Source organism: Phoenix dactylifera, chromosome 13 (genome assembly GCF_009389715.1).
Source record: "Phoenix dactylifera cultivar Barhee BC4 chromosome 13, palm_55x_up_171113_PBpolish2nd_filt_p, whole genome shotgun sequence".
Taxonomy (NCBI): Eukaryota; Viridiplantae; Streptophyta; class Magnoliopsida; order Arecales; family Arecaceae; genus Phoenix; species Phoenix dactylifera.
Genome location: NC_052404.1, coordinates 3,239,468 through 3,341,576, shown reverse-complemented (window position 1 = coordinate 3,341,576; position 102,109 = coordinate 3,239,468). Strand labels below are relative to the sequence as shown.

Sequence of the window (102,109 nt, the reverse complement as noted above, 5' to 3'; positions counted from 1 at the left end):
TGGCCTTTCTTCTTGGGTACCTTCCACAATCGAGCCAAAGGAGATGGTTCACAAAGTAGCGCATAAGATGCCACAACACTATCATTTTGTCGGGACTCAAAATTTATTAAAAATATTTTATCTAAAAATTACTATATTTTTATTTTATATAAGTACTATAAAATAATAATTTATTAAAATAAAATCAGAAAATTAAAAAGAACTTGCCTGTATTAAGACATATGATATGCACTATCCTAAAAATATGATTCACCCCTATATATAGGTCTACAACGATCTCATCTTCAAGATACAATAGTCTGGCTCGGTCCGATCCTTCTCTAACAAGCACGATCGATGTGAAGACTTGACCCAATCAGCTCTTTCAGATATCCCCCCCAAAAAAAAAGTAGAAAGTTGAAGGGTAGAAAAACTCTCTATATGTGAAAGAAACTCTTGAAAGATAAAATACCAGTGAGAAAAAGAGAAATCAAATTATTTTTGAATTAATCTCAGATCAGTCTATTTATAGACTCTACCTGGAAGACCGAACAGACGCGATGGTTCTGAAGATATGTCATATTTCGGAAATACCTTATCTTTTTGAAAACCAATGTTTTCTTTAGAAGCGTTACAACTTTTATGAAAGAAGTGTCTCATAAAAAAATTTTCTAAAATATTTAAAATAACTAAACTTCAGAAAGATAGAAAAATTTATTTATTTTTAATTAAAACTCCAACAAAAATGACAACAATGTCTTTCCCACCATGTAAGTGCAAGTTATGCATAATATGCTGCTTATAATGGAAACAAGAATAGGACAACTAACTAGATACAAATATGGAAGTTCTAAATAAAATAATCAACTACAGAGCAATACGTATGGAGAACAAGCCTCACAAGAGTGCATGATATGTAGTCATATTTACAGAAAGTCTGAGACAAGAAGCTATGTTGATTGAATATTATATCCTCGAAGGGATCATTGGGATGGTGTTCTGAAGATAAGCAGCTGCTGCTCCCACTCTACTTCCCAGCTTGGCCGGGCAGCCTAAATCCTCGAGTGCCATCTCCACCCCACTAAGACAGCCCAACAGTTGCAGCTGCAGAGCTTAAACAAAGTTAGCCATATTGCACAAAATCTAGTCATCAAATCTCATTGATGAAACAAAAATCTTTTGTCCAACAAGTCCATCTCAGGATCAAAATTGATGAACGACTTCTTATTGCAATAAAGAATTATTAATGATGCTTAGAATTGAAGACCAACAATTCATACTTTTAACAGATCAAATCTGAAGTTAAAATGACATTTTTCATTTTTCAAGTCCAACAGTATCATTTGAGAAACTCAAGCTTCAGGTCTGATCAGTTCATGAGCAGCTTCCAATTCGACAGAACTTTCTGATATATTATATCAAACGCCAAAGGAGTTGCAAGACATGAGTTCAAAATGCCTTTTCCTTTGGTGGTATGCATATCTTCCTCAGAATTGTTCATTTGAGAAAATTCAAGCTCCTAACTTAAGCTTTAGATGACGGGATCAAGGAGAAAAGCTTCTGTTCAGGCAGAGAATTGATAAAGTTAAATTACTTCTTTAGGGTCAATTAGACTTGGTGGAAAGAATGCAATGTATCTGATTCAGTTACACTTCATCAATGCTTAGCAGGCTCAGGCATTACCTGATTGATGAATTGAAGTCTTGCCTATTTATCGACCTAAGGAGCAACTGTATGACTTAACTTGCCTATCTGGATATGGCACTTTAGGTCTCATGATCAGTCATAAAAGAGAGAATGCTTAGCAAGGAAGTACAGCTGCACTAATATCAGCAAATGATATGGCAGATTACTTACAGCAAGATCCGCAACACGAAAAGATCACTCGAAAAATATGGGAATGAATAAATTCAAGTGTCATTTATAGGCATTCAAGCTATGATCTCTTCTGCAGCAGCAGAAGTGTTAGAAGTAATGATTCATGTGGAACATCAATGATCATGAATAATTTGTCTCAAGTTTTCCACCATATATGGGTGGGTCTGTTCCCACAAACCAACACTTGTATTTACAGTGAATCAGACACAACCATGACAACCTTTGGTTATGACAGCTATATACATGAACCAGCAATAATGTGGAGTTCCGAGTAGGAGTCATAGACATACATGAAAAAAGATCACTTGATTTCTGTGTTTTCAAACTCATATTGGAAAGCGAAAGGCATAGAAGCATTCTTCATGTTTAGCAGAAATTACTTTAGGATAGCTATGCATTTGTTAGCATATACTAATCCACAAGAAATCAATTTATGCCTTCTATCTCAACAAAAGAACAAAACTAAAGAATAACTCTAAATTGGATAGAGATGCTAACTTACAAAAGGAAATTGATATCTCAATCCATTTCAAATTCTACCTTCATAAAAAAACAATTGTATTTATTTATGGGTCCTCCAAATATTGGACTTGGAAGAATGAAGAAAGAAGATTAGGAGGTCCAATCTACTCCACAACCTTCTCCTTCCCCTATAAGTCATTGAACCCACCAGGCACACCCTAAAAATTGATATAAATCACTTTCACCTGATTTTTTTGGAAATAGACACTAAAATTGGCTATCTAAGATGGGCAAAAGTAAGTTACTTCGAAGCAAACCAAGAAGCACATGCAAGAAAGATTTCCACTGCTGAATTAGGAGACCACTAATTTTTCACAGATTTAGCATTCAAGGATGGGATTGAGATTGATAAGTTTGTGGGTTAGAATGGGGACTATTTCTTAAGACAGTACGACAAATTGGAACATCATGAAGCCAAAGACAACCCTTCTCAATTCTAGCACTAGCTTCAAATATTATCCTCTATTTAATCAAGAACCTTCTATCGATAATGATAGTTTGTAGGGGCCAAATTTAGATTGATTGCAACGGTATATTTCATCGGTAATTTTCTAGACATATCAAATTAGATCATTATTCTTATACAATCACAATATGTGGGTTTGACATATTTCAGATCATTTCCTTTGGAAGTTTTCTAGGCATTTTTAGTTCACAAGCTCCTTGCAAGAAAATATCTTGAGCCTAGACTTTGAACCAACCCAAGATATTCTTCCTTTGCTCTGTAGATTGGTGAAGGATTTTATGATATTCTAGAGATGATTTCATATGTTTGCTTTATAATTTAGACACAATTGTTCAAACCTCAAAGCAAAATTGTATCAAATGATACAATTCTATCACCAGGTGATAATGTGTTTGCTAATGCACTTTCCCAAGCTCCACTACCAGGACAAAGACACCGCATTGTTATAGATGGATTATGCACAGTTATGATAAAAAAAAAAAGATATTCCACTGAATAAGATGGAACAAAGGATATGATATCAATACAGCCTTGTAAGAAAGTGAAAGGTATCACAGGATTATCTAAATAAATATATTCAACAGCGTTTACAGTTTACTGGATGCTATTTTTAGGAATTCTACAATGCTAAGAATTTCATATAACTAAACACAACATGACAGCACAGTGCTCCTTGAGTACTCAAAAATGGTGTGCCCTAACAATGCGAGCCAAAGCTGTCAATATTGGACAACCTTTTGGTGTCTCTGATTAAAAGTTATTTTAGAACAGGATACATCATGTTGACTACAAGCATTAAGTAGTACCAAGTTAAAAATATCAGACATTTCTAGTGAAGGCAGAGCATTAAACAAGGCTGATAGTTCTCATTTCAGATGTCTGCCATTTCACTAATGAGTGCCACATCAAATATTGACTATTGGTGGAGAGGACAATGGCCCTTTTAATGCGGCATCGTACAATTTCATTCAGACAAAAGACAATCATCATTTAGTAGATTATATTGCAGACTTTCAAGGAGAAGATGTTCAGAAGCGTAGATCTGTATGAGAAACAAAAAAAAAAAAAAATCCTCTTTCAATTTTCTGTCTAGCACAGCATGAATGACTACTTAACAATGCCCATGGATGAGTCTTTTCAGAGCTTTCTGCAATTTTCTCAAACAGACAGGAGGGATGGTAGAGAATACCCAGGAAGGTTTTGTACACTAAAATTTGGAGCTCTGGGATTTCAGACATGAATACTGCAATGAGTGTGCACTTTTTAAATGGCTCCTATCTACAAAGGCCTAAGTTGACATTATAGGTTTTTAGAACTTACTCTTGTCTATCCAATTGTCAAGTTATGTATCATTTGTGAATTTCAGACCACCTTTGATGGAAACTCTAACAATTTACAAGGTAATATAAAGAAGGAAAGGTGACATTGATGAACCAAAAGATACTCTACAGAAATATGAAATGTCACATCAAATATGAAGGTGCGGACTGTGCAAAAAGTTTGAACTAAGGTACACTGTCTCAGTACCGGCCTCCATATCAGTGCCACCCTAGTACTGTATTAGTACACTCAGTACGAAAGCTCCTGCTATGTACCGGTATCGAACTGGTATAGTATAGTGCGCCCCATACGTCTGGTTTAATATGATATGGCGTACCTTGGTCTGAACATTGATTGATATTATCTTTAACATATGTAATAAACATGGAAAAAATTACCTATTGTGGGAATTAGAAAATGTCTCACTTGTTGTCTTGAAGATCTTCTTGACATCCTCGAAAAGAGTCTCTGTCAGTGCAAGCACAGCTAGGGACCTATAATCTTCATTGTTCCTGTTCATAGCCCGTATCACAGACTCTGGGATATTCACAGGCCCTAGAACAAAGAGATGGTTTCTCCTAGGACCATATGCATAAGCCATCTTTACTTGTATACTTGAGATGACAAAAGGCTAGTTATTCTTTAATGTTTGTGAAGCTCAACGAAGCTCTCCTACAAAAAACCACAAAATCAAGCTCGTTAGTAATGCTTCTTTCTGCTCAGAGTTATGATTATCATAATACTAAACGAAGAACATCTAAGGGTATAAAAGTGAGTCAGGCCTCAATTTAAGAGTTTAATAATCTAAAACTCTCCAAGAACCAAGTGATAAGAAAATCAAACTCAATTATTTTCATCTATGTGAAAAAACAATCATACAATCACTGTATAAGAGGGTGTCTAAAATTGCCACCCACATCATAATAGAGGAAGGAGATAGAAGGGCAAAAGGATGCTTGATCCCAAAGTCCCCTTAGAGATAATTAAGAATCGTTCCATTCTGCAACAATTGTAGCCATGATTAGATAGCATTATATGATTTTAATGTTTCAACAAGAATTACACCAGTGACCAAAAGGTTCAATATCACAAAATTAGTAGGTTAAAAACCATTTGGCATAACCACTTGATGAAGTAAGGCAAAATATTAACAAAATTCACATTAATTGGGGAGAAAAATATCAGGTCACTAGTAATAAACAAACATTATACTTTTGTAACTTATATCCTGTCCCATGTGTTGCCCAATGTGACAACTCAAGAGGAGAGGGTGAATTGGGTTTTCTAAATTCTTTCGATCTTAACTTTTCTTAATGGATGTGTGTGTGATTTAGTTAGTGTCAAATGCATATGTGAAATTGAAAACACAAACAAGGCAATACAAACACACAAGAAGTATAGTGGTTCGGTGCACCCCACAGCACCTACGTCTACTCCCCAAGTGTTCCATTGAGAATTCACTATAATTCCTCGAATTACAGTTGGATTGTTTTCCGAGCTCACAATCCAAAAACCTTTATAATTGGTTTTCCGGGTTCACCAAAACCTATGTTGGTTTTTCAGGATCACCAACAACCTATTCCGTTGATTTTACAGGCTCACCAACAAACCTTACAACAGGATTAAGAATACAAGAAACAAAGCTCCTAAATGAGCATATAAATCAAATATGCACAAAGGAGAAGAAAAGAAAAGATGTTATCTCTTTGAAGGCGCTTTTTTTTTCTTCGCTGAGATTGCTTCCCTCTTCAAGGGTTGGTGGAGCTCTTGATTTTTCTTTGAATGTGCTCAACCACCTTCTCTTTTGTTATTGGAATGAAGCAAAATTAATCAAACACTTTAAGGCTAGGGTTTTTCACTTGAATGCTCTTCTTAATTGCAAAAGATACTTTTCACTGATGAATAGTACCCGTTAAATACTTTCCCAACATCTAATAGTAACTTTCTAGCCGTTGGAATGGAGAAACTAGCCGTTTCTAGCCGTTTCTAGCCGTTGGAGACTCAAAATATACTTCTGCAGAACTAGCCATTATGCTGTCAGTCGTGCTGGTGTCGACTCAAGCAAATCGGGAGTCAACTCAAGTTACTGTTCCTCAGACTAGGGTCGACTCATGTATTCCTGGGGTCGGCTTCGGCTGCAGTGGGGTCGACTCATGTATTCCTGGGGTCGACCCTCTCAGAATTTTCAGAGAGTTGTCTTTCCGTCATTCTGGGCTGGGGTCGACTCAGCTTCTCTTGGGGTTGACTCGAGCTTCAGTGGGGTCGACTCAATCTTTTCTGGGGTCGACCCTCTCAGGGATTTCAGATATCCAATTTTCTGATTCTTCGGGCAGGGGTTAACTCATGCCTTCCTGGGGTCGACTCAAGATTTAGTGGGGTTGACTCAAGGTCATCTGGGGTCGACCCTCTTAGGATTTCCAGAGAGTTGCTTTTCTGGCTCTTTTCACTACGGTCGGCTCATCATATCTTGGGGTCGACACAACCTGGGGTCGGCTCAAGGTTTTCTAGGGCCGACCCAAGGTCTGTGCCAACTTGTGTCATCTTGTGCCAGAGTGTGCCAAAAAGTGCCAGGGTCGACTCCATTACTTCTGGGGTCGACTCCAATTCTGTGCCAAGTGTTCCAAGGTTATGCCACATCATGCCAGGACGTGTCAAATGTATCAGGGTCGACTCCAAACTACTTGGGGTCGACTCTAATCCTGTTTTTCTGCACTTGAAGATTAGTTTAGCACAATGAAGTAATAAAAAGATATTCCCATAAAATTGATAAAGTATGGCACATTCAAGTTTCATTCTTTAATTAACAGAATTACAGAAATGCCCCTTATCAAGAGAAACTTCACTCTTAGTTTGATCAAACTGAAAATTAGATTTTCTTTCAAGTTCTTTTAGTAGAATTATCCTTGAATGAGTTTTTGAGGATCTTATTAAGCATTATAGATGAGTGTACCATGAGTGTATCAAGTTTGTTAGATGTATCGAAAGTGTATCACTTCTCTCTTACTTGATTAACTTTGTTAATTGCATTGGTACTTCCCTATGGCCTTCATGGTTTTGTAAACATCAAAATAACATTATGATTCTCACCATGTAACATAGAAAGAGCACCATAGCTTTGATGGATTGCAATAGTTAACTACATCAAGCTAATGAAAAATAGTATTTTTTAAAGAAAGCATTGTTATTCGTGGACAACTGAACAAAATTGGAGATATTCTAAAATGAAATTAGGGAGAAAACATGAAGCGAGATTAGAAGTAGAATACCATTCTCTCTCTCTTGCTCATTTAGCTTAGTGTTCTCCAAGGCAAATGGGAAACATGTGAGTGAGGGCAGCCGATGGTCCGCATCATATCCGATGTGGCAGATAAGAGGACACCGAATTGTGCGGCAGAGAGAGGATCGCACCAAACTACGCCTTATATGATGCGATTAATTTAATTTGACTTACTCTTAATTATATATAATATTCTGTGAGGGGATGAGGATGAGAAAACTGGGGAGAGAAAACTCTGGTGTGGACAAGTTGTCACACCTATGACTTTTTTTATTTTTTCTTGTCATATTAAATATGGGAAGAATGAAAATAGACCAGACTGACAATGACCTAACCGATCCGATAATAATCTGAATCGGACTGACTAGCAAGCTGATCAGGATCTGGATTGATCGACTTAAATAGTAGCACACCAACCCTAGCATCACGCAACTCCATCACCGAGCATGTGCTATCCATGTACTAGAAGGAAAGATGGACAGCTTCGATGAGGACGGTAAATCAATTGGATTGACCTGCTTATGATCTAGAACTAAGATGAAAGGGTCCAAGCATGCTTCACATCTAATTCATTTTGAATGAGACTTGGTTAGAAAATATGACACTTTTCAATATAGATTGAGTTTACATCACCAAGAGATCCGATCAGAACCCAAACCGCTTCGAAACTAAAGCATTGTATTGTGTTTGACACTTGTTGAGCTAAAGATACATTGTTTCTTTGGTAATAAATTTTCTATAGTTAGTCATGGATTATTTGTATCACTGGAAATGCTTGTTTGACATTGTTAATAAACTTTTGTGGAATGGATTGCCAATTATGTTCGCATGTTGTTTAATCAGTCCTTTCTTGTTTAATATATTCAATATTTAACTATGTAACCGATTTATACATGTTAATGATAGTTTGTATTTGGATTGTTCTTGATTTGATTTGATTTGGAAAATCTAATAAGATAAATCTGGAACAACCCAGTCCATATGGAACCAGACTGTTAGGCTTGCAACCGTAAATGATCTAAAGAAAGATATATATTTTGAGGAGACTCGAGATTAAGATGTTTCAAAATATATCTCAAATGATAATACACTATCACAATCAAGATATTTCAAAATTTAGATATACACTCTATGTTTGTCAAATAAAGAATGAAGAGAGAGCTAAGCCAAGATGGGCATATTTAAATAAGTATATTTCCAAAATTATCATTAAATGATTGATGTCTAGTTAATCAAATGTCCATGACTATTTTCTCTGGTAATATTTGGCAAGACTGATGGACTTAATTATTAAAGAGAAGGAAGTGTTCAGATAGGATAGTTAAAGATTCAGAGACCAGTAGTTTACATTATATAGTAGCAAGAATTTTCACATAAGGTCAATTCGGCCAGAATTTCTATTTAGACATCAAACCAAAGAACATTTTAATAAATATATATTCTAATGTGGACTATGAAAGGATTTTCCATGTTAAAATGGAAGATTCTAAAGAATAGCATAAGTCAATTGTTATAGTTTTGAATTTCTTATATGTTTTTACATGCAAGTAGAAGGCATATACAAAGGTAAAAAGAGAACTGGATAAAAAAAGGTGGTAAAATAAATGACATAGATCAAGATCAAAGAAGGAAATAAAAATCTACATGTTCTCTCTATGATTTTTCACATATGTTAGCAAGCAACATGTCGAGGAAAGAAATGAAGCTTGTTGGTTTTCATATCTTTGTTGGCCTTAAGGTCCATACTACTGTACTGAGGAGCTATGGTAGCAACTGTCATTCTTACTCTAGGATCAATGCCCAGATGTCTTGAGACTAATTCTTCTCATCATAACTGCCTCAACTCCTCTTCCTGTATTGAATCATTGCTCGTTGCATGGAGTAAGAATCATTGTTGAAAGGTTTAAAGTTGTATCTTCTAGTCTTTGTTTTTGTTTGAATAGATTTCTCTACATGCCTCCAAGATCTTGTTCAGATGGTCGTGCTAGGATATAACTGTCTAGAGATTTAGTAAAGTTGTTTCCTTACAAAAAAGGGAACGTTTTATTGAGAAGTTTTTGTTCTTTAAATATTCTTTATGTTCTGGGTGGTTTGTTGAATGAAAAATGGAAACAAGCTTATACTTCTTCCACCTATCCTGTCCTTTATAATTGCTTGTATGGAAATTTGCTTAATAATGCTGCAGATACATCTCCTTTTTCGCTTTGAACTATATTAAGTTGCACAAAAATTAGTCATTTATGCTCTGTTTTATTTAAATTGTTATATTAGTGATCTCTTTTTTTCCATTTTTGTATCATTTGTTGCACTTCTATTTAGAAAATTCTTTTTTATATAAAGAGACGGGGGGGGGGGGGGGGGGGGATTAGAAGATCCACCCAACAAAGATAGTAGGGAAAAGATACACAGATAGTTTTGAGTGTTTGATAGTATACTAGAAATAAGGGTTACAAACCAAACTCTCAAATGGAGCAAATATATGCAAGCCTCTTACTTGATCATTACATTAACATAAGACTACAATACATCGAAGAACACGACGTGACACTCCTAATATGCGCTTGTAATGCTCTTATGGTTCATGGCTCTTCTGATAAGTCTCCACTCTTCATCAAAAGCAGGTTTCACATAACCAACAACAACAAAGTGCAGCCAGACTGCAGAGAGAGAGAGAGAGAGAGAGAATATTAAAAAGGATGTCACTAAAAATTGTGAAGACATATCCTATAAATTGATACTAAGGAGTTTCTTATATATTGCCGGTATGAAACAAGTAGCATACCAAAACATTATTCCCTGAAAAGATAGTTAAAACATTTTTGAGGTAGAATTAGAAGGAGACATGATGTGTAATGTAAGAAATGAGCAATATTATGGATATAAAACCCATCTATCCAACATGTAATTGCACAATTTGTTTCATGCTTATAGGACTTGGCAGCCAATAATGCTTTTACCAGAAGACCTTCTCTAGCTAGTCATCAAATTCGATGATACAACAAACTGCAGTCAAAATAGACAGCATGATGGTTTTATCTAAATGAAAATGTAGATTTAAGAGTGAGAAAATGACAACTTCCATCCTTTCCTTGAAAGATTAGGAGATATTCTGCAAAGCATGTAGGTATGGACCCAAGCAAATCAGCATATAAGCATTTCTTTTTAGGGAAAAGGAGGCTAAATCCATGTAATGTCTAAGCTAATTATGTTGAAGCAAATCTCTCTCTCTCTATACAACTACTACCATCCAACAGAAAAGCAAAATCAAAACCTTAATTTGCCAAATATACATGTCGCCTTACTGTTTAAATTTGTTTGTCTAGTCATTAGACATGGTGTATGTAGGCACTGAATCTAGTAATGTTATACATAGAAAGCTGACCTATCATATATAGATAATATTTGGTTCTCCTATGACCCTCTTTCCTTTAGGCCAACCTTGTTCTGTTCTAGGGATTGAATATCCTTACATAGGATGTTAGAAGTAACAAATCTTGCTTCGTTGGGTTTTTATCAACCTATGAAAATCTTCTATCTCAAAAAAAAAAAATCAGCAAAAGGAAAATCTCAACTTTAATTCTTTATTAGGTTTATACAGGAAAAAGTATTATATAAACTAACTATTAAGCTAATGAGCAAAGAGAGTAAAATTTCAGATCAACAACATGTTTTCTTTAATAAAAAAAAGAGCATTATAATTCATTAGGCTTCCACTATTTTAGGGTCCGAGAAGAGCGAGATTTTACCCGCGCATGCAGAGAAGCTATTTACATATTTCGAGTCACAATAGAGCAAACTTACCATTGCGCTATGACTCGCCAATATATTTTATACAGTAGCATCATAAAATTATTAAAATAACATATTGTTCTTCACATAGTCATGCGTTATAGTTAAGATTAAAATAATTTACATGTACAAAAATTCTCATGCTTTAAAAATTTTTTCCTCGAAAAATATAATATCGAGAGATTTCAGAGAAAATCTGTGTATAAGCTTAATTACCATCCTTCAATGAACCCTCTGTCGCCTCTCTTCTTGGTTCGGAGATTGCATGGCTTGTTCTTTGGTGCCCCCGAATCATTCGGGTACCCTTTCGCAGTCATAAAACAAAGCTCAAGATCAGTAGTAGAAGAAAAAGGTTTCTAAGTCTCCTTTCCTTGAACTTGAGTGTGTGTGTGTGCGCGCGCGCGCTACACACACACACACACACACACACAGAGAGAGAGAGAGAGAGAGAGAGAGAGAGAGAGAGAGAGAGAGAGAGAGACCTGGTGGAGGTTGGGTTCCTTTAGCTCCTGAGGAGTCCATTAAGGAAGTGGCAGAGAAGCAGCAGGCAGTTAAGTGGTTTTTTTCTGCCTCAATTCTGGCGTGAGCTAAGTTTGTATGTATAGATATAAATGAACTTAACCTAATGCATACATATATACAACTAGGATTTCTCAAAGGGATAGTGTGAAAGGGAGTTTTTCAGAGATGCTTCCTTCCTCCTGGTGTCAAAATCTATATACGTTGAATGGCCACCCACTCTGCAAGCCTAAAGCTTTCTTAGTGGTGAAGAAAGCTTCTTTCTTTAGTTGGTCGGCACCTGTTTTTCCTAAAGTCATATCTCAAGATCATGAATCCGATTCCTCTTAGACAATAAAAGGTGATAGATTAGATGCCTGCCTTCATTCTTTTACGAGTGAAAGAAGGGGGGTTTGCTAATATATTATACGTAACCCTTCTATAAGATTCCTTGATCTCATGTCTATGGGCTCTCAATTAATTTCTTCGAGAACTATCTACCTTTATGCTTCATGTACATGAGTGCGCAACGCAGTCCACTCTCTTGGAGTACATGCTGTCTGGATAGCAAAGAATAGTCTAGATTTATGCTTTTGGAGGAGCTAGTTTAATTATTTTGGCTGCAAGGTAAGAGGAGGGTCGAATAAAACCAGGGCTCTTTAATCCATTTAACGTCACAAAACCAGCCAAATTTACTTCAATGGCAAGACAAACGCATCAAAAAACTTCTAAACCCACCTTTTCCAATCTAAACTAAGTAGAGGGTGGGAATAGTTTATTCTAGAACAGAGAGGATTCAGAATAAGCAAACCCATTTAGCGTAGATTAACTTACTCTGCAACCAGAGTCTTTATGAATGCAAAATGAGATTAGTTAGAATGTCAGCTCAGCGTAATCATGCTGGTAGGGATGATGATCCTTCCAAAGTAGATTCCACACTCTCATAATACAAACAGTTCAGTTTGAGCTTACTCTCATGATGCAAAAGACTAAGTCTTGGTCTTCCCAAAGCATACTCTTAACTAGTGTGCTCAAATTGAAAATAGACTAGCCGTTATCCAGGTGCAACATGAAATACTATAGAATAAGAGTTCAATATAAGGATTTCCATGGATGTCTAAGCCATGTCATTATCTCTCATACCATTCTCTAAGCCCAAAGATTCAGAGAATCAGTGTCTGATCTCTCTCCTGAATTGCAGGCAATGTAGACTGCTGCAGGGACAGCTGGTTGCGATTCGTGGAGATGCAGGATCCTGCCGCCTTAGTTGCTCGACGCCCGTTTGCCTGATCTGACACCTTTGAAGCATAGGATAACTGTCAGAGAATATACTTTAAAAATAAGGGCGGAGGTGAGCAGAATAATATCCGTCCAAATGTATTCTTATATCTCAAAATATCCGAGCATCCGGCTAATATCCGCATTCGTATATATCCATTAACGAAATTTATGAATATGGATATAGATAGACAACTTATTCAGATGAAATTCTATTTATAATTCTATTTAATTTTATATAGCATTCGTGCATGAATTTTTAAGAACAATAAATAATCGCATTAACATGCTATTAACTTATTTTATCTTTCACTTAGTAATATTTTGGATTCCGTGGTCATAAAGTTCAATTATCTATATTTATATTCATATTTCTACCATTCAATTTCTATCCATCCCTATTTAAAATAAGCATGAATACAAATTTTTGCATCTGATTAACATCCATATTTATATCTATATTCATTAAACAAAAAATAATAAGAATATGGATTATATTGGTATCCGATCTAGTGTCAGCCCTATCCAGCAATGACACCGCTTAGTTTGAACTCATTCAATGAGATGGGAATGGTATAACCAGAATTCTAGAGTGCAATTTTCTAAACTAAAAGAAAAAAAAAACATAGAAGAAGAAATTCTAGAGCAGAAGCAGAAGAAATGAAAATAAGACAGATATTAATGCGCACTACTACAAGGAGAAATCAATCTGAAACAAAGGGATAACTAGTGAATTACCTACAAGAAGTCAGCACTCTTGGGCTCTTGTTACAAAATTCAATTACCAGTTGGAATAGGGGGGTAATTCACAACAACAAAGCCCCTACTTGGTCATGCTTGTGTAATTCTAGAGTAAACCAATGCAGATGATCTCAACACTAGCTATTTGCTCAAATGGATCCAATGTCCGGCAAGAATCGAATGCAGAATCCATGGTAGGTAGTCTCCTTTAAGAACTCATCTTTATATGTTTTGGGTAGTAAAAATGGCTGAGTACTTTGCATCGAGGGTCAGAATTGGACCAGGCCCGGTTGGGTTCCTATGCAGCCCAGGCCCAGGCCAAGGCCAAGCCCCGAAATTACTTTCAAAAGTCCAGCCTGAGCCTAACCTGATATCGGCTCGAAGCCTGATTGGGCCACTTGGATGTAAGCCCAAGCTTGTTCTTTGGGCTCTAGCACAAAACGAGGGAGGGGAAGGGGGAGAAGGGAAGAGGAGGTTGTGAGTAGACTTGTTCAGAGATCGAACAGCCTGCTTGGTTCGCTCAAGTCCAAACCCTTTGGGTCCAAGGTTTTAGGACCAAGGAGCAGGACCAAGCCTTCAAAATAAGCTCGTTTATTAAAAGGGTTAGACTCGGGCTTGGGAATTAAAACCTGACTCGGCCAAAATTTTTAACCCTAGGTTTTACTTACTGAACAATGAAATTGCTGCTGGAAATATTTAGTTACCATATGTAGCGTTTTTAAAGTATTTTTAAAATATTTTTAATATTTTTTAAAATTAGAAAAAATGGGTCGGCCTTGCGCTGGAAAGTAAAGCCGAACCTCCGTTCTGCAGAACCTGTTGCAGACGCTAAAACCCTAGAAACCCCAAAATAAGACTAGGGTTTCTCACTTCAGTTTGGGAAAAGAAGTCATATTCAAGGAGGGAGAACAAATTGGAATTTTTTTTTTCCCGCTTCTGATCATTAGGGATTTTGTTTCGCTTCTTCGCCTCAGATTTTGTTGGCATGAATTTGTCTTTGGCTTCATGTTTGTCAGGCATTAAACAGGACAACATTCGGACCCCCTCCATCACTCAGAAACAATAGATCGGGTGTCCTCGATCTCAACAAATGTCTGGGTTGGGTCAGGTTCAAGGCTAGGATAGACCGCCGTAACAACACGGCCCAACCCAAAATTGCTCATATCAGTCCAAGCCCATTTCCAGCCTAGGTTTCCCCACACCATCGGCCAAAAGCTCCTGGTACACTTAACCTTTATTTTATTTCAGCAAAATTAAGACCCTTGTCTTAACACTGAGAGTTCGCAGAGCGAGAAGAAAACTGCTCACTTTCTTTTCCTTTTTCTAACGGAAAGTAAGGCTGCTTCTTATAAGAATTTTATACGTCTTCAAGGCATAGGTTATGAGCCAAAAAGATAACAGCACATTTATATTGTTAACCAGACATTATTAGATAAATAGTTTAAATCAACCTGTGTTCAGTCTTCAACCGAATCTGGATTAGATACAAAATTTCTGCCTTCAAAGTGATCTTTTAGGCTTGCAATTTGCTACTTCAACATTATCGACTCTTTTTTCTTTTCTTTTTCTTTTTTTTTTTTGCTGAAAAAATAGAGAAGGGGGAGGTAGGGACCAGCCCACCCCGCGTCACAGCCCCCACCCCGCCAGGAGAGTTATCGACTCTCTTTCCCCCCACCAAAAAAATAAAAACAAAAATCACCAAATTTTCCAAATCCAAACATTATCCCATTCACTGGAAAATGCAAAATTGCAATACGATGGCATACGTGCCCTTGGAAACCCAGCATAAGATTGTGTCCCCTAAAATACACGGCATGGTATCATATCTTTCCTGGACCAACTCAGCACCACACCTGAAATAAAGAACATGATAGACCTCGAATCCAGCCAAGTGCAAGGCATGGTATCAGTCTCCTTAGCATCGCCTGTGATTCAAATGACTGACATCCACAATATAGAAAGAAAAATAAAACGCGAATGACAACTCTTCCAAGCTGGAATAAATGATGACAATACTTCATTTCTTGAGCGGAGGGAGCATATTAGTTCTACCGACAGATTGTATCATTCTCCAAAATGACATCCTTGAAGACCAAGGGCACCCAGCTATACAACTTTATCACAATATATGGTTGCAGCGCTAACATTGGCATGAACCAAAAATCAACTAAATTTTTAACTTATAGGATATGTTCAGTATATATTCCATTGTACATGTATGGATACAATTTTGTTGATGTGAAGCAACATTCTTGAATATTGACCAGCGACTAAAACATACATGCTGGTGTACGGATTACCGAACTCACCCCATCAAAGTTTTTGAAGATTCTTCCTCTTTACCTCTCCAAAGAAGCTGGCTTTAGTCAGAAGAATCCAAGCATGAATCTCTCTCACATGGTCACCATTTTGTGACAAGATTTTCTCCACAAGGAACAGCAGCTTCAGGCCGGTCGATAAGGTCATAAAATGGGATCGGCAAACCTTTATTTTCTCGAGAAAAAAAATTTGAGTAAATTTAACTTCATGGTGGCAACCACCTGGTGAAAGCAGCTCCGCCTTCCCATAGACGGACCGTTGTAGTTCTGAAATATGACCCCGTCATGGGAGAAAACGGCCAGGATGTGCTCTACTGGGTTTTCATTGCCAAATCGCCTGATCTCTACTGGGCCGCAACCAAGAATCCCTGCAGAATTGCTTGGTTCAGGTATCCGGTTCCCATTGCTCATGATGAGCTGTTGATAAGAGGCCTGAGTTTGGAGCTGGTTATCCATGTCTGTTCTTCTCCGACGTTTCCATGCTTCTGACTTTCCTGAGGTGTGATTCCTATGAAATGCTCCTGAAGGTTGGGATGGAAACTGGTAAGGTCTTGGCCTTTTACGCAAATCATTGTTCAACGGGGGGCACTGATTTGGATCACTGTCTCTGTCAGCGGCGCCTGAGGCAGAACTATTGAGATGGGGGGGTCCTACACCCATCACAGCTTGCTCCTCTTTAAGTTTTGAATAGATCTCAAATAGCTTTTCACCACTCAGATTGGAATAGGTGGAAACATAATTCCACAACCTCATTGTCATTCCTGTAAAGTATATGAACAAATTTTTCTATATGGCTTAAAATATTAAATAATGAAAGATAGCTTAGTAATTCCTAAATAGATGTGAGAGAGAGAGAGAGAGAGAGAGAGCTATCTGCTAATTGAATTCCACGTCATTACAAGGACACTGGAGCAGCCATCTAAAGAGCAAATGAACATAGTATGCAGAAAATCTACTAAAGCAGGTGGCATACGAATCACTGGGTAACAGCCAAGAATAACCATCTCGAAGAAAAATCATGCTGCCATCCTGGTTAAAGCATGAAGCAAGGCATATTTTTCTGCTTTCAATAAAAACACCAAAGAAGAAGAATCCTATGCTGCAATAGGTAAACCTCTACAGACTTCATAAGGAAACAACTTAGTACGCATTTTATGACATTGATATAACAATTTTACGAGATTGATAAGAAAAAAAACTTACGGGATTGCTTATATGATACTTCATGCTGTTGAACAATCTTGTCAATCTTTCTTCCAATAAGTTGGAGGTATTTTCTAATTCTAGCAAGAACCTGAAGATAAGTACATGAAAATAATGAATTAAAACAGCAAGATAGAAGATCTTATTCCAAAAAATGACAAAAGAAGCAAAAATTAAAAATAATAGGACCAACCTTTTCCTTTGGAAGATCTAAACTGGTAGTCTGCAACCTTTTTAGACGTTTCAATGTTTGTTCTTCCTCCTCCATGACATCTGCACACCATTCCATCCACTTTTCCTCCTTAAACTGCTGATACCTTTCTTGCTCAGACTCTGATATTTCACCTTCTTCTTTGACCTGGGGTTCTACTTTCTGGCATCTCTGAAGATGGTCTTTGTTTGCTCCAAGATTCAGTTTAGGCAACTTAGAGGTTGCATTTCTTGATCGATTATTTGATGTTCTTGATACATTTTCTAATTCAGTCTTGGCAATCTTACGAGATCCTTTAGAGCCCTTTCTGTTAGCACTAGCAAATTCCTAGAAAGAGAGGACATGTTTAGTGAAAGTATAACTGCAGAGGAATCAAATAACTCCAGATACAATCTATGAAAAATGGGCACAAATACATATCAGTATAAGATACATAAAGTTGACTCTGCAGAAGGTTTAAATTTATTAAAGAATGTACATGCAATGCTAACTGGACACATCATTGTCCCACAATAACAGCATATACATTTGATAGTCTCGTTTTCATATGTAGGCATAGGTATTTCTATCATGCATTTATGTTTAATGTATCAAACAAGAAGAGCTGATAGGTCTTCTGGACCACTAAAATAAAGAAAGATCAGTATCACAACAGCTCAACAACCGAGCATGGTAAGATTCATGTCCATGAATGAAATGGCCTAATATATTTTTACTAGTGCACTCATTTGTACACCTTAAGTTACAATCAGAGGTGCCTGAAACCACTGTGGCCATCACTGGCAGATATAGAATGGTGAAAGTGAGAGAATCTAAAATCCTCCAAATTTTCAATAACCTACCATTGGCTTTTAAAGGGTTTCATTAGAAATGTACAATTCATACAATGTGAACATAAATAACCAATATTAGAGCTAGACTAAAGCAAACAGGTTATCAAGATCAAGTTCCTAGGTTGGACAATTCAAGAAAGCTTCCAATCCAGAATAGAACCAGAATTCCACTTATTTTTGATCTTTTAGTCACAACTATGAGCTTGGTTCTATAAATTATTTGCCAAGCATTCTGTTCTCAACTATTTCCAACTATGTCACCACTGGTTCCCCTCCTACATTCTTGAAGTATTCCTTTCTTGCTACAGGCCACTCAGATCTTCACCTATATATGCCCATACCATCTCAATCAATTCTCCACAATTTGTCCTTAATGTGCACAATGCCTACAACTCTAATAAAATGATTTCTTACTCCATGCTTCATAGCTTTACCGTCTATTCATCCCAATATTCTTATTTTCTACTATGTTCAACTTGTGTAGTCGGAACTTTATTATTGCCCACCAATCTAAGCCATACAACATTACAAACCTTATTGTCATTCTATAAATATCACCATTAAGTTAGCAAGATATGTGTCAAATAACCAGCTCTAATTCTATTACATGTCTTCTATTGTTTTGTATAATAGATTCGAAATATCAAGACTGGTCAATTTACAGTTTACAGCATGCCGTGATCATCAATCTAGACTGATATCTCAAGTTCTTTTCCTATATTCACTGTAATTGCAATCTGTATACTCTCTTTTAACATAATCCCTTATGAAACTAAAGAATGATCCAATGTTATAGATTGCAGCAATAACCAAAATGTTTTGGTTTTGGCCAAAGCCCAAGCAAAACTAAATATTGACAAAGCAATTTCAGTCATTTGGATTAATCAATCAAGGGCTGCTATCGGCAAATTCCCAGGTTCTAGATTATTTTACCTGCAACGGAAACTGACCAAGGGGTCAAATTTGATGGATAATTTATTTTCAGTAAAATTTCTGGGTCCATTTTTCTTTCTTCTAAATAACTATGCGTGATAAATATGGTTGCTACAATGCATTTTCTCAAAACTGAAATAGCACTTTTATATTGTTCTTAAGAATATATGTAAACATTTTGGTTTGGGGTTCCAAATTTTCAGGAGCAAATTATTTGATCATTTATATATCTTGTTTATATGATTTGAAAAAACAAATTGGAATGATCATCCTTTTCATGAAAATAGAATTGAATAATATGAGTTTCTTGCGTTTTATCATGTATAAAGCAAATATCATGTTGTGCTTCATATCCAAAATTGACAAACAAATCAACACATAAAATTGAAAACATCTTGAATGTTTATTCTAGAAAAAAAAATAATAAAAATATTATGATCTCTTAAATTTTACAAAGGGTACATGGACATTACATATTTACGCACCCAAGATTCTCACCTTCTAATATATTGTACCTTTCCATAAGTATAACTTAATTCTTTTTACTTCTGGGGTTCCATGGAAGCAAGCCTCGGGAAACGGTAAGGTTGCTCCCGTATAACGGAGGAATCACATGTTAAAACATGGAAACTGACTCTTCACATGTAGGGGCAAGGATGCATAAATCTGTCCCTCCCCATACCCTGCAGTGTTGGGAGCCTCGTGTACAAGGACACCCCCTTTTTTTCATTTCTGGATGTTTTATCTAAAATTATTTTTTTGAATGTTCCAAGGCCCAAACAATACAAAAAATCATGTCCAAAAAGTACTCTCTGATTTTTTTTTAAAAATCTTTTTTTTTCTTGGTGGATGGAAAAGCTATTGAAATGGAGCCAAAACAAATAAAATTGCCAAGTTTGAAACTTGTTCAGCATTGTTGAGCCATGACCAAAACCAAAATTTCAAACCATGAAATATTTAATTCTATACCTTCTTGGCAGTGACTTAAAATCCATGGTTTGGCAAATGACGGAATGTTGACATAACATATCATGGATACAAAAGTACAAGCATGACACAAATGGTGAAGTGGTGAAAGACATGTCTGGTGTTGCTTAATAAAGTACTTTTGCAACTTTTAAAGTAGAAAAAAGCATTTCCTGAAAAGGTTAGCTGTTTGGTAAGTTAAAGGTGGTTCTATGAGAAGTAGAAGTCAAAAAAAAGTGCTTTCTGGAGAAGCTAGAAAAACTAACTCCTTGGTTCTTCCTCCTTGAGCTTGTTCCTTATCCTATAAATATGGTAAGCAGATGCATAAAAGGTAGTTTTACAAAATGTAATTACCAATAAAAATTATATCAAAATTGATTTTTTTTTAAAGAAACTTGAATTGATTTCTTGAGAGTGCCTTTTTAAACGGTAGAAGCAATACCAACCAAAGTCTTGGACACTTATCTAACCCTGAAACTAGTACAAAGTCCATGAGACATGATATATGAATGATGAGTTTCCAAATGACCATTTCACTGTCATTTTAGACTCCAACTTTCAACCTACTTGGATATGTTCATAGCCATGTTACAAGCAATTATCAGCCATCCACAATAAATGCTTAGAATAGTTACTAACCACTGCTGACAGATGAATCATGGGCATAATGGTCCCATCCAAGAAAATTTGAGATTAAGCAAACAAAATGACTTGTAATGGATCTGTCTACGATTCTCTGCAGTTTATTGGTTCATATGTAATATTACAGGACAATAGCTATAAGGACTTGAAACAAGCTGGAAGAAATTCAAATATTCAATAGTTCATCAGTGTAAATGTAGTAAATTATGTCATAACAAATTAATCTTGGAGGTTTCAGAATTATAGATAGCTATCCAGCTTTAGATAGGCCATACAATCACATTAGCAAATACATACACCGCCTACAAGTAACATGCATGACATAACTGAAACATCATGATGTGGAGAAGAAAGTTGTGAAGAAACACCTCTACTAATGAAACTCAGTAACACAAGTAGTCAAGCAAACAACTAGCACAATTATCTAAAGATGCAAAAAGTGAAGAATAAACTGCACCGTTGCTAAAAATGCGGGTCATTTCCATACGAGAAAAATTATAGTCATGTTAGATTTAAGAATGGCATACCTTTCCTAGAAGAGCACCAGCACGATTATCTAAGTTAGGTGCACGAGGTAAGAAAGTTTCCCGTTCCCCAAGAGTTGCTGGAGCAATTTTCCTAGTAAGACCCAGCCTAGGATCTAATCTTATCTTTTCCCAATTTCCATATCCATGATAGTGTATTCCAAGAAGCAACCTTGCATCATCAACTGATGAAATTTTGAACAGAAACAATAATGTTCATCAGTATAAGTGAATAACAATCAGGATTTACCTGAATAACAAGCATTTAATTTGGAGTCAAGATTTGCCTGAATTCCAACCACAGCTTTTGGACCACTGTGGACTTTTATGCTGCATTATCAAACGAAATTGAGAAACTGGATCTTTGTAATGTGCAATGCGTTTTGCTAGAAGCTGAAGCGCTTCTACACGATCTAATACTTCATATGCCTTTACAGGTACACCAAAAAAATCCAATAGAGTTCCCTGCAGATAAGACCAGAATAGCAAACTAAATAAACTGGCAGTGCAACCAGCTGTCCATCTCATATATAAGAAAAAAATAATGCATCACATCATTGATACATCATGGGACAAACCTTAACATCCATATTTCCTCCTCTAACAGCTTCTTGACAACCATCAATCAACAACTCAAATAGCTCAATCTGGACCTCAGGAGGAATTGTTTCAATAATACCACCAACCTCAGCCACAATTAAGTCAATCTGGCTTGAGTTTCCAAACCTCTTGACCTAAAAAAAAGAATCTTAAAGATAAGGAAGATGAAAAAAAAAGAATATATTTATATTCATAAAAATAAAGAAGACAGTAATTGTGAATTCTCTAATCACCAAAACAATTAGATGCTGCAAGAAACATTATTCGTTGGTGTTTCAATGCCAAATCAGATGAGAACTCTGGTGAAGAAGCTCCACTCAGGAGTTCTCTGAAGCATCAATGATAACCTTAAATTCTAGCTTGTTTTCCCCATGACTAAATCACAAAAAGTAAACTAATAAAAAAAAGCTGAACTTCTGACATAAATATACTACAAAAGCAGAAGGAGAAAAATCAGTTGAAAAAAATGCATCCAAGAACGTAGAAAAATGATTTGAGAGGATGATCAACCAAATAACATCTAGGATATGTAAGACCATACTCATACTGTACTTGGCATAAACACATATAGAAGATGGATATAATCAGATATTCAGGTCTTATAGTAATAGCAACAGGGTAAATTTCAAGGATAAATGAATCACAGAGAATCAAGGGACAACATATTTAGTATAATAAGGTAAATGAAGCATCCACGAGACTCGGTTGTCCAACCATCGACACTAACAGTGAGCATCCATCAATGTTAAGAAAGGAGGCGTGTCAAGCAACACATTTTGACTCTAGGTTTGACGCATTCAGCCAGAACTTCTCGACTTCTACTAACAATGTAATTATGTAAGAAATAGTTATGAAGATCATCAGATCTGGGACAACTGTAGAAAAGAAATATATAACATAAAGACATGATTGTTGCATCTAGACTCAATATCTGCATCAGAATTCCATAAGCATTAAAGTTTGCATATGTGCTTAGATTAAAGGATCTAACATTGTACAAACATTCATTATTGAATCTAAAGCAAAAACTTGCAACCAAGTGGCCAGCATTCAAAGTTACTACCACTTAATGTTCACCTAAAAGCATAGCATATTCTGTTTTTGAGAATACCTAGAACATAGTATATACAAACACATATTCAACACATAAGTTTGAAATTTTACTGCACAAAGAACCACTATTTGAAGGAAAAAAATCACTGAATATGAGGTTCATCCAGAGTCCTCCATTGTCAGAGAAGGAAAAAAAAGAGACTAAGGTGCATCTCTCAGAAGGCATAAGGTGAAAATCATACACATCAACCAAGCTTCTTTATGAAGTGTATGCTGCATGCTACACAAAGCCTTGCCCATGTTTCCAGCTATGACTCAAAGAAAAAGTCTTCAGTATGTTTTCTTAGATACCCATGCTCCTCTTACTCAACAGGCACCATGAAAACACGCTAACCTCGCATAATGCAGAAACTTTATAAACTTTGTGCAGAAGTGAAGCAGACATTAACCATGAAGCTGGATAAATTGGATTAAAAGAAAAAGATTAAAGAATCTCTCTCTCCCATACTCTGAGATGGGTTAGAACCATTAACAACAAAAACATTTTTCTCTCATCCAAGTTTAAAAAACCAACCTGTACTGGCTGTCGCGGGGCATACCATACCAACTGGCAATGGCATAGTACCAGAATGATACAGGGGCTTGGTGCGCTCTGGCACTAACACATGGAACAGCTGATGTGCCAACTCCAGCAGTATTTCATGTGTTGATACAGGGGCATACCATACCAATCTGCCCTGTATTATTATGCTATCAGTACAGGATCGGTACCAATATTTTAAAGATTGCTCTCATCTATCATCAACATAGACTGCACATAGATTCCAAGACTCTCCCTCTCTCTCAAGTCATACTTGTCAGGTTCTTTTTCGTTCCTTAATGTAACCCCCTCCCTACTCTTATGAGTTATCACAAATGTGCAACCCTCTGCAAGAGACCTCCATTATTCCCTGATCTACTTTCTAGTCCCATCTATCAAATCACATCTGAAACATGCCCAACAGCTTGTTATAACTTGAACTATTGACAAAGAGATAAAGAAGATAACAGGACAAGTTGCACTCATCTCAGACACAAGGATGTAGCACGAGTTAATGTCTGATTAGTGTTTTAAAAGGCAGCTGTATATGCAGATGGCTAAGTGACCTTTGTATGGAAATGCATATGTGAGTGAATAGGTTGCAGGTACCTTTAAATATTTTAAAAAGATAAATACATAAATAATAATAGAAAAAATAATATTAGCAGCAATAAAAACTAGCAATAACTACTTGCAACACAGTACCTGATACCTAACAGCAATAATTATAACATTCTCAACAAATGAACATGATCAATAATACTTGAATCTGACCTCGCCATAACCCAAATCCAGCCACCAACTGAACCTGTGCCACACCTACACGGCCGGATAATGCTAAGCGGGCACTCTATTCAGCCCATATAAAACCTGGCCAAATAGAGTAACCACATATAGAAAGTGGTGTGGTCGAGGGACCACACCCACATATATGGCTGCATCCACCGCTGTTCTTGGATGCTAATCATTACTAACATGAATTCACAGAAAAAAAATGATTTCCTAGTAAAACAGCATATAGAATAAACCATGTGAACAAATTCATGCCAACAACAAATGAATGGAAACAAGATATTGGTTATGGGTGGTTTATGACAAGAACATCGGAAAAGGAGCTCAGTTGTCCAAAAGTACTAAAATGTAATTCCATAACTAGACATTTATAAGTTTTCTCCCCTGCATGTATCATCCAAAATCTGGCATTGTGTATTTGTCTCTCTAAATGTACAAATTGCATACATGCATCTGGAATGAAATTCATATATCTATGTCTCTCAAAGTTCACCTGTCATATCTGAACATCACAACATCATTACTAAGACCTAAACATTGAACCTACCAATTAATTTATACCCATCAAAAAAATCTCAAACATCCTGCTGCGCCACACAGGAATACATGCAAACTAGTAGCTCAGTTGAGGGGTTATTTGGCACTTTATCCTTTCCCAAATTTTGTTAAATAAGCAGCAATGAACAAGATTTGATAGTAGGGCAGTGTGACATGCACAAAAGAAAAAAAAGGTATGCATGTCAATTTCTAACTTTAGAGGGGCAAATATGCAATAAGCCCGATATTCAAGACCTACTACCAGCATCTCTCCTGGTCTAGTCCCGGTTGTGTATAGTACCAGTATGCTCCCATTCCGACACTTAGTACAGATCAGCATCCCAAAACCCTTTTCATTTTTTTTATTTTTTTTTATTGTTTTTTCATGAATTTTAAGATCTTTTTAGCCTCTTAAGTGGGCTTTTTTGAGCTTCTTCAATAAATAGAGTATCGAGGCAACCTTTCTTGCAGGTCTTTTTTGTAATTTTATTATTTTTAATGAACTTTTAATTTTTTTGTAAGTAATAGCGAAAACATGCAATAAAACAAAATTATTTTTATAATATTTCAACAATTAATTCATTTCAAAAATAACATAATTTATAAAATTAAAATACACATTCAAGAAATCTATGATATTGGAGGTTGATCCGTGCCTGCAACATCCATAAATTTCATGCTGAACAAAATTTTGGCATAATTTTCTATTATTTTCTCAATTTTTGGCCAAATAAATGGCATAAAAAGGAAGTGTAATGACCTTACTAGATACCATGACCTAATGTAGAGAAGGCTAGATATATGACCTCCTCCCCTTTCTCTCTCCCTTCCTCTCCTTTCTCTCTCTCCCCCCTTTTGACCTTTTCCTTCTCTAAGCTCTCCCCAGTGACTAGTCCACAAAAGAAGAAGCCAACAAAGGCTCTATTCTCTACGCATAGGGCTAGGATGTCCGAACATGAACCATGTTATTCGACTAGCAAACCAGCAGATCCCATCCGATACCAACCAGGACGTCCCGACTCTTTAGCAAACAAGTGCCTCTGTGTTCTCCCATATAATGTATTCTAATGTGAAATGGTATGGTATTAGCGGAATACCCCCATATTTTTAGACAAGAATCCTTGAATAAGCCTAATATTGGTAAGTGGGCATCATTAAAGTGTGAAGTGGGGGAAGCGAGTGTTGGGAGGGAAGGAGGGAGCGCACAAAAAAGGACCAATATCAAGACAAAAAAGGATCACCAAGCAGATGAGACGATCGAGCAAAGCTCATAGGCCAGCAGAATCAAGAAGGGACATGAGGATTGTGGAGTGGTGGAAGATAAGGGGGTTGGGGACAGTGAATGATGGATAGATGCAAAAAGTCCAATATCTTAACGTTTATGTTAATATACATACATGTAAAGACATGGACATTATGAGTTACGATATGCGTATGCAATCCACATTATCGTGTATAGAACATGCACATCAAAATTGCCGCATATATTCAAAGTGGCATTAATTGAACTGATCTAACAAGTTCATAACTGAGTATAATAGATGTCTGGAGAAAAATTAAGGATTTCTAAAAGAAAACGCAACACGTTACCGCTCGAACAAAATGCGAAGCATCTTTCTTTGATAGATTTCCAAAAGACCACTCTCTTACTTGAGCAGCTGCTCCCTCAATCATCGGCAAAGAACAGACTGAAGCATCAGCAGCTTTGCTCGAACGCTTCTGAGCTTTTTCTCGAGGCTCTAAGGCCCTCTTTTTTCGCTTCATACTTTTCTCAGCTTGGTTATTTTCAGCATAACTCTTGGTACTTCTTGCAGCACGTGGTGCTAATGCTTCCTGCAACATGCACAAGATGAAAATGATATGAATAAGTTAAATTCCTCCTGGAACACAAAGAATAGCAGAAACAGTTCAACAAAGATCGCCGCATGATCGATTTACCAATTAAAAAATTTAAGGTCAAACACTACATATCAGTTAAGGCAAAAGTTCATACATCAGCTTGTTCCACAGCTTCTGGTTGTATCAACCGACTCCAAAATGTCCCATCATCTTCAGCATTGCAGAAATTGGCAACCTGTAAAGCAATAAAAGAAGGCGAAAGTAGCATATAAGTACAATGATAGTGTGATGTTCCATAATAGGCCTGACAAAGAAATCAGATACTCTGGTTATTCAAATTAACTTCTTGCCTTGAAAGCACTTAGCAATTCATTTCCTGGCTCCCCATCAGCCACCTTAGATTCAACTTTCTCAGCTCTCTCCAGAATTTCATCGATGTCCATACTTTCAAGTCGTTTTTTGCTCTCTTCATCATTCTTATCTTCCTTAAACAATTCCTCTGCTCCAAACCTCAATATTGCAGAAAGTTCATTCTGCAGCAAGAGAAGTGCATGGATGAAAATTTTGAGTAATTGACTCTTGTGTGTATGAGAGATATATCCGTCTCTTAAATGGACAGGCATGATTTTTATTAACCTTGTCAAACATAGAACTTCCTTTCTTTGTTTCTTTCTTCTCAAGCCTGCCCTCTGCATTCAGCTTCTGAATAACCAGGTGATCTAAAACCTGTAACGAAAAATAGTCAATTAAGAAGCTTACATGCACATTTAATTTTGTACAAACTTGATACTAAAAAAACGGTAAGAAGACAGTATTACCATCTTTTTCTTAGCACGCTCCAAGATATCCTCCTCCACACTTTTGCTAGTAACAAATCGGTAGATGTTGACAACTTCTTGTTGTCCTATCCGATGTGCTCTACTCATTGCCTATAAGCAATAAAATAACCATCAATTAAAAGGGTTACAGAATGTCACCATGCTGCATATATATCTCAAGCACGTCATACAAATTGTAGTTAATTGACTGGCAAAAAAATCTACCTATGTGAAATAAATGAAAAATTTAATAACAAGGAACAAAATATTCAACTAAAAAAAAAGTGACACTATCACACTTCAAACCTGCAAGTCATTTTGAGGATTCCAGTCTGAGTCAAATATTATAACAGTATCTGCAGTAGCAAGATTAATGCCCAGCCCACCAGCACGTGTTGAAAGAAGGAAACAGAAATCATCACTCCCAGGTGCATTGAAATGTTCCATGGCCTGCTGGCGCAGATCAGCCCTTGTACTACCATCAAGCCTCTGAAATTGGAATCCTCTAAGTGATAAATACTCCGCAAGTATGTCCAACATCCTAACCATCTGCATGTCAGGCAGGACAAAAAAACATAATACATCTTTTTTTTGTATTTTTACTCTTCAACAAAAAGAAATACAGTTACTGTAATTAAAATAGATAGAAATTATAGTTGACTCCAAGAAAATGCACTCAGTCTAAATAGTGGCCATTTGGCTATGCTAGGAAAAGTGTCACCTAAATTAGCAAAGAACACACTTAGGCATATTTTCCAATTTGTTTTCATAAGGTCAGTGCTATGACATAATGTTGTGATAACTTTGTAAGTTCATTTGTCATACTTCTATAAACCCACAAAATGCTCCAACTACCTTAAAAGGTTCTGCCAACCTCTTTCTCCAGATTCTAGACTTGGCACCATTAAGAGCATTGTTTTGTATTGATCTCTCTGCATGTCGAAACTTGCCATGACTGAAGGATGAAGATCAAACTATACAACTTCATCTCTCTTTCCTCAAGACTCTCAACATCAACAATAATATCTAACACATTTTACTCCCAAAAAAAATTAGTATTAAAAATCGCAGTACATCTTTGAAGCATCCATTGAATGCCAGAACTAACACCAGAGTTACTAATGAAATTACATGTCATTTATTTTATTGCCACATATTTAATAATGGGCAATATTTACAATTATGCAAAACTCTGCACAATACCCAATTCAATCCTCAGACAATGCCGAACCACCAGGGCATCACTAATTCAGTGTCCAAAGTCCAAACGATAATGAACATGAACTCTTCTAAAAAAACTGCTTGTCATTAGACATTTGCAAAAGATAACCAAAGCGATGAGATAAAACAAGGGTGCAATTATTGCACAATTTTTTGCGATTAAACTTTTTGTAAGTAGTGATTGTCATCAGAATCCAAGCAGCCAATAGTAATTATAGGCTGCTGTGGATTCCTTGAGTAGATAATAATTAGTAAAATCAGCATTCAAGCACAAAGGTCACAGAAAATACTCACCACCAGTTCATATGTAATGCAAATTTGACTCAACAGGCAAATTAGAACAAAAAAGAAGCATCACAATTCCTCAAGTTGTAGCACATTTACAAACAAATTGCAAAGCTTAGAGCTCTTGTTTGCAAAGTACAGACAACAAACCAACCTGAGAGAATATTAAAACACGGTGATTTGTCTCCCGCAGCCTAACAAGTAGTTTGTCAAGGATTACTAACTTCCCACTGCTCAAAACTATGCGTTCAACTTTATTTCTATCACTAGTGCTGTTATCTCCACCATATCCATGATCAGCACTTTCAAACAAGAAAGGATGATTGCAGCATTTCTTCAACTCAACAACAATATTCAAGAGTGAAACCTGCATGATTTTTGAAAAATAAAAGTATCAATTCAACATTTTAATTATTACAACATTTAATACAAGTGACATGTCACAGTTATACATGGCACATGGATACAAATATATGTATGTGGGATAATATCTTTATATGCCTACTGAGAGGTGTGGAATGAAAGAAATACTTTATTCATTTATATGCACTTTTCATTGGTTTTTGCTCTATTACCGAGAAAGTTGTCCATGGCTATCAGTGCCAAACATGTGCCTGCACCCAATAAAGAAACTTCTATTTGCGGGGCTCTCGTAATCTTGATTTTAAAGCAAAAGATAATTGAATTCTAGCAAACAATAATCAAAGTACCTGATTCTCTTTTATATGTTTAGCAATCAAAAACCCACTGGTTCAGTTATAAAAAGTTTAAGAAACATAAAACATGCTAAGGAAACAATAGGACTAAGTCATAAAACATACAAGACCTTAACAGATGATGCAACCATTGTGTTGACAAGACATACTTGAAACCATGGTCTGCCGTACCGGTCCATAACGGCCGGTACGGGCCGGTACGGGCCGGTACGTACCAATCCGGCCTGGGACCGGTACCGGATCAGCATGGAATCCGGTACCGGTAGTTTATTGTTGAAGAACCGGTACGGAACCGGTACGTGACCGGTACGGGACTGATTCGTACCGGTCTGGGCCGCCACCGGTACGCCGACCGGTACCGGTATGGCAGACCTTGCTTGAAACTGTAACCTTAATCATGAAAGGTATCACTTAATATATATGTGTATGATTCATCTTAGGACACTTATCTGTCAATAGATCTTAGCACTCATACAAACCAAGAAAACATGAAGTACACTTGTTACCATAATAATCAATTCGGGATTCAAAATTATTTAAGGAGAATTTGAGCATATGATGGATTAAAAGGTGAACAAACAATTAAACAGGTGGAAAAGTCAAAAAAAGGCTAAAAACTAATCTGAAGTATTCATGAAAAACCATGTCTTGTTTGTAAGAGCACGAGGAATTCATAGATATGTGGCATTTTTGTTAGTAAAAACTTGAAAAACTATTTGATAGAAATATTTCAGAATATTTAAATAACTTTATAGTAAGTGATTTTTTACTACAAATATGGCATATTAAAATAACAATAGCATTCACAAAACAACCTCTCGGCATGTAGGGGTATTGGATACAAGCAAAAGTTATTTATTGGTTGTTGAGAAAATATCCATCCTGCTTCTAAGTTGAAGAAAATAATCAATCATATAATACAACAGAAATTTGGCTTCAGTACTATGTATAGAAGTAAACATATCAAGATATGAAAGTATAAGTACACACCTGATTCCCCCGAACCCCTTTATTCAAATTGTGGAAATTGCGCTCCAAAATCCACTTGTAATACCTGTAGAAATGTGAATACCAACATAAATTTACACAGCGATGAAAACCAAAAAAATCCAACCAATGAATCATAATATGATGAAAGGACTTACTGTTTCTGAAGAGGAGACATTTCTACCCTAAGAATGCGCTCGATTTTTGGAGGCAAAGACTTCTCAACATCCTTTATGACTCTTCGGAGAATGTGTGGCCTCAATTCCTTATGAAGATTAGCAAGCTAAAAACACAACCAAGTGAGACTTTGGCATGTGGAGAGAATATTGGTCCATTCAACAAATATAAAGGAAATGAGGAATGCAAGCCAAATAATCAAATGATGTACCTCAATTTCATCGAAAGAATTTAGATTCTTGTATTTCTCAACAAAATCATCCTTGTTATTAAACTTTACAGGATCAAGGAAATGTAGAAGGGCCCTGTCACCAATAAGAACAAAGACAAACCAAATTAACAATTTTGAGATGCGAATGTGATCATGAAAAATAATGCTCTGACCAACAAAAAGACATACTGCATCACAAGAAGAACAAACTAATATTATATGACAGTCAATTCTAAGAAAATAATCAAGCAATAATTCCTCCGATCATCATTACCATGTACTCAAAATGTCAGAAATATAATCTCTGTTTCTTTGTCAAATCCATAGAAGTTTTTCTATCAGGTGACTATCAAAGCATTTATAAATTCTATTTGCAATGAACCTTGACAAACATGCCATGGAATTTTTGAGCAAGGTTTTCTGCAGTTTTGCACAAAATGTCCCTATTTTTGGCATTTGTGGTTCTTACACTCCAGGTAAACAGTACATGATGGAACATCTTGGTCTTTCATGCCTTCTATAGGATATTTCTTTTGCAACTACAAAGTTTGAGTGTTCATTATGGGTGAAAAAGTTTAAATGATCTGCCTCCAACCAAACTCAAGAATTTTTAACTCACATAGCAGGCCATAACCAAGGTTAAAGAATATACTAAAATTGGTTCTCAACTTAAGATTAGCCCTCGATGAAGTCATGTCACTTTCCTATTCTAGGCAACTTTTTGATGGATGCAAAAAAATGCCAAGGATAAATACAGGAAGAGACATTCATCTTGAGGTCCAAATCATAAGACAGAGCCAGCAGCAACACTCAAGACAAATCAGCAAAATGGTTCATTTGAAACAAAGCATTACATGGTGTGCATCAACATCATCATACATGACATTGTTACAAATCAACATCAAAAATTGTTTTCATAGAAAATATCTCGCACAACAAAATCAAGATGTTGAATCTTCATATTGGTGCAGCTAAATTAAAGCATCCTAGTGCACCGCCCACCACTATAGGGTTTTGGGAGAGTCGGATATGCATAGCCTTACCAAAAAGTTATTTCCATTTTTCGAACCTATGACACCCAGATCATAATGGAGCAACCTTACCATTGCGCCAAGGCCAAACTAGTATATAATTATGGTTACATTTATTTGCAATTACAGATACTAACATCAGGTACCATAGTATGATGTGAAATATATTGGTCATTCTTTTATTACTGTGCACATATAGTATAAATATGGCTACATATACTTGAACCTCTACTGCACCTTGAATCTTCAATCAACAGTTTGCATGTAATAAAAAATGATGCAATGAGAATTTTCAAGGACTTTTACCAAAGTAGCTTTCTCCAACGATTGAAGTTCCACCCTTGCTGCTACTGTATCTTAACAATAATTTGGGACTATATATTCATTCAGGGTCCTCAGGTTGTTGATCAAAATTTATAAATATATGGAGCAAGAGGAGCAAGATGTCCACCAAGCTCTTCAAGCCAAAACTTGGAGGTCTTATGATGGGAATTTAAAGAAACTCTATGAAAAAGGGCACGTAACTCACAATTAACCTACAATCTGAATGCATCAACACTCAATGCAAAAAAGAAAAATATAGATCAGGCAATAGTGGATCTAGAAAACATCTATGAAATATCAACAACCGATAGTAACATAAAGGATATGGGATTTGAACACTAACATGAAAGACAACTACATAATGATGCCTCAAATTTTTACATCTACCATCACTCTTTGCAAGCACGGTTCGCCTCAGTTCGAGTCATACCGAGCTGTACCGATGGCGGACCAACGCAGTTCCACCCCTCCACTCGAGATATCGACGAAGGCACGCGGGGCGGGGGGAATGGGAGAGAGGAAACAAGAGGGAAGCGCATCGCTGACAGAGGGCTGGGGAGGGGTGGAGGAAGGGCTCCTCCCTCCGGTTTCCTTATTTTGTTCGAAATATGAATCTCGGCACCTTTTTTATTTTGAAAAAATTAATTGAAGTCGGCAACCCCCTTGCCGACTTCACTTAATTTTTTCAAAATAAAAAAGAGCCCTCTCTGGGACCTCTGTTTCAAATGAATAGGGGAACCGGAAGGAGGAGCCCTTCCTCCACCCTCCCTTCGCGGCCCTCTGCTGGCCTTCTCAGGCCATCCGCCTCCATCTCCCTTCCTCCCTCCCCTCTCTCTTTTCCTCTCTCCCATTCTCGCTCTCCCCTGCCCCCTCTACTGTGATGGTATGGGCCCGAGATGGAATGACAAGGGACCATACCAAACCGTGCTGTCGGGCAACCGATAAAGCGATCCTAGATTGTAGGTCTAGCAAAATATTTTTCCAACTTCTCTCCACCCAAATAGATACTTGAAGCATAAAAAAGAAGGCTCTCTACTAGATGTGTGTGCACAAATTTCTAGGTGAGTGCAATATCTATCATCTGCAATGCCCTAATGAAAAACCATCCAGTCCATACGCATGTATAGTGCCAAGACCAACAAAGAGCGGCCCATGGTATGTTTTACCGGTCGGTATCTGTACGCCTGGCATACCGCGTACCATACCATACCGACACTCGGTACGTCTATACTAGCGCGGCACTGGTACGGGGTTCAGTATCAGTACGGTGAACCTCAGCGGCCCAAGCACAAAATCATAAATGGGATAAGGGTAAGGCAAATAACTATTGGCAACTTGTACATACATTCATACATGCACATAGAGAAAAAAAAACTTATTCCAAAGTATGGATTTTTTTCACATAGGAAAATGACTCAAAAATTGGTCAAATGGTAACTAAAAGTTTTTTTAACATTTTTAAAAATTTACTAGTGTGCAAAAAGATCAAAGATGTACTGGAGGTCCAAAATATATTGTCTTTGTTGTCTAGTTAGCACAATGGAAGTTGCAATAAAAAAATAACAGAAATTATTTCAATCTTACATAAGTACAGAACAAATTTCAGAAACTATTATACAAATAGAAACTTGCATTCAAAAACTTTTTTAGATTCTTGTAATAGATATATACTTTTTCCTTTCAATGCAGGATTACACATGCAAAAAATGTTGTCACTCATATGGAAATTTTCACAGACCTCCTGTATATTTATGCTGTATTATGAAAACACTTCAATTTTGCCAACCCTCAAAATGACCCAATAATTTTGCTGGTTATTTTATAGTGTGTGTGTATATATATATTCACACATTCATGTAGACATCCACTCATACGTCAAGAGATAGTATGAACAGTCAGGCTTATAGAAGTGGATAACTGAATGACACATACAGGGTTATTCGAGAGAGCAGAAAGGCTGGAGTCATTATGCAGTAATAGAATCTTGTTGGATCAAGCTATAGCTGAAATGGGTTGATAGAAATGTGTCGCAACAAAGAAGGGGAGAGAGAGATTCTTGATCCTTTGTTCTACATACTAGGAGTGAGGATTCAGTGGAGGTTGAAATGAAGCATCACTCAAAGTCTTTCAAACACTCCACATCAAGGAAACCCACTTGTTATCATTTGCATGGTATACAATACTACATTAGACAGATTTACACCCGACAACAAGGGCACGAGTAAGGCTGCAAATGGGTTGGGTCGACATGTGATCCGACCCGATTTTGACTCAATTATACCAAGCCCGACTCATATTTGGACCCAGTCTAAATTCAAGGTTGGGTCTTGGTCTTGTATTTTTCAACCCACTCTAACCTGACCTCTTGTATATCATCCAGGTTTAAACTAGGTCAACAAAAAATAAGACCGGCCTAACCCGTAACCAATCTGGCGGGACACAATCCTGAATCATATAGATCTCCTTCTCTTCCACTCTAAATATCTTTTCCAAATCATTGGATGAACTCTCATTTAAACTAATTCCTCTTTTTTCATCGAACAATTACATCTCCTCTTATCTATTTTCACTTAAATTACATTTAAACGTTCATATTTCATTGTATGGTTTGGTGGATTCTAATTTATAATGCTCTCAAGTATATCAATATATATTTTAAAAATCATTATTTGTAAATTTAAGAATGAACAATTACTTGGATGAAATTAAAAGCTTTTGATTGAAAATTCAAGTTTAAGTCGGGTCTTTTAGTTTTATTAAAAATTTTAGTGATTTTATATTTAACTATAAATTATTATATTTTTAACTACAAAAGAATAGCCAGATATTTGACTTGGACTACGAAACTGATCCAACCCAGTCTCAACCCGAACCTGATCTAGGTCATACTTGACCCCAACCCAAATGACCTGCTAGGTCTAAAAATCCTATTGATGGACTCAACCCGACCAACCCAACTTGAACAACTAATGGGTTAGCTCCAGGTCCAAATCATGACTAGAATACGAAATTAGGTCGGGTTGGGTTCAAATATGCCAAGGTCCAATCTGACCCGTTTGCAGCCCTAGGCATGAGAGACAGAGCTCAAGAAAACTGAAAGGGCTTATAATTCTTCATCCCCGCCACATCTTCCACAAGATTCCCATTCCACACCTTCACTAAAAGTACTTATAAAATTTTTGAACCAAAATAAAAATAGAAGAAACAAACAAATTCAAAATAGAGGTGAAACCTACCACATCATCCATCTACAACCATACCCCATCTGCCCTCCAGCCCTTGTTGGATCAACAACCTTCTTCTAGGTCAATACAGAGAGAGGAGGAGGAAATGGCCTTGATCAAGGCCATGTTTCTTCTCAACAACCATGGAATGGAGACCTAAATGAGAAGAGTAGTACGAGTCTGCTGCCAATATGAATTGGTGGAGGTAGAGGACAATCGAAGTACAGCCACCGTCATTCACTTTTCCACATTTTTCAATTACATGTACAAAGTAGGAAAAAAAGGACATGCTTGTCATTCTAAGAGAACTAGCCATGGTAAAAAATAAAAAAACAACTAGCATGTCATGGTGCGACAATGGAGAAATAGACCCACCAAACTAAAGGGGTGTTTGGTGGCCTGGAAAACTGAGAAGCTCTCATAATACCATCCAAAAAGTAGAGGAGTTCACAGAAAACGGAAATCAAAAAGAAAATCCTTAAAAATAAGGAGCATAGAGAATCAATAGATAAATAATGAGTGAATCCTGAATTATATGGACAGCATGGTAGAACATGAAAAGAACACAAAAATTGCCTCACATTAAAAAACCACTAGTCTCATCCTAGTAATAACAAACTAGAACAGTAAATTCCATTTGGCAACCATGTTTTGTAAGCAGTAAAAAAACCTTGAGAAAAGCATATATCATCATTGGCAACTAATCTATATCACAAATAAGAACTTCAAGAGAGGACAATCACCATAGCTCCTCAACACTGTTCTGCAGTGGGGTACCAGTGATAAGAAGCTTGTTTTTGGTGCTGAATTCCTGTGCCAAAATAAAACAAATACAATTTATATAAAAGCAACTCTGGAACTAGAGTTCTAACATCAAAGTAGCATGTAAAGCAAAATCAAGATAGTTCAGCAAGCATAAGGGATCTGTGACGCACCAAAAGAGTTGTATATAGTGATGCTTCACTATTCTTCAATCTATGAGCCTCATCAACCATAAGGTAGTTCCACCTAATCTTAGATAGCACAGCTTTATCCTTCAATATCACTTCATATGTAGTTAACAATGTATTGAATTTTATTTGTCTGCCACCCTTCTTGTTTGTGTAGAATTCATGCCGTTGACAGACCTGCTTTCAGAAAAGAATATAAATATGCAACAAGTCAAAGGTAATCCAATGATTAAAAGATAAGAGACAATGATGCCATGAGAATTTATAGAATGAAACTTTGAGAGAGAGATGGAATTTTGATGGTACAAAATCTACATGTCCCAATGCTCTTACAGAACATAGGTTGCAGTCTATCATTAATAAATTGACATAAAAAGCATATAAGAACAGCGTCGGCGGAACCAGTACCGGGCACTGTACGGTTGCCCAGCGGAACCAGTACCGGGCACTGTACTGGTTGCCCGGCGGAACAAGCTAGTACAGGCCCGCGCCGAGCCGTGCCAGGCCCGTACCGGCACAGTGGAAGAGACAGGGGAGAGGGTGAACGAGAGAGGAAAAGAGAGAGAGAGAGAAGGCGGAGAGAGGGAGGCGGAGATAGGGAGGGAGACCGGCGGAGGGTAGCGGAGGGCCGTCGAAGGCCATCAACGGGGCAACAGGCGAAGGTCGCGGCCATTCCCCTATTTCAAACTCGAAATAGGAGTCCAGCCGCTAAAAAATTTCAGAATTTTTAAGTGAAGTCGGCAACGACCGCAATAAAAATTGCCTTCTTAAAAATCACATTTTTTTTAGTGGTCGGACCCCTATTTCGAACAAAATAGGGAAACGACCACAACCTCCACCGACTGCCCCGGTGACGGCCTCCACCGGCCTCCTTCCCTCTCTCTCTCTCCCTCTCCCTCCCCCGCTCGCTCTCTCTTTGCCTCATTTTCCTTCTTGTCAACCTTCGACAACAGTTCCCATTTCCGGTGAGCTGCCAGGACGGCTTGGAACGGCTGGAACCGCCCAGTTCAAAATGGTTCCGTCGAACCTGTGAACCCTTCTTTTAACATGTAATAAAACTAAACATATCTTTTACATGTGACAATGTCACAGCTACGACATCCCCATGCACCCAAATGACCATGGGTTGCTTGCTCAGTGTAATGCCTTGGCCAACAGCAAACATCCAAGGGTTCAGGGAAAAGCCCAAAAAGCCAAAAGTTAGCCGCCAACTTACAAACAGCTTAGGCCAACATGCCAGGAATATATACACAGTAAGAGATGGTACTCTTATGTGGCTCATTAGATATTACCGCTGGTAAACAAGCATAACAAGCATGAATAAGATCTACTTATAGATGGTGCTCTTTTCTCCCATCAGAATTCCTTAGATATACATTTCATTGAATATTCACTGCACAAAAGTGCAAACAGAAATGCCCACAGATAAACATGCGCGTGTGCATACATACACAGAGAGAGAGAGAGGGGGGGGGAGGGAGGGGGAGAGATAGAAAGTTGCAAAATATCCAAAAACTGCCAATGAACATGGTTTAAAGTACTTTTGCTTGTGAAAAAGAATAGCAAGTTCCCTTTCTCTGGTGCAGCAGTGCAAGAATAACAGTAGCATACAGTCAGATGTATTTGAAACCTCAATAAACAGTTAAAATTCTGAATCTCAGCCTATAGGCAAAACACCATTTGTTTAGTTACAGTAGCCAAGCACGACAAGACAAATAAATCACAGCTACACTTCACAATTGGAGTTGTAGCAATAGGTGTTCGTCATTGTTCCAAATCCATGCAACTTTATTTACTTGATATTCTTCAATACAAGCAACCAAAGAAGCCCTTCATAACACTCCTCCAGTAAATATCAATTACATTTATGTAAAATTTAATTTGTAAAATCTTCATCAAACCCTACATCCATTTGTAACCCAATTCGTTAACTACATTACAGTAAGCTCCTTTTTTCATTTAAAAGAAATAGTTGGCCAAGTAGGAGCAGGTACTAGATTTTGTGAAGTCTTTGTTGCCTTGCAGTGAAGGACAAAAAAATCCAGGCAGATTGAACGAAAATTAGGTTTACGGAGAAAAGAGGAGAATAGTTGAATTCTCCAAGGGCTTCCAAGTTTAGGATCCAATCTCAGGACCTTTAAACTGGGGATCACATGCAGCAGAGATGATTTTTAAAGGCTTTTTGGTGCTCATGCAAAGATTCTAGGACTTTCGATCCAGGGGTATTTACCCAAGGGAAGAGATTGAGGAGGGGGGGTGGGGGGGGGTCAATTTTAGGTTTTTCATGTCTTGGGAGAAAGAGGGGTCTCTGCTAGGATTTACTTGTTCTTTTGGGAAAAATACATGTCAGGCATGGTCTGTCGTACCGGTCCGTACCAGCCGGTACGGGCCGGTATGTACCGGTCCGGCCTGGGACCAGTACCGGATCAGCATGGTATCCGGTACCGGATCAGCATGGAATCCGGTACCGATAACTTATCGTTAGAGAACCAGTATGGGACCTGGACGGGCCGATACAGAGCCGGTATGAGACCGATACGTACTGGTCCGGGCCACCACCGGTACGCCGACCGGTATCAGTACGATGGACCTTGATGTCAGGTTTAAAATAAGAAATCTTATCAAACTTGTTAACATTTGATTTGCAGAGAAAAGAAACCATGGACAGAAGAAAATAGAACATGAGAGGGAATCGGAGATTTGAAAAAGGAAAAAAAGAAGACTGGTAAAACACATACCATCAGATCAAAAACTTTAATCAATGAACAAAGAAATAAAAGAAATTACAAAGTATGGGTGACTTTATCCATAAGATCCTACAACCTGTCACTGTCTTTAAAGATACACACCGAGACAAAACAAAAGGCTATTATTAACCTTTAGAAGAGTACTTAGGCCTGATTTCAGCCTAATCGTGCTTCCATGGCCCAGGTGAGGACTAGAATTGCTATGCTGATCTTTGAGATGCCCTAAATCATTTTCTAAAACAAAAAATCATACTAGGTTTTCTTTTGCTTGATTCAGACTTCAATAGAAAATCACAACATACAATGAACATCAAAGTTTCTCCAAACCACATCCTGAAAATACAGATCGAGGTACTATATTATAATGTATACCTTGCCAGAAAGGTGCACGGTACATAGTCACACACCCAGTATTTTGTCTACCATTCTGTGTCAGCCCAAAAAGGTCCATGTTTGTGGACAGGGATGCAAATGGGTTGAGCTGGCCCATTGGCCCAGCAGGCCAGCCCAAAAAAGGGCCAGGACAGGCCATAGTTGTAGGCTTTTTGGCTCAGGCCAAATCAAGATTTTAATCCTGAACCAATTTTAGGATGGGTAAAGGCTCAACTTCGATGCATTCCAAGCCCAAACCATGTATTTACATATATTATACAAGCAAGGTCCGTCGTACCGGTACCGATCAGCGTACCGATGGCAGCCTGCACCGGTCTATACTGGTCCCGTACCGCTACGGCGGTCGTACCAGCCAATTTTCCAATGAAAAGCTCCCAATACCGGATCCCACACTAATCCGGTACCGGTCCCAGCCCGGACCTGTTCGTACCGGCCGGTACGGCATACCCTTCTATATATAATATACATATACAAAATAAAATATGTGCAGTATTTGTTATATCAAGTATTTGTTTGAATTTGAATTAGATCAAAAGTCAACTAACTCCTCTAAGAGAAAATCATATGGGTCAAGATAAATTGGTTCGGGTTTGGATCAGCATGTCTCCGACTAAAATTGAGGCAAGCAGGATTTGGGCCCAGTCCAATTCATCACCAGTGCCGGGTTGGGTTGACCTTGACCCAACCCATTTGCATCCCTAGGTGGATTACATACAACAGGCATGCCAATACAGCCCAGCACAGACCAATATGATAAGTTGTGATTCGCAAAATACAATATCATACATATTGTTCCAACCAAGGTCCGCCGTACCGGTACCGATCGGCATACCAGTGGTGGCCCGGACCGGTACGTACTGGTCCCGTACCGGTTCTCCAACAATAAATTACCGGTACCGGATTCCACGTTGATCCGGTACCGATCCCCGGCCGGACCGGTACGTACCAACCGTACGGATCGGTACGGCAGATCATGGTTCCAACCAATGACCACATACACAACGAGTAGTGTTTTAAGCCTTGCCTGAAATCCATCGAAGGTGAATGAGTAACTGACCATGTGACAATCCTCATCCGATTGGATAGTCTTCACATACTATACATACGTTTGTGCCTAAAGGAGCAAATCCTTAGTAATAGTTGGCTTTGCTTTGCCTCACATATTCCTAACCAACTTTGTTGAGACCTCGCCTCATCCTTTACAAACCTTAAGCTTGTAGCGCATCTAGAAGCAAACATTGACCCGAGCCTATTTGGTTGGTTTTGGGTCAAGGATATTTTTTAACTAGGGTTAGGTATGAGTCAAATTTTAACAATCCGAACTTTAAATGGCACAAATATGTGTCAAAGCTTTGACCTGACTTGGGTCATTGAGGGTATGGTCTATTTAGGTCACAACAATTTAAGTCGAGTCAAAATTTTGGATAAGAATTTTTTCAATGCTTGGTCTTTTTTTTTTGAGAATTAGTTGCAAGAATTATAAGAATTGGATTTGATAGGTTAGGCTAGGTCAATTAGGTAACACAAAAATTGATTAGATTACAGTCAAATGGGTGCCTCAAAACAACCCATAGGTGGGTATGGGTCAAGGGGTCAACCCGATCTCGGGTCAGGTCAGGCATGGGTCAAGGTTTGTACGTTGTCCTTACTTGACTCGACTCAAACCCGACCAAACTTGACCAATTGACCCACTTCCACCCCTGAATGCATCTATATTCCTCCTTTGTTCTTCACAAGGTTTCATTGTCAACCAATATGGATAATGTCGGTCAGATACGCACTACCATATCATTCCCAATACAGGAAATTTGGTGCAACATGACTGTGTTGGCACAACATGGCACGATATAGCATATGCCTCACCAACCATTAACTAGCATGCCTAGAGCAAGCAGCATTGAGGTCCTTGGTTCTACATACCATAAAACCAAGATCTACCGAACCATCCCTAACCAAACCGGCCAAGTACCAACATGGCTCCAGCCAAGGTCGGCGGAACCATCCCGAACCGGACAATTCCAAGCCGTACGGGTGCCTCACCGTATGGTTCCGACAACGGAAACGAGACCCATTGCCGAAGCTGGAGAGGAAGAAAAGAGAGCGAGCGGGGGAGGGAGAGGGAAGGGTGGTGGACACCGGCGGAGGGCCGGCAGAGGCTGCAGAGGGCCGATGAAGCCGTGGCAGGCAAGGCCGCGGCCAGTTCCCCTATTTCGAACGAAATAGAGGCCCCTGTGGCCTCCGTCGGCCCTCCGCGGCCTTTGCCGGCCCTCCACCACTCTCTGCTAGCCTCCCTCTCCTCTCTCTCTCTCTCCCACGGTACAATTGACTCTGTCGGTACAGGCCCAGCACGGCCTGTACGGACTCGTTCCGTCGAAGAACCGGTATAGTGCCCAGTATCAGTTCCTCCGATCTTAGTTCTAGCTGTTAAAAAATGGTTCAACTCTCCATCGCGCTAGCAAAACTCCCCCACCATCCTCCCCTGCTATTAAAATAGTTCTGACTCGCTTGAAAATTAATTCCCCGCCCTCCCCCGACCCCCACTCGCAAAAACCGCCTCGACTCCTTGGTCATGGAAGAATCACCACTCAATTCCAATAAGCTCCTCCCTCCCACCCTCTCTCTCTCTCTCTCTCGGGGTCGGGTAAGGTTAGGGTTTTACGCACCCTCCCCCTTCCTCCCTCCCTCTCTCTTCATCTCTCCTTTTCTCCCTCTCCCCTTCCACTCCCTATCCCCCTCCCACTCTGAGTCAACATGTGTTGGTGCACCCCGAAACAGCATAATACGGACCAGTACGATGCCAAACTAGTCGTTGGCCGATATGTCCTCTAGTACCGGTTCGGCAAAATAAAATCATGACCATCAAACTCGCACAAGTATTTGGTGTCAACCATAGATCCTCATTCCCAACTTTTTTATGTTAAGGCTATCTATAGTGTTATTGCAAGCTCTTCCAAATCCTTTCTCAACTCCTATCTATTATACAAAAAGTACACCATCCTCCAATATCCTTTAACACAAATCATCCTCAATAATGCATGCTCATGAAATCTAAAAAAGGTTATTCATGCTACCTCCTTTTATGTTATATACTTCACGCTTTTACCATAAAACCACCTCAACTCATTATGTAGAAATGAAACTATGTTGTAATCCAACATTTCAAACCATACAATTACTTGCACCTCGTAACCATACAATATCTTAATCTACTAAAAGTTGCTCTAAGTGGGAAAACACCACATACATAAGCATTAATTGCATGGATTGTATTCTAATTTCACTTAATTAATATTCTAGACATTTATCTTGGAAAATTTATCCATGGTTCAAATTAGCACTTACCCTTTTCTTGCTCTACACAAATAATAGCTCAAGGACAACCCTTAATTAAACCAACCACAATTAGGAATATAACAGCCACTTCGTAATTGTCTCATATGATTGTCATAATGAGGATTGAAGCTCCTGGAAAAATTACAAATTAGTTCTCAAATATCATTTTTTATTTATTAATCTCTTCCATTATTCTCCATTACAATGATGCACCATCTGATGCAATAATTCAAAATTACAAATTAGTGCTCGTATATCATTGTTTATTTACTAATCTCTTCTCCATTACCTTCTCTAACTATGATATATTATCTGATGCATTAATTCCAGATATTTGGCATAGCAGGTAAATCACTATAATCAACACAAGTAGCACCAAACCACATCTCCCACAATCTTCAGAATCTGACACTTCCTCAAATTTCAGATAATTCTAAGATTACTGTGTTATGTAAGACAATACAGTTTTTCTCCCTCCTTTAGTCAGTATTCTATCTAAATGTATGTTATCTAATCTAAACAATATAATTTTTCTCCCTACTTTAATTTTGATCATGGATTAGTTTTGCTTAAAGTAGATAAAAAAATGACGAATTGCTGACATAAAAAATTTGTTGAATTGATAACTTCTATTAAAGAGTAATATCAAGGTCGGCGGAACCATTTCGTATTGGGCGCGGACCGGGACGGTTCCGGTAACTAAAACGAGACCGGCGCCGGAGGGAGAGAAGACGAAGGAAAAAAGAGAAAAAGAGAGAGAGAGCGGGAAAGGGAGGGAGGGAGGGAGGGAGAAAGAGAGAGGAAGGTTGAGGCCGACAAGCGAAGGCCGGCTGGCGGAGGCCTGGGAGCCGCCGCGCGGAGGAGGGAGCCACGGAAGAGAGGCTCGCTCCAGTCCCCTGTTTCGAAATAGGGTACCGGAGGGAGCCCCTCTTCCGCGTAGAAAGCCCCTCTTCCGCGTAGAAAGCCCCTCTTCCGCGGCTCTCCGGCCTTCACCTCCTCGCGGCGGCTCCCCGACCCTCCGCTAGCTCTCCGACGACCTCCCTAGGCCTCCTCTTCTCATTCTCTCTCATTCTCCTTTTTCCCCGCCTCTTTTACTGTGTCAGTACAAACCCGATACGGCACGACGTGGGTCCGTACCGAATCGTCCCGCCAGGCAACTGGTATGGTGCCCAGTACCAATTCCACCAACCCTGACTAATATATCTCCAGCAAGGGTATAAAGTATAAACTAACAAACTAATCATCGGTTTCATTAGACTAAACAAGTTCAGGCAGAAGCATTTTACAGCTGAAATTATTATTTAATTTTATTTATTACAAAACTTCTACTCTTCCATGAATAACCTTATCTACTGTACATAGACCTTAAATAATAGTGAAACACAAATAGGACTTACCTCTCTGCTAGCACGATTTCCAACATATACAACAATATTCATTTCAGGAAGCCACTTTCTGAATTCTTTAGCCCAGTTTGATAATGTCGAAAGTGGTACAACAACAAGAAAAGGCCCATGAATTTGTTGAGCATTCTGCAATAAAAATGGACAGACTACATTGAAGACAACAATAAATAGGATTACAGAAGATAACATATTCGAAGGATAACAAACAACAAACCTGCAGAAAGCCTAACATCGAAACCGACTGAACAGTTTTCCCAAGACCCATTTCATCAGCTAAAATTACATTTGTATCATTCCTCCAGCTGTGCTACAAAATGGCCATGTCTAAGCACTCTAGAAAAATGCTAACTAATATAACATGGGAAGTAACTGGTATGAAAGAGAATATTCTAACAAAAAGAAGTGATAACAAACCTGTTAACCAGAAAATTCAAGCCCTCCAGTTGATAATCACGAAGTGTACCTCCTTTCAGCCATCCAGGTTGCTCATCAAGCTTTCGCAAACTAGCTGAAAATGACAAAAGGAATCCAAGTAATATCTCTTCATACAATTATATATAAAATGAGGTAGGAGCTGAGAAATAGCAAAAAAGGAAAAGAACATGCTACAAGAAAAACACAAAATTTATGTTAAAGTATTTCATCATAGACAACAAAAAAGAGGACATAATGACAGAGAGAATGAAAAACTGCAATGAACTTTATGTGATCCTATAAGGAATTAGATAGGACTTCTATAACCGGAAATTTCGTTGATGCAATGGAGATTCATGACTAAAGGACGATCCATTAAGACTATTTTTCGCTCAACAAAATAATGAAACAACTTGCAATGATAAGGAAGAACCTACAAATGAACACTGCTGATATGAAGAAGCAGTTATATAGAATATCAAAAGGTTATTTAGTGTGCAATGACAATTTGATGCATACTGAATGTAAATATTGCTGGCATTAGAAACACACTTCGGAAAAAGGAGCTAACAGAACAGTAATACAGAGAATCATAACTTAACCTATACTTGTTATAAATTTATTAACTAATAACATGCACGAATATATCCCTTAAACTATGCTGTTTATAAATGTTATAATGCCAGTTCATGGAACTACAGAAGGAAAACTGAAAAGGACTCGGGTATGGAAAGCATATGGTTGAGGAATAATAACTCCCCAAACAAACTATTTCTGCCATTTTAGTACCATTCTACAAAAAACAGGAGCAATAAAAATGAGCCAAGTAGGATAGAGCAAGCAAGAGAAAAACTAAAAACTATGTGGACCAAGGTCCGCCGTACCGGTCCGGATCGGCGTACCGGTGGCCGGCCGGACCGGTACGGTACCGGTCCGTACCGGTACCGGACCACTTTCTTTCCCATCAAAAAAAAAAAAAAAAACTACAGCGAGGCGCTGTGGTCCCCCCCCCCAAAAAAAAACACCGTACCGGTGCGAACCGGCCGGTACCAAGCGGTACCGGCCGGTTCACAGAAGAAAACCGGAAATACCGGTTTTCATCTGTGTCCGGTACCGGTCAGGGACCGGACCGGTACGGCATTCCTTGATGTGGACATTGTAAACAATCAAGTCTTCACCAAAAAGTAATGAAAGCACCTTTGTTGTGGAGACCAGTTGAACGGTTAAGAATTACAAAATATACGACAAGCTTAGCCAATAAAGGTAGCAAAAGAGATTGCAAAGGAATTTAAAAATTCAAACTTTTTTAGAACTTGTCTATGGATGAACCATAGTTCACAGTACCAATTTTGGTACCCATGAAAATGCCATGCTTGTACAGTTTCAGTATGGGTCAATTTGTAGTAACCATACTCAAAACGCCCCCCATATCAAGTACCAGTTCGCCACTTGTATGATACAGTATGCTCAAAACAGGATGATATGATTCAGTATAACAACCATGATGGACAATGACAGTTACATAAAATCAAACAAATAAGAATATAAGAGTGTAGTGTTTGTTGGAAAGCAAATATGAAAAGGCACAAAGAAAGATGAAAGAAGCTAATCTTGTCAGGCAACTTGCCAGAAATTAGCTAAGGAACCTCTTTACAAAGGTTCCAAGATATATGTTGGACTCTGGTACAAAGGCCAATTTTAAGTCAGTGGCCTTCTCAATCTTCTCCTTGTTGTATCATAGAACAACAATCACCAGAACGACACACATGTGCACACACAAGAAAAGAAACATCAACTACAAGGTTATGTTGAAAAATCCTGTGACAAATGATAGACCATTCTTATGATGACCATGATACACTATCAAGCATGGTACACCATACCATACCGAACCGGGCGGTACGGGGTATACCGTACCATAACGGTTCAGTACTGATATACAGTATAGGGGGCGTACCGACACTCGGTACGTTGAACCGGCCCTTGTACCAGACATATCAACACAAAGATAGGGTGGCACCGGTATAAGGACCGATACCAAGACGATGTACCTTGCTATCAAGTTTATATAGCTAAGATGATATAAACGACCTTTGGTAAATGAAAGATGCATAATTTCATAATTGTTAAAAAAATAAAAATTATATGCTTATCGCAGTCATACATATCATTAAGTTCCAATTTTGTAGATTTTCCTTTCTTGACGGTGGTTGCAGTAGCATGAAATCAAGAAATAGCACATGCAGTTACATTCCATGTTCAGCTTATATAGGACTAAGAACAAAACAAAATGAATATATGTAGATTAATCAAGACCTTTGCTCTTCTTCCGCTGGAAGTCAACCATCTTTCCTTGCACAGTCATGGCAGCCTCACGAGCCTGTTAAGAAATAGATTAGAAGTTACATATGCATAGCAATCACAATCCACAATGCACAGACACTAAATGAAAAAGGTGACATTTCTAAAACCTCAAATAACCATATGCTGATATGTTAGACTATATTAAAAAATCATAATAACTAAATATAAGACTGGAAATGGTCTTCAGCAAGCCGACTTCAGGACTTGCTTCAGGCCACATTTTTATAGATTCAGGTTACGCCAGACTCTAAACCACAAGGTCCAGATGGACTTTATGCTGGGTGTGAGCAGCCTTTTGCCCAGCCCAACCCTAGCCAGAAGCCCAACAAATAATATGATATAATAAAAAATAATTATATATTAGATATACTGGTATACTTATTAATCCTAGCCATCCACTAAATGGATCGCTAGGATTTAACCTTGACCACTTCTTTTCTCTCCCCAAAACATTACCATCACCATTGTCCCCCACCTTTGATCTCTATTATCCTGCTTCCAACTGCCTCCTACGCCCAGTCTCTAGCTCCATTATCTTTCCATGCCTGCTACCTTCCCTCCCACACCCTCAACAACCCTCATGACTGATAGCATCCTACCTACCATTCTCCTTCCTCCAAAAAAATGGAACAAGGTAGGGTTGCAGCATCCTTGGCTATGTAATAGAGTAGAAGTAGAGGAAATGCCCATATATAGTAGTACTTGACGAGGGATGCCTTCCCACAAGAATGTGACAAGATGCCAATGGCCTAACTCCTCCATCCCCCATATCATCCAAACCAAGAACCACAATTGTGCATCTTCACTAATAGAGGTCCATGGCTCCACCACTTAATCTCCCATATTCCTAAAAGAAGCCTTGAGTTTGAAAGGTTTGGACAATGGTTAGTGGTAGAGATTAAGAGGAGGAAGGGGTTGGTGAAAGAAGAGATGGGATGGCTGAGCTTCAGGCCTCTTCGGGCCTTGAGCTGGGCTCGAACTCGGGCTCCAGCTAGCCTTGGGCACAACCTTCTAAAAAATGATCAGGCTTAGTTTTGGCTAAAGGCTCAAATAATTACTTCTGGCTGTGCTCAGGCAATGGGTGGCCCAACTGAAGTCCAGACCATTTCCAGCCCCATCCATTTATGGCTCTATAACACAAAGCCCCAAGTCATGTCCTTGTTGTTCATTATCCATCTTTACTCAAGTTGCTAAAGAAAACTTATAGTTGAACTTCCTTTTATAGAGATGCATTCTATTTGTTTAACTGTCCAAAAATTTTCCAACCAGAAAACTACAAAATGTAGGTATATAATATAAAAAGTTTTTTTACAAACTCCCTAAGAATATCATTTAGCCATCACCTGTATATCTACTTTTAACTATTCATATCACAAGCATTTCCATATTCTTATTATTCTTGAGAAATTCATGTTCGGTCAGCAACTATTCAGTCAACAGTCCGACATAAGATATAATCCACTCATCCTTCAAGAATAACAACATTCATTTATCTAGTCTTAATCAAATCTTTACCCAAAAAAAATTAAAATTAAAATCCACTGCAAAAAGCCACCATTACCTAACACATAAATATCCACATGAACTTCAAGAACACAGATACAACTAGGTAAAGCACGATAGATGGATATATAATATATACACATTACAACTCCCAATAGTTTTAACCAAGCTCGAATAACATTCAGGAAACACTAGAAAAAACAATAACTGCAAAAGGACTTTTGCATATATGCACTTGCGATTCAAAATGGTCATCTCTATCTTAAAGTAACTAATGCCAAACACGAACTCCATAATTGACAGGTCAGAATTATCTGCAAGAAGACCTCCACTAAAGGCATATCAAAAGGAATTGTTTGCCAAGAAACTAATGGTACAAAATACATGAAGTGATGAATGTATAAATGTGGTCCTTGAACTAAATAGAAAAGGTCAAACCCAAAAAAATATTAGTACAAGAACATAGCAGGATGGCATTACATAAGAAATATTATAAAGGTACATAACACGAAAAGAGAAAATATATCAACAAAAAGAAAACATAAGAAAAAAAAACATTTACAAATCTAAATTAAATTTATATAGTAGCTCAACAAAGTCCTCCAGACATTCAAGGTTATACTCATCCACTAAATACTAATAATATTGTTCAATTGGAGAAGCCCATAACAACTGAAAATTTGAAAACTCAAACATTCAATATAGAAGAAAAGCAAAGGGGATATCTATGGGTTCTTTAGAGTTAGACTGACAAAATAGTTGATCAAGGATTGGATTCTATAAATAGAAATCGGAACCAAAAGTAAAATAGGTAACAAATGACTTTTACAGCCGCCGAGATTATATTTCTTACATAATGTGATAAATAAATTGTTTTTTTTTTTTGCCACAAACTGATACAAGGCGATATCCTCAGCTACCATTATAAGACGAGGCTGAATTGTTAAACCTGGGTACCTATTGTATAGACAGCCAGCAAATATATTCATGCCATGCATATACACAAAATATCCATGCCATAGCTTGGAAGCATGTCTCGACCTAAACTATCTAAAAGAAACCATATAATAGACAAACATTGTACAGGAGCAAACTCTAGTTCTACAATTTTCTATATAACTTTAATATGTTCATCCAATAAAATGTTAATACGATCATGATTTCCAGTTTCAACGCATGCAGTACACTCTGCTCGCGAGATGCATTAAACTTTGTATCCTTTTATGAACAGGAAAGTAGAAAGAAAGAGAAACTACATTTGGGACACACAGTTCACATTTAAGAACTATATTACCTTGTATTCATCAATTGCATCCTGAGCAAATGCAATATCAGTGTCCTTTTCCCTGCAACAAAATAGAGAAACTTCAGTTGATTATCGATAAATTACAACCTCAAAGAAGGATGATATGAACTTGAATGTACTATTATTGGTTAAAACTAAAGACTAGGCTTATCATCGACCAAATCTGCATCTAAAAAACATTGAGAGGTCTTTTCTCAACAGTGCACAATGTTAATTTACCAATTGATTGCATCGAATAACAATACCTCAACATATTAAACTCTCAGAAGATAAAGCAAGCACCCAATGCTTTTCTAAAAATTTCTAAAATTTTCTGCTGATGACTCAATTGAATATCCCAACAAGCAAGGTTTAAAATACTTGCATCGAGCCCTGTCCTAGTATTTTCTTGTAATGGTACAGGACAGTCCTGCATCCCAATACCATGCCTGGATGCATTTTTTCCTTTTTATATTTTTTCCTCTTTCTCTATTTTTGTCCAAATGCCCCATCCTCATGATTTGACGAATGAGAAAAGAGAGCATGGCCACCCCACCCCCACAGCTCTCTCTCTCTCTCTCTCTCTCTCTCTCTCTACCCCTCTCCCCAAAACCAGGCAATCCAGTCAGGTCGTGCCTTGGTACTAGCCAAACTGGCCTTCGTACCAGGACAGTCCTGCATCCCAATACCATGCCTGGATGCATTTTTTCCTTTTTATATTTTTTCCTCTTTCTCTATTTTTGTCCAAATGCCCCATCCTCATGATTTGACGAATGAGAAAAGAGAGCATGGCCACCCCACCCCCACAGCTCTCTCTCTCTCTCTCTCTCTCTCTCTCTCTACCCCTCTCCCCAAATCCAGGCAATCCAGTCAGGTCGTGCCTTGGTACTAGCCAAACTGGCCTTCGTACCAGCCAGTCCAAAGTTCAACCCGTTTCCACTGGCATGGGTCGGACATCCTGTCCCATGAAGGAACCAGGTGTCCCGCATCCATCCTAGATACTGATTTTTGGTTAAAATGGTATGATACTGGTGGTACTGACCCAACCCAATGGAACCTGATCCTTGCCAACAATGATTCTACGCTGCAATACAATCTCCTGAATCATTTTCCATGAAAGTTACACTGGTGGAACGGTGGTGAGCAGATAAATCTTTTACCTGTAGTCAATATTCAACAAAATATATAGTTAAATAAGCTATTCAGAATAGAATATCACACACTGCCTTCCGTAGATGTTAATATAGCAATTGCTTCCAACAACTTCAATGTAATACCACTCAGAATATAGCTTATCTCACACCTTGTTCCCAATTTTATGATAAGAAAAGTGTAATCAAATCCCACATTCATGATCTCATGATTGATGGTAGCTCATCAGAACATTACATTCTAAGCATCTGCCGTGAAACATTCTTTGTATGACCTCAATGAATTTCTTTCTTGGTGGGCAGAAGATAGTTGATAAGGTATAGAATGTTCGACCTCCATGGTTTTGTTCCTAATGACCATCAAATATTTGCACACTCCCCTTGAATCACATTAAACTCTGTGCACACTACAAGTTTACATGCTTTTAACTTAGATATTAAAGCACCTCTTTCTAGGCAGAGCTAGATTGTTGAATGAATACCATACATTTAGGATATGTATGGATGCAAGGGAATCTTTGGAAAAGGAAATGAAAAAGAAGAATTTTTCAAGGAAAAGCTTTTCAGAGATTAAGAAAGAAGGATATGTAGTTGTCAATTTTCCATCAAAACAAAAAAAATCAAAAACTAGATTTTCCAAGAAAAGCAAGTTTTCCAGGTTTTCTTTGCAATGGACAAGCCCTAAAAGCACACCCTTAGAGTAATGTGAAGAAATTTTGAGCATGCAGGACTTAAATAACCAGATCCAAAGCCATATTCCTCAGCTGTTGAACAACTTGTTCATTAGTTTCAATCTTACAACATTCTCTCATTAATATGAACTTACATCTAGGCACTGCAGAGAGGTCTCCAATAATGCAAATTCCTTTAAAACCATAAAGTTATCACTCCCTGCAGAACAAAGATACGTATTTCAGTACTTTGAGTTCTTTGATTCTTTTCCTTTTTACATTCAGCCAACTCATCAATTGTGCTAATGCTAATAATGTATTCACCGTTACAACAAGGGATACACTACACCTGTTAGTTTGTATGAGTTTTATGCCTCCAATCTGCTACTTGAAACAAAATGCAAATTTATTCCTTTGACATAACAGTAACTTCTTTACCATCTTATACCTCTAAAACTCTTCATGACTAAGTCTGCCTAGTGCCTACTCTCCTGCCCAATTCTCTATAATATTCATTTTTCAATTCATCATCAACATAATTTTTCCCTGCAAACAAATATTTCCAGATAGAAGCCAAATAGATTATAGATAGATCAAGTGGTGCATTAATATATTCAATTCAAAGCATTGCCCTGCAAGCACAAGGTCTGTCGAGTGACATTCAAAGAAGTTGATTGCAATTTCCCTATTAAAATACTGGCATGCGCTCACAGATGTTAGCATCTCTTGTTCATGGGTACTATAGAAGACATTTTTACCACTCCAGAGTACATGATAATTCAATCCACTTTTAGTCCCTCTAACTCCAAAATTTTCCATGTATTAACAATCAATAAATCATGCCATGGCATTCATAGAAGCTACCGCCAAGCTAACTTACTGATATCTTATTAGATAATATGTATCTTCCTCCATGCAAGTTCATTTCATGCCATGATCTATCCAACAAGACCAATATTCTTCCCCTACTTTGTCATGCAACTCACTAACCTTCTAAATCACAACTCCTTAATAAATAGCATATCCAATGTTTAAAAAGGCAGAAGTGTTCAGAGTCTTAAGTCTTAACAATACAAGGCTTAAACCTTCAGGAGTTTAGCAATCGGCATAAGCCTCATGGATTCTTCTGAGAGGCAGAGAAACATAAGTAATAATTTGATAACAAGAAAAGTAAATGTTGTGGGAATTCTGTTTGAACTTCATTGGAAATGTTGATATTTATCATGCATCCCATACATCAACTGAGCACAAATATCAATTGTTAATGTACAATAACATGACATTCCATACGTACACTAGAAACTTGAGTCCAGACAACTCATTATGAAAAAAAATGATAAAAATAGACAACAAAAACTTGTTCCCTTCTATTTGGTTGTGGAAATTATCAAGAACTAAATTGTATGCCTCCAATCGGCATAGTTTAAGAGTACAACATGTGCAACTCACATGAACCACCTAGTGTGGTACCTAACCTTACATGTTATAATGCCTCAACAGTTAGCAGATTAATACAAGCAGCATAGCCAAAAAGATTCGTCAATACTACGAGATAAAAGTAGCAAAAAGAGTACTGACATGCTGAATGATTATTTAGCATAAAGTATTGTGAATCTACCTTAAGGTTTTGCTTGAGAATACTTGACAGTATCTAAATACAAAGAAATTAGGATACAAAATATACCAGGTTGCTTCAGCATAAGAAAGCCCTTGCCACTTGACTAAATACTCAGGTACCACATCATCACCAACTTTACTGATTCTATCCGCAAATATTCTTTCTACCTGATTATTGTACAAACGAAGACCAGTTAAAGTGCCACCAGAAGGAGAGAAATAGGAATTCTAAATAATGCAAAACAGATGAAACAAAACCTGGCTGTACTGTTTAAGTAGGTCTAAGTCCATTTCCTTGCTTACATCATGAACCTCAGCCTGTTACAGGAAATCCCAATTTACTTTAAATTGGTAATTTGTTAAAAAATAGGGTCTTACGACAAAGAAAGACTTTCCATATAAAACAAAACTATAACATCTATTTGAGGAGTATCAAATGAGATGCCTGCTTTTCCTTCCAAGATGCAAGATGAAAGGAAAACAATAGAAAAACAATAAAAGGAAAACAAGGAAGACCATCCGACATAAAAATTCCGTAAAAATAACCTTAAAAGACCTAGTAAAAAAAATATATACTCTCATATCGCAACTTTCAGCACCCAAAATACATGAATATCTGAATTGGCAAGAGTGGAAATGCGAGCACTAAACTGAAATTTGACAGAAACTAAACTCTCAGCGTAAGCAATCAAATTCTAATTCTCTTTGCAAATAAGTTCAAACATATTTCCTACCCCATTCCACAAGCATGCTTTCATGACATTTTCTTCAAACCTACTGAAACAATCCTTCCACATTTTGTTGCTCTATCATGCATATAAATATATCCACCAACAGAAATTTAATAAGAAAAGGCAATTACTTTAGCATGCCAAAACAAGCAATTTCTTTAGCTTAAACTTTATGAAGAATACCAAACTCTATAAAGCAATGTATGTTGTCTCGGTACCGGGCCCCGTGCTGGTGCCAACCTGTTACTGTGTCAGTACATCAGTACGAAGGCCGATTTGGCATATCGAGTGTTGGTATGGCCCCCATACCGCGTACTGTTACCGACAGGTATGGTACGATATACCCCGTACCATCCAGTTTGGTACGGTATGGTATACCTTGCCATAAAGCATTTGAAGGTCCAATTTCTCAATTCATTATATCATGCTCTTTAACAGATAAAGACACGAGTAGGTTGGAAAACTACATTTTATTAAACTAATTTGCCCCCTTTGCTCTCTTTTCCGATATTCATATTTTGACTTCCCAGCTCCTGATGTTGATGTTCTATCAAATTTTCTAAGAAGTTTATAATTTTCTGAATGTTAAAAAAATTAACCAAAACAAACTTCCACCAACAACTCAAGGTCTTTACACTTGCACCCGATTCCTGGTGGAGAATTTCTAAATATTTTCCTAAAAACACATATCTAGGTCTCTAGTCTAGAAGGATCAATTACATTCCAAAGAAAGCTATGTCTCGGATGAAGGAAGTTTATTCAGCATAAAATGTAGCAGACTCTTATCCTTTCTATCAAAAATACCGACAATAATCTCCACCCAAGAGGAGCACAGCATATCAATCCTTACCAACAAATTAGCTAAAATTATAATCCTTCATAAATAGGTTTGTTTCATATAATTTATGAAAAAATTAACTTTCTTAAAAATCACTATATTTCTTGAACTTGTCAACACAATATCCAATTTCAGTATCTCACTAGACAAAGTATCAAGTGGCCATTCAGCATGAAAGAAATCTCAGTAAACTAACTGATCTCAGGGCAGATGGCCTACTATAGCTTTAGCTCTTAAGGAGGGTACTGCCACTTTAATTATTATTTTAGTTTATTTTGGCTAGTTAGAGACGGCTAGCGTAAATGGACTTATACTTAAATGTCATCAAACAGGGGTAGTGTAGTTCCTCTGCAAATATTCTGCAAATTAAGACTTCATTGATTGCAATGTGAAAGGCAAATTGACACTGCATCAGTTTTTTTCAAATAAATCGATTAGCCTGTAGTTGAAAGATATCTCACCATTTTGAGCAACCAAGTTATGAAGAAGAAGAAGAAGAAGAAAACAAAATTTATGCATTAAAACAAAGGGAAACATATCAAGTCCAACACCATGTCACTCATCAAACAAAAAAGCAGAATATAGCCAGGTATGATAGTACCTCCTCACGTGACAAGGCCCTTTTGTATTTTCTTTCTTCAGACACTCTTTTCATGTAGTTTAAGACCTTTTTAAATCCACTAAGCTGCCATTCACCATGTAGAGTTAAAAAAGAAAACTTAAACCTCAGAAAGCAAGACATATGGATAACAGTAAAAATAAAATTAAAGAAAAAAGAAGGAACTGTTTGCACATTTACTTAAAATAATCACTATTTGTGACCCACGCTGTGATCTGAAGGCTCACATTATGAAGATCAGAGATCGATTTCCATTGGCAGTGTAAATATGACTGTCCTTTCCATTTTATATAAAACTCCACTTCATCCCAATCAGGTTCCAAGTCCGACATGGTGTTCAATACAACAGGGAGAATTGATTGGTTGTTCCTTGTAGCTTCTTCAGCCATACCTTTTGGCTGGTACCAGACTACCCTTTCGATTGTATCGCCATCATCTTCTTCAGCATCCTCCTGCAAAACCTAGACACAAAAGATGAACAAGAATTTTAAAGGTGTAGCATGATTAACCACAATCATGGCATACCACATTAACTCTGATCCGGAAGTCATTTGTGAAAAATATTGGGTCTCAATACAACACTGAGTCTACAAGATAAGAGCATTATTCATCAAATTAGAATGTACTAACCACCAAAGGACAACTTTATAAGGTTTGTGTCTATCAGAATAGATCATTGATGGACCAATAACCTCATTATTGCCAAGCATGTCCTCGTTAAAAGAAATAAATGATCAAGTCCATCAAACCAAGCTCCTAATGTATTGACAGCTGAAGGGGCAGCATCAGTTTCAATTTTCAAACCCTCAGCATAGCATTTACAAATCAAAGCACATTACCACTGAGACAGGTTGAAACCAATAACCCAGCTTGTGATGTCATTCTCTCGAAACACCTTAATGATATCATTCCATGTTGGTTGCACAAAAAGAAAAAATACACAACATTACATCTAGATTTCCAGAAAACCAAGGAAACAAATAAAATTATCCTCAACTAATCTAAACATGTATCTGACATACATATAGGAACTTGAATGGACCAAGTAAAAGAACTGCAAAGGATATATAGCCCAAAAGCTACAAGGAAACAAAGTTTCTGGATATAGAACCACACCTTCTGGGACTTGTTTGCTCTTCCTTCATCATTATCTTCACTTTCTTCACTTTCAGCATACGAAATTTTTTTCACTGACCTACCAGATGTACGAAGCTCACTACTATGAGAATTCACATTCGCAAACATGGTTGATCGACCTCCAACTTTTTCACGTAACTTGAATGATCTCCTTGTTCTATGATCAAAGTCTTCATCAGTATCATCTTCTGAAACTTTTCCTGATGAATATTCCTCATCTGAGAAAGTTTTCCCTCTTTTTCGTCGACTATGTACAGAAGATTTCATTTCTTTGGACTTCAGATTGTATCCAGCTTTACGATGCACCTTTCGCCGGCGATCAATAAAATCATCTTCATCAGAAAGATCGAGATCCTCATCATCGTCGTCGTCGTTGTCATCATCATCATCATCAAAATCATCGCTCTCTAACAATCTTGCCTGTTATAGAGTAAGGCATAAGTGCACATCAAAACAATGAATATATTCAATTTAGCTACCAACATGACTACCTGGTTAAAATATATGAGGAACGAAATGAATATTATTGTCTTAATGTAAAAATGTAAAAGATGAAATAGAAGCTCGTGAAAGTGTGAAACACTTTCTTTAAATGCAGAAAGAAATAACCATATCCTCAGAAAGATGCAGCATGCAATATTTAATAAATTAGTAGCTATATTTTGCAGTTTCTCAGAGTCCAGCAAACAAAAAATTTAACTTCCAAGCAAATAATGACATTATCAAAGATCTGTTCTAACTACAATATGACACCTAAGTATTTTGAAGGTAAAAACTCAACCTAGGCATGGTCTCCATTCCAATCACAGGTTTGTCCTAAATATAATATTGCAAGCAAGAAGAAATAATCATCCGCTAACTCAGCAAACATGAGTGAGGAAAGAACATGACTGTCTGAAATCAAATCAATGCACTAAACCAATACGTGGAAAGAAAACTTTTTATTTAAACAATAACAATAACCAAGCAATGATAGCACAGTTGCAAAACAATCAACCTGCAAACAATAAATATAAAATGAAAAACAAAGTTAAAAGAAAAGAGATAATTGAAATTATAGATACCCTTCTTCAAGCACGTTTTGTCCATAAGCCATATTATCAAGAAAACACTGATTACCTGATTCAAAAGTAGTAAAAATATCTGCATAAAATTTGAGAAGGAAAAGAAAGAAGGTACAGAAAAGTGAAAGAGAGGGAGGGGGTACAGCACACTGCACCATTTCATCAACATTGTGATAAAAGGATTCAATGACAGCATATAAGAAGAAAAACAGCATTAAAAGAAGTCCCAGAAAAGTTTCAAAAAATTGGTTTCGGTAGGGCGAAATGTCTTTTCTATTTTTGGCAGTGTCAACAGTTTTGCCTAGTTTTGGAATATTTTTGGTTGAAAGTAAAAAAAAAGAAACTTAAAAATGTAGATTGAAATTAAAAAATAAAAAACATAGATTAAAAATAGTCAAGAACAATAAATGTAACAATTTAAAAATGTGTTTATTGTTTAGGACCTTTCGTTGTATCTTTTTGGTGCTTTCCCGTTAAAACAATCAATAAACTATTTTTTGAGAATAAATTGGGCAAAAAGATAATGTTTAGTGACTATGATATCACCAGAAATGAAACTTCTGGTAATAGAAATGTTTACAAAATTGGAGCTTTAGGATGGCCAGGACCCATGTCAAAAAATGAAATTAAAAAAAGAAAAAAAAGTGAGTTCCCCCGAATCTCTTTGGAATGTCATAGTGCCAAGTAAAAAGACAGACTAGTGCACAAGGCTGCCAACACTGCAGAATCTAGAGAGGATTAGATGTATGCAGTCTTACCCCTCTGGGCAGAGAGGTTGTTTCCATGAAAGCTAGAATGCCAAGTGCTTTTAAATATTCTGAATACTTGCAATATTCAAGTTTAGTCTTGACAAAATGCTTCCCGACATTTAAAGAATAAACAAAGGCAACTAGAAAAAAAAAACTCCATATATATTAAATTTGGCCCCATAAATTAGCATTGGCTGAAACTCAGAAACTGACACTAATATTAGATTTATTTTAAACCGAAATCAAATCTTTTGGTTTCCATATCTTCCGAACAAAATTTAAGACCATAGTCCCTGAATATGCCACCATCACAACAAACATTTCACCTCTTTAAGGTTTTATATTAATAGAAGACAGAAAGTTGATTTTCTCCATACTCCTTCAAGGTACATGACTTTCATCTAGGAAATACTCCAATCCCTTCATAGCTTCCACCATAGGGCAAATGGCACAATTAAACCTGCCCTTGATATATACACACACACACACACACACACACAAACACACATATGACTCTTCAGCAGACTCCAATCTAACAGCCAAGATTCCATAGCTCTGCTCAATGCTTTTCGTCTCCTGGCAGCCTGAAAAAAACCGAAACCATAGCTGATGAAGGGAAGTCATACGGAGTAGATGTTCAAGCGTCTGAGCTCCCGAGCACATAGCGCATGTGTTGTCAGCCTTCATTTCCTTCTTGGCATGATTCTAAATTACAAAAAAAAAAAGAAGGTATCTTCTGCCAAAATGATGCTCCACACAAAATCTATATCTGAAGTTCTGAACCAGAACTTACAAATTTCACCCCTTATACTTCAAACTAGAACGTTTTTACTAAGAAAACAGTACTGGTAACAATAACAATAATAATAGTAACAACAATAATGACAACAACAAAAACAATAATGATTCACCACTTCTCCCCTTAAAATTTACAAAATCCTTTTCACTAACGACAGAAAGTGGCTGACTTCAGAATTTCCACATTATTGGTAATGTGCTCTGAAACGTGCACCCACACTTCCCAACTATCTCTCACTTCGATACTCCCAAATGATTATACTAATTAGGGAGATCTGGTGGAGCTTGGAAGCATTGAGACCTAGACACTCTTCCCACGCCAAAGGTCATGATAGAATCTAATTATTCTGCCACTCCTGTTCTGAAATTTTCCCTTGTTTAGCAATCAAATGGATTCTCATATCCTTTCACAGCACCACCACAGATTAATAGCTCCCCCCACCCCCACCCCCACCCCACCCCCCTGCCCGTTCTCCCTTTAATAGATTTTCCTATAATCAGCCCTTCCAACCAACCCCTTTCGGCATTTCCCTAACTATAATTTTTTCGCCCGAGAGTGCTACATTCATGCCCAAAAATCCCCCTCTTCGAATTCCTCAGGCTTTTCTTTCAATTCAAGCCTTTTCCCACCCTAGAAGATGAATTTGCTTGCCGGGATCCCAACCTCTCTAGTCCATCCACAATAAATCATTTGGCATTCTTTCAAGTTTACGTGCAAAGAAAAGCAGGTGCTTTGAAGACAGACTTCTAATTTATAGCAAGTTGATTTCTCCCTCCTATGGCAAGGAGTCTATTCTTCAACTCAAAGCTCTTATATACAATTTCCCCACCAAACAAACCCAAATATGAGCATTCAATCTACCTGCTTCAAAGAGAGCTTCAAAAGTTATGGGAATGAGATCCCAAAAGACTTACTCAAACTCTTAACTAAGTGTGTTTCTACTCAAAAATTCAGTCAAGTTGAGCAAAAATTCACTCAAGTTTAAACTCTTAACTAAGTGTGTTTCTACTCAAAAATTCAGTCAAGTTGAGCAAAAATTCACTCAAGTTGAGAAAAAATAGAACTTAAAATTAACAGGTCAAAAAAAAACTCAGAAAAAAAAAAAAGCATTGTCATCATATGGGAGATGACTAAGTCAACCAACCCCCTTTACACACCTTGACATGTTTACTATTTCTTGGTCATCGCTATTATCAAACAGGCAACTAAAATATCTAACAGAAGTTAGAAGATTGTCTTACAAACTTCATAAAAAATAAAATTGGAAAATAAAAAGGAATTGCCTATGGACCTGCAAATAAGTAGCTCATGACGAAACCTAGTTACACTCAATCTGATCTGATTTTTAAGAATGTGAGATGAGTCCAGGTCTAAAAGTTTAGTCAAGGTCATGTAATTATATTCCCAACCAGAATAATATCATCCAACGATTCCCATCAGTTTTACCCATGCACGCCCCCCCCCCCACCCCGCACCTTCGGACATGCGCGCACGCCAAAAAAAAAAAAAAAGAAAGAAGGACCCCATTCACCTCCTACCCAGGCCTCTGCCACATGATTTCTGATTGTGAGGACACTAACAAGCTAGCAAAACACAGACCTATGAACAAGGTCCACCGAACCGATACCGAGATCCGTATCGGTCGACGGACAGTTCGGTACCGTACTGACACAGGGTATGCTTGAGCATGCCGGTTCAGAACCAGCACGTCCTTTTTTTTGAGTTTTTCAAGTTGATTTAATTAATAAGAGATCTGCTTGAACTTTTTCAGTGATTTTAAATCTAATTTGATATTTTTTTATATTTCTATGATTCTGGTTTAACCTAAATAATGCATCTTAATATTTTAAAACGATACAAAATATAAAATAAATAGTGAGATGCCGCATGCTACAAGAAGCAAAATAAATATCCTCAAATCAAGTAGTAAGATAAAAAATTTAAAATAATACAATCAATTGCATATATTTAAAATACAACATACATATTGTATCTAAAATCTTGTCGACTAGCGATGCCTCTCGTAGATATCTGAATCATTAGTATAGTTAGGAGGCATATCAGCCCACCCTCTAACCAAGCGGTGTTATAGTCTTGTATGTTCATCCTATAAAGAACATGCTCCAAGTTATAAGCACTCTCGAATTTCTTGTTGAAGCTCTAGCTCTGAGAAGTGTTCTCTGACTAATAAACTAGCTAATAAAACGACTGTGAAGGAGCTCATCCAAATAAGCCGACAGCAAAATCCGACCCGTAAGATGCTCCGGGCTAAGTAAGATAGTAGCTACCGGAAGATGCCTCAGACGCATCATATCCATATCCGTATTCGTATAGATCATAGACTGTCTGTGGCTGTGAGCAATAGGATCCAATATACGACTCAAAACCTGATACGTCTATAAATCCTACTCCACATGAAAAATCATTTGTAGTTGTGTGTCCTCCTTCGGCCTTTCCAACACTTGTTTTTAACAAAAGAAGCAAAGAGGGAGAGGGCCTGGTTTCGAACCGGGTCGACTCGGTGCAAACCAGACAGTTCGCACCGAATTCGAACGGAACCGGCCGGTTCGAAATTCGTTCCGGCAAGTTCGAGAGCGAAACCAATTCCAATAGGCGAATCGACCCAGTTTTCCACCAGGTCGGCTTGGTACCGGCCGAACTTGGTGGTTCGGTCCGGTTCGGCCTACCCTGCCTATGAAAGTTTCGATTAAAAAAACTGAAAAAGGACAAAAGTGCCACCTAATCTTAAATAAAACGAAAGAACCATGAGTTTTGGCAGATTGGTTGCTAAAATTACTAGAATTAAGTATTCTAATCCACAAAGATTCATACAGAATAACAACACAAACTAGAAAAACCTTGTACTTTTGGTTTGAAAAGTCATGTGTGGATCAAAACTTTAATCACTGAGTATTATAACATGAATATTTTATCTTTAATAAAAAAAATGAATAACACGAAGAATCCGTCAATATTTAAAAAACCTACAAGCATGTGACTGAAAAGGTAACTCAAGAGAGGACACTCTGACCACCAATGTTCCCATGAAAGGTTTAATAATATGGTGACATGAACATTGGCATTGCAATTTAATATTATTTTTACAATAAAGGTTGAGTGGTGTTCAAAGTGATAATGGAAAATCATGGTTGGCAGCCAGAACGAGATAAGCATTGACATATATAATTCAGTAATAATCTTCCTGCTTGCACAAATGTCATGACCATTCAAAATGGTGTAAAAATAAAAGCATTTTCTAAAGCATACTATTCATTGATCGAAAAACTACAAATATCACAAAAGGCATAGATAAGCAACATAAACTTGTTGGACTGAATAAAACCAAAGAATTTTAAATATAAATATAGTAAAGGTTGTCAGATAAGCTACCAAGATACAAACAAAAAAAATGCATAATTTAGCCAAAGGCCTACAAGACAATTAAGTCCAAAATTTTTAATCACCAGAGGTCTTTGGAGCCATATAACAAAATAACCACATCTGAACATGCCCCTAAAAAAGGTTATGACTAAATGCCACAACTGGGTAGCTCTATGAGCAAATTCAAAATATACATAAATTCAATATATATATACATAAAGAGAGAGAAAATAAAACTCCAAAATAATGATAAATTATGAAAATGTCCAAGAGCAACCTTGTTTTTTGTGCCCTTTTCTGTTTCACTAAAATCTGGCTCGAAATCAGCATCATCTGGATCATCTTCTGAAAGCAAATAACCAGGAGTCTACTTTATTAATACTGTCTTTAGTTAAAAAATAAAGCATGTAGGTTGCATTCTAGTCCAAGGACACAAAAACTGCATGTAAAAAAATGTCTTAAAAAAAATTCACCTTCTTCCTCATCTTCTTCCTCATAATCCTCATCATCATCATATTCATCATACTTTGCAGACTTTAAACTCTTTGACTTGTTCTTGTTCGTTGAGGATGGCTTTGGTGACAATCTTGAACCAGAGTTGCCAGGACGGCTTAGTGGTCTGCAATGCAATGAGTCACTCTGCTCCTCGCCATCCTGCTCGTAATAATCATCTGATAGCATTTCTTCTGCAGGTACATCAACCTGCCCTCTACGAGATCTTCCACCATCTCCCTGTCCATCTAATTCTTCTAAAGGATTACCATCAGAATATTCCTCACCTCTATTATCATCATACTCTGCATCTTTAGAGTCCCACATTGGTTGGCAGTCCCTCCAGAAATTTGATCCCCATGGACCAGGAGCTGTTCTCCTTCCAGGCTTACCAGTGGCATTCCCACCAGAAGTATCACTCTGCTGTCTACCAGCATCAAATGGCTCTTCTTCGCTCTGGTGAGTGTCTTCTGCCTTTATATCAACATCCTTATCGCTAATATTCACATCTGCATCTGTATTGCCTACAGAGCCATATGCATCCTCAGCCCCACTGCCCGTTGCCTTCTCATTCAAGTCATGCGCAGATTCCATCTTGCTCCCGTAGCTCCTGAAGAATGCCATTGCACTCTCACATAGAAGTGTCCAACGTGCACCTAACACTCTCGCTGCCAACAAATAAATAAATAAATAAAATCTTTTAATTCCATTCTATCTTAATTGGCATTCGCTAGTCCGTAAACCAATAACCCTGTTTAATCTAAAAGCTGTAAAGTTACAAAGATGGTAATAAAAAAACTTAGACTCCAACATAATTCCAGAAATTAGCCTCACTCTATGAAAATAAAATTTCCAAACCCCTATTGCATTCATAAACCCTAAAATCCAATTCCGGAAACAAAACTCACAATTTTTTTAAAACAAAAAAAAGCATGTTATTAAAACAAACTCACAACCATATCCATATCCACAATCAGCGTACCAAACGATCAATTTATAAAGGAAAAAAACGCAATATAACATATTAGAAGCACTATCTAAACAACACCTTTAAAGAACATGAAATCTCACCCAAAAGAGGGGGGGGGGGGGGGGGGGGGGGGGGGGGGGGGCGACCAACTACTATCAAACAAGCAAGCAGCAGCAAATACTCCACCTAATTGGATAACAGAGCAATCCGAAGTCAAACAGAATCCAATCAGAAAAAGACCCAACAAGATCAGCCCACGGGATTCCACCCCGATCGACCCCGAAAACGTCGAATCCAAGCAAAAACCAGACGGATCGGCAAACAGAGACCCTGAAAACGATCAAACCAATCGCCACAACCCTCAACAAATCCTAGAATCGAAGCGATAGATTAGAAGCAAAGCCGGAACCGATGCGAGACGGCTCGAAGCCACAAGAAAGCGGGACGGACAGAGGATGGAAACAAGACCAGATTCAGCGGAGAAGAGACGTACCTCGGAGAACAGATGAGAATCGAGGGGAAAGGGGGGTTTATAAAGTGGCAGCGGCGCGCAGGTTAGCAGCCGTGCGCCGGGGGAGGGGCGGCGGTGGAGAGTGGGAACGGGGAGGGAGAGAAAATATTCGAATTTTTTTGAGATTTTTATCGTTTTTTCCAAATTTTTTCGGTCTCGGGGGCGAATCGGCGGAGGCAGAGGGGAGGGGGTCAATCGGTAGCGGGTTTCGGCGATTTATCGGCCAATTTCGGGCCGCGGGCGAGGGGGATTTCGGATTCGCGGGTCGACGCCTCCACGCGAGAGAGAAAGGGAAGAGAGAGAGAGAGAGAGAGAGGTGAAGAAAGATGATGGGAAGAGAAAGGGTGAGATCACAGATAGAAGGCTTTTTTTTCTCCTACGGTGATGCGTTCTATATAGCGAGGGCGATCTCTCTCTTGCTCTCGATTCTCTCTCTAACGCTCGTTTAGGTCACCCTAATTCCCGAGACATGAAGAGAGAGCGGCCAGTGGAAACATGACACGTAGGAGAAACTCTAGTGAAAATGTGCACCTCGGAGGTGGATACGCGCTTGTGAGTTGCGAGAGGGGGCGTCTCCCGTGTCCGTTCGGACACCCCAACTCTGGGCCTGGGGGTGAGGGGGCGTCGGTGGTCCGCGGGGAGCGTTTAGGGATAATGTGGCCTGGCTATGTGGCGATGGATGGGGCAGAGGGAGGCCGGGAGTCGCCACGATGGGGCGGCCAGCGATTGGCCGCAACTCGAGTCCGGGGTATGGTGTTCTGCAGGGGTACGATAGGGAGGGATGCGTGTCTTGCGTGGCAACGAGACGTGGCCATGAGGAATTGGGCTGTGTTTCGTCCCTATCTTTGTGGTGTACGTCTGCGAGACAAAGCCACCCGGCCTGGTTCTCAGCTGAGACTTTGTTTGACTCCGCCATTGGATCAACGATTAAAACCATCGTATTGTACATCTATGCACTTCAAATTCACAATTGGAAGGATCAAGTAGATTTCATCTATGCTTAAAGGCTATAACTAGGATTTGTGTTCGTTTACTGTTGTTTTTTTAGCAAACTTTTCCTTTGCTTCTTTAAACAAGAAAGAGAAAATTAACAAGTATGCAAGAGATCATATGGTTATGCAACTAGGAATTCACTTGGAACTCTTCTCTCTCTCTCTCTCTCTCTCTCTCTCTCTCTCTCTCTCTCATTTTTTTAATTCTTGATCAAATACTTTTAATAAGTTAAGTCAAGCTCCTAAATTTTGATATCTCACTCTTGTTTTTACTAGTTAAATTACCTATTATTTTGACTACTTGACTACTTGTTAAGCTTCTCGTGGCTGGATGTCAGTGGAGGGAGCCGAGGGCGAAGTCGGAGGTGATCAAGGACAAGTGCGACGTCGCAGCCGCTGCCTCGCCTGTGAGAAGTCGAGTACTAGAGAATGCTGATAAGACGGACCAAATGGAGAGAGAGGTTCCTTCCGGCAAGAGAGAGAGATGGGAGGGTGGGGTTCCTTCTGGCGATTGGCGAGAGGAAGAGAGAGAGGTGGGGGGTTGGGGTTCTAGCAAGAGAGAAAGGTGGGGGTTGGGATTTCTTTCGACAAGATAGAGAGGTGGAAGGGTAAAGAAAAAAAAAAGATTACCTGCTCATCTTCCCTGATCGGCCAACCTCGTCACGGCTGCGCCCGAGTGGCCACCCCGCACCACCCGCGGCCTCTGCCTGTTGGGATCCCATACACGCCGCAGAAAATTTTAGAAAAATTCAATGCGCAGCGGAAAGGCATGCACGAGATTCCGTTCATCGCATGAACGTATTTTAAAACCGTCGTTTGTAGATAGATTAGGATTAAATGCTTTTAAACCTTTTACATCATTAGAAAGATCAGATCTTCACCTTGTGTGGGTAGATGAACACCGCAAACTGATGATCGTGATATTTGATGAAGGTTTGTTTAAAGCCGCACACGCATCCGACCTCTACGGATATCCACACGAGGCAGAGCACCGATCGAAGCTTTCGTATCTCCCTGGGGTGCTAGCTTCCTTGTAGAGATGGCTATTGATGGCTAAAATCTTCTTCTTTGAATCAACTCTTGATTGCCTTGAGAGGAGAAAGAAGAAGGAAGAGCCAAGGAAGAAGATCTAAAGGCCCTTTTGCAGCATTTTTTCCTTGATTTGGAACTAAAAGGAGGAAAGAGGAGAGCTACCAAGACTCTTCTTTTTCTCTTATTGCTTGCGGCTCAAAGGAGGAAGAGGGGAGGAGGTCTTCAAGGCTGAAAGGAGAAGGGAATTCTCATAATTCGGCAGCCCCTTGAACCCATCCTTTTTATGGCTTGTGGATAGAGATGAGCTCCTAAACTCATCTTTATCTCTTTGAAATCAAAAGAGGAGGGGCGTACGCCCCTCCTTTTTCCCTCACGCAATCAGCCAAGGGAGCGGCGTACCCCCTCCCTCTTATCCCCTTTAGTCAGCCCCCACTTAATCAAATTAAGTGGGGAGGGTTGGGTCTAATGCATGGGTCAATCCTATTCAAAATAAGATTAAGTGCACCCATTTCAATTTCCTCCACATCCTAATCCAATTAGGATTCTATTGAACCATGACTCAATTGAATTCTTCAATCCTAATCCAATTATGAGTCATTGGTTTAATTAGATTAAAATTAATTAGGACTTAAGAACTCCTAACCTAATTAGGACTACACAAATTTCAGTCCTAATTCAATTAGAACTTCAGAAATCCTACTCCATGTAGGACTCTAATTTAATTTGAAATTCTAATCTAATTAGGACTCCAAGAATCCTACTCCAAGTAGGACTCGTGATCAAGTCCAATTAATTAAATTAAATTGCAATTCAATTATAATTATTCCTTCTTCAACTCACTAACTCTTAGCGAGTTAACTAATTATCAATCAAATTGATTATTTGTGATTTCTAATCACAATTCAACCATCGGATCGGTCAATACCTCTAATGTGTGTGACCCTATAGGTTCTATTTTGTCTGGTAGTGAGATATATTGCGATCTCTATCACAATATTATTAAAAACTCCTTTCAATGGGTTGAAACAATTTCAACTCAACTCACTAGGGATCATCGACCATCAAGATGGTCCCCGTGACTTTCACCATCCACCAGTGATACCTAGCAGCATGTAGTGGCTACCCAGCAGAATACAATGATGAACCTCCAGGTGCAGTTATCGTATGATACAGTATCGTGGATCCCTACAGAACGGAGGTCACGGATAACTCGTCAAACCCCGTCGTCTGTCATATGTCTAGATCTATTCGACTTAAGTTCGAGAGTGAAAAACTCTTTCTCCATTGTACATACTGCCCCGGTCGAGGTCTTGCGAACTCGATCTTATAAATCACATAGGATCACTCCTCATCTATCAAGGTACATAGATTCCATGTAGGTGCATACCTTACTCCTACAGTGAACCTACTGCAGCCAATCTACACTACAAGGACCCATATGACTAGAGACCATGTATATGTGCCATCAAACTATAATAATCTCACTGTGAGTAGCCGAAGTACAGCAGGTCAAAGGACCAGTCACACTACTGCAACATCAAGCAAGTCACTGACGAGTGGATAGACATCCAAGTGACTTCTTGTCTTGGTCACGCTCAGTACCCTTGTTCTCTAACAAGCACCTGCACTATCACTTCAGTGTCCCTACACTGTAGACTCGAGTCTCGTCCATCCATAAGGAAAGCAGTCTGTACACTGATCTCATCAGATCGATCACCGTCCTCGTGATGATCCATTGATCAGGAGCATTTAAAAATTAATTACCAATGATACATGGCTCAAATTCTCAACTTTTAAGAATATGTATCATCATCTTATTGATTTTCTGGACGATTCATACACACATAAACAATACGAATGAAAACATGCCCATTTATTATTCAATAATAATAAAGTCAAGTACAAAATTATGTTTCAGAATTAATAATGCGTCAGCCAGATTGGCTTTTAGGGCATACATCTAACACTGCTTTGTCGTGTCGTCGTCGGAGCTTCACCGGTCGAACCACCGCCTCAAGATATGTTGCTACCGCCGCTGTGCCGCTGTTGCAATGCCACACCGAGCCGCCACTTTTGAGCGGTGCTTGATGAACCAACACCACACCGAGCCGCCACTTTTGAGCGCTGCTGCCTTCGTCAAGCACCGCCGCTTCTGCCGCTCCACCGCTCGGATCCAACGCCCCCTCGTCTTTCTGATCGGACACTCCACCGCCTTATCCAAGCCGCTCGCTGCCCTCACTCCTCCACTCGCCCGTTCGGTCACCACCCACAATGTCGTCCACAGCAAGAGAGAGGTGGGGGGCTGAGGTTCTAGCAAGAGAGAGAGGTGGGGGTTGGGTCTCGAGATTTCTTTCGACAAGAGAGAGAGAGGTTGTAGGCCAGGAGGGTTCGACGGAGAGAGAGAGAGCCATGAAGGCCTAGAGGGTTCGACGAAGAGAAACATGAGGAGGGTTCCCGTCCCATCTCATTAAATTAGCATAGGTACTAGGTAGCCTACGTGGAGCAGCTAAGCAGCTATCGCTTTCCTTTGGGCCGAGGCTTGGGTCGGCCCTGTCTGATCCAACCCGACCCATATATTAAACTGGTTAAACGGTTAAACAGTTAAACAGGTCAGACATCTAAAATATGTATCTGACCCAATTAATAAATAGGTTAAATGGGTCAACCTGTTTACGATCCGAATCTGTTTAGGCTATATCCGAACCTGTTTATGGCAGATCGAACATGGGTCGGATTGGCGGGTCAGATCATATTTTGCCACCCCTATATCAAAGAAAACGTTAATTTATTATAACGTATGGGCCTATATTTAATGAAATATTTTACTTGAGATAATTTTTTAGTTTTATAATAACATGACAAATATAAAAGTGCTAGAGTTTTAACATACACAAAATATCTACTCCATTGATAGACATAAAATCGCTTATATTTTTTATTTTTTGGATAACATTATGTAAGTAAAAAATAGTTCATGGAACCTGTGAAATAAGAAAAATGCTCTAAAACTATTTTAAATTCAGCTCTTCATCTTATTGTTAGAGTATATAAATTGAAATTTTAAAGTTATGCATTTAGCAAGGTTTAAGCCTAAGCCTAAACTAGAACAAGAAGATGGAAGTTAAATGCTACTATTTTTTTAAACATGACTCAATTCACTTTTTTTTCACTTTACCTGTTGATAAATGTACTATTGTCTTTAGATCAATAAATATAATAACTCTTGACTACTTCTTGAGTATGCAAACTAAAGTCTCCTACTCATCTTCCTTTATCAAATCATTTGAAAGAAATAACGGATGAAACTCAAGCAAAATTTTTGATTCATTTTTTATATGTTCTCCGTAGTAACCTCATACAAAATAGTGTATTAAAAAGTTGTTAAGCACTACAATAAATTCAATAACTTACCATCGTAAGTTTTACCTCATTACCAGCAAATATAATTGATAAGCTTTTAAAAACTTTGAACGAATCAATAATGATAAAGCAAATCATTATAATCATGAAAATCCCAAAAAGAGACAATGGTCCTTTGGAACTTTTAGTATAACCCACCAAAACAAATATTTCGTACTAATTTTAAACTAATGACACTACTATGCTTATAAGAAGTATTGCATGTAATATAATTTTAATTGTGAATATGGAGAAAACCATAAAGATCTTTGATTAGAGCAATTATGGTATTAGAGTTAGAATAAGCTTTTTTTTTTTTATAGGTTACTAGTGCCATTTTCATCTGAGCTCAAGAGTATGTGAAATTAAAATGCAAGAAAGAATGTAAATTAAAGTTGAAAATTAAGTTAAAATTAAAAATTAAGTAAAAGTCAACATATAAGGTAAAGTTAGCTAACAAGTTGAAAGTAGCAAGTAAGTGAAAGAAAAAGGAAGGATAAGCAATAAAAGTGAAAAAAAAGGAGATGGAGGCTGAAAAAGAAGCCTAAGCCTTAAAATAAAAGGGCCTCCCTCCAAGCTCTGATAGGTAGACCTTATTTTTACTTCTTAAATATAATCTTTTTTCTATTGAATGGAATAGGGACTTTTGATTATGAGAGATAATGAAGATAATAGGTATCTTAATGCTTTACGATTGACGTGTATAGTACAATTTTGAGAGGTGGAAACTTTAGTGTTATGAATGAAGAGGACGGATAGGAGAAGAGAAGATTTTTAAAACTAGCACTTAGTGAGAATTACATGACTAGGGTTTTGCTTTCTTTAAATAAAGGGATTTATGGTGATATGTTCATGGTTAAGCTTACCACTTGCGAAATAGATTTACTAAACAAAAAGGCATAAAGTATATGGGTATAATTTGGTCGTGTAAGATGAGATGAATATAGTGTCACGATTGGCTTAGGTTGATCTAAAACATGATGTTGGAGAATTTTCTAAAAGGATCGATGCATTTTCTCGAGGATAAAAGGTTGGAGTGGTGAGTACTTAGGCCCTGTTTGGAGGAGCTGTTGGCAGTAGAGCTGTTGGAAGTAGAGCTGTCTGAAGTAGAGCTGTTATAAAAAGCTGTTTGCTGTTTGGTAACTACATTCATAAAGTGCTGTGGTACTTTGTTTTGTGTTTGGTAAACAAATTGAGAAAGTACTTTTGTATGACAAAATTACCATAAAGGACATTGCATAGTATTATACAACAGAACATAATAAAACATAACATAAATTAATACATAAATATACGATATAGTATAATATTATTGTAATATAAAATAATATTATGTTAATATAGCATAATAGTAATATAATTATTAGAGTAAATTAATATTTGGTAATATAACATAATCTTAAATTATTTAACATAACATATTAATGTATTATGATATAATGTAATATGTATTATATTTATAGTATAATACAATAATAAAAGTATAAAATATTATAATTATTAGTATAAATTAATTTCTCATAATATAACATAATATTAAATTATTTAAAATAACATATTAATGTATTATAATGTAATGTAATATAATACAATATTTATAGTATAATACAATAATAAAGATATAAAATATTATAATTATTATTATAAATTAATTTTCCATAATATAATATAATATTAAATTATTTAAAATAACATATTAATGTATTATAATGTAATGTAATATAATATAATATTTATAGTATAATACAATAATAAAAGTATAAAATATTATAATTATTAGTATAAATTAATTTTTCATAATATAACATGATATTAAATTATTTAACATAACATATTAATGTATTATGATATAATATAATATGATATTATATTTATAGTATAATACAAAAATAAAGATATAAAATATTATAATTATTAGTATAAATTAATTTTTCATAATATAACATAATATTAAATTATTTAACATAACATATTAATGTATTATGATATAATATAATATTATATTATATTTATAGTATAATACAAAAATAAAGGTATAAAATATTATAATTATTAGTATAAAATAATTTCCCATAAAATAATTTTTTGCGGTTCAGGGGCTCTTCTTCGTGGTCCATGCTCGAGGAGGACCTCAGCGTGGGCCGCGAGGTTGATGATAAAAAAAAAAAAAATAGATTGATTTTGGAAGGTATGAAAAAGGATTAAAAATTTTTTCTTCTAAAATGTGGTTCAAAAGATGCATACAAAAATTGAAAAGAAAAATACCTTTTCTTACGGAAGGAAGTCTGACGGCTAGGATTCTTGGCTCCAGCAGATTTTTAGGTTTATAAAGAGACAAACTATGTAATTATGTTATTTTAATATGGGTATTTTTGTCAAAAATACAGCTTTCCGAATAAGCTGAAACAGCTTCCTCCCAAAAGCTCCAAATTGGAGCTTCCTCCCAAAAGCTGTTTTCAGCTTCCCGCAAAAGCTGAAACAGCTTTTTGAAAAATTTACCAAATACAGTTTTTCATCTAAAAGTACTTTTGGAGAGCCAGAAAGCTCCAATTTGGAAGGAAGCTCCAATTTGGAGCTTTTGGGAGGAAGCTGTTTCAGCTTTTTCGGAAAGCTGTATTTTTGACAAAAATGCCCATATTAAAAAAACATAATTACATAGTTTGTCCCTTTATAAACCTAAAACTCTGCTGGAGCTAAGAACCCTAGCCGTCAGACTCCTTTCCGTAAGAAAAGGTATTTTTCTTTTCAATTTTGTATGCATATCTTGAACCACATTTTAGAAGAAAAAAATTTTAATCCTTCTCCATACCTTCCAAAATCAATCTATTGTTTTTTTTTTATCATCAACCTCGCGGCCCACACTGAGGTCCTCCTTAAGCGTAGACCACGAAGAAGAGCCCCTGGACCGTGGAAAATTATGGGAAATTATTATGGGAAATTATTTTATACTAATAATTATAATATTTTATACCTTTATTTTTGTATTATACTATAAATATAATATCATATTATATTATATCATAATACATTAATATGTTATGTTAAATAATTTAATATTAAGTTATATTATGAAAAATTAATTTATACTAATAATTATAATATTTTATACCTTTATTTTTGTATTATACTATAAATATAATATCATATTATATTATATCATAATACATTAATATGTTATGTTAAATAATTTAATATTATGTTATATTATGGAAAATTAATTTATACTAATAATTATAATATTTTATACCTATATTATTGTATTATACTATAAATATTATATTATATTACATTACATTATAATACATTAATATGTTATTTTAAATAATTTAATATTATGTTATATTATGAAAAATTAATTTATAATAATAATTATAATATTTTATACCTTTATTATTGTATTATACTATAAATATTGTATTATATTACATTACATTATAATACATTAATATGTTATTTTAAATAATTTAATATTATGTTATATTATGAGAAATTAATCTATACTAATAATTATAATATTTTATACTTTTATTATTGTATTATACTATAAATATAATATATATTACATTATATCATAATACATTAATATGTGATGTTAAATAATTTAATATTATGTTATATTACCAAATATTAATTTACTCTAATAATTATATTACTATTATGCTATATTAACATAATATTATTTTATATTACAATAATATTATACTATATCGTATATTTATGTATTAATTTATGTTATGTTTTATTATGTTTCGTTGTATAATACTATGCAATGTCCTTTATGGTAATTTTGTCATACAAAAGTACTTTCTCAGTTTGTTTACTAAACACAAAATAAAGTACCACAGCACTTTACGAATTACCAAACAGCAAACAGCTTTTTATAACAGCTCTACTGCAGACAGCTCTACTTCCAACAGTTCTACTTCCAATAGCTCTACTGCCAACAGCTCCCCCAAACAGGGCCTTAGACAAAGAGATATATGAAGAATAAAAGAGCATGGATGACTACGATGATTATGTTAACTAGGACAATGTTTAATTAGAATTTAGTTGTCATAAAAAGTTTGGCTAAAAGGAAAGGACCGAAGTACATGTTTATAATTGGTCTGGTAAGACAAGATGGATACTATATCGAGATCGGCTAAATCTAAGAAGTGATATTAGAGGATCTTTAAAATGAAAAATACATTTCCTTGAGGATTAAAACTTGGAGAGGTGAGAGTGCTTAGACACAGAGATATATGAAGGATAACAGAGCATAGATGATTAAGTTAACTAGAACAGTTTGAATTTAAATATTTGAAATAAAATATTTATAAGTATTAATAATTAGTTAGGTTTACTTAAGAGACAAGATTAGAAGGCTTCTAGAAATCTCTTATGCGAATTGTTAGCCCAAATAGAACAACCGAAGCTGGCCTTACTTCTGCCAGTGCGGAGTTTGGGCCTGAGAGCACGTCCTTCGTACTCATACAGGCCATCGTGTGGGAACATGGGCCAGGCCTTGCTCTTGGGCCACCATGGGACAGACTAGGCCTCCTTTTTGTATATCCTTATCCTTTTTTGTTGATCTGTTTGGTTGAGCTAGAAAATCGTAGAATAATAAATAATAAAATATTTAGTTGGTTTGGTTGAGCTTGGCATTGATGTGTATGGTTTTTTGATTGTTAAGGCAAGCAATTTTAGCTGCAACCAAGAACTTTATTTTGGCCAGGCTCGGCTGACAAACATGATTCATCATGGATCTTGTAGTAATTTGTAGTCTGTGTGAAACTATTCTGACTTTGCCCTGCCTTATAATTTTACCTGGGCTTATTAAGGTAGAAACAATCTATGTGCTATGGCCCATCATTGACCATGACCGACCTATGTGGATTGGACCAAACTCATTATGTAGAAACCAATGTGATTCGAACCTACATGAATGCTTGCAACATTGACTAATGTTAAACTAACTTGATTTTTTTTTTTTTTATACAAATTAAACCTACCTGAATTTGGATAAATTGGGTCCGGTTGGATAGATTAGTAATTGTATTTGTACTGTGAATAAGTACAATAGATGTGCTCGTCCCTTTAGGATGCGTCACACTACCCAGTCATCCTCAGTTCAGCTCAACTGTTTCGGCGTTAGAACATAGCATGTCTTGTTTTCAGCAAAGTGGTTTGCGTTTGATTTGGATCCAATTAACATGAGGGTACAAAATTGACTCAACTTAGTGAGGGCAATAGATTCGATAAGGTTGGAACATAATTTTCGAAAGGATCAAATCTTGGTGTTGGTCTATCTGTACCTCACTTTGCGCCTCAGCAGCGAGCATGGAATTAGGCCACGACCAGTCCACAGCGTAGCTCGAGCCAGAGCTTTAAAGTTTTCCAACTAAGTTCTAGCACGTCAAGGAGTGTGAATCTTGAATGGAAGCATCGAAAGCCAGACCATGAAGGTGCAGCACCACCTATGTAATGATGCTCTCTCTTCCTTCTTCAATCTTATGTCCTTCTAATAGCTTAGGTCCCGTTTGACAGAGCTTTTGGTGGGCTAGAAAGAACTTTTTGACCCTCCAAAACACTACAAAATAATTGGCCTTTCCCGACGCTTTTTTCCCGACGCCGGGGAGAAGCGTCGGGAAAAAAGGGTTCCCCGCCAAAATATGCCGACGCTTTAGTTAAGCGTCGGTAATTCTCAAGAAAAGACGACGCTTATTAGCGTCGTCATAGTCCCAAGATAAAACGACGCTAATAAGCGTCGTCAAAAGCCAAATTAACAACAAAACCAAGCGGCCGGCCCCTTTCTCCTCATTTTACATCCCGATCGAATCAAGCCCTAGCTCCTCTCCTCCTCCCTCCTCTACTCTCCGGCGCCGAGCGACGTCCGACGGCCACCGCCTTTCTCTCTCCCTCCGTCCCTCGCGCTCTTTCCCCCCTCGCGCGGCCTTCATTCCACCGCCTCTCCTCTCTCCGACCACCCAACACCGGCGCCTCCCATCCCCTCTTTTTCTCTATTTTCTCATTTTCCGCCTCCTCCTTCTGCTGTCTCCCTCTTCTCCTCCTCTCAACGGAGCCTCGTCAGTTGCCGCCTCGTCATCGTTGGTGGGTGCTTTGGAGAAGAAGTAGACGAGGAAAAAGCTAAGTTGTTGAAGCCATCATCAAGGTGAGACCCAATCTTTAATTTTCTTTACGTTAGATTTTTGACGTTAGAGGGCTAAATCTTAAAGGTTTAAGGTAATATTTAGTTTCTGAAATTTTCTGAGAGAGCCCCACAGTGCTGCTGCCACCATCTCCAAACCAAGCATATGAAAGTGGTAATTTCTGCTACAGTCCAAGTTCCAGCTTGCCACCTTCTCGTAATCAAATACGTCGATTTTGATTAGGAAAGAGTAAAAATTCTTAGCCATTTTTCATTAATATTGGACTAACTAATGGAGACTTTTAATTTTCTTGGATCCTTGTTTTTAGCTTTGTCTGTGTTGTGGTGATTGGAGGTGCGACAGTTGCTGATAGGACTTACTTGAAATGTTTCTGCCGCTCTTGGATCCTTGCTTTTAGCTCTGTCTGGTTTGCTTCATTTGATTGTTTTTTGTATTAAGATTGGATCATCTGCTAATTGTTCTTTCTTTTCATTTTTGTTTTTTTTTCTTTTCTTTTAGTATTTTCCTTATCTACCTCTTGACTAGAGATATTATCTTTTTTATACTCTCTTTTGCATACAGTTAACAGAAATCATGTTTCTTAAAATAAAAATTCTCGAAATTGCGTAAACAGGATAAGCATCAAGACGTCAAGGTCCATCTTGTTGTCTTAATTCGGAATTTGTTGTTTAATAATGATGTGATAGTCTTCATTTGCGGAAGGTGCAGGGAGGGAGTTGGTGTTTCAAGGCATGAAATAATTCTTATTCACCATGGTCCATATACATCTTTTATGGATACTTCTAGTTCAATTATAGTACAGTTATCAATTGTATGAAACGCTGGTTTGCTGTATGTGCAAATCCATATCTGATATCAACATATGTTAAATTTCTTACTAGTGTCGATCTCTCAAGTTTCGTTTCTTTTTCTTATAAATTTCTTTCTTATTGAGTTAATTTAAGTTTAAAAACAATGAAACCAAATGTTAGAATAATTTGAGAGTGTTTAGAGTTGTAGTTAAATTTAAAAGCTTTCTCAAAAAGTTTCTGAACTTAAAGAGAAAAATAAATGATGCTACTGATTTTATTTTTATCTTCAGGCATAGTATTAATTCAAAGGGCATTGGAACCGTATAATAGGTGCAACAACAATTCCTGTATTTGTTGAAAAGCACCTCTTCAGGAGGAGAAAGGGTAGCATCTTGATGCCACAAATGGATGATCTTAATAGCATTCATGACTTCAAATATAAATAAGTTATGGATACAAAAACTTGTACAGAATTCCACATGGAACCTTCTTATAAAATTGGACATTTAATCCCCTATGGTAATTGGTGATACAGCTTGAAACAACTTCAGATTTTCTTCCCATTTTCTTTCTTCCTTGACATGAGGGTGAAGCTTCCCACTTGGAAGGTCTCATGCCGAGTGCCACATCCTTGCCTTTAGGCCGCATTACTAGAATGCAAAGAAGTCCCTGACTACATAGATTTGAAATAGCAAAGATCATATGATGACATACACTAACCTGATGAGAACAAAAATGCCTCAGAAAGGCTATAAATTGGAACCAAATATCATAAGATCGTGCAAGGCAAAAGAAAAAAAGAATCAGTATCTTCTAGCCACAAAAAAAAAAAAATAAGTGGAGATATTTGGTGCAAGTTTTTTCCCTTCATAAAGATATAGGGATGACAGAGAGTCTTGCAAGTAATTTTGAATTTTGAAAACTTTGGGTTGGTAAAAAAACCTCTGTAGTAACAATATCGGGGTGATCTTGAGTTCCCACAATGTAGAGAAGCAGTATGATGACATGATCCTAGCAATCAGAAATGTAACTTGTGATGACCTGTGATCTCAAAAAAGTTTAACCATTCCATTCAACTCTAAGGTACCCTTCAGTGAATCAAGCAAGCAATTGCAGGAATAAACAATCCAGTGACTTTCAGGATGGCATAGGTCATCCTTTTTTACTTTGAATATGAAATTCCAAAATTATTGAAATAAGGTAGTGAGTGATTCTTGTTCCTTTCTCTCTCAACTAGAAGCAATATATCAGCTCAAGGCTAAAGCTTCTGGACCACCTTTCACCAATTATTACCACACTCATCTTAGGGCAAATATTAGGTTCCCATGTGTCCCACATCCTTCATGCCCAAAATAAGGCTGCAAACCTCTTCTAACTTTGCCACACAAGTAGCTAGCAAAAGCAATCTTCTGGCAGAAATGATGTGCAACATTGGTGAGCAAAGCTTTGGTCTAAGAACAAATAAGAACAACTTTGTGCTCATGTAGGTGTTAAATAAACATGTAAATGAATGGTTCTGACAAATGATTCGAAGAAGTGCATTCCATAATAAGCTTCATCAGAAGAAGCACCAAAATTCATATGAGACGTCTAGATATACTTCTCCCTGAAAACTTCTTAACCTCCCCCTGTATCAGATCTCCCATAAATTTTATGTTGCTTGCTAACCTGTTCTGTTGGGTAATCATCCATTACTGATGATATAGAGATTTATTTTTTGAGGAAAATGGTGATACAAAGATCAAAGCCGACAATTTGGTGGTTATCCGTCATCATCTATCGCCTCATAAGAACCAGAAGGAAGGTCCTGCCGCAAACATAAAATTTGTTAGGAAGCAAATGCCTTTTCCAAAGCAATACTAAAACCTATGCTATATAATCCAAAGCAACCCTCACCAAAATGGAATGTCAATATATCAAATGGATCCTCCTTTTTGAATTAGTAATTAGAAACAATTAGCCAAAGCAATGCTAAAACCTAGGATCATCTCAATATGGAAAATAAAACCCTAATCTTGTCTGCCTAAATACGAGATAAAAGAAAAATCCAAAGATGAATTGTGCCAATCTCTCTTTGTGCCAATCTCTCTTTCCAGCAATACGAGACAAGGAGAATTAATATAAGGGGTTGGTCTGTATTTATATTTGGTGTGTTGCTACCTTTGTTGTCTTTGCTAGTTCAAAAGATGACCGTAAGTGACAGATGGGAGGCCAACGGGCCATGTAGCATAGTATGTGCTGCCCACTTGCATTTACATATATCCTTCATCTTGAATACAGATATCATTTCTGTATGCTCTCCAACTGTGGTGTCATTTCTGAATACAGATATTTAATACAGATACCAGGTAACAATATGCCCCGAGGGAGACGATTTAGAGATGTGGAGTTCCAGCATTCTCAGGTGGGATCTACTTCTGATCAGTCCCTACAGTCCCAGCAGCCATGTGAGCATCAGCAGCACGAGTTAGGATCTCAGCGCGAGCCTCCTGCTGATTGCCCGGAGGATGAGCTCCGGATCCAGGGTAATTCGATTTAAAGTTCATATTTTATGTTCATATTTGTCTTCAACTTTTTAAGACATATTTTATTTAATTTTAATAGATGGACAAGGGACGGTGAGGACGAGACGGGGACCCACTCAAGCAAAGGATGTGTGGAAGCTTCCTCCGGGTGAGAAGATCATCATCCGATGCAACGAATTGGGGCAGCCTATCAATAGAGCTGGAAGTCTACTATCAAGCTTTTTAGGATCGGTTGCACGCAAGGGTCAGCTGTGTCCACTCAACTATACGAAGTGGAATGACATGCTTCCTTCGTATAAGGTTGAGCTTCTTAGACTTATACAGGTAATGAATTGAATTTATTCTTTTTAATTCGACACCTCCTGTATATTAATTTGCTTAGTATCATAATTTTATTTTAGATGTTTAATATTATTATAACATTCTGAATCTTGTTGTAGGGTAAGTTTGTACTCCCTCCAGAGAGCCATGATGGGGTGCTAAAGTCCCTCAATCGCAAATGAAAAGAATATAAAGCAAAATTGAAGACGGACTTCAAGCACGAGGGTATGACAGAGGAGGAGGTTGCTCGTGTGACTCCTCCTGATGTATACCCTCAGCAGTGGAGGGAGCTTGTTTACTACTGGTTTTCTGAAAAAGGACAGGTCACGTATATTGTTTCAATATTTTATATTATCTTTATTATTAATATAGATTGCAAATATATACATTGAATCATATTATACTGTGTGCTTTTATTTTGGCAGACATATTCTAATATTGGCAGAGCTGCACGAGCATCTCAAGCAGTTCTTCATACTCCAGGCTCGAAGAGTTATGCGAGACGTAGAAATGAATTCGTAAGTTCTTTTGAAACTATTTGAAATTTTACTAACATATAGCACGTATCATAATATATAGTTTGCCAATATACTTTCCGTATGTGTAGATAGTAGAGCATGGAAGGGAGCCTGGTGAGGTAGAGTTTTATAAGATGACCCACACTCACCGAGATGGCAGCTTTGTCCGGGACGAGTCGAGAGATATAGTTGTATGTATTCATTTTTGCTTTGTTCAGAATATTTTTTTTAAAAAAATTTAAATTTTTTTAAATATTAATGTGACATTTTTTTTTGAGAGATATATAGGAAAGAGCTACAACTCTTATTTCAGAGCGTGTCGGGGAGTCATCATCATCCGATGCGGCCAGTCGCGTCGAGGCTCAGGTCTATACCGAATTAATGGGCCCAGAACGTTATGGTCGAGTGAGGGGTTATGGTGTTGGAGTTACCCCCACTCAGTTGTCTGCAGTGAGCCGATATACCCAAGATGCTAGACAAGGTAGTAGCACTGCAGAGGTTTGTAGTCTGAAGGCAGAGATGGCACAGATAAAGCAGTCATATGAGACAAGGATAGAGGAGATGAATCAGAGTCATAGGACCGATATGGAGGAGTTGAAGCAGAGCCAAGAGTTGAAGATACAATCTTTTCAAGATCAGCTTGACCATATTTCATCCTTTTTGCAGAGATTTGCTCCTCCGGTACATAACTAAATCTATTTGAATATTTTATGTAATTATAATGTATTCTTGTATGAGCGTGATGACTTTCGTATTTTTAGTTTCTAAAATATTTTTTTTTTGTAGGTTGATGATACTTCATCTACTCGTAGAGATGATGATGCCGACCCTTGATACATATTGTAGATTGTTTACGTAGGAATTTGAATTGTATGTTTTTAAAATTTTGGAGATTCCTTTGATTAATCTTGTATGATGATCATGAGATCTTTTTTGAGCAACATGATAAGTAGAATCTATCAAAACCTATGTGCCTTCTTCCGCTTTCCTTCATTGTTAGAATGGAATGCAACATCCATTCATTTGCTTTTCTAATTAATTGCTGTGAGTTCATTTTGAATCATATTTTATTCTATGAGCAGGTCACTTGACAGCTAGGAGTGATGTCTACAGCTTCGGGGTTGTCCTTCTTGAGCTCTTAACAGGACGCCGGTCTGTGGATAAGATATTCTATATTTTCTGATTGTATCAATCTTTTTTCTGAATGGAACAGGCATGGAGGCAGGGCTTATGCTTTGTGATTGCCAGCTTGTCCCAGGATCACTACAGATTGGCATTTATGGACGACTTTGTACGTACGGATCACTTGATACCATTTTCAAATTATTGATCATATTGTTTCTTGATGCATATTTAGATTGAACCTCACCCTATGTTCCCATATAACATGTTGCGTAACAGTTGAAACTACAGATGGTTTTCCTTGGCCATGACCGAGCACTTCTATAATTTTCGAAGTCCTGTGCATAGTAAGATGTATTAATGCATTGCATGTATCCAATTACATTGGTTTAATATTGTTTTCTTCAACATTTTACCATACACAGTTCTTGATGTCTGTTAACGTTTTTATTCTCCAGGCCATACAAATTCACCTGGAAAGGGTGGCATCAAAGTAGAAGCAAGTGATTCACCAGTAACTTTACATGGAGGTTGGTATCGTTTAAGCTACTTACACGTGCTACCTACCTTCCGATTTTTTTGGTAGTACTTTGAATTTTGAAATAATAACATAGCTTTTGCAGCGAATGGTGCATTATCTAACCCAATAAATGGTAATTTTTGTAGTTTTGCAGCACACACTTTCTATTATTATATAATCTAACCCAATAAATGGTAATTTTTGTTGTTGCAGTCGCAAGAATTCAAAACCTATGTGCCCGAGCAAGAAGCGGAGCAGAGCAGAGCTTAAGAAGACTCCGGTCTGTGGACAAGACTCGCCCGAGCAAGGAGCAGAGCTTGGTTGACTGGGCTCGCCCCAAGCTTAATGACAATATTGTAGAGATGATGATGCCGACCCTTGATACATATTGTAGATTGTGTACGTAGGAATTTGACTTGTATGTTTTTAGAATGTTTTTGAAGTACAATGTAATCAAATATGATAATATGAATGTAATCAAAGTTCTAGTTTGTGATTCGTATTTTGTTATATATGTGATTCAGTGTATTTGTTTCTATTGTTTTGTTAGAATTTAATGTACACAGAGTACTTAAAAATTACTTTCATAAATTTTTTTTTTTTAAAAAAAATTTAATGCCGACGCTTATAAGCGTCGGGAAAAGCAACCGGAACGTAAACTATTGGCACGCCTTTAACGACGCTTTTAAGCGTCGGCCCCTTATAAAACGAACGACGCTTAAAAGCGTCGGCATAGACCGGTTAAACCCGACCCACGCCCGATCGGAACGTAAACTGGCACGCCTTTAACGACGCTTTTAAGCGTCGGCCCCTTATAAAACGAACGACGCTTAAAAGCGTCGGCATAGATCGGTTAAACCCGACCCACCGGAACGTAAACTGGCACGCCTTTAACGACGCGTTTAAGCGTCGGCCTAACCAACCGTTATCGCCGACGCTTATAAGCGTCGGCGCATTATAAAGGTAACGACGCTTAAAAGCGTCGGCAAAGACCGACGACGCTTTTTTAACGCGTCGGGTTAAACCCGACCCACGCCCACCTGTCCGACGTCTGACCCACGCTTTGTGAAGCGTGGGCTAGGAATTCGCCGACGCTTATAAGCGTCGGTAGAGGCAAAAAAAACCGTCGGGAGTTATTCCTTCTTTTGTAGTGAAAGTATTGTTGAATGGAATAGTGTTTAGTAAAAAAAATCAGAAAGCTATTTTAATTTTGCCAGAAAGCTAAAATAGCTTCTTGGAAAAAGCTCTAAAATGGAGTTTCTTCGAAAAAGCACTTTTAGCATGCATCATAAAGCTGCTTTGATTTATTTTTTTTCTTTTTGGACCAAAATATCCATGATAAAATATTATAATTATAAAAATTCGTTCCTAAACATATTATATTAATAAAATATTAATATATAGTAATAATTATAATATTTTATACCTTTATTATTGTATTATACTATAAATATAATATTGTATTACATTATATCATAATGCATTAATATGTTATGTTATATAATAATATATTATATTATATTATTATGGTATAGCATACAATATTATATTACTATGCTATAATAATATTATATTACATCACAATAATATTATACTATATTATTTTATCATACTAAAAGTACTTTCTCAATTTGTTTACCAAAATACATATTAAAGTTCCACAGCACTTTTATAAGTATAGTTATCAAACAACAAATAACTTTTTATAAAAACTCTATTTCAAAAAGCTCTACTTTAAAAAGCTATACTTCTGAAAGCTCTACTGAAGCTGTCTACATTTAGCCTGCCTACATTTAGATGAGGGAGCATGAACTGTAGCTGGGTCTAGTTTATGGTCCAATATTGGAAGCCTGTTATTTGGCAGTCCTCCCATTACGGGTGCAAGTGTGTGATTTGGTAAGTGATAGAAGCTTATATGGGCCAACCCAACAGAAATTTAAACCGAACACAATATGCATTAGGTTTAGATGGATTAGATTGGATCAAATTAGTCTGGTTGATTCATGTTAATCCAATGTGAAACTATATATTATATGAAGAAATCATATCAGTCATATCATATAGTATATGATTATAGTCGGACTAAGGTTAAGCTATAGGTGGGCTCTATAAATACAGCTTTGGATGAATTTGGATTGGGTTGGATTAATTGACTTGACGGCTACTGTTTTTTTCTCTAAAATATCTCCTCATTGGAGAGAACATCCAGATACATGAATTGTTCATTATTGAATATACAAGTACTGCGCTAATGATTGCTACCCTATGACTAAAGCATTGCCAGCAAAATAATATAATGATCATGTGGGGAATATTGGACTCGTTAGCTTATTTCATGTTTAGTTCTCTACGTACACTACAACAAAATAGGGTTTTGCCGACTATTTTCCGTCGACGCTAATAGAAAGCACCGGCAAATTTCGAAACAATGCTGACATACTACGACGCTTTTGTATAGCGTTGGGTGAAATTAAAATAAGACGACGCTTCAAAACGTCGTCGGAGGAAAAAGGCCACCAAACCCACGGATCGCCTGCCTTTTTCCCGATCCCCTGCCTTTTTCCCTCTCTCTCTCTCTCGTGCAGAGGAAAAAAGGGTTAGGGCAAGAAACCTTAACCCTTTCATCCCCAGCCGCCATCATTCCCCCCCTCCTTCCTCCCCGATCATCTCCCCCCAAACCCCCACCGAGCTTCGGATCCCCCTCCCCCTTCGAGCTTCGAGGACGACCCCGTGCCGTCGAGAAAGGTGTTCTACCCCTCCGAGCTGAGGATACGGCGGTGGTGGCGAGCGAGATGTGGTTTGACGACAACATACCCTTAAAGGAGGTGTTTGATAATTTGAGATGCACGCGGGAGGGGATGTGTTCTTTCCCTCACCACTTCAACTGATATAGATTTGTGAGACAACCCTCTTGTATGTGCTTTTTGTTTTTTAATCTAGTTGTTGATTTATTTATTTATTTTTTAAATTTGTTTGTGGTTGCAGGAGAGCAAGTTTCTGAAATTCTTAGGGTTCATGTGGAATCCGCTGTTGTGGGTGATGGAGGCGGCGGCCATCATGGCCAACGCCCTCGCGAACGGAGGGGTGAGTCCTAGAAACACCATAATCTGATTGTTTTCTCTGGTGCATTTCTTCTTCTTTTTTTTTTTTCTGTGACAAACCCATATGGGTTCTTGATTCCGTTCAACATGGGAAGCCCCCAGACTGGCAGGATTTCGTGGGGATTATTACCCTGCTTCTGATCAACTCGATGATCAGCTTCATTGAGGAGAACAACAATGGATTTGTTTAGATTTATTGTAGATTTTGTTGCAAGTTATTTCAAATCTTATGCCTAATTTAAAATGAATTTGCCGAATTTTCAATAACACAATTTGAGATGAGAAGTTACCTTTTCTCTCTAGCTCTTTTCTGTCCGGATGTTGGATGTTAAGTTGCTCTGATCATCAGAGGGACACTTTAAGATTTAAATGAATGAATATTTTGTGCCCACACTCCCCTTTAATTTTCTCTTATTTTGAATATAGAGCCCACATTTTTTTTTTTGCTCATAGCAAAGGAGTCTTGCACATAATTAATTTTTGTTATGTGATTTCCAAGTTAATAAATCAAGAGGTTTGATATCAAAGCTTCAAACATACAACTTGAAAAAATAACGTATTAGTCATTCTTATTCCTAATTTTTTTAGGAAAAAATATATGGCCTGTATAGGCTTCCAACTACAACTAATACCTACAATATGTTCTTTTTTTGATTTTGATCGTTAGTATCTAGTTTGATGTTTTTTCCCAGATTAGGTACTTATGCCATTTATTATTTTCTCTTTGTGTATTTGTTCAATTCTAACTTTCAAATTCAGAAATTTTCTTTGATATCTATTGGGCCTTTTCTTACCATTCTATTTAGTTGCTAATGTACTTTGGTAACTCATGATGTATGGTTTAATATGTTTATTTCAGCCTTCCAATGATACTGCCCTCTTGTTTGTAAAAATTCATTCAATTGTGCTGGAATATGTATATCAAGTTCTTTGTGACAGTGGTTTAGGATGATTTAAATTCTGGATTGCAGTTTTCTTATGTTCCTTTCAGTGCATGATTATTTAAATAGCTTGGTTTTTTATTATAACGATATTGCAGTAAAAGCAAGAAGCGTGCAACATCTCTTAGGACTTGCAATATCTGTGGAACTGAGAGATGCCTCTTAATAATGTAAAAGCTTATGACAGGCAACCCTTTAGCAACAAATATTCAGAGAGTAGTTTAGTCCGTTCAGCATCAAATTGTGTAGATAATTGTGTAGCCAATTCTTTTACCATTTTTTACTTTTTCCTCTTGTTATGTACTTACTTTAGAAGAACATTACTTGACAAAATTTGATGAGGTTTATCTCTGGGGACTCCAGAAGCTGCTTTTGTACCTCCAAGACCCGATTATAGCCGGCCTTTTGTAACTTGATGCCAAATTCTTGAAATTTTAAGTGGTCTTGACTGCTTTAGACCGTTTGTAACCACATATTTCTGTGTTCATGTGTATGCTTCTGCATATGCTTGATTATTGTGGTGTTTCTGTAACAGGCTTGCGTTCCTTACCCTTATGCTGATCCAAGCTTCGTTGGCATGCTGGCTGCATATGGGTCACATGCAATTGTATGTATTATTGAGCATGTTCTTCCTTTTAGTTGTCTAATTTTTTTTATATTAGTTGCAGCTCAATCAGTATTTTAATAGGATGGACAAAAGTTGGATAAATAAGTCGAGATCCAGTGCCGAACCAAGAAAATTTGCAGTTTCAGCTTACGAATATTTCATCTTTGTTACAACGATTTCTCCCTTCTCAGGTAACTAACTATATATATTTGAATACTTTACATATTATCAATTATGATGTATAAGTTAATGTATCCCATTTTTACAAATATCTAAGGTTTCTTTTTTTTTTTTTGTAGATTCCTGATACTTCAAATGCTCACAGAGATGATGATGATGGAGCTGAATCCCGTCCCTGATACTTTGTAGATTGTTTTTTTATGGAGTTTGATATGTATATATTTTTTATATTTTCAAAGTACATTGTAATTCATAACTTTTTATGTAAATTTAATCAGATATGACAATATAAATATTTCGAATGATCTGAATGTTTGTGTCAATATCAATGTAATTTGAATATTTGGTTCATATTGTATAATGTGTGTTTTATGATATATGTAAATTTATGGAGTTTGATATTTTTAATTTTTTTTTAAAATAATTACATTTTCCGACGCTTTAAAGCGTCGGTAAAAACCGTCGGCCTCGCCCGCGTGCCACAACGGTAAGCGTCGGAAAACAATATTTTAAAGCGTCGGCAAAAAGCGTCGGCAAATCCCGATTTTTGCCGACGCTTTTATTTAGCGTCCGCAAAAAGTTTTTCCACTCCGGTATCGCCGACGCTTCTGCGACGCTTTGATTAGCGTCGCCGGATCTTTAGCCGACGCTTATAAGCATCGCTAAAGGCCATAAATAGCGTCGGGAAAGGTAAGTTCTCCTGTAGTGGTAATTGTCGTGTGTTCCTGGGCATGTCTATTTGGTCATTCTTGGAGAATAAAGTTTTGATATTTATTCGTATGCACATGAATAAAATATATTAATATCCATTGGGATATTTATGAAGTTGGACTCGGATGGCTTATTAGAAGTCCATTCATAAAGAAATTAAAGTTTATAAAGTGCTTAATGTATTGTAATACATGGAAGGAAGTACTTGTCATTTCGAGTATAACCTCTATAGTTCATGTAATCGAATTCTTTATTTGAGCAGGAGCAATTCCTAAGCTCTTTAGTATGGGTAATATTTTAGCCATATAAAGGTTACTATCACCTATCAAGAAATGATATCTCTTGGGGGCCAATGGAAGGATGTTAGACAAGTCTCCCCAAAAAACTTATGTGGCCCATATACCTAGTCATCACTCAATTTTTAAATAAATTTATTAAGGTGGTAAATATAATAAAGGACCTACTTAAAGTTGTGGAATATAGTACAAAAGGTTTCTATGGAATATATATTAAGAGATCGGAAACAAGCAACGACTCTTAGCTTTTTTGTTGGAAGAGATGTAAAATGGTTGCCTAACATTAAAGATGGTCCCTAGCTTGGCCTTTATAAAATAAGGCATGTATTTTCCATCAATAGAGGTAAATTCAGCAAGGCATAGGTGAGAAGAATCTTCTTAATATTAAAAATGGGCGAGTTGTGGATGGTTAATGTAACAGCCTAGGACCTTATCTTGTAAAGGTTCTCACATATCTTTTCCATTTAAGTTCTGATGTCCTCGTCATGCTAAGAGTTCAAATCTATTCAAATATAGTCACAAGCACCATGATCGGCCTATATATGGTTAGCTAGAATGGATTCATGCTGCAGTGTTTCCTACTCCATAGATTATAGACGGTACTATTTGTAATAACCTAAGACCTTATCCAAAATATCCAGTTGGAAAAGCATTATTTAGATTCTTTGATCCTATATAAGTACTTGTTGCGGGGACGGCGCTTTGGCCGGAGCCTCGCGCAACAGCATAGCCCACATTAAGCTAGCAGAGAAAGAGGACCACGTTCCTCCCAAGGTATTGTCCGCTTTGGGCGCTCCGGCCCGCGCGTCCAGCGCTGACGGGGGGAGACTGGTGCCCTCACGGGTTTGCCCTTCAAAAGGCGCCTCGAGAGGAAAGGATTTCCACCCCCCATTTAAGGCATGGAACCTTTCCGCTACTAGCCGATGCGGAACTAAATTCAAGGCCCCCTCCCCTCCCCACAACAGTACTCAAGATCTATCCAATGAATAACTGTTGTGAGATCAAACACACTTCTGTATATATCTAACAGCACTTTGAAATCTCAAAAGAGAGGACACTTCATCCTCACCTAAAGAGTTTGTCTGATATCTTTGGTCTTGTTCTTGTGGTGGCACTATCGCCACAGCCTTGGAAACTATTAGATGCCTCTCTCTTTCTCATGCGCATACACCCCTTCTATTTCTCCTACTTTTCATCTGCCTATTTATCTGCTGTTTTCAAACATTTTAACTTGTATAGCCTTCTTCTCAAGTTTAACTTCTTTCCGTATGTCGTTCCTTCTAAAGATTGTGTATAATATATGATTTGTGCTGAAAGGGTTGTTTTGTTTTTCTTTCCCCACTCAGAGAGTCAGAGAGAGAGCGAGAGAGCGAGCGAGAGAGAGAGAGAGAGTGGGATGGGGAGGGAGTTGTTTGCAAGAGCACGTACAGGTTTGGTCTTTAATCTTTATTGTGTACATGAAGCTAATGATCAAAGTTTCATAGCAAAGACAAAAGATGTTTGCCCCTCTTTTCACCGAAACCCAAAGCACCATGATTCAGCAACCATCTCTCAAGATCTATACACATTCTTCTTCTTCTTCTACCAATAACTTTCAGAAATTAGGGAAATTATCCATATCAGTTACCTTAATAACTAGCTAGTTTCATAAAATGTCACAATCTTCCAGCGGAGACTTCATTGTGGCTTCATAAAAATTCCGAGTGCACCTCCCATCTCTTGACAAAGACTTATACAGACAATATAGAACTAAAAGCTTTCAATTTTTTTTTTTATTTTTTTTTATTTTATAACTTGGGTATGTATTATATGTTATTACCCAAACCACCAGAACTGATAAAATTATATAGAAGTAACATAAAACAAAAATGTGTAATACCAAGGATCATTAAATTTGTATACAAAAATTGCAATTGTTCACCTTAAGCAAGGTAGCTCATGTCTCAGGAAGACAATCCATTTATATGCAAGTATAAAGTAGAAATTTAGCATGAAATATAACATCAATTTAGCCAAAATCATGAAGTTTCACATGAAATACAACCTCTGTTTAGCCAAAATCATGAGACTATATTACCTTCTGCATTGCCAAAATGTGCAGTTTCAGCACATAGTTCCTCCAACTTTCAAATCCAGCGACATGTACTTGTATTAGTGTGCTCGCCAATGATCTTAAAGTACAACTACCATGTCATTCATTTTCACTGTGCACACTTCGCTGGAAATGTATATTGTTGCACGATGGTTTTGTTGAAGATAAACACCACAAGAAACTAATCAAAAAAGGTGTATTCTTGATGAAGGATAATGGAGAAATGAGGCTAGGGTGTTACTAGGGATTGATATGAAGTTACAAAGCTGAAAATTTTATAGGCAAATTTTTATACGAATTTAGACTAGATTCACACATTAATTAATGACATAACTTTCTAAGAGACAAGAACCAAGTTTTCGGAACATATTCAAAGTAAGAAATGAATTCTTTCCAACCAACGAAGTTCATGAACTAGAAAGTTCATGAACCACAAAAGCTAAAGAGACAACATTAACTACAGAAGCTAAAGAGACAAACATTAATTATAGAAGCTAAAGAGACAAACATGTGTCGAGCTTACAAATTCTAAGAGGTTTCCACTTCTCACTCTTCAACTGTACGGTGTAAATATAACATAATTCTCAAGCTATAGAAATGTCCCTAGTGCTTCAAGATTTCTGTATTTTGTCCAATCAAAAGAAAAAAAGAAAAGATTTCTGTGTTTTGTTGATTTTGAGATTGGAAGTAGATATTTTTTGGACCCAACATCTTTGTGTCTATGATTGGCCTAAAATTATCCAACTAATTGAAAAATCAAGATTTACCTAATACATCTTAAGGTTTCAAGCTATTTATAGGACTTGTGAGTGAGAAAGGTGGAATAAAGGTGTTTTAAGGAAGAATTGCATCATCATATGACTCTAAATCAAATCGGCATACAACACCCTTCTCATTTTGGTGTTCCGAAATTCACGTAATGCTCCATTGAGTTGTCTTGCTTATTATTATGTAAAAATTATCATCAGAAGATAACTAATAGTCTTCATTTAAATGTTTTAAAATGTTAATTTCTTCATAGCTTTCGACTATTTCAGACAATCCAAAAGCCATCATCCAACCCTTGCAAAACCCTCCAGTATCAATGCATGCCCCCACCCTTTCTCACACACACGCATGTATTCTGGGCTTAATGAGGATATGGTAACTCTTTAGGTTTTGCAGACCTAACAAATTGTTCTACATATTGTCCAAACTCGGAATGATCACAATATATTTGTCCTCATCAACGCCAAATTCGACCTCCCAACATGAAAAAATTATCAATTCTCTCCATGAGCTCTGTATAGTTAATCTTGGGCTTATAACATAATAACATTGTTTGCTCATTTTACAAGAGCTTACATATATGCAATTTGCTAGCTAGCAGTACACGAGCTGAAAATATTGAGAAAGATCGCCTTGTAGCCTTCCATATATTTTTCACTAGAAAGCAAAGCTTCTTATTTGTGAGTACTATTCTGATGGAAATGATTGAGAGTAATATGACATTTATGATGTTATTCCACGCGTTTTCTCACTCAGAACTCAAAACTATTTTTGTCCTGCAATGCAGTTTCTTTTTGCTTGCATTAAATGTAAAAAAATTAAAAATAGGGTGCTTAATTTGCCTTGTTGCATATGGCTCATGGAAATGTCCAACTTGGTCAAGAATTTCTCATGTTGCCAAATGGTTTTATCACAAACATCTGGGACCATGTTTTTCCTTGGTGGTGTATTGAACGTCACAAGACAGCAGAAATTATCATAAAGCTTCTTCAGAATCATTCTCTATCGAAACCTTGGGTGTTCGATTTGGATCATGATTTCTTCGAAAGATACTGCATGCTCACAGCTAATGCTTTGTTAAGATTGGACACAGTATGCAAATATCATCCTTTCATATTTTTCACTTTCTTGTTTTTCTCCCTGGCAACGTTGGAAACACGGAGAATGGATTTGTAAACACTTCGGAGTACAACGCATGGAACTGATGCGAACTTATTTGATACTAAACATTTATATTTAACGACAAAAATGCCCAATTAAACTTGCTATAAACTTTCCTTAAAAATACCCTTTTTATGCACGTCAGTGTTCATAGCCACCAATAGATGAGCAATGGCCGAGAGAAAATGGAAAAAATCATCATCCATGGGTACCCATACTAGAACAACTAGTTGCGAGCTTTTCGATTGGCTAGACAGCACTTCTACTCCGATATTCTAGGTTTCATCCAGACTGCACTTAAAAACAGGCACTTCCTGCTTCTCGATTGGCCTAGACAATACTTCTAACCTGATATTTTAGGTTTCATCCAGATTGCACCTGAAGAACAAGTAGTTGTTGCTCTTTGAATAAAAATGGAAATTTGAATTTCAGGTGATCTTATAATAGTTGGAAGAGAGAATGTAACTAGGAGTCTCAAGATGATGGGTCTGATGTGTCTGGCTTTGAATGCAGGGGGAAGAGGCTCTTTGGAATGTCCTGCAGGCCAGAATAAATGCTGGCATAAATAATTGGCTTGCTTTGGAATCAATACAGTTTCTTGCTTGCACATCAGAGATCAATGTCTGTTTTCTATAGAGGGGCCTCAGGAATGGTGCTACATGAGTACATAATGAAAGAAGACATTGGAGAACTCAGAACAATCCAGTATTAATTCTAGCCAGCATGAACAAAATTTTCTTTTTTCTATTCAGTACTTGAGGAAAAAGTGATTAGCCATATATATATGAAGGGGCTTAATAGAGTCCAGCATTATATAAAGAATGAAGCGAACTTCCTAGCAAAACCAAATTGTCTGTCAGATGAGAGTGACCAGCTAAGAAATAATACAGTTCTTTGCTGATGAATATTTTCCCTAGGTTATCAGGTCATATGACTGGAAAACTAGTTCCATTTGGTTTGCTGCTAACTTTTCCAGCATTTTTATTTGGAATGCCAAATTGAAATTTTGGAGCTTGCATACAAATGTAGAACCATATGATTAAGTGCTTTGCTACTATAAAGAGTCAGTTACATTAATAAATGCTAATATTATCTGTGTCTAAAATAAATCCATTTGTTCTTGACTCCTAGAATTTCCTTACAAGTTATGTGTAGAAATGAGAACTTGGAGAGAGGACCAACTGTTCTTGTTTCTTTGAACCACGTTTCTGCATGTCTGGATTTGCACCATGCAGAATATAATGAAAGAAAATTTGCAGCTAAGCTAAATACAACAAAATTTATTGGCAGAATCTCGCAACCAGATAATGATCTAAATATATACCACATAAAGGATGATGTTATAATACAAATAACCTAATCATCCTGCTAGTTTCAGCAAGTAATCACACGAAACAGTAGCATGTTATATATGCATTTTCCCTATTGGATGTAAAGGAGCCATATAAGGAGATATCATCAAAAGTCTGTAGAATTTTGCCGTGAGAAGATAATTAGATAGAACAGTTATTATGACTTTTATCCAGAAATCTGACTATAAAACATATACAGAGAGCTTCAAATTAGTAATTGATCCTTGCATGACATGCAAGCAGAAAGTGTTAAAAAGCTATATCAGAAAATTGAATTACTTCATAACCACTAGTTACATGCGCGGCCATAAATAAAATTTTGAAAAAACAGAAGCACCTTTTGTTTATTAGCATGATAAACAATAGAGTATTAACTATTACTATTGCTATTGCTTCCCAGGATCTAATCAACCTTTTCCCTGCAACATGCAACGGCCGGCCATAAGGGGCTAGGTATCTCTGAGGCTCTAAATAGTGACAGCTTGCACAAGAAAAAAAATGAAAAGGAAAAGAGAAAAGCTAGTGACAACTTAGTAGACGAACCAAAGCATCATTCTTAGAAAAGCGTTAACCTTTCCTAATTTCTTAATTTCAGGCAAAAACATGATGCAGATATATATGCCATGAAATGTTAAAAAGTATATAGAGAAACAATGGTACTAATTACATGCACGTTGTAATTTCCAGAAAATAATTACATGTACATGGCTTGTTTCTGATAAAAAAAAAATCGAAGAGTATATGATTGATTGCGTAGACAAAGAATACAGTTCACATCTCTCAACAGTAGCGAAAAATCATCTTCTTCATCTGGTTCTTATTCCGTTCTTTCAAACGGAGTGATAAAACAACGTACCTCAAAGTGGAAGAGAAGAAACGGAGACTGAGAGAGGGAGAGAGAGGAGAGGGTGTGTCAAATATATTCAAGCAGACGTTATGAAGCTTGAAGACCGATACAGAAACACACTATTGGGGGTAAGAAGAACGCAGTTTTCATAAAGGCTTCTTTCTCAAAGAGGATGCGGATATGAGCCTCAAAAGCGGCTACAAAAGGAAAAGGAGGAGAGCAAAAGCAGCTCGCTCACAGAGAAGGAATCCTGATTTAGGTAAGATAACAATCCATAGGGGTGTCGTGTAGTCACACTCAGTGTTGCATTCATGCAAGACAAGAGATATATTTGTCTACAGTTGGGTGATCTCTTTTCCTCTTTGGCCTTTATATATAATAATAAAAACTATAGGCCGTAAAGATGGCCATGATGCATGCAAAGCCGATGTAAGAAAGCAAGAGAAATATACATGCACTATAGAAGCTGTTGCGGACGGAGACAACTCATTACCTTCACTTGGATATGATGCCCATATACATATATATACCCAAACAAGCCTCAACAGGGAGGCTCAAGGAACCACTTAAGAGCCATGGACAAAGGGGAACCCACCTCACCTTGTGGAGATTATCCCTCCTGCCATTAGGAGTAGTAATAGTTGCTACTATTCCAAGTAATCCACCCACCATGATAGCAAGCTGCACTCAATACAAGAGAAAAGGTAGGGAGAGAGGGAGAGAGAGAGGGGGGGACGATCATGAGTTGGTAGGGAGGAACAAAACAAAAAGGTCATAAATAAATAAATAGGCTCTGATATTGTATATAGCAATAAAAACAAAAGGGGTGACAGGCCAGAGGGAGTGAAAAGATTGACCTGCATCTCCTCCATCATTCAAAGCTCACTTAGATTCTCGTTGTCTCCCTCTACAAATCCCCCACATGCTGCTGCCCATCCATGAGAGCCAATACTCCAAAAAAAATACCGAAATCCCAAAACGCAAACAAAAATATATATATAAAAAATCAAAATAAAATAATCAGCAAACCCCTCTTGTGTCTAGATGCAGTTGCCCATGACCTGCCCCCATTCCTACAACATCCCCAAACAACTTTTGTAGAAGGAAAGATAGAAATACAAGAAGAAAAAAAGGAGAGAAAACCTCGAAATATTCCAATTCAATTCTCTATATATATATCTTGCTTCCTGGCCTAGCTTTAGCCTGCTTTTCCCATTCATGAGCATTAGAATAGATAGAGTATGACATAATGCGATATATAGACCAGTAGGAGGTTCCTTGCTTAGCTTACAAGGTAGTTACGGGAATCCATGAGAAGAATACATGGAGGATGATGGACCAATGCCACCACCACCCCCTTGAGACCTACTGCAGCTGTTGTCATCCTCACCCCCATCATTGATCTTGCACCCCAATTGCGCCGCCATGCCAAGATCGAGGTATACCATTCTCGAATCGAGACTGAGGTTAACCATGCTGCTGCTGCTGCTGCTGCTGAGGCTGTTGGCATTGCAATTGCTGGGCTCGGGATTCATTGGAGGATGGTACATGGCCGTGCTGGGATTGCGACCTCCGCCGCCGCCGCCGCCGCCACTATTCGCTGCCTCCTCCCTCGACATGACCATCGCCGCAGACTGGACCAGCTCGAGGCAGAGCCGGAGCTTGTTGGGCTCGATGTGCGAGAGCCCCGGGACAGCGCCCTTGAAGAGGAAGTCCGAGGTGAGGGTACGGAGGATGTCGAGTGGAGTAACCCCGTCAACTGTCCGGATGTTGGGGTCCGCGTGGTGGTCGAGGAGGACGGCGACCATGTCGGGGCAGACCATCTCGGCGGCGATGTGGAGGGGGGTCTTCCCTGCCGGCCCTGCAGGACAGTTGACGTCGGCCGCGCCGAGCTCCAGGAGCGCCTTGACGACCTCGCGGCTGCAGTTCTCGACAGCGTAGTGAAGGGCGAGCGCGTCGTCGAGGTTGAGCCCCTCGCCCATGACCATGAGCTTGACGAGCTCGACGTCGGAGGAGTCGAGCGCGCGGCGCATGCGCCGGATCTTGTGGTGCTGGTCCTCGAGCTCGGCGGCGGCAGCAGCAGCAGAGGATGGGCCGACGCCGGCCACGGCGATGTCGAGTGGGTGGTGGGACATGAAGGAGGAGCGGCGGGCGAGGGAGGTCTTGAGGCGGAGCTCCTCGATCTTGGCCACGACGTCGATGGGCAGGTGCTTGGCGAGGACCTCAGGCGGGAGGCCCGACTTGGCGACGAGGTGGGAGCAGGTGGTCCAGAGCTGGTGCATGTCCTGCTTGCGCGACGCCATCAGCACCTTCATCACGTCCTCGATCGACGCCTTCTCGACCATGCTCGCCAGTTGCTTCTGCGAATCAGAAAGTTGAATGAACGAGAGCAAAAAAAATTTGGAGGCGAACGATTCTGCAAACAGTGATAAACAAAGGCATCTTCTGCTTGAGATGGTAGTTGGGGAGATGGCCTGGGCCGGTGGAGAAGGGAATTCTAGGCTTATTCCCTGCATAAAATATAGAGAGAGATGCGGCGAGAGAGGAGGGGCGTTGGGGACTCAGTGAGGCGATGATTGGCCTAGAACAGCAAAGCACCCAATTCTAGAAATAAATTGGGATGCTGCATGAAATGGGCAAAGATCTTCTCGGAAAAAGGGGAAACCCCTAGTTTACAGATGCTTATGATGGAAGAAGGATGAAAGATGGCGTGCAATCTGAAAGAGCCCCACTCATGTCACCTGTTCACTGTAGCAAGGCAGCCGCCGTTGACACAGTTAACAAGAAGAAACAAGAAGAACAAGATGAACACAAAAGGGAAGGAGGAGGAGAAGGCGGCTATAAATAGGATTATAGGAGATAGAAAGATAAAGCCGCAAGCAGCACGCTGCAAGGAATGAGCAAAGATAAAGGAAACGAAGGGAAAGGAGACAGACCAACCCTAGAATCGAAAGGCACTTCATTAATGGGGCAGATGCATGATGGGAAGGATGGCTCAATTGCTCACACGCACCTCAAGATCCAGCAATCCCAAAAATGGCAACAGTAGGACCTAATGAACAACTGTACAATTAAGGCATCAGCGAAAGAGTTTGATCTGATGCGAGGAGGTCAGATCTTGGGGGAGGAGTTTTGGCAGGGGGTACCTGGGTGAGCAGCGCCAGCTGCTCGACGCCGAAGGAGCGGGCGGCGGCGAGGGTGTCGAGGGCAAGGTCGACGGCGGCAGTGCAAGAGGTGTGCCAGCAGCCGCGCTCGCTGCAATTGGGGCGCGGCTCGTGCTTCTGCGGGACGATGGAGACCTGGCCGCTGTACAGGAACTGCAGCAGCAGCAGGAAGACCTCGTAGCCGACGGAGTTCACCGGGATCACGACGGGGCCGGCGGCGGAGGCCCCGCGGGGGGACGAGGCGGATGCGCCGGAGGGGGAGCGGGGGCCGTGGTGGTGGTGGGGGTGGAGGTCCTGGTGGAGGAGGAGGAGACCCGGGGAAGGGGGGTCGGGGCCGCAGAAGAACTTGCGGAAGAAGAGGCTGCGGGCGGCGAGGATGCAGCGGTGGGCGTGGACGAGACGGCCCTCGACGCTGAAGGTGACGTCGCTGAAGGCCTGGCCATTGATCAGCAGGTTCAAGTAGTCCAAGGAGAGGGATTTCAGTGAATCCTCCATTGCTGAACTGAACTGCTGCTGCTGCGACGCTGCTCAGCCCTTTTTACTCTCCCGTGTCCTTCTTAGCAGGTCTATCTATCTATCTATCTATCTATCTATCTCTATATCTATCTCTATATCTATCTCTCTCTCTCTCTCAGCTGACTGATGACTTGAAGACGTTTCAGAAGGAAAGAGTGGGGAGAGGTCTAGAAGAGGGGGAGTTGTGTGTCAGGGAGAGGAGTGGGAATGGGAGAGCGGAGGAATGGGGGAAGAGGTGGCGAGGGGGGCCTCTTCTCATGACCTCTTCGCCGCACTGTTGCTGCTTCTCGTTTCTTGTTCCTTTCCTTTTGGGGTGTGCGGTGGGATGGGATTTTTTTTATATATATTTTTTTCTTTATTTCAGAGGGGGATAGATCGAGAGAGAGACAGGGGGAAAGCAAGAAAGAGGAGTCGAGCAACTTGGGTGGCTGTGCTGGGCGGCTGGGGTATTTAAATAATTGAGGTGTAGAAAAGCGGAAAATGGGTGCGGAAATGCTGGAATGATGGAAAATGAACCTCGTTTGGGAAGTTAAATAACAAGCTTGACATGGTTCGGTGTTGTTTTTTAGTTCATTTTCTTCTCTCTTTTCAAATAGGGTACCAACGTGCAAGCAAGACAAGAATAAGGGCTTCAATTATTTAAACAGAGAAAGCAAGGGAACTCGACTATGTTTATTTTTGTTATTACAAGAAAGGCATGATTTCATATCTTTCTTCCTCACAAATTAATTCCCTCATTAGCTTTTATTTAATTAAACTTTTGATATTGAGAACACCGCATGAAGTATGATTTTTTGAGATACAAATATCGAAATATTCTACATATGCCATTTGATTTTTGCTGTGGTAAATTTTATTGGCGTTGCTTGTGCTTGCCTCTTTTGTTTTAACTAGTACTCTATATATATCTTCACCTTCTTTAATTACATCACTTTGTGTAATTTAAGTTAGCCGGAGAGAGACAAAAGGCAGAGAAAATACCAACATAGCGACAAATCGAAATCACATTAAACAAAGGACTTGGGAGCATAGAAAGGATATAAATCTAGAATCTTCTCCCAGATGGAGGAAGGATCGATGCAACCACCCCGTTTAAAGCCTAGTTTGTTGTTGACTAATGCTATACGATATTTAAGTATCCCACTGATTGATAGGATCACAATTATCCATAAGCAGCTTTCTACCTTCTCTTCTTATTTCTTTTTTCTTATTAGGATGTTCTTTTCATTTACATTCCCCATCAAGATATTGATAGATCTTACTTATGTAGTATTTTCTTTCAATTTAATTACTAATACAAACTTGATTTTCTTTTAAAGAAATAGAGGATGCCATCACTAGGGTTTGAATCTCGAACTCTCCTAAATAAAGGGGGATTCCAACAAGCTAAGCTTAGACTAATTGGCATATGTTGACCGATAATTATTGTTAAGAAAATCGTGATGTCGAAAAGTTATCTCCAAAAAATCATATCTATCTTCATATGATGGGGATTTTTTCAAGTTGCTTGCTATCATAGGCTCTAAAGAGGAAAAAAAAGAAGAAGAAGACAGACTGCGATTGATTTGCCTCACAAAAAAAATTATGCATTTTATATTACAAGATTATTTCTAATGGGAGGTCGAAATCATGTAAACACAAGTATCTTCCAGCCTCATAGCTGGCAATTAGACATACTGGACCGTGACATCTGCCCATTTTCGGTGCTAGATTCATGACATTTTAATCGAACGGTCTACATCATATAGACCCAAAGCCTAAGAACTCGCATATAAAGAAATATATTTGTATGCACTCAGAACAGTATGATTGGTGAACCGCTTTGACCCCACGCTGAAATGGACTCATATAAATACTCCCATCATATATTATTATATATCTTGGACCTTTCTGGAGCTCCCATATCCTCCACTGTCCAACTCTCTAAATCCTTGGAAATTTCTCCCCTCGTGTGCACATATATTTTTTTTTTACTTTTCTCTCCCAAGGATAGCAACAGATTGGGTATAAATTTCTCCCCTCGTGCGCACTTTTTTTTTTTTTTACCTTTCTTTTTTAAGAATCAGGTAGACTATTATCGGTACGTACTTATTTCAGAATAAAATAAAGTAGAGTTAGACGAAATAGATTAGATAGATCGAATTAGACAAAACTGCAAAATTTAATTTTATTTTTACATACAAATAAAATAATTTTTAATATTTTATATAATATTAAATAAAATAAGAGTCGAAGATATAGAATATAAAAAATAAAAATTTTAATATAAAAATATTATTTTAAAGAAGTTTAATATTTTTAAATTAAAGAATAATTAATTAAAAAATGAACAACTAAGTACCAATTTAGGATGGAAGGAAGATTTATGAAAAATTATATATATCTATATTGAGTTTAGGATGGATTTTATCGTTACTTGCAAATTTTTATTTGTTGGTCGGTAAAATGAACTTTTTTGAGATTGTGGTGATCTGCACCTGGGAGAATGGAGTCGAAGATATAGAATATAAAAAATCAAAATTTTTAATTATAAAAAAATATTTTTAAAGAAGTTTAATATTTTTAATTAAAGAATAATTAATTAAAAAATGAACAACTAAGTATCAATTTAGGATGGAGGGAAGATTTATAAAAAATTATATATATCTATATTGAGTTTAGGATGGGTTTTATCGTTACGTGCAAATTTTTAATTTTTTGGTCGGTAAAATAAACTTTCTTGAGATTGTGGTGATCTGCACATGGCAGAATGGAGTCGAAGATATAGAATATAAAAAATCAAAATTTTTGTTAATAAAAAAATATTTTTAAAGAAGTTTAATATTTTAAATTAAAGAATAATTAATTAAAAAATGGACAACTAAGTATCAATTTAGGATGGAGGGAAGATTTATAAATATATATATATATATATTTAGGATAGAGGGAAGATTTATAAATATATATATATATATATATATATATATATATATATATATATATATATATATATATATATATATATATATATTGACTTTAGGATGGGTTTTATCATTATTTGCATTTTTTTTTGGTTGGTAAAATGATCTTTCTTGAGATTGCGGTGCACTTGGCAGAATCAAGTCGAAGACATAGAATATAAAAAAAATCAAATTTTTAATAATAATAATATTATTATTTTTTTTAAAGAAGTCTAATATTTTTAAATTAAAAAATAATTAATTAAAAAAATGAACAGCAAAGTATCAATTTAGGATGGAGGGAAGATTTATATATATATATATATATATATATATATATAGAGAGAGAGAGAGAGAGAGAGAGAGAGAGAGAGAGAGAGAGAGAGAGAGAGAGTTTAGGATGGGTTTTATCATTATTTGCATTTTTTTTTTGGTTGGTAAAATGATCTTTCTTGAGATTGCGGTGCACTTGGCAGAATCGAGTCGAAGACATAGAATATAAAAAAAATCAAATTTTTAATAATAATATTATTATTATTATTTTTAAAGAAGTCTAATATTTTTAAATTAAAAAATAATTAATTAAAAAAATGAACAGCAAAGTATCAATTTAGGATGGAGGGAAGATTTATATATATATATATATATATATATATATATATATAGAGAGAGAGAGAGAGAGAGAGAGAGAGAGAGAGAGAGAGAGAGAGAGAGAGAGAGAGTTTAGGATGGGTTTTATCATTATTTGCATTTTTTTTTGGTTGGTAAAATGATCTTTCTTGATATTGCGGTGCACTTGGCAGAATCGAGTCGAAGACATAGAATATAAAAAAATCAAATTTTTAATAATAATAATATTATTATTATTTTTAAAGAAGTCTAATATTTTTAAATTAAAAAAATAAATAATTACAAAAATGAAAAGCAAAGTATCAATTTAGGATGGAGGGAAGATTTATGAAAATTATAAACATTTATATTGAGTTTAGGATGGGTTTTATCGTTTCTTGTATTTTTTTTTTTTTTTTTTTGTAGGTAAACTGAGCTTTCTTAAGATTGGGTTGCTGTGCACCTGGCAGAATGGAGCAAACTTTGCTCTCCTTATTCTCTCTTTCTTTGCTGCTGATAACTTGTTTTGGTTTGCACCACTCGCTCACTCTTGCTTTA

The 102,109-nt window shown here is 37.6% G+C and overlaps 2 protein-coding genes and 2 long non-coding RNA genes across 7 annotated transcripts; 1 reads left to right on the top strand and 3 right to left on the bottom strand.

Annotated features, from left to right (window-relative positions):
• Positions 1–825: 825 nt before the first annotated feature.
• Positions 826–5,582, bottom strand: LOC120112859. Its single transcript, XR_005514497.1, has 2 exons — positions 4,564–5,582; positions 826–1,083 (listed from the first exon to the last, which is right to left on the bottom strand). It is a non-coding gene; the product is annotated as an uncharacterized LOC120112859 (long non-coding RNA).
• A 10,161-nt stretch (positions 5,583–15,743) lies between these two features.
• Positions 15,744–65,263, bottom strand: LOC103714655 (protein CHROMATIN REMODELING 5-like). Of its 4 annotated transcripts, none has more exons than XM_039132812.1 (31): positions 64,881–65,263; positions 63,399–64,085; positions 63,203–63,267; positions 56,912–57,352; positions 56,023–56,247; positions 55,778–55,861; positions 53,866–53,925; positions 53,675–53,775; positions 50,178–50,229; positions 47,333–47,396; positions 45,017–45,110; positions 44,817–44,904; positions 44,594–44,728; positions 36,709–36,900; positions 36,517–36,584; positions 31,195–31,288; positions 30,965–31,089; positions 30,810–30,873; positions 29,258–29,470; positions 27,904–28,146; positions 27,598–27,708; positions 27,416–27,505; positions 27,130–27,312; positions 26,934–27,014; positions 26,531–26,773; positions 21,957–22,112; positions 21,666–21,843; positions 21,382–21,563; positions 17,463–17,807; positions 17,270–17,360; positions 15,744–16,827 (listed from the first exon to the last, which is right to left on the bottom strand). In XM_039132812.1, the coding sequence occupies exons 2-31, from the start codon at positions 64,039–64,041 to the stop codon at positions 16,235–16,237; spliced, it is 5,304 nt and encodes a 1,767-aa protein (XP_038988740.1). In that variant the 5' UTR covers positions 64,042–64,085; positions 64,881–65,263; the 3' UTR covers positions 15,744–16,234. The 4 variants fall into 4 exon arrangements, with proteins under 4 accessions (XP_038988740.1, XP_008800203.2, XP_038988739.1 ...); XM_008801981.3 differs by having other exon boundaries at positions 56,023–56,256; positions 63,203–63,270; positions 64,881–65,262; XM_039132811.1 differs by having other exon boundaries at positions 63,203–63,270; positions 64,881–65,262.
• A 21,384-nt stretch (positions 65,264–86,647) lies between these two features.
• Positions 86,648–87,362, top strand: LOC120112955. Its single transcript, XR_005514613.1, has 3 exons — positions 86,648–86,716; positions 86,845–87,107; positions 87,216–87,362. It is a non-coding gene; the product is annotated as an uncharacterized LOC120112955 (long non-coding RNA).
• A 7,740-nt stretch (positions 87,363–95,102) lies between these two features.
• Positions 95,103–98,617, bottom strand: LOC103714656 (BTB/POZ domain and ankyrin repeat-containing protein NPR5-like). The gene is made up of 2 exons (XM_008801983.4): positions 97,470–98,617; positions 95,103–96,683 (listed from the first exon to the last, which is right to left on the bottom strand). Exons 1-2 carry the CDS (start codon positions 97,980–97,982, stop codon positions 95,622–95,624), a joined length of 1,575 nt encoding a protein of 524 aa, XP_008800205.1. The 5' UTR covers positions 97,983–98,617; the 3' UTR covers positions 95,103–95,621.
• Between the last annotated feature and the right edge of the window lie 3,492 nt (positions 98,618–102,109).

Excerpts from the sequence above, each read along its gene's own strand:
- LOC103714655 (XM_008801981.3), bottom strand. The coding sequence starts at position 64,041 with ATGGCATTCTTCAGGAGCTACGGGAGCAAGATGGAATCTGCGCATGAC. Across the intron at positions 55,862-56,022 it reads CGATCTCTGATCTTCATAAT|CTTAGTGGATTTAAAAAGGT; the intron begins GTGAGCCTTCAG and ends GGTGAATGGCAG. Across the intron at positions 36,901-44,593 it reads GAAATCGTGCTAGCAGAGAG|GTCTGTCAACGGCATGAATT; the intron begins GTAAGTCCTATT and ends TTCTGAAAGCAG.
- LOC103714656 (XM_008801983.4), bottom strand. The coding sequence starts at position 97,982 with ATGGAGGATTCACTGAAATCCCTCTCCTTGGACTACTTGAACCTGCTG. Across the intron at positions 96,684-97,469 it reads AGCTGGCGCTGCTCACCCAG|AAGCAACTGGCGAGCATGGT; the intron begins GTACCCCCTGCC and ends TCTGATTCGCAG.